The 120331-nt window shown below is 33.6% G+C and overlaps 7 protein-coding genes across 17 annotated transcripts in view; 4 read left to right on the forward strand and 3 right to left on the reverse strand.

Annotated features, from left to right (window-relative positions):
• The window catches only part of LOC130647107 (uncharacterized), a 16520-nt gene extending 10588 nt beyond the window's left edge, over positions 1–5932 (forward strand). For 5 of the 7 annotated variants that reach the window (XM_057452839.1, XM_057452838.1, XM_057452840.1 and 2 more), the window contains 9 exons: positions 148–183; positions 316–351; positions 591–2223; positions 2298–2375; positions 2560–2697; positions 3059–3106; positions 3290–3397; positions 4347–4448; positions 4523–5932. In XM_057452839.1, the coding sequence (XP_057308822.1) occupies positions 148–183; positions 316–351; positions 591–2223; positions 2298–2375; positions 2560–2697; positions 3059–3106; positions 3290–3397; positions 4347–4448; positions 4523–4656 (2313 nt within the window). In that variant the 3' untranslated portion in view covers positions 4657–5932. Of the gene's footprint in view, positions 1–147; positions 184–315; positions 352–590; positions 2224–2297; positions 2376–2559; positions 2698–3058; positions 3107–3289; positions 3458–4346; positions 4449–4522 lie in introns of those variants that run through there. The other 2 variants (XM_057452841.1, XM_057452845.1) reach the window with 2 other exon arrangements.
• A 4280-nt stretch (positions 5933–10212) lies between these two features.
• Positions 10213–49358, forward strand: LOC130647109 (myosin-IIIb-like). The gene is made up of 29 exons (XM_057452846.1): positions 10213–10417; positions 12410–12475; positions 15352–15579; positions 15723–15837; positions 15947–15999; positions 17045–17139; positions 17270–17375; positions 17578–17695; positions 17896–17967; positions 18504–18645; positions 18962–19106; positions 19369–19449; positions 20346–20510; positions 21442–21517; positions 21994–22063; positions 22364–22435; positions 23598–23636; positions 23948–24029; positions 24215–24270; positions 26408–26557; positions 28402–28513; positions 28635–28716; positions 37874–37965; positions 41891–41977; positions 43500–43622; positions 46224–46475; positions 46590–46832; positions 46999–47092; positions 48132–49358. The coding sequence occupies exons 1-29, from the start codon at positions 10325–10327 to the stop codon at positions 49082–49084; spliced, it is 4062 nt and encodes a 1353-aa protein (XP_057308829.1). The 5' UTR covers positions 10213–10324; the 3' UTR covers positions 49085–49358.
• A 523-nt stretch (positions 49359–49881) lies between these two features.
• On the reverse strand, positions 49882–63209 carry LOC130647110 (uncharacterized). 4 transcript variants are annotated; one of them, XM_057452848.1, is made up of 13 exons: positions 63146–63209; positions 60290–60434; positions 59558–59584; positions 59204–59275; positions 58590–58661; positions 58349–58384; positions 57306–57380; positions 54442–54480; positions 54164–54299; positions 53139–53356; positions 52465–52521; positions 51538–51753; positions 49882–50882 (listed from the first exon to the last, which is right to left on the reverse strand). In XM_057452848.1, exons 2-13 carry the CDS (start codon positions 60416–60418, stop codon positions 49956–49958), a joined length of 2004 nt encoding a protein of 667 aa, XP_057308831.1. In that variant the 5' UTR covers positions 60419–60434; positions 63146–63209; the 3' UTR covers positions 49882–49955. The 4 variants fall into 4 exon arrangements, with proteins under 4 accessions (XP_057308831.1, XP_057308833.1, XP_057308830.1 ...); XM_057452850.1 differs by lacking the exon at positions 63146–63209 and having other exon boundaries at positions 53151–53356; positions 60290–60832; XM_057452847.1 differs by lacking the exon at positions 63146–63209 and having other exon boundaries at positions 60290–60832.
• A 219-nt stretch (positions 63210–63428) lies between these two features.
• Positions 63429–78366, forward strand: LOC130647112 (dolichyl-diphosphooligosaccharide--protein glycosyltransferase subunit STT3A-like). Its single transcript, XM_057452852.1, has 15 exons — positions 63429–63672; positions 66561–66621; positions 66727–66848; positions 67222–67416; positions 68178–68326; positions 68788–68898; positions 68993–69073; positions 69540–69698; positions 71173–71406; positions 71782–71874; positions 72413–72694; positions 75008–75227; positions 75487–75675; positions 75784–75833; positions 78009–78366. The coding sequence occupies exons 1-15, from the start codon at positions 63561–63563 to the stop codon at positions 78102–78104; spliced, it is 2154 nt and encodes a 717-aa protein (XP_057308835.1). The 5' UTR covers positions 63429–63560; the 3' UTR covers positions 78105–78366.
• A 3641-nt stretch (positions 78367–82007) lies between these two features.
• Positions 82008–84776, reverse strand: LOC130647113 (syndecan-2-like). The gene has a single exon (XM_057452853.1). The coding sequence runs from the start codon at positions 84638–84640 to the stop codon at positions 83903–83905; it is 738 nt and encodes a 245-aa protein (XP_057308836.1). The 5' UTR covers positions 84641–84776; the 3' UTR covers positions 82008–83902.
• Positions 84777–87433: 2657 nt separating this feature from the next.
• LOC130647152 (uncharacterized) lies at positions 87434–100193 on the forward strand. The gene is made up of 3 exons (XM_057452909.1): positions 87434–87597; positions 92925–93585; positions 99128–100193. The coding sequence occupies exons 2-3, from the start codon at positions 93011–93013 to the stop codon at positions 99186–99188; spliced, it is 636 nt and encodes a 211-aa protein (XP_057308892.1). The 5' UTR covers positions 87434–87597; positions 92925–93010; the 3' UTR covers positions 99189–100193.
• A 3109-nt stretch (positions 100194–103302) lies between these two features.
• LOC130647435 (putative ferric-chelate reductase 1 homolog) lies at positions 103303–115549 on the reverse strand. Of its 2 annotated transcripts, XM_057453287.1 has the most exons (14): positions 115411–115549; positions 114348–114422; positions 112745–112927; positions 112094–112189; positions 111432–111487; positions 109397–109497; positions 108854–108973; positions 106813–107015; positions 106618–106674; positions 106456–106496; positions 105499–105557; positions 105209–105340; positions 104754–104842; positions 103303–104571 (listed from the first exon to the last, which is right to left on the reverse strand). In XM_057453287.1, exons 1-14 carry the CDS (start codon positions 115411–115413, stop codon positions 104461–104463), a joined length of 1326 nt encoding a protein of 441 aa, XP_057309270.1. In that variant the 5' UTR covers positions 115414–115549; the 3' UTR covers positions 103303–104460. The 2 variants fall into 2 exon arrangements, with proteins under 2 accessions (XP_057309270.1, XP_057309271.1); XM_057453288.1 differs by lacking the exon at positions 115411–115549 and having other exon boundaries at positions 114348–114680.
• Positions 115550–120331: the final 4782 nt, after the last annotated feature.

A 120331-nucleotide genomic window follows, 5' to 3' on the forward strand; every position in this document is an offset into this window, starting at 1 on the left:
ATCAAACGAACTAAAGGCGGCGTTTCATTTGACATTGGAAGGATATGACATGCCGTAGCAATCGAATCAAATAAGAATTGAACATAATGTATGTACATAATGTTGCGATTGACATCTTTCCTATAGCCTGATTTGTATCTTTATTAGAAGAAAGAAACATCTGTAAAGAAAAGCGCCAACGAGGTAGTGTTTATTTTTTGTTTATTTTAAAAGATCTTGACAAGATAATCCATAACTTCACTGGATGCTAAAAATGTATTCTTATGTTTTGCACTTGATATATTAACTTTTATAACCTTTTGCTTTTTTTACTAGAAAGTGGGAAAATCTGAGGAAAAAGAAGCCAAACAGGTAATTTTATTTTTTGTGTGTTTCGTTGACGCCGTTAAGTCACTGCATTTAAAAGTTGAATCCAGACTCTTTGCTGAAACAAGAATAACTGATGCTCAAGAGCTTCTTTTTGTAATATTGGCTTCTTTCCTAAATTGCTTATTTGAACCCCTTTGTCTCCGACAAATCTGATAAATCTGATGCTAAACATTTTGTAAGAATAAACGGTTAAGTAGCTTAGGCGTGATGTTTATTCGTAGATAAACTCAAGACCATTGAGACCCTGTTTTGTTTGCGATAAAAAGATCAAGCATTCGAAATTAAATAGACACATCACTTTATGTCATAAGCATCATCCAGATGTAAAGGATGCTTTGAACATGCCTCGAAAAGAAAGACTGAGAGCCTTCGCTAACTTTCGAAAAATTGGCATATATAATCATAATGTTAAAGAAATTGAGGAGGGCGGTAGAAATTTGTTGCGTGAAAAGCAAAACGATTCAGATGACCCACTTGTTATGTGCACCACCTGCAAAGGATTTTATGCCAAAACCTTTAAAGCTAGGCACAAGGCAGACTGCTCAAAGAACTCCTGTCAATTTCCTGTTACAATTGCTCTGGATTGTACTAGTGATGAGTCATGGAAGCTATCGGATGATCAATTTAAGCAGAGAATTTTGAACATCATCAGAGACGATGCCGTTGGTACTCTTGCCAAATCGGATCCCGTTATTTTGATGGTTGGTCATCGCCTCTATGGCAAAATAAAAAGAAGACTAAACAAAAAGATGGAAGTTGAACGGTCTGTTCGAAGCGACATGCGTCGTCTGGCACATGTTTATTCCAGATTTAAAGATAGGGTGTTGGAAGTACCAAGAGATTGTTGTAATGACAAAAACAATGCTGGTGACATGTTTCTGAGGGAAAATTTTGAGGTGCTGAAATATTCTATTGAATCCTACACTCATTCTGATTTGGAAGTTCAAAAGTCAGGACTTAAGGCAGCCTTGTACTACGTGTTGAAAGACGCCGCCGAAAAACTAATTGGTTATTACCTTGGTAAAAATAATGATGTTGATGCAGAAAAAATTAAAAACTTTTTGGTATTGCTGAAATTACGCAAAGATGAAATATTCGCTGACGCAACGTATGATTTAAACATGAGAAGGAATGTAAAAACTAAAAAACCTGCACAACTTCCAAACGAAGGCGATGTCCAACTAATTCGAGATTATGTGATTGAAAGGATACGCCACTTATCATCAGATCCATTTATCATCATGGACAGACATACGTTTGTTGAACTACGTGATTGTGCTTGCACTCGTCTTGTGCTGTATAATGGCCGAAGAGGTGGAGAACCATCGCGTCTAACCGTTACGCAGTGGATTGAAGCTGAAAAGGATGAATGGTTAGACAAACAGCGGATACAGGATATTGCAAAAGAAACTAACTTAAGCAGTGGGACAAAGATCACATTTCAATCGGGAAAAGGAGTCAACCATTTAGTTCCTGTTTTTATTCCTAAAGATACTGTTGCTGCAATGAAGTTGTTGGCTAACGAGCAAGTAAGGAAAGATGCTGGTGTCCTTGAAGAAAACTCATACATATTTCCCAGTACCCAAGGTTCTGATAATCATTGCTCTGGATGGCATAGCTTAGATAATGTTTGTGCAAAACTTCCAATTGCCAACAGAGAAAGAATTAGTGGTACAAGTAACCGACATCGCCTTAGTACCTTAATTGCTGGTTTAGGTCTATCAGAGTCCGATATGAGTTTGGCCTATGATCATTTTGGGCACAGTGAGAGAATTAACAAAACGATATACCAAGCACCAGCTGCTCATCGACAACTATTGTCAACTGGGAAACATCTATCTGTCCTTGATAATGGTGAGCTGTTTTTCTGTAGTCTATTCTTGTGTATCAATTTTTTAAAAGTGAAACAAACGCATATCTTCTTATAGCGCAAAGTATAAAGAATGACAATAACTTCGAGAAAAAGGGTCCTAACTTAGTTGAAGAAAATGAAAAAAAATTTAGAGGTAAAACTTAGAATTATGGCTGTTCATATTGGCATACTTCTTTTCCTTGTGAGCAGTCAAACAAGAAATTTAATTTTGAAATTCTTCCAAAGTAAGTTCTTTTGACTCTTCATTCTATTCAGGTCTAACTTGTTCGTAATTACCTACATACAGGCTTGAATTACGTTGTAAATGTATTTTGTAGATGAAAATGCTGAAAAAGACACAAGTAAAGCGAACACTGTAAAATTACCGAATAAAAAGAAAATGAAGAAAAGTGTACAAGTGGGAGAAAAAAGACAAACTCATCGAAACGATACATTTAAAAAAGAGAAAACTTGCGGTTAGTTCATTGCGTAACAATAAGATTTTATTCACAAAATATTATGTATTATTGGAAACATTTTCGTTTTTGAATCATTAGAGCCTTACGTTGCAAATAAAATGTTTGTTTTCAGAACAGGGCTTCGAATAAAAGCCCCTATGTAAACAAAATTTACGTGAAAAACCAACCTATTCGACTTAGATGGTCAATAGCGAAAACACGATCTCAGATTTATAGTGACGTCATAAAACATCACACATAATATTTGTTACTAGGGAAGGACAGTATAAATAGTCAATTTTTTTAGTATTTCTGTTGTGTAAGTTAACTTTGTTACAATACCTGATTGCAAAATGACTGAAAGCCGTTTTCCTTTTAGCACCCACGAGAAAGTATGCACTTAGAAAAGAAAAGAACGTTTCTCAAAGTATGTCTTGATTTCCATGATTTTGTGTTTTCAAAATGATATCCTGTGTTGTTTGTTTTTTGTCAGCATTTAACTTCTTTATAAACAAGTTACTGGTTGTTTGCAAAGTGATGCTTTATATTCTGATTTTCCCTAATTTTTTCCTGATTTTTCAATAAAGTTACAATGTTTTTAACGGTTTAGAAACATCTGAAGAATCCAAACATTTTACAAATGTGAACGATGATGAACCTTCTGAATGGTCTGAATCAAGTGAAGATAGCGAACTCGAGAATTCTGTAAAATGCACTGGTGAGGTTTTGTTAATCAACAATACTGTATAACTCCTTACTAAGAAAAATCAAAAAGTACCATATTTTTTAATTTCTTGGTCTGTCTATATATAGTATATGAAATTGCAAAAATTAGTTGATTGTACTTACCGGTGATAAACAACAGCTAAAAAGAATAATATCTTAAAAATTGCTGCGTAATTGCCGAAAATGAAAATATTGCTAAAGTGGAATATTTTGCGTCAAATAAATGAAATTATTGTACTTGAACACGAAAGTTTATTTGATACAACTCGCAGACAGCTTAGATCCGAAATCATCGTATCCGTTTTCACAATATTTATTTCCATATTCTTGAAATTGGAGTCCGAAAATATACAGAAACTAATAAAAAGAAATAGATTATCTTAATCCCTATAATACTTAATAATTATTAATTCGCTATTCGTCGTTAGCCCGTGGAAAATCCACGGGTTCGCCCGTCCTTTTTATACCGCATTGCGTGCTTCTCGCTATTGCGCAGCTAAGCTACCATTTTGCGTGACAGACAGACAGACAGACGTAAACGGGTATTATAATATAGATAATTAACCTTTTTAAAATATGGAAAAAAATTCATTAAAGAAATACTGAAATAAAGAAATGAAAATGATAATAAAGATGGCGGAATTAATGTTTGCGAATTTGTTTTCACAAACCAAAATTCCACAAATTACCAGACAAGGGCGGACATCCGCAAAGTTGAGATTCCAACAATCTGATTAAAGATTTTCAATTGCAACTAAATGAGACTATTCGTAACTTTTTTATTTCGCATATTTCATACAATTTTTGAAAGCATCCATCCGCAAAAATTGCTTCCGCGACAATTTCTTCTCTTCTATTGGAGGACGAAATAAGAATGAAATCATTGAAATTTGTATGCCCTTTTCGTGTATAAATTAATCTTGTAATGTTTTCTTTTACAGGTCAACAAGAAAGAAAATACATTCAATGGTCGTCAGAGCAAGAGGATAAACTATACAAAAAATTTGCAAGACATATAAAAAATAAAAAAAATGGATGGCCTTGTATGTATGACATGTATGTTTTGCACTAATTATGAAAACATGTTTTTGAATATCTAATATTTGTGTATGTGTAGGCTCTGATGATCTGAAAAAATTCGCCAACGAGGAAGGAATTACTGTTGGAACTGTTCGAAATAAAATTAACAATGAAAGAGGAAAAATAGCACGACAAGCGGAAGCGAAAAAAAAGAAAATAAACATTGTTTAATTGTGATAGAGCTTTGGTTTCTTTTATTTTTATTATTTTTACGTTACCATAAAAGTACATGTTTATAATTATTTATTATGTTTACAAAAGTACATTTATAAAAACATGTACACTATACATGTTTTTATAAATAATGTGACAGCTTTTATCATCATCAAATTTTCTTGAGTATACTCTAAAAAATTCAAGTCTAAACAACACATCACTCCGTCACCCCTTAGACGGGGAGAAAGGCAAGAAAAAGTGTTAAAGTCACGAGGATAATTTCTATACAGGTTTCAATCATGTTTTAACAATCAAAATGTATGATCAACGATAATTTAATTCAACTCTCCCCCCTCTCCCATGAAAAATATTTTGAACTGTGTGGTTTTCATAACTGTATGTGATAAGAAAACTGGCTCTCATAAGTGAAGTATATCTTTTAAGGGGATTAATTTTCGCGGGTATTAAGTTTCGCGGTTTTTTCGGAGTTTTTCCAAAAACGCGAAAATACGTCGCCGCGAAAAGTTTAAATATCCCTGATCTGGGAAATTTCCAAATCGGCCTGATACAAAAGACAATGATGTATAACTTTCTCTGGGACATTTTCCTTTCTCTTCTGTATGTTGTTTCGAAATAACTCACCGGAATAGTTGTTTTTCCAAATTTGCATAATTCGCAAAAATAAGTTACCGCGAAATTTTCTTCAACACTAAATTTGTGAAAATAAATTCCCTTTTTTCCCGCCAAATTCTAGTAAAAAAAAATTCTGCGAAAATAAGTCCCCGCGAAAATTAATTCCCTGAAGGTATCTTGTTTACACAGTTATTTCTCGTTTATTCGTGATATAGTTCGTACAAGGTGATACATTTAGGAAGGTTTAAGGCGTTAAACAGATTATCATTTAGCGTACGTTTCTTGATTTCTCAGTCCTTCCTTACGCAGCCCCATTATATAACTAGTGTCAAATGAGAAAAAGGAAAAGGAAGTTAATTTCTGTGGAATTAGTAAGATATAACTGCTTGGTTATCCAGGTTCGTTTATTTAAATTCGAAGAAGCAGCAAATGATTAATCGTTTTTTGTTTTTTTGTTTGCATATAAAAATGTATGAAAATACTGAATTTTATGTGTTTACCCTTTTTTTTCATTTTTACCCTTGTTCTGTTGTTTTTAATAACGCATATTATAGATTTAGGTGTTCTTCTTTCTTTTTTGATTTTTGTTATGTTCAAAGGAGTCTATTACTACGCATGTCATGTGTTTGGAAGTTTCAGGAATACACTTTTATTTTGACACTCTTAGTTTTGTATCTTTTTAAACAAACCCAGCAGCCTTAAAAACCTCAAAATCTTAAAAAAATTTAAGGAAAATTTATAACCCGTAGTTACTACATCATAGCAAAAACAGTATAAGTTGTGTTCGTTTGCAAACTACAAAATGTCTTGAAAGGGTTTTTTTTACTGATTGTATGCTGGGAAATCATGGCCTTTCCACTCAGTGACTCAGGGCAAAGAATATAGAATTCAATGAAAAGTCAGGGAAAAATTTGGTTTAAAAGCTGTATGTGAACCCTGTAAAAAACGTATCGGATCGAATACATGCAAAAGCAACAGTTTTAATGCCCTTAATGTTGCTTAAGATCCTCTTTACAAAGCGCAATTGTTGCATTCGTTGTTTGTTGGTTTTGTACCCACATAAACCACTTCCACGCATTTTGCTGCTTCATTAAGCTAGTTCTTAAATTGTAACCAAACTTTTGGTACAAATTCACATACTCTTAAATACATGTTAAGGATGCTATAATTTGTGTTTTTTCCTTTATATTTTTTCTCCGAACTGGACAGCTGCTAACGTGTGCTTCTTTTTTGTTTTCATACAGATTATAAAAAATATCACTTACAACAATGAGACAAATGTCTTTAAAAAGACAATATTGCAGTTCAATATTAATAATTATCAGATGATCGGGTTTAACGCTCATGTATATAAAATATATATCTGTCTACATTTAGTCGATCTAATGTAAAAATTTTCTTAAAGTAGACACAAATCATATGGAATCGTTATGTAGACACAAAAATTTCAAATTTTTTTTAAGAGGCAAAAAGGCATACAGGGCGCATACGCAGACAAAAAGAATACTCCTTATACAAAAATAAAGGTTATAGGGGGTAAGGGTTTGCGAAAAAACATGGTTTTTATATGTCCACTTTTAGTTCGAATTTTCAGAGTGTCCACCTAAGGTTGATATAGCGTTATATATATATATATATATATATATATATATATATATATATATATATATATATATATATATATATATATATATATATATATATATATATTAACACACAGGAATGCTGGAAATGATGAACGACTGCATTTGTAATTGAGTGATAAAATTATATTTATTTAAATTTTCGTCTGTCTACAACAGACTTCATCAGAAAATGACAATGATAAAAGAATCTGCTAAAAAAGTATATTCATGCTGAAATAACTGGGCATGTTTCCTGCAATTACAGCAGGAATAAATTGTGTCTTTGGAATCTAAAAGTGACCGATCCGCAAAAATTAATTTCTGTCAAAAATTTGAAAATTGACCTTTTAATTGCCAATTTTGAGTTTTGTCCCAATTTACAAAAAGACTTTCAAAGATGGTGGATATTTCAAAAACACAGTTTTTCATAGCCGATTTAAAATTTTGGTACTGGACCGTAGAATTTATCGGTAAAAATACATTATCAGCCATCAGACTTTTCGTCTGCTATATTCAAAATAATGAAGTTCTTGGTGAAAATCTACTTCGCTCCTAATGCAATGTATAATGCGTGTAAGTCATATTGAAGAAGAACTACTTTGTTCATCACTGACATACTGCCAAGCAATGAGCGGGATTTGATCCGCGGTCCCCACAACTGGGAGCCGCTTGCCAGCATGTTAGCGATGAACAAAGTAGTTCTTCAACATAACTATTTTTTTCTTTAATACGGTCTTGATATATTTAGTAGCATTATCCTCATAATTTACTTTATGGGGCATTAATTTGTATTGTGAAATCGAAAATGGAGCTTTTGATGGTCCCTAATTTTCGCAAATTTTCCTTCCTGCAAAAGTTTCTTCCCTTTGTTTACAAAATATTGTGTAATTTTTTTCTTCTTTTCTTATAGGTCAAGCGAAAGAACAACGGTTTTCTTGGTTACTTGCTTACACACGTTTACACACGTTTACTTTGTTACTATTTAATCTCTTGTCAGACTTGGACACTACCTTGATCTCACAATACACTTTTACATATATATAACTTATAGAATAGATTTTTTTACAATAAAAAATAATATATATAAAAAGTATATATAGCTAGCTATATAATTTTACTGTTCTACTTTTTTGTATTTTTACGATCTAGGATCGCATTGCTATTGGAACTTTCGGTTCAACCACTCAGCTCAGTTCAGAACTACTGTTTCTGAAGAAATTTTCTCGCTCTTATTAAGGCCAGCTCCATTCTGTTCAATTTTTGTGTAAATATTACTTTGGCTTTTCTAATGGCTAGTGACGTTTAGTCCAACTCCGGGCCTGTCAACCCAGATAAAATAGTAATGGGCTCATTTCGTCAAGGTCATTCTAGATTTGGAGAATCAGCGGGTAGCCAATGCGTGTGCAATGCTTTGTGGGCCATCTGTTACCCTTCTATTACGCCTGTGCGTTACTGGACTGAATGGAATCTTGATCGTATTTTGACACTAGGGAATGATCTTTACGTCAGCCTACGTTACACCAGTCAATATCTTGCTTTAGACGAACTTCCCAATTCAATTGCAACTGAAAACGGGAATATTCAAATTGAAAAGTCAGATTCCTATTTATTTGAACTTTCGAGAAATAGTACTTCCTTTCTCCGTGCCCAGTAATATGCCAATTATCTCACGCTATCTCGGAGTGGAAACCAAGCATAAGAAGTGAGACGATATTTGAACTAATATCGTTATTCAGAGGAAAGTGGGTAAATTTTACTATTTTAAAGCGGAAGAAAATTTTCTTTTTTACTTTCGTAGATAAACAATTCTCACTCACACATTTAAAGTTCTCAGTCGCGCTGACCTCAAGGCCTAAGGGCCTGTAGTAAGCTTTAGTCTACGTGCTTGCAAAATTGTACAGAGGGAAATGACGTTAATAACATCAAAGATGGCGCATTATAAGGCGATCTTCATTATGCTACACTGCACGAGCTTTAACTTATGATTATAAAATTTAAAATAAAGTAATGTTCATTGGATAATAAAATAATTTGTTGCACTGTTAAGATTCTTATTGCCTTTAAACTCAATTTAGCCTCGTACTCAGAAAAAAATCTGTCAAAACGAGGATTTAAGCTTTAGCCTGGATAAGTTTTAGGCGTCCAGGCTCTGGGCTGTCTCTATCTATCTCTCTCTATCTTCCCAGGCGATATTAAAGATTCCGCCTTCGCCGGTGGAAATCAAGAAGTAGTACACTATCAATCACAACATTTTCAGTGACTTGTGACGCAACTAGACGTGACTTTTGTCGCTGGTTGACGTCACTTTTAGACGCTATTAGAGAGGATTTTCACACACTATTAAACGTGATTTGTGGACGCTACTAGGCGTAACTTTTAAATGCTATTGACGTCACTTTTAGACGCTAGTAGACGTGAATTTTAGTCGCTTAGGCATGACCTTAAAACGCTGCTAGGCGTAACTTTCAAACTCTAATAGACGTCACTTTTAGATGCTACTAGACGTCACTTTTAGACGCTACCAGACGTCACTTTTAGACACTACTAGACATTGCACGCGTTAACGACCAAAAAATTCCGCAGTATCAGAAAAACATGTTAAAAATGCACTCTTCTACGTTTCACGGTTTTGAGTAAGTACAAGAAAATCTCAAAACAAGCAGGAGTCATTTGATGGGAACAGAAGGTTCCCTGTCTAACTCTGGATACAAAGTATATATAATATTTCGTCCCATATTTTTCTACCGTTTCCCCATTTTTTTTTTTTTTTTATTATTATTATTATTTTTCACTTTTTTTAAACTCACTATTGGAGACTATTTTTACAAAAAGTTGTGTCCCTGAGAAAAAACCAAACAAATATTCCGTATGTAGTCGAGGCACCTGGAAACGTGCTAGACAGAACTAAACCCGTTAGCAACCTTGTTCCCAAGACATCTTGTATCATTTCTGATATCGAAAACGGCGATATATATGTTCGACTCGATATAAAAAGAGGCGCTTGGAACGAGGTTGACGCGATACACTGAACGTCGTTGTGTCTAGACCATTCTAGACATAATTGTCTGCCTGGTGAGTACCAAGCTCTTCAATTTTTTTTAATGGTGTTTCTGCTGGTGTGGACCCCGTTTTCTAGTTCTTGTTTTCGTTTATGTTTTTGTTTGATTAGGCACTGTCCTCATTCCAAATCTTCAATAAAGCAATTATATATTTGCTCACACTTGCTGGGCAAAAAAATATATGTTTGTTGCGTGTAAATGCGCGGTAAGTGTGTTCGGGCATTAAAAAGCACATTTCAAGGAAATAGTTTGTTTTGATCTGCGATGGGAAACAGAACATGAAAATATAATTAGCTAACATGTGGCTTGAAGTTATTTCCATAACCTAGGAGTTTTGCAAGTAAAGGGTTCATATTATACTTTTAGATGGAAATTAAGGATTTATGTTCACTTGAAAATCTGGAAAAGGATGTTGTGTTAAATACATTGAAAGAAAGATACGATGGAAATAATTTTTACGTAAGTTTTTTTGCTAACTAGCTTTTTGCTGACTTAGTTGTTGCTCCCGGACGCTTCTGTTAGAAAATAAAGTGTTCACTTTGTATTCAGCTGTGGAAATATATAGGTGACTTTTAAATGTTCAAAAACAGGACCATATAGGGTAAAATACATAGCTGAATGAAATTCATACAAATAATTTCGAAAATTAAAAGACACCAGAATGAGTTTTTTTCAACTGTAGTCTCATTTTTTAAAAAACTTTTTATTTCAGTGTTCTGTTTTTGCGTACAGTACAGGAATGAGAGTAAACCGTCATGCATAGGTCCCAATATTTTAAAAATATTTCTGTAGAACCAATATAATTGATTCGTTGCTACAATAAGTTTGCTCATTATTATAAGTGTATGGCATCTGCAACCACAGTACCCTCAGCTGTCTAAAACGTTGGGATTGAAATCACCCTTATCCAAGACCTTCATCTGTATTCAGAACATTCATATTACGTCAAGGTTTTAAGTTGGGTGGGCATCACTAATATCTGATGTTATAGACTCATATGGGTACCAAAAATAAGGTTGGTTGGTTGGCAAATCCAAGATAGATCGATAGATGCGCATATTTTACATGGTGAGCCTCACAAATATCAAGGGATGTAGCTACCCTGCTTTATGGAGTCTTAGGGTATTGAATGCTCATTCCGAGCTCCGAAACCAGCCAGACAACTTTTTGCGACATCAAATGGCCCACACAGTGTGCTATCTCTTTAATTTCCCTCACATGGCTTGGGTTAACCCAGACCTATGGTAATTTTACCCTGTTGTACCTTGTTGTAGGCTTTCGAAGAAAGTCTTCAGGATTAGCAGTTGTGTGCCAGTCCTCCATTGGATTGAACATCCAGTTTACACCAATGTGTGCATATGTTTATTAGAGTTTGAATCAGCCCCTCTTAACGTGGTGTATCCTACCAGTTGTAATTCATCTGGTATCTGGAATAGATATTTATCAAGGCTGTTTTTAAAAAGGTCCAGTGTGCAAACAGACATATTATGGATGGACTTGGGGAGGATGTTAAAGAGCTTTTTTCCATGGATAGGTAAACTGAACTCGGTCACCCTACTGTATGGACCACACGGAAGCTTTGCTTTCCGCCCAAGCCGAGGATGATGATAGCTTTGGATTTTCAGATTGGTATTTACTTGCCCATGTTGCCCACTTGCCCATATTGAATCAAGGGGCATCAAACCATGTTTTTCCCTGCACTAAGTGCAAGAGTTATAACCACTGAGCTTATCACAGCACAGAGTATTTTAACTCACCCACCTTAGCATCTTCATTTGAATGAAGGAAAATAAAATAAAAAGTGTGATGAAATTCTTCCAGAATGTTGTGATTGCTTTATCACTTTATTTTGTTGTTTTTACAAGATTAAAAGTTGCAATTATACCTAACTCAAAATTTGCATATGTGAGTTCTTGTTTTGACTTGAAAAGATGACTTTAATATCTATTGTTAAAATAACAAATCTTAAAGTTTTCAGTTAGTTAACAGATTTCATATTAATGTGTAAAAGCTTCATGTGGAATTTAAATGGATCGTGAAATTTTGCCAAACTTTAACTGGATATACATAACCTATGATATTTTTTACTATATACTGGTTTAATATTGTAATAATTAGTTTGTCTGTTTGTGCACGAGAAAAAAATTTTGCTAAAGAAACATGAAATGCGATATATGAACGACCGGCAAACCCGTGGATTTATCCACTGGCTACCGACTAGTTTTTAATATTACACTACTATTCTTTTCAAAATTATCTTGTTTGTAGCCACATACTAAATGACATAAAGCAAACATGTACATGTTTTGTTTCTTGTCAGAAATAAAATAACTCATTGGGGACCTCTTTTGTTTTGTACTTGTTACTTTCTATACACCCTATAAGTATTCACCAAAATCTATGGACAGCGGAGTTTAATTAAATTGGTAATTTTTTATAATTTCTCCTTAGACATATATTGGTGACATCTTGATATCTGTCAAATCCAAAAGAGAAAATAAAATCGCTTTTAAAGAAGTAAGTATATATTTATTATCCCCTCTCGCATTTTTATATGCATGTGATTTTGTGAAATAATTTTATAAACGTAAATTAAAGCAAAAAACAAACAGAATTATAATTATTGTTGCTTCTCAAGCAACAATAATTATAATTTTAGTTTGCTTTTTTTAAAAAAAATAAAAAAATGTGTAAAAAAGACATTCCAGAAAAACTGTGTGCATAAGCATTTTCATAAAAACTAAATGAATGACCAGCTGGTTAGAAGATGATTCACACAATTTTATCAAACGTATTAGATGAGTAAACATAAAGTAAAAGATATATTAAAGTGATAAATTGTGAATTTTTAAAAACAGCATGACTTAAGAAATAGTATTAGTAATGATTTTTACTTTCCAATACTTTTTTAAAAAACTTATTCACCAAACTAATAATGTGAAACATCTAAAATGTTATTTCTTCTTATTTTATATATTTTAAACTTTATGTAGAAATGGTGGTATAGTGCCAGTAAGAACTATGTATTAATCACCTAATTTGTTTCAAAAAGTTAAAATGTTCTGTTGCTGCAAGTTATTAAAAGGAGACATGATTGATAAGCACTTGAATGGACATATTAAGATTAATTATCTCTTAGATGTTAAACCACTTAAGAATAAACTGTTTAAGTGTTTACATTATGAATTATATATACTTTAAAAGTGGTCAATAACTGTTTTTCCGGAATCAATTATGTGTATCATATAAGAACTCAATATACATATCAAAATGATAGCCCTGTATGTTCTCACATTGTGCTACAGAAATAAAACAAAAACTCTAATAAACATTATTTTCTTTATTTGGTTGTTGTTATTAAATTAATGTTTCATGCATCACTGATAACAAGTTTACTTAATTTTAAATTTATAAAGAGCTTTTTGTATGATGTTTTTCTTTTATATTCAATTATTTACATAAAGTTTTCATTTTGTTGCATTCAATGAATCTCATTAAAAAATGACCAACATTATTTCTCCTAAATCTTAAAACACAACTAAAATATTTCTTAATTCTGACATTTCTTATGTTTTCTTATTTGCTTCACTTTTATTATCAGTTTTATTTAAATTAATTTTTCCATCATATGTTGCCCTGATGTTAAATCTTTTCAAAATGATTGGCCACCTTGTATCTTAGTATAAATATAAAAAATCTTAAAAGTTTTGTCATCGAGACCACTGTGTTCGAGAGATTTGGATTTGTTAAGAGATGTGCATTCTAACCTTTTGGTTAAAGATCACATAGATACAGTACCGCTTGAATGTAACTTTACATGTACGCAAGTTTTACGACCTCGTGCAACGATCTCATGTCTACATAAAGAACGTTCACATATCTTTTTTTTATACATGAACTTAATTGCTTTTTATTGTTGTCGTCGTGCGCGAACAATAAGATTTGATGAATCCTTTTGTTGTAACATGTAACTTGCATGTTATTGTTAAAAAGTGTTAAAGATGACAAAGGAAATTGAAATATTATTTTATAAAAATGAACGAACATAGCACGTTAAAAGTATTTCTACCGCCACTTTTCATTCTTACATTTTTAAACACGATCTAACGTAGCATTTTTATCCCTGTTTTTTGTTCTTAAACTTTAAAACATGATCTAACGAAGCATTTTTATCGCTTTTTTTCGTTCTTAAACTTTTAAAACATGATCTAACAAAGCATTTCTATCGCCATTTTTCGTTCTTAAACATTTATAATGCGATCTAACGAAGCATTTTTATTGCCGTTTTTCGTTCTTAAACTTTCAAAATGATACTCTTGATGACTATAGCAATTAAATACAACAATGGGACACACAGCAATTAAATACAACAATGGGACACAAACAAGACATGAACTCTATTGTTTTCAACATGCAAAAATAGCTCATGTATTTAACAATAGGTTAACAATAACAACGAAAGTTCTGACCCTACTGAAAGCTCATGCGAAGGTGATAACTATCGCGTACATGTAAAGTTACATTCGAGCAGTACTGTATACAGATCACTTATATACGAATCGCATAGAAAGGCCAACCCCAGAGGGGGACAAGAAAGACTTGGCAGGAGAAAATAAAGACAGACCTGTTGCAAGGAATTTGAATTCAATTCTAACAATGTCTAGATCAGATTGAAAAAAGGTTATTGATATACCCTGTTTATCCCATGCTAGCATGGAAAACAGAGGTTAAGCCAAGAATGATGAATAATAATGACGTAGATCTACAGATCACTTATACAAGGATCACATAGATTTATAGATCACGTATTTCTACAAATCACATTTAGACTGATCACGTAGATTCACAGATCACGTATTTCTACAAATCACTTATATATGGATCACATAGATCAACAGATTTATGGTACACTTGGTTTAATAAGTAAATACATTTTAAAACCAATTGCTTTTCTAGCCTAATGGTCTTTCCCCAAGTTTTAAACATACCCATACTGATCTTTTTGTACCTCAACTGAGTTTTGGCAAGAGCAGAGAAATTCTGAGATTTTTTCTAAAAAAATATTTTGTTTTAGGAAATTCTTCATATTTATTGGTTTATATTAATTTTTAGGTATTTGTCTTTACCCTTACTTTTTTTTTTGAAGATTAGTTATTTAAACTTAATTACATAAAAGTTGATTCATGTTTTTATATTTAATAAGACTTAATCTATTTCAGAAAGTGGTATATATTTTTTGAATTTTTGCAAGGTGGTTTCAACCAGTGACTAATTTCAGAATTTTAATTGTTGGATTTTCTTATAAGAAACAGACTAGGTTTCTAAAATGGGCTTATTTTTTAGAAATAAGAAAGTGGTTTCATGTGCTTATAATACGTTTGATTCATATATAGATATTCCAGGAGTACAAAACTGCATTGTGTGTATCTGCTCTCCCGCCTCACATTTATGGGATTTCTTGTCACATACATCAATCACTCACCATTACTTCTGAAAACCAATGTTTTATTGTGTCTGGTGAGTCTGGAGCTGGCAAAACAGAAAATGAAAAATTAGTATTTGATCAATTTTTATCACTATGCACATCCAATCATCACCAGTTAATCAGAAAAATATCACAGGTAATATAATTGTTCTCTTATTTTTTGATTCCATATCTTTTATGATTATTTAGTTCATTTTTTCTCAGCAAGTACTAATTATTAATTAATTGGTTACCTGGAGAATGTGTTTTCATATTTATTATTGACCTGCACATTTTTAGGTCAGCATTATTCTTGAATCATTTGGAAATGCAAAGACATCACTAAATGAAAATTCAACAAGACTTGGAAAATATTTTCAATTGTTTTTTTCTGAAGCTGGGAAATTAGATTTTGGTATGTATAGTTGTTGTAGTTGTTGTCCAGTACAAAAAGTGAGTTCGGAAAGTTTGATACAAATTTGTTCTATTATGATTTTTTGATGATTGTAAAACATCATTTTTAGGTTATGTCACAGAATATCTTTTAGAAAAGTCAAGGGTTGCTTCGCAGAGGAAGGTAAGTGTGTAAATGGTTAATTAAGTGTTTCAGGTGTGTTGGGACTGGACCTAGAATGTTCCAAGGTTTGGTTATGTCCTATGAAAAAAACTTGCTCAAATTAATTTGTATGAGTGATAGAAAAGCGATAATATAAGCACTTGTCTTATAATTTGCACCATATGGGTCTTAACAAGCAATTATTTTTTAAAAGCAAATTGGAATTATGGAAAGGCAAATGTATCAAAATTACTTTTTTTATGAAGTATAACTTTGTGCACATAACAGAAAAAAAGTGTTACAGAATGAACATGTTTTTAAAAAATAAATTCTGCAAGAAAATTATTTTTCAAAATTGTGAAGGCAGAGCTAATGTGTTGTAGAACTTTTTGCAGATGTTTTAGCTTGTGCATCATCAGAAAAAAATCAAAAAAAAACACATGAAGCTATAAATATCACCCATGCTTTGCTATAACATCATCAAAACACAGTTGTACAAATTTTAAATTTTGGGTTATTTAATTCCAAATAGATTAATATAGATTAATAAAATTATTTGGGTCTGGATTGACATGTGCTCATGCGATCCCACACATGTCCTGACAAAGCCTGTGAATATCTGTGAAGTGATATGTTTCTTTTTTTAACGTGTAGGCTATTGGGACATGCATTTTAGGCAGACATTTAAGTTTGTTGCTTTTTTCAATCTAAATTAAAATTTAACACCTCTCCTAAAAGCCTGTAATTAACAAACATTGCTTATTAAAACTAGAGGGAAAACTTTAATTATAACATTAGTGATCATCTTTGATGGCGTTATCAAAATTTATCTTTCTCAAAATTTTAACCAAACTTGAAAATTTGACAAACTTTAAGTTAATTCCAAATTCCTGCAGATGAATTTTTAGCTAACTTTTCGACTAAATGTTTGTTGTTTTAAAACACATTAGGCTTAATGTGTTAAATTCCAGGTGGCACATTGCTGTTTTATTCTTTCACATGCCTGTTCGCTAGTTTACATAGCTTTATACTTTATGCATTTACACCAGTGCTTCTCTATACATAGGGTGAACAGAACTTCCACGTCTTTTATAATCTTTTTTCTGGAAGAACAGATGAAGAATTATCAAAACATCTTCTTGACTTGCCAACACAGCATAGGTATGTCATATTTCATGTCCAAAAGGGAAAAAAGTTGAGGAAACGGTTTGTTAGTTGTCTTTTATGTGTGTCCCACAATCACAACTTTGTTTTTAAAATGCATTACCTTAATTCCTAAATTTTCTTCTAGGTATTTAAAGTATGGAGAAGCATTTGGAGATGACAATTTGTTTATATGGGGGCAAAGATATAAGTCCATGTTAAACGCATTTACTTTACTTGGTTTTGAGAAAGAGGTAAGCTTGGCTAGTAGAATTGTCATTGAGAATTTTGAGTGTAATTTAACAGGGGAACCGAACTTTTTATTACTGTGTTTGATTTTTAACTGGGTCTTAGGCAGTCTCTACCAGTCAGATGTTTGTTTTGTTGTGACTGATTTATATAAACCTCAATGTACTGAAAAGTATTATAATGATGTGCATGATTTTGTTTTGTCAGGATTTGCAGAGTGTTTTCGGCATATTATCAGCTATTCTTAACGTTGGTGATGTAAAGTTTTCTTTACAAGATGAAAAAACAGGAGTTTATGTGGAGAATCTTGACTTACTTGATAAAGGTATGCTTTAGTTTGTTTTTTGTATGGAATGCATGGAATTTGGTCAAAAATGTTGCTGTAATAAACAACAGTATTGCCACGTCAACTTTAAACTCCTGTTACATTCACTCTAATTTTATTAATTTTTTTTATAATATTTTTGAAAAAAGAATATTATTTTCAGCTATATTTTTATTAATTTTGGTTCATTTTTATTTTAGTTGCAGTTTTACTAGGTGTTGAATCTGACGATTTGGAATTGTGTCTAACAAGTAATTTTGTCACAGCAAAAGGTACTTCCATATTCTGTGACAAAATACATATTTTTTTACACTCTTGTTAGTAGATGGAAAGTCTTCATACAGGTATCTCAAACATTTGACTTGCATATCTTGTTGTCCTTATCATAACTTGAAAATTACACTTATGTTGGATCCTGTATGAGTTCTGCTTCAGATTTTTCCATGTAAGGCCATCTATATTTGAAAGTTTGTTCGTTGTCATTTTATTGATCAGCTAGAAATGCAGGGTGCAGTAGATACGTGAATACTTTGCAAATAAAATAAGCTTATTCCCTTCCGTCTTCCATTTGTGAAAGTTGTATTGGGCTTGATATTTGCTTTTCGGCTTAAATCTTTTGCTCGTTGAAGACCAAATTCAGTCTTGGCCTGCAAAACAGGTCAAATTAATATGTTTTTCACTGAGAGTATTTTTTCAACACAAAATTGGGACATTACTTCCAAATTTCTAAAGGTGGGTAACAATGATTGAACTTTAAAATATAAATGGCCTAACATAACTTGGTTAAAATAATCATTTTGGTCTGTAGATAGTTCTGTGTCGTCATTTAAAAATGTTGCTGAAGCAAACCACTGTCGTGACTGTTTGGCAAAAGATTTATATGGTCGTTTATTTGGTTGGATAATATGCAAGACTAATATGTTGATAAATCCTGATAATATAAAGAAAAAGTAAGACTTTTATGCACAACAACTTCCTTTAACAGTGAAGACTTATGGGTTTGCTCATGCATGCCATTCAGAAGTCCTTCCAGAGAGAAAACATTTAGAATATAGTGTTTACATACTACTAAAAGAGACCACATGCACAAAGTAACCAGTGCCGAGTTGGAAAGTAAACACTTTATCTGTCAACTTTTTTTTTTCTTTTTGGTTCACAAAATGCAGAGTGAAAAAAACACTATCTGATAGGAAAAGCATTTCTGCACACTACATATATTCATTTATGCAAACATGGCCTTAAGCAAGTTTACATTTTTGCTTTTAGAAAATCTGACCTTTTAAATGTTGGTTTTCTGGATATGTTCGGTTTTGAAGATTACCAAAAGAATTCGTTTGAACAACTTTACATCAATTCAGCAAATGAACAACTCCAACTTCACTTCACACAGCATGTCTTTGCACTGGAAAAGGTTTTCAATATTTATTTATTTTTTTATCTTTACCTTTGACAGTGTTGGTCTCCTACTCAGAAGTTCCATGTACTTGTTTATAAAAAGAAACCTAATAAAATAGCAGATATGTATATTTTAGTTTAACTTCTGCTTATCAATGCATATGTACTGTATATGACAATGTGCTACAAATATTTCCACCATAGTATTAAAATGGCGCACCATCGTCTTTAAAGTATGAACTCAATATATAAGGAAATATCTAATGCATTCCTTTTAGGTTGAATATGGTGAAGAGGAATTAGACTTTCAACCCTTTGAATATATTGATAACAAAAGTCTCATCAACTTGTTACTAGAGGTAAAGTGGCATCTAATATTTTAAAGATATACATCTTCTTAATTAAAATCAGATGTTTGCTATTCATTGCGAAAAAATTGCAAAATCAGAAGTATTCTTAAGCGAAATATCTGGTTCGTAATCGCACTTTTTTTCCATTGAACCCCGCCCTTCCTTAGAAGCAAAATGCTGTCTGTGGTAGATAGACTATGTTGGCGAAAGAGCCAAGAAGGTTGCGATATATATTTTATTCAATCAGCAGGTCTGAATCATTCTTGGTATCATTGCATAGTCGCTGGAGCTTTTTAACTTTTTTTTCTGTTTTTGTATTTAATCACATTTTTTAGCCATGTATAAATCTTAAGCAAACTATTTTTAAGATTTTGGCTGTAAATGTTGATTGTAGACCTCCACATAAAAGTTAAAGTAGTTAAATACATATGCTCTATAGATAAATACAAAGCTTAACCTTTCATGAAACCTGGGCAAAATTTTAGTTTACTAGTTTCATTTTTTCTTAAAACATATTCTGCAAAAATAAAGGTGCCAAGCGACTATTTTGATTACAGGATTTGTCAAAACTAAGCACTTATTTTGGATCCCCCACAAAGTATTTAAATTTGATGATGGGTGAACCTGTGGTTTAGTCTATATTATCATACCTGCCATTTCAATTGTGAACCAATGATAGCTGTGCACAGCAGCAAGTGAACTTAGTTTTTTCCATGGAGTGGACTATTAACAGGAAACTTAAATTTGAATGTATATTATAACCCATAATGTTTAATAGCTTAATAAAAGATGTCACAGGAAGGGGTTTTTGGTTATAGTCAAATAAAAAAAAAACAGTAGCTCTCTCTAGAAACCTATTACTTAATACTTTTGTGTTTTACCTCATAGTTTATATATTTGTTTAGAAACCACACGGTATATTTGCATTGGTTGAAGAAGAAAGCAAATGTTTACAAGCTGATGATAATTTATTAGTTTCTGCACTGAATGCACATTGTTCTGAGCATACTCATTATATTGCAACAAATTCTAAATTTGCAATCTTTAGCATCAATCATTCTTTTAAAAAGGTATGTTTGTAAATGTAAAGTTTTAATCGGAAAGCAGCTGACGCATTTTGTGATGCCTACTGATCGATAATTCCAATGTCGTTTAAATAAGGGAGGAACTCCATATGCAACTGTAAATTCATTTAATCACTATGAAAATGTTAAATTACCTTTTTGAATATTCATTGAATTATACCAAGGAGCATTAAAAGTACAACTTAGAAATTTCCATTAAAGTTCTATTTAAATTTCTATTGTTGACTCCTTTAAAACTCATCCCTCGGTTTGTCTGGTGGTTAGAGCTTGTATTGTGTAAATTGTTGCCCTAAAATATTGTACCTTCTATTTCTGTATGTTCCCTGCTAGCTGAGTTCTAGTTAAAAGTTTGGTCAAACTTTTGAAAAAAATTACTGCGGATGGGTTGCATAAACATATATTCTCTTATACAAGGTTAATAAACTTTCGGTACAGGTGTTTGGTGGCTATTGTTTCTTTCATAGAGGAAAAGAAAATATTTATTTTTTGTCATGAATTAAGCGTTGCTCATAAGGGGATAATTTAGTCCTATTTCTTTGCATTTTTATTTGTTTGTTTTCATCTTAATTTTACAATAATTTCCAAAAAATACCCCTCATATTCGCCTGATTTTATTTTTTACATTTCCACCAGAAATGGTAATAATACTGATTTTTAAGCTATCTTACAGAACAAACGATTTTTATTGATAGAAAATTAATTTAGAAATTTATCAATGAAATAACAATAAGCAATAGTTACCTTTATAATTTAGTGAGAGATTTTAAAATTCTTGTTTAAAAATTGAATTTGGAAACAATACTATCTGCAGATCGGCAACTGAAGGTTTCAATAGAACCTGCTGAGACGTATCTCCTTCTCTCTTTAAACCACCTTGATTATATACTATTCATTTGCATGTTCATTTTTATTCCAGGTAGCATATGTAGCCGATGGTTTCTTGGAGAAAAATAATGAGAAGATTGAACATTCGCTGATTGAATGTTTAAGAGGTGAGTGATCTGCTCATGGTCAAACCCTCTTGTGAACATAGTAGCTTAACAATATTGTGAGAAACTTTAAGCTCCATATTTTTAAATCAGCATTACTTGGTGTAGGAGGCAATCATAAAGTATGTACACACTTAGAGGGGGAGGGAGTCAGAGTTTAGGTGTACAGTAGATACTTATAATGCCTCCTCTCCTTTGTACACAACAAAGGATATGAGGCATTACTTTACTTTACAGACCTTTCTGTAAAGTAAGGGGCAAGGGGTAGGAGGGAGTCAAAAATTTAGCGCGTTTGCAAGAGAGGGAGGGTTCAGGTAAAAGTGCAAAAGTGCACAGGAAGGAAGGAGAGTCAGAAAATGAGTAAATTGGTACGTACATATTTTATAGATGCCTCTTGATTGTTTCTGTTCAAAACATATCTTTTGTTTAGGGTTGTTTTGGACTAGTTTTTCTTTTAACTTGCTAAATGTTTTTTGTAGGTTCCCACAGCCAGTTAGTTAGCACAATGTTTAATTCAACAATAACAAGGATTGGTACCCTTTCCTTAAAGTGAGTTATCAGCATTAAAATATTTGTATATGGTGGTTATTTGTATAAGTTTAGCAGCGTGCAGCTTGGATTTAATAAAACAAATGCAAAGTGAGGAAAATTTCAGCAGATAGTGTATACGTTGAAATATTTTAGATTTTATGTGTATTAATGTTTGGTATATGCATTTGATGTGTAATTGTTCTTTTTTTTGCAAACTTCAGTGTTACCATAAGTTAGATAATTATTTCACCTACAGTGGCACATTGTGTAGTTTATATTATTCAAAAATATGAGTGTTTTTTGATTATGTTTTCATAGGACCGGAACAGGAAAAGAAAAAAATTATCATAACGATTTAAGAAGTTTGTATGAAAAAAGACAAAAAAAACGGTATGTCAATGGATTCATATTTTTGGCATAAGTTACAAGGGACACCAGAATCTTAGTGTCTGCATAGGACATCATGGTTTCACGGCGACTCCATTTAGGAAACCTTGTAACAAATTAAGGTGTAATCCAGATTAAATGGGTATTTCATCAAGATGGTTTTAGGTATTAAAGGAGAATTAACGTTCTGTAAAGACTTCTAAAGACGTCACAGCTTCTTACCCTTTGCACTGTTGCAAATGTAAAAATTGTATTGTTCTTCAAAGCTTTTGTGGGTGTGTAAATATTACAAGGAATTAAAACTTGCTTAGTGCAACCCAACTAATAAATATTATTTTTTACATTATGTTTAAATAAGTTAATGTATAAATTAATATGGAAAAATAGGTACAGAAATACTACTACTTTCAAAATACAAAAAAACTTTGAGACTTCGTTTTGTATATACAAAATCACACCCAGCCTTTTTTTTATAAATCGATGTATTTTATTTGTGTATAGTCATTTACAGTTGCATTCGCTCAGCATCCCTCGTTTTTCGTTCAATCAGAATGCGCTTTGTTTACTACTTTACGGAATTACGTCACATAAGTTAGTAATTTACTGAACAGAAATTCCTCATTGACATTCTCATAGCAGGGACCCTAGTACCACTTGATCTTAATTATCTCGTGAACCAATACTTACAAATATAAAAAAATTACACAGTTCATATTCACACTATAATAAAGAAGTCAAGCCAAACTTGTTATTGATCGTTAGTTCTTTTTTAAGAAAATCTTATTCCTATACATAAGGAAATATAGATAGCTTCTTTAATGAGTTAGAAAATTTAGGATAAAATTAAAGCGGGAAATATGTGTTTAACTACTGAAAACACTGGGTTAACCCTACAAATGGTTGATTTTGTGCAGGCTGTATTTTCCTGTAGTCGCCTGTATCTTCATTCAAACGGCGCATCATTTATAAAACTTTTCTGCTACTCAGTAACTTTCAATACTACTTTAAGCAAAATAATAAATAATGGCATAAAAATGAAGCATATTTACTTAGCTTAATTTAACGAACGTAGCATTATTTTTGTAATTTACGTTACGTTAAAACTTGACCTGGATTATGTTTTTATTGGTAACAGTTTATCATTTTCTATGCCAATTTAACATAGGTTGGATAATGACCGAAACTACAATACGAATAGAGCAAGGTGAGTTTGTTCAACTAAAATCTAGTTGTTTAAGTTTTGTTTTTTAATTTTAATTTTTATTGGATTTTTCGGATTTATCTTAAGAAACATTTTAAGTCGTGTATTTTAGTTGACATCAGTTTTCATTGCGATGTCTTTTGTCATGTCAAAAGGCTGATAATTAGGAACAGGTCCTCTATTTCTTTTAATAAAGAGGTTTCCTCTTCCTCTTTTCCAAGATGCTAATCCAATATATCAACATTGACTTATGCAATTGACAGATAATTACCTTCTGTTATTCTCTAACTGTTTTATTTGCTATTTTTTTCCAGCCATAACACAAAAATTAAAAACAAAAAGATTTCAACTTCAAGAAAGCCCAAGCCCCCTGTATCTATGGCGATACAATTTAGGGTAAGTTGTCTCTAGATTGTACAGCGCGTATTTCATGCTTCGAACATGTTTTGAACTCCATCGTGAGGTCATTTGTCTCTTCAGAGAGGAAGGAATAGATTAAAGTGGGATTTGAAAGAAAAAGATGCTCTCAGGGTTGTATATTTTTTGTAAGTAAGTAATTGTTGATTTCTTTTTTAACTTAGAATTCCCTTGTTGATTTAATGGAGAAGGTACTTTTGTGTCAAGCTCATTTTCTCAGGTAGGAAATGTTTATTTTCTACAGTGTTGTCTAGTGACTTGCCGAGAATGGAATATATTGAATGGTAAAAAGCATATACACAGCAATCATTCACAAGCAGAAATGTCCTGAAGTAAGTCCAGAGTACTCAGCGCGTTTGCTTTAAATAGGATTTAAGGGTATAATGTGAACTGTTGGTGTCTCGTCATATTATGCAGCATATCATATCAAACATAAGGTGTACATTTATAGTAGCATGCAATCACAAAACAGAATGCAAAATGTTAATGTGAAACACATGTTTGCTGAAGCGGAGAAATTCTTCCTTGTAAATAAAAATATTACATTGATTTGTCAAATCTGTCATTGATCTGTAAAGTTGCTTATTAGAACTGTTGCTTAAAGAAGAGTCCAAAATGTTTTCCAAGAAAGATATACCCCATGTTTAAGTGGCTGAGACCTGACTTTACTAGTATCCCACAAATACAGTTTACATTTGTATGACAAGTTTAGTAGAGTAGTGCCATAAGATTGGCCAATTTTGTCAAAATACGAAGTTCACTCTAAATTTAAAATATTTGATCGTTCATTAAATAAAATCCACGTCAAGTTGTAAAAAAGTTTTCGAATTTAATACGCACCGTAAAAACCCATTTTAACCAATTGCCAAATAATATCAAATTTAATCAACAACCCTATGCAACCCCCTATTTATATTATTTAACACACTATCCTGGATTACTCGATACTAAAGAGTACTTCTTTGATTGCGTCATTGGGCTTCAGTAAACTAGAAATTATTGAATTTCGGCGCCCGAAGGCGTAGGAAATTCTTTAAAACCGTCGTTTTTTCTTTTGGAGCATTTTTTGAGAAAAAATCGACCCTGGGATTACACCTTCCTCCGTCCACAGATGTAAACTTCGCACCCAAGCTCCCCAACTACTGGGAACTCATCTAAATGATGTTTCAGGACAAAATTAGTATTTGTTTTCAACAAATTTTGGCACAGTTAACAGAAAAAGTATGCTGAACATAATGGTGACATAATAATTTTGATTTTTTGCCACCTTAAATGTCATTTTAGGACAAAATTGGTCCAAAAATTAAAACTACTTCATTTTCAACAAAAATTGGCAAAGTTAACAAAAAAAGTATGGTGAACATAATGGTGACATCGAAATTTTGATTTTTGTCACCTAAATGCCATTTTAGGCCAAATATGATCCAAAAATTAAAACCATTTTATTTTCGGCTAAATCTGGCACAGTTAACAAATAAAGTATGCTGAAAATGATGATGGTACAAAAGTTTGATTTTTGTCACCTAAATGTCATTTTAGGCCAAAATTTAACCAAAAATTAAAACTGCTTTATTTTCGACAAATATTGGCACAGTTAATAAAAAAAGTATGCTGAAAATGATGGTCACAGCAAAATTTTGATTTTTTGTCAACTAAATGCCGTTTAAGACCATAAACGTTTCAATCGCAAGACTTACCATGAATGTTAGGCTGTATTTTTTGTTAGCAATTTATTTTAAAATGTGAGTTTATTATGACACGTTTCGTTTTGTTTGCGTTTGTTGTAAGATATAATGTCACTTGTGTGCTTTATCTTCAGAGGTTCATGCACCAAACCTCCTCAAATGTTTAGCACAATATAACACAACGAATTAGCAGGTTTTCATCAAATATTTTGGTAGCGAGCGGAAATTCTTAGAACCCCAGGGCTTCTTGTTAGGTTTAATTTTAGATTTACTTGCAAAATAGAGAAATGATAATGTACTTGCATCATATCATGAGATACAGTTTTTTTTTTGTAACTCTTTGTAATTATGACTCTTCGAATCTGTAGCTATAGAAACTGACATTTTGTTGATACTCAACAATGAAACTGTACGTAAACAACTAACATCCAGAGATTGTTCATACCTCATCTCCTTTTTTCTCATGTTGTATTCTGTGTTTTTGCATGTTTATATTACAGAGCCAAAAATATATTTTACTTATTAGTGAAAACTTCAATTTACGACGAAATTATTTAAAAGCTCTTTCCACCTCTGACAAGAGTGTATTCACATTTATGATAATGTAATATCTGTGCATGCATGCTTTGATACAAACTTTATTTTTACTCTCTCTCTCCTTATTTTTTGCAGGTGCATAAAGCCATGCAGAGCAAAAGATGACGATGCATTTGAGGATGATTTTGTTTTGTCACAAATCGAATACATGGGTTTGATTGACACTATAAAAATTCGAAAATATGGCTATCCTGTTCGATTGCTTTTTAAAACGTTCATTGAACGGTAAGTAGATTCGAACATTGTTTTTATTTACACAACAAAATCTTAATATGATTCTGTAAACACTTTGTCAGCCGTTGTGAATCTAACGAGAATAACAAAATGTACGCTTGCTTGAAATATTCACAAAGCAGTGAGTAGCAAAGTGACAAAAGTATATCTAGGCAGAAAAAGTCAGGAATTCATTGATGCGTTCATTCATTGTTATTTGTTCCTACATTCATCCATAAATTCATTCATTAATTTTATTTGTCAAATCATTTATTTCATATCATGAATCTTGTCTTCTATTCAATTTTGATCTCATGTTGTCTCTCTCCCTAAATCTATTTTGTTGCATGGTGGAGGGAATGTCAGAGAGAAGTGAAATACGTTGACCAGAAAGTAAAGCTTAGAAAGTAAATAAACGAGCAGTTAAATTATATGTGTTACTTTACCTGGACCTTAAAAACCTTATGTGTCCAGCGGGAATTAAACTTTCAGCAATGCCATTTGTTACCCAGGTACAATCAAATTTGATTTGATGGTACCTGGGCTTTTTATTGTATCTATGGCATGATCTGCGTAGTCAAACATTGTACTATAAACAATTTAAGATAAAAAAACTTGAAAACCTTGAGAAACTTTGCAGTTTGTATGGTAAATTTCCTTGATACTGCATACCAGACCATTTTAATAAATAGATAAATGAATGAATGAATGAATGAATGAATGAATGAATGAATGAATGAATGAATAAAATCTCTTCGTCGTTGTATGTGTCTTATAGGTAGACATTTCCATTCGAAACATTAAGATGAGGAAGAGTGATTATCTCAGACTGACAATTTTTGACAGAACTGTCATTAGTTTGTCAGCTTGAGATGAAAAATTAATGACAATATAGATAATATATAATAAATAATAGGATAAATTATATACATAAAAAGATGCCATTGGTGTAACTTTGAAGGTAGTTTCTGCAGGCGAAGGTTTTTCTATATAAAAAAATTATATTTCTTTTTTGTGGTAATTTAATGTTAACTATATTAACCTCGTTCTTGTATTGTGTCGGTATGTGTTCTTCGCTTACTTGAAAGTTTTTGTAAGTAGTTGTTCTTTATACATAGCCATGTTTAGATATATATATATATAATTGAATTTTGTGATCGTGTGAAGGTATTGTAACAAGCAATATGCAGTGAGACATGCAGTGAAAGTAGGCCTATATGTAGTTTGTTTCTTTTTATCTAGATATACAAAGTTTTGTTAGACTTTAGGTAGGTAGATATAAATAATTGAATTTCGTAGCAGTGAAAGTGTAGAAAGTTAAGTTAGCAAAGTAGTATGCGATCGTTTCAAGATGTTGTCGCCAGACATGCAGTGAGAGTAAGTCTACTTTATTTGTGGTGTTGTCTTGTTAGGTGAATTTTAATTCTTTATTTTTTTAAAGGTGTGAAACCTTTGCATTTCGTCGCTTAAAAAACACGTGCACTTTTTTCAATGCATGTATTCCTATCTAATCCACCTGTTTAAATTTTTTTTATTTGTTTTTCTTAATGATGTACATATTTATATTTTTATATTTTTTTGTAAGTCAGCAAAACAGTACAGGAGTATTTTCCTATATACCACCTATCAGGAATTGTCGTTCACTTAAGGACATACGTACACAGTTAGAAGATTGAAATTGTTCTTATTATGTTCAGAGCTGAAAAATGTGAAATAGAGCTTCTCTCTTTTTTAACCCATCCTGAGTGTGATTTGAGAGAAACCGGCGTAACACTTTTTTGAAATCATGTCAAGGCTCAGCATGTTATTAAGATGTTCTTTATTTTTAATAAAATGCAACGTGTGTTTTATTGTAGCTATCGCTTCCTCTTATTCCCATTATCAACCACTTTGGAATACACTGGAGAAAACTGCGAGAAGATTCTTAAGCAGCATAATATAAGCGGATACAAGATTGGTAAAACTAAGGTATTTGTCTGTGGAATTTTTAAAAAGTTTGCTGTTTGGTGAAATCATTTTGAATTTGACCAATCAGGAGTTATTTAAATTCAGTGCGGATGTTTTTACAGATGTTTTGTTTTGTGTTTAGATATTCCTTCAACTTGATCACGTGAACACGCTGACTGAAGAACTCCAAAAATTAATAAGAAAAGTCACCACAACTCAAAAAAGTAAGTATCGCAAAAGATGTTTGTTAACAATTTTCTTTATGATTCACCCCACTCACCCCCCAACCCTCTCTCCTTCTCCCTCCCTGTCCCAGTTATGATGTTTTTTAATACTGCGTGTGAGCTTTGGTGAAAATGGCGCCCTTTATAGAAGTCTGGTACATGGTAATTCTGGTAACATTTTTTCGTAATTACAAAAATTTGCGTGCATTGCACTTGTGGAAAACGACTAACGAATCACGTAAACTTTCTGTCAGTGACGTCACAATGTTTCTTTTAACCTCAACCTCCTCGTTGTTATTGTATTGTTACTTCGTCAGTTTTTATTTCTTATTCCTTTTTGTTTTGAAAACGTTGATCGTTGCATGGTAATGAAGTTCGAAGAGACAAACAAATAAAACGAAAGTGTATTCAAAACTAATATTATGTCGTACACGAGTTTTCTTTTATAAGAATATGCTTTATAAGAATGTCAGGCTGGGAGTTCAGATTAAAACAGTAGGTTCGTTAAAAGTTCTCGTTTTTCATAATAAAAATTTCTATAACGAGGGAGAGTGGTTGGTGTTTTGCGGAGTGGTAAATTTTTGCAGTGACGAATACTCTACTCACCTACGAATACTTTGAGTTATCCTACAAACATTAGTATTGGACAATCATATGGATTTTGCTAGCAATGAAAGAAAACTTCCTTGTTTCGTCATTTTCCCCGTTGCACAACTGCTCTGCCATTTTGTATAACTTTTATAAAGAGATTCACTTTGGAGTCATGTTTGTATCAGATTTTGACTCGTTTAATAAAATAGGCAACGTACAGTATTTAGTAAAGGGAGATAAAAGAAAACATACATTTTAAGGGAGATACGCTTAAAAAATAGGGAAAATTTTTAAAAAAAGCCTAAATGAATTTCCCTGCTCTTACGTCTCTTCTTGTAATTTTCTAAGAAACGCCGCATACACAAAATCATATTTTCTAATACAACCCCTTTATGAGAGGGAAAAAGCTTTTTAAGGAGAGGCGTTTAGTAAACTTCATCAGTGAAAGGGCAGCACTCATTGGAAAGCGGCGTTCATTGAGGGCGACATTTGTTACAAGGTGTTCGCGAGAGAGAATACGATAGTTTTGTACATGTACTTCGATTTAGTTGTGTGCGTATTTATTGTTTTCTACCATACCATGAATAATGCTGTGTCATTTTGGTAGAGAAGTAGCGGCTAGTTAAAATGCATTGTCAGTCTTCCATAATACAACGCTTTTTGTAATAAGTCGCACTTTGACGTGTACTTTAGGAGAGAAACTATGTTATTTGTTGGCGTTTCTATAAGCAATTGTAAAGGTGTTCACTATTCCTCTTTTCATAGCATATAAATATTTTTATCCTCATTATCTGTTTATAACGTTAGGAAAAAAGATTGAAAAGAACAACAATTTCATTCAAAAATTATCAACTCTATTTTTAAAAAGTTGAATTCAAATAAAAAAAAGTTTCGAGTTTTAACCTCGACTTTTTAAAACACAATAACATAAAACCGTCCGCCGAATTCAACAGAAAGAGAATCTCTCTTCGATTTTTCTTTTTTACCTATGACTCAATCAATCAATTCTCATCTATATTTCACTGGCTTTATTTATTTATCACTTAAATAATTCAGTGGATAGAATAAATCTTCCCCATGTGTTGGTCGCCACAGGTGCATTTCATGAGTTGAATGTACCTTGAGAGCTGTCTACTTTAAGAACGCGTGAAAATTATATTTTATATGCTTTTCATTGTGTATGGGTGAGAGCTGCCATTATGGTTTTGATTTACTGTACTGAAAAGAAAGGGGGTATGTGTTTTTATTTATTTATATTTTGTAACATTTTATCGTATTTCATTCTACTGTTTAACGCTCTTAATTTTATGTATATATACACGTTGTTTTTTTATAAGTAATATCGTTTAAACATGAGGTTGACACTGCAGATAGTTTTATCTGCTAACATCAGGTTACTGTGAGTTCGTTTTCTTTATAATTTGTTTTTACAGATTGTTTTGGTTTGCAGGGGGTGGGTGTAATCGAAACACCCACAAAATGTCAAAAAATCTTAAAAAATGCGCTTTTTTAAATTCCAAATTTTTCTAATTGTTTCTCATGTTAAAAGAAATTGGGGTGAATTTTTCTTTTTTCAGTCTTATACTTCAGTTATTTGACCCTGGGCGTCCTTTAAGAATTCCTCAAAAATTCCATGGTTTTTAAAATTTCTTATGGAGAAAAAAGATGTTTTTTCGTCATTTCATATCTCTTTGTAATCGTCGTAACGGCAGGAAGTTTCCGGTAACACGGTCAAAAGCGGTAAGCGTTAATACACGGTCAAAAACGGTAAGCGTTAATACACTGTGAAAGGAAGTCAAAATTGATGTATAAAGACTAAGTATTCAGAATTTTACTTGGCTGTATTAAGCTGGTAGGTACTGGCAAAGAAAACTGCACCGGCTAGCTTAGGTTACCCAGAGCCAGGATCGAGCAAGAAGCCTGGTGATTTCTAGACGCCTTATTGAGCTGGCTAGTTTAACCATGTTTGTTTTAACTTTTTTGGTCTTTGTACGTATGGGAGGGGCATAAAGTGTCAATAATTATTAGGGTCGTTATCATTAACTTAAATAAAATTTGTGATTTTACCTGCAATTATTTACGTCTAAGTGTAAACTAGGCTTAAACAAAAACGTGTAGTTGTTTGCTTTTCTATTAGTGTCAACCAATTTCGAGATTTCTCTTGAGAATAACGTCATCTAGCTAGCATGTGTGCTACTCAAATATGTTTAAAATTGAATCGCAATTAGCTATCTTAAATTGGAGCATAGTTGCTGCTTTATTTTGTAACAAAAGAGATATTGAAATCGCTAATCACGTCCACGCCTGTTTAAAGACAAATGACATTCAGTTTTTTCGTAAATAAATATTTTCGCGGTGATTGGTAGGTCGTGCACTTCACAGGTTTTTAAAGGTAGCTATTTTTTCAAATGTCTTCTTGTTTGCTTCTGTTTTCAATCTCGTGGTTGACCCACTTTTTTACAGTATTTTTACTATGAACTAAGCTAATAGTCTCATTCCTCTGCGTAGCCGTCGAGCTTTTAGAATGAAGCAGAGCGCTATTGCTAAACTAATGTAATGGGCGTGGGAAATAAAAAAATTAACACATTAAGTTCGTCAACATCCATAGGTTTATAATAATATGATAAGAAACTTAGGTTGACTGTTATTATTTCTAAGAAGCTCTGTAGGAAAGGATGAAATTCTAAAGCTTAAGGCAGAGAAAAGGAATTTGCCCTATTTTGATTGCTTTAAAAAGAGAATAACTTCTTACTTTTAATTTTAATTTGAAGGGTTAGAATATTTGAAGAGTTGCGAGGAGGCTTTTACTTCATACTTTGTTTTTATAAAGAGGGGTATATTTTTCAAATTCTTAGTCAGCTCTCACTAAGAAATTTGCATCCTTAGAATACGTTGTAAGGCGCATTCAGTGGAATTAAAAGAACATTAACACTTCTCTTTGAAGCTGCAGTCCAACATAGGAACCAATTAAAATCGTCAACATGAGACTTGCAGAGATATTATAGAAATGAAAAAATTATTTTGAGAAGTTTAACTGTTTAGTGTGTGGTTAAGTACAAAGTCTTATTGTGTGGTTTCTTGCGTCTATCTCGCAGTGAAAAACACAGTCAAATAATCCCTTTATGCTGCTCACGTGAGGAATTTTGCAAGGGGCAGTTTTTTCACTTCTTCGGTTGATTGTCAGCTTAAATTATATTTTTATTACGTTTAAGTTGTACGATTAAAAACGACTTTTGGCAGATTTACCGTTGTAAATATAAAAACTCTCTTTTGTAATTACGGTTCCTAATGTTTAAAATTTACTTTCCGAACTATTTGGCGAAAATAGTTATGCATCTTGTTTTAAAGTGAAAAATAAAAATTGTCATTTTTATTTTACTAGTCAACTTTATCTTTTAATGTTTGTTGTGAAAAATATTTGTGCTCAAAAAAAGAGAAAGCTATAGAGCAAGGGCGTTCCTTCTAACCAGTTACTTATAATCGCGTAAATATGTTATATTTGATAAAATTTCACAGATGGTGTGCAGATAAGCCCATTACGTGCTGTGACGTTATGTTTCATTTTTTAGACAATACTTTCATTACCCTTTTCACATTTCTATCGTGACAAATTTTTCGTGATAGCATCTCAATCCAGCAGCGCAGTTTGAAATTTCCGGATTTTTTGGTTATTAAAAACATCAGGCATCAAATATGTAAAAAATCGAGTTAAGTGTTCTATTCATTATGTTATATCCATTTTTAATTTTAATTCCCACCACTTATTGGTATCTTCCGAGTATTATACATTGGGTGTGGCGTCGACAGTTCGTAAATGTAGTTATGACGGACACCGCAGTTTCATGATCATTCTTATTATTTTTTTTATTATTCATATTTAACCATTAAAAATTTTTAAATACTCTATATGACGGACTTTAACACTTATTTTATCTTATTTTTATTTCTATATATTTTTTAGTCTTAATTAAGAATTCTGTGTGTATGTGTGAACTTTATGAAGTGTTTACAAGAGACTATGAGACTTGAACAATTTCTTTAAAAATCATATGTAACATCAGTCGAGCCGACACTCGCTGTGAGATTTTTTCTTCGCTATTTATTTTTTTAATTTGCATGATTGGCTAACAACTTTTTAAAGATCGTCCCGTCGTGCTTTTAAGCTTGTCATTCAGTTCGTTTATAAAATTTTGTAATGTGCCTTGTATTAGTAAATGTTAATCCAATTTTATATTCTTCCTTAACACGACAGCTTATAGCAGCATGTTATCTGTATATACTGCACCATTCATCACAGGAGTTTAGCAGCCTGAGGTACGGGACCCCTATCCTTCTAAAAAATATAGAAATTGTCGAGCATGGTTAATAAATGCAAGACGCTTGTTTAAAGACTACATTTTTTTCCAATATAAGGAATTAAAATTTGTGAGATAACCCGCCCTTTAAAGGACGCCCCTTATTGTTAGTAGTACGTACCAGTAGCAACTCACAAGTTATTTAGGGTATATAATGATAAATAAGTAAACGATTTGTTTTCAATGTTATTCATTGTAACGAAATGGTTGCATAGTTTGCTCAGTTACATCTTTAATAAGCGTGGATACCGTTTGTTTGTTTCATCTCCATAATTTTCTTTTTTTTTATTCGCCTTTAAGTATCTTGTAATTCCTGTGTGTGATATTATTGACACAAAAAATAATTCTTCCTTTTTTCGCGTGCAAATTAAACACTTTGGTGCCAGTCTTGAAAATGTATTTTCGAGTTACCACGAATATTTCATTTACGGTTAAAGACAGTAGGGCCTGTTTACATGAAGAGAAGAACGCTTCCACCTGCAGCCAAAGCGAGATTCCGACTTTTTTAGATTAAATTAAAGTTCTTAACTTAATTCTTGAATTAAGCTCGATTTCAGGGAATTACACGGTTTTTTTTATAAGAAACACGGGTTTAAGAAACACGAGGCTGTGGATATAGGCACTTTCGATGTTAACTTTAGAAATATCGAGAATATTTGTAAATGGACAGGACTCTTGCTAAAAAAAATTTTAAAGGTATAAAATAGGCTTCAGATATTTTTTTTAGAAGAAAAAAAGATCTTCCAAAGTTGAGGAACGGTCACGCTGAACCCAAAAATCTTGTAAGGATATCGCTTTCCTGGAACAGTCCTCTCCTGGGAAGACGGATCACCCCTTCGTTATGAATACTCTTAAATGTTATTTCATCATCACGTTTCTTATATTGCTGTGTGAACGATATCTTTAGATTGGATTATATGTGCTGATGAATCCTTTAAAAAAATTAATCTGATTTGCTTGAGAAAAAATTAACATCAATCTTCTCGTTAATGTCAAACAAAACAACTATGTATCTGCACTCTCCGTGGCAGCGGTTTTTTCGCAGTGAATGTTTTCAATCCTTACTTTGTTCTTTCCTTAGTATTGAAAAAGCAGGACCCTGGAGACGGGACATTGACGGAAACCCATTTCGCATGTAGATATAAAATTAAAACGGCAGCTCTCCACCTTATAGGACCTTTTATTTGTCTGAAAAATAGGCATATGCCTTGAAGACCAGTCCAACAAGTTTCATTTTGATCTCGATTGTTCGGACCTTGTGATTCATCTTTTTGCGTTTTTATTCTCGAGTAAACAAGATTATGAATGATTCTGCAAATATTGATAAAACGGTCAAACAATAGAGTATATTATTACGCATGTATTATTGTTTTCAGTCTTTTCTATTTTTACATCTAAACATTTTTTTATAATAACATTTTAATACCTTTCAAATTACACTTTTATGAAGTGCTGTTAGCGATAGAAGGTAAAATGTTTTTTGTTATACACCAGAACTACTCTACCTCTCTCAGTTTTGCTGTGTACAATTTTTTTTTATCTTTTTTTAATCGAGTCTTTTTCTTCATGTTTACGACTGTATAACTTTCATGTAGTGTGTAACAGCCCTTATTTTTCTTTACTGGTTAACAAGGGTATATTTTTGCCTATTTTACAGGAAACAGGAATAGTCTATCTGAGTGAACGAACTGGTTGGTTTACACTTTCGCTGTATCCGTGCACAAAATTTAAGTTTTGTTTTAAACTGACGCAGAGCTTTCTAGGACGCAAAATTAAAAAAAAAAAAAAAAATTCGTGTCAAATAACTGAAACATTGCGTTAGCTTGCGTCGTCAGAAGTGTGAACCAGCCCTAACTCCCATCGACCTGTGCACTAATTTTAAGCCATAATTTTTTTTGTGTTTATTCATGAAGCTGTGTGACTTTTGATGTGGTCGTTTAAGTTAAATTTTGCACGCCATAGAAGGGTAATAATTTTTTAGTAAATAAACTCACCGCGAACCAAGGGTGAGTTTTATAAACATAAACAACGTCATCATGAGAACCCGTTATAATATGACGTCCGTCGTGACGTCATTTATTTCATTGTAAACATCTTGTTTTCATGTTTACATCGACCGAACAGTTACATCATCAAGCACGTCATTCTTTGAAACGAGGACTTTAAAAACCGCAGTAACGAGCCTGTAAATTGAAATGTTATTGTTTCGTTGTAAATTTGCCTTGATGAGTCAGCTTTAACATGTTTACGTTCGGTTAATTTCTATTGCCGTTCTACGTTGCTAAAATGAATGCTAAAATTTATTGTTACAGAGAATATTAAGTTGTGAAAGCAAATTTTTTTATTTCTTTTGAGAAATTTCTTCTAAAGGAAATAATTTATCTTTTTATTTATTTAAAGTAAATCTGACTTGATTCTTGAGGTAGTTTTAATACGAATACTTATTTTCGTAAATGCAACAAAAATTAAGCTTTGGTTTAAAGGGACATGTCTATGATGATTCAATTAATTCGGTATTGTTTCATTGAGCGATAACATTCCCCCATGCTGGATCAGTTAAAAGCATTCTGATCGACTTACAGACAAAACAGTTAAAAGAAATACTTTTGACATTTGGCTTGTTGAAATGCTCTCTCCCGTGGAGAATATTCAGTAAAGTTGCAATATTAACTCTGTAATTTTTAAACGATGGAGAGCACACGGTTAATGAATGAGAATTCTAAGCGTTTAAATCATTTCAACTGTCTTTATCTTAACTGTGCTTCGAACAGCTGACTTTATGGTGAAACTCGCAAGAAAGTTCTTCTGTTGCAAATAAATGTCTTTTATTAAACAGACGTAAGGTATGTTTTATCTGCATGTGGAGTGTTATGTATTTCTCTCTGTGGTTTTTAATTTTTATTAGAGTTATCTTCACGGAATGTTGTTTATGATAACAATACTATGATTACGGTTGACTGTCTGACGTGGTTTACGTTCATGAATCACCTTTTGCAAGATATTTCAACGTGTCAATTTTACGCGTTACGGTTCAAATTTCATACTAAAAAACCAATACCGTTTGTTTTTCCATCGCATTGCGAAAATTGAACATCTTTCATCATTAGCGAGATCTTTCTAGATTTTTTCAACCAGAGCTTTAGTAAATTTTATGCGCACACTCGCAGATGTATGATCGGTATGGTGCAGGCTTGGTACAATCATGTGTAGGCATTTGCCTAAAGACTATTCTTTTAACTTGTTTTTTGCATGCGATCCTCCGTTTGTTTGGTTTTTTTTTTCTGTTTAATTAGCATAGATTCTAGCATCCAATATATTTTTGCGATGTTGGCTTTGCAGCGGAAGAACACGTGTATTTTGGATGATTAAAAATGTCATGGAAAGTGACAGCTAAAAATAACGATTCACCTTTTTTGCTCCGAAAAATCTTTTTGATCTTTTGTATATCCTTGCAAGATAAATTTGGTTTTCAAAAGTATGACCTGCTGCTTTTATAGCCTCTTTTTCATGCACTCGAACGATGCAACTTAGCCTCTGATTTACAAGTGTGAATTTATAAGACGTGGCCTCTCTTTCATGAGTGCGAGTGGCATTACATAGCCTGTTTTTCATGGTTGAAAAAAAGGAACAGGAGAGTCTGTTTCTTGAGAGAAAAATGTTGCTTCCCATAAGTTCAAATGAATGAACCACGTGGCAGGTGAATATCAAATAAATTCGACGCCATCTTCCACAACAACTAACTTTCTCACATTTATCAAATTTCTTTTTATCGTTACACGTGTGGATCTTTCCAGGTGCGAAAGTAAACACTCCTGCATGGTGTTTTTTTGGAAGTTCTTTACCAATACCTTATAGCAACTCTGTCTTTAACACCTCCACCAAAGACCTCGCCTATCATTTCCACCCAAATGAAAATTTACTATCGGGCGACATTTTTGAATTGTTTAATAAAAAACACATGTTTAATAATAAAATGAAACTATGATATAATTATATAAAAATAGAAACGTACTCATGTAATTATTTCGTCCTAAAAAAGAAAGTAGATTATTTAATATATTTTTTAATTAATTTTTGTATTTATTTACGTAATTGCTTTTTATTTCATTCATTTGTTTATTTATGCGACGTTTAAAAAAAGGCTGTTCGTGCTACACCCAGCTGTATGTTTTTTGTTTGTTTGTTTTAATGAGCATTTATTGCATTTTTAGTGGTGCGTGGTCATCTGGCGAGAATTGATTTTGATTTCATGCAAACCAATCGAAAACAAGAAGAAAGGAATTTAGGAAATTTACTTGTTTCGGTAAGTCGCCATGTTTTGGTTGCTTGGTTACATGATCGATTGATTTATTGATGGACGCCTTTTATTACCCAATGTTAAAGCTCTGGTGGCTGACAAACATAAATTTAAAAATATCCATAATCCACAACAAGCCAACAAATTTAAAGGCGCTGCCAAAAAATTTTGTGTAAAATTTTTCGAAGACATGCATAGGGACACCCTAAAGCATTTAGAGGGTTACGTCATAGGTGTCAGCCATTGTGGATCAACAGCGTGTCCAACCAGCATAGATGGCACATTTCTACTTCATATGTTTTACAAGATCGAGATTTTTCCTGTGACCTGGTTTTTGCTTGCGGTGTTGTAATTACCTTAGATCACCGCGCTGGGGTGTTTGACCTCACAAAAACCACGTCTTTTAGAAAGGTTAAATATATAGCCTTGTGTAATAAAGGTTAGAGGAAAATATATAAAAATTTCAAAGAAAGGTTTGAAGTTTGCATCGTCATGTCGTCGAAGAAACACTGTTCCAAGATAGCTGCACATCTTTTATTTGCAGTCAATGGTCACAAGAGCTACGAAGTAAGGTTGTTTAGTTCGATTGATTTACTCGCCTGATTTTCACCAAAGTTATTAGAGAGTCCGCAGAACCCAGGCTAAATTGTAATTTTCCAGAACTTGGAATTCTGTGGTGTGTTAATGTCAAACTTTACATCGTTTGTCACTACAGAGTAAAAGTTATCTTATCATCAACAACTGATTCTATGATTTTTCAGCTTTTTCTATTTGGTCACATTGAATTCTGGTAAACAAAAATTCGCGAACTTCACTTTTCTGGACGCCATCTTCAACATAGATCGGTGGCGGCGAAGACACAAACACATTTTCCGCTATAGTATTTATACAAAAGCAACAGCAAAAAATACAGCCAAATGAAAACGAACCTTTATGATTGCGTTTGGAGGGGGACGGCGTAGTTGAATGATTGAATATGGCGGTAGAAAAAAATATTTTTTGAAATGAGAAGGTTGCTTTTACTGAATTGTCTAACGTCAACACCTTGTATAAGCTCGTAGCAAGAGAATTTGAAAGCAATTCCTTTGCAGAAATTCTCTTCTCTCTCGCTTTCCTTGCAAGAATGACTTCCTCTTCGTTTCAGCCCAACCCTGTTTTTTTCGTTAAACGCATTTAGTCTCATTTTATTTTTGTTCTCAGTTAGTTTACACCTCCTATTTTTTATGCCTGTCTGTAAGCTTGTATGTTGTGTTGACATTTTGTTAATGTTATTAGCATTCACAACCGGCGCGCTTCCCTTTTAATGGCATAGTTTAAATATTTCTCGTACCCTTATCCATTTTATTATACTGCCCATGTTGTTGTTGATGTGGTTCTAACATGATGGAACTTAATCTTCTGCACGGGTGATTTACGAGAGAATCCATTAATATCACGTAATACGAATACGTACAAACACGCACGGTTGAGAGCTGGCTATTTACAAACTCGTTTGTGTAATAAAAGTTCGTTTAACGATGTGAAAATATCTTGGCCAATATTTTCTTCTCGTGTCTTTAAGGAAACATTAGAGTGCTTATTGAAACCACGGGCAAAAAAGCATGCTTGCTATGTTTAAATTTAGTATAGAGTTGAAAAAAAAACTAGAATTTTTTCTAGTCCTTGGCTAATATTTAGTGTAATTTCTAAATGCGGGGAATTTTAATATAGAAAAATATAGCGATAGCTTGATGCAGTGTTTTGCAGGACTTGAAACACATCAGTTTGTTTTTTTACCTGCTTTTATAATGACGTTTCTCAGTACACTGTATTCTTGAAGAAATGTTGACCTGTCCTCATTTTCTGAAAGTTTAATTGTTACTTGTTTGGGCGATAAAGCACAGTCTTTTATACATGCGTATGACTCACAACCTGGCAAGCTCTAATAGTGTTTATTAACTTAGCTTGCCGTCTTTTCGAACAAGTTTTATAATCGTTGTCAATGACAAAACCGGCGTTTTGTCGGCGTTAAAAAGCGGCTTATCGGTAATTGTGAAGAGATTATTTTTTATGAAACCACGCTAGAACAATTTCTTGAAAAAACACTGGATTGCAGCAAATATATTGAAAGGTGTTAACACCAAATATGTTTTAACAGACATTAAAATTTACTTAATACAGACGCGCAAATTCCTTTCTTCACCTTTTCGAATTCTCTTCTTGTGACGTCGAAATGAATTACACAGCCTGTGGTTAGCGTTTACATAATTACATCGTTTATATGAAATAGAAACTTTCTTTCCAATTTCAAACGATCAGAGAAGTTGAAGAGAAGCAGACACTATGTTTTCAGATATCACACATTTTGTAAGTTTCATTTTTTGTGTAAGCTTCTTTAGCCAACTAATTTCCTCTGTGAGATTATATCTGCTATAAGAGGCCTGGTATGTGGATGTTTACTAAAAGTTTAAATTCAGCAGGAAGAGATAAAATTATTAATAATGTGTAGTCGATATTTACAAAAAAAAAATACTTTTCTGATTCTTAACTTCCTGTGTACGCTAAAAATGGTGCGTAAATTCCGAAAGAAATTTGAAAGTATCTTTTAATTTTTTTCGTCAAAGGGTTGCTGTGTCATTTCTTTTACTTTCGGTTTTTGTTTTTATAAAAAATATTTACAAAAGGAAAATATTTTTTAACATTTCAAGGAGCTCAATTCCAGGTGAGCGTATAAAATATTATTTTGTCATCATTATGTCTACCCACGACAACTCCAGCTTGACAACAATGAACTGTCCACTTTCTTGACATAATGTGACAAAAACAATAACAATGCATGATATTATGTGGCTTACCTGAAGCACTGTCTGACACAACAACAAAATACCCTGACACAAAAAATTCAAATAATGTTTGCTACTAAAAGAGCCCTGCTCTCCTTCATAATGGCTATATTTGACATTCACACAGTTGTGTGGCTGTCTCTCTAACATCTACGTGTGAGAACAGCATATCTTTTTCCCTGATGTTGGGAAAAGTGTAAGAAATGCCACAAGGGAATTTCACAGTGTGCTTTGAAATGTTCGTTAAATACACAACTACAGGAAATGCATCTAGTTTCACTCCTTATCAAAAATGGCATTTCCACTTTGCCTAACCTTAATCATAATGGCCGAACAAGTACTGCTATAAAATCCGACAACACTAGTTAACGCGTATTTATCGCTAGAAATGAAGGAAGCAATTGCGGATTACTTCAACTGTGTAGGTATTCTTTTTTTGCGCTCATGCCACACTCTTCGTATTCTTTTTGCTTCTTCAAATTCTTTGTCATTTATTAGGCGATATGGCTGTCAGTGCTTAGCTTATTCAAACTAACTCGCATACGTAGTTCTCGAGGAATTCCAATGTCGTAGGTGAAAGTTTAGTAGAATTACACCGTATTTCGCTAAAAAATGGTTGGAGGTGTGACAGGAATATGAAGGCAAGCAATTGTTAATTTAAAAGGTCATATGGTGCTTTTTAAAGTTGTTTGGCTCGTTGCAAGATCTTAACACATGGGTTGTCAACAAGAAATTCACTTTTATGAACTTCGATTCATTTCAGTCTTCCATTCTTTCTGTTTGTTTGTTAAACGGTAAACGTTTTACTGTATTCTGCAGACAATAGAGTAGACACGTTCAGGCTATAACTTAATTACTGACTACACCAGCGGAAATTGTTCGGCTGGCTAGTAATAATCCTTCAAGTCATTGCATATTGTCTACCCATTAAAATGATGATCGTGTCGTTTAGTTTCAGGTTTTTGTCTATAAACTTTTCAATTTAAGTCAATTTATTTAACCAAGGATAATTACAATATGTTTAATCTATGTGATAGGTGAAATGTTTTAGTTCAAATTCTAAGTTTGGTAAAGCTTCCCACGTATGAGAAGTATAATCGCATTTTTAGATTTCGTCAAAAAGCAAGAAGATGCATGATAATTTGATTGCATTAAATGACGTTGATATCAAAAGACATCACAAAGTAAAAGAGAAGGTAAGAAGTAGCAAAAGTTATATGTCAACTTGCTGTGATTGGTTTCTTTTGTTGTCCCGAAACCGTGTTTGTACCTACGTTGTTGATTTGTAAAACATTTTATTTAAAAATGTTTTCTCTCTTATTTCATAACGTTGGTATTGAGTGACTGTTTCCATGGAAACTAATACAACATAACAGCGATGTCATTCGTCAACGTGCACTGCTATATATTAAAAAACGTTAGGTCAAAGAATGACGTCTAAAAAGCGTCATATAAATATGACGTCATGTCAGCACAGCAGGGCGTGTCAAAAGGCATAGGATTCTTTTTACAAAACTAAATTTACCTTCGCTTCCATATTTTTTCACTAACTTTACATCAACTTTAAAAGGAGAATTGTGGTGTTATATTATGTCCTTTGCGAACATCCTTCGAAAGTTTTATGATCCATATTCTTTTGTTGTTAGTACATGAAAAAATATTTTCATGATAAAATTTGCGGGGAAAAGTTCGTGTTTTCTTAAACCGCAAACATTATTATTGAGTAGAATTTCGAGGCATAAAATTTTGCAATTGAGAAAATTATTCAGATAAAAATTGTTGCTACGAACTTCAATTTCCTTTTTTCATCGTAGAAAAGTTTTATGAGGTTAATATTAAAGGATAAAATTTTAGGACTGCTCCTTCTTCGAGGGACATTTTTGTCGCAATTTTACAGCAAAAATCTCGTCGCGTGTATTTATTTTTATATTTTTCGATTAAAAATAAACGTAATAGTATATGTCTCATGTTCGTCTTAACAAGCACGTGTGTTTCTTATAAGCCTTTAACTTGTACATCTTTGAAAAACTTCGAAAATCAACAAACATTAATCCGGTGTGTGTTGTTTTTATATGCTGTGTAGTTAGAGCAAATATACACTTAGAATCAGTCGTAATATATGCTGGCTCTTAAGTGACTGTTACTTACACTCCACCTCGGAGGATTTTTAATAAGGACTAGCACCCCCTGCATAGCCGTATGTTTTCAGTCTTATTTGCGATGTCTAGATTTTCGACACGGGGGTTTTAGTATTTTTTTATTCATTGTTAGGATTTCGTAGTCGTTTCATGCTTTGTGTCCTAAATTACACCCTCGGTGAAGGAGATTTGCGTGTTAGCAACAATAACATTACGTCACTGAAATATTTTCCACCAAAATATTCGAACTGTTTTGACTAAAAACTGTCGTTAAAAAGAAGGAGAGCTGGAGTTAAAAGTGTTACATGTTATCGCACTGAAAGAAGAAGAGAAGAAATTTTGGCGCGATAGGATTTCTTTGTTGATATGTACCAGTACCGTTTGTATTTTGACGACGACTCGTCGTCGAAAAAACAAAACGTCGTCCGTAAGAGACTTTCCCTAAATCCAGAACTTCTAAGGCGTATGAAATTTATGAAGGCTGTAGAGGACTACCAGGTAGATTGGGATTTAGTGCTGGTTTTGTCTTTGTGTTGTTGGAGTTCGATTCGCTAAATATGTTTTGTTCTTATTTTTACAGGAGGGAAAGAACGAGCAAGAGAAAGAAAATATACAAAAACGAAAACTAACGAAAACAGAGTCGGATAGCACTCGTATTAAAGAATCGTTACAAAGTGTTGCTGTCGATTCTCCAAACAAAAAGGTAAGCTTATTAAACTTTGTACAAAGGGATGGGATGGTCGCGCTGCTTAAGACTTTTGCAAAAAAATGCAATATGCGGTATCTACACTCGCATATTTTCTGGCTTTCTGCTGCTAAATCGACCGCTCGTTGGTTGCATCAAATTTCTTGGTTCGTTCGTGTTCGAATTAAAAGACCTGTGGCCTACTTTACCAATTCCTGAATTCAGTTTTATTTTCGCTTTACTTAATTCTTAACTCTTCGCGAAAAGTTAATAATTAAAAAAGGAAATGATAAGTGTATGTAATTATCTACTTATCAAAAAGAAAATGAGACTAACTTTATTGAGAAGAAAGTAAGAAAGTAAGTAGGGGGTGGGAGATCACGTATTAATTGGCTTGATTCTTCTTCTAAATATACTGAAAGCAAACAGTGTAAAAAGTTATACATTCGGAAAATTACACAAACTGTTAAAGCATCGCAATTTCTCTAGTTTCGTCGTCAGAATTTATCCTTCGTTACTATTAAGCATATTATTATGATGAGTCATACTTGAGAATGGCTAGCACTTCCGCTCCATCTGATAGCTCTTCATCATTGTGTACAAATGTTTTACTCACATAAGAGGCATACACTTCTATTTGTAACGTTCCCACGTCACACTACGCACTGTTGTTAAACACGTGTTGTGGAATAAACAAAGATATAAGTCGCTTCTTGTCTGGTCAAGAATCGTTGAAGGATTCTCAGGATTGAATCATTGTATTTTTGAATTTCCGCTACTATCTGGTACAAATATTTCTTTGTAGCAAAAAATTTTTGTGGTTGATTTTACAACATTCTTCGTATGAGAACTATTTCTTTGGTAAACAAAGGTGATGATCTGAGTGTTGAAGAAAGTTCGTTTGCTACTTTTTCTTCGTTTCATCTGAACCGTTTTGTTTTAAGAAAAAATAAAAGAATAAAATATCTTGTCTGCTCGTCACATCTCGCAAATTGATTCATTCAAAAACGCTTGATGTTGACTCGGTGGTGTTTCGGTTTTCGAAGTCTATACGATGAAGTTCATTGTTGTAAGGCGGAGAAGATTTTCGGCACATCATTGTATAGACTCATCAGTATGGGTGAAGCTGCGAGTGGGCTGCGCTGTTGTGATACCATTATGGCGTCATCATGTTGCCATGGCATTACAACATCCTGTTTATATTTTGTTTGACGTTAATGAGAACTGATAATTATTAAATTTTTATAGGATGAAAAATAAAATAATGAATGCTGATAACGCAATGATTAATTCGTCCATAATTTAGGCAGTTTTTTGTCAATCAGTAAGGCATTTTCACATCAGGAAGAAAGGGTGACCTAACTAGTTTTGGTCTTGCTAAGAAATTCATAAAAAAGCCAGTATTGTCTGCGGTGTTTTAAACTTAATCAGGAAATACCATGAAGTTTTAATCGAAAATTCATACACGTGTAAACCAAGCTTTATTGTTGCCTAGTTTCGATATGTTTCATTTGATAAAATATTTTTCCTCTGAATCAATGTCTGAGAGAATTGTGCAAAGAGTGAGACTTTGCTCCCAAACCCAAACATTATTCTGCTGGGAAGGGTTCCGTAAAGAAACAAAAATCATTCATTCTTGATGAGAACATTTTCTTAAAACCAAACAAGGGAAAAAGAAAATGAGAAGCAATCCTGGTCTCTATTGTTTTTAAATATCATTCAAAATAAATATCTATTTCGGTTCGGCAAAACCAGAAAATTGTATATAGCCCGTAAGAAAATCTAGACATGTAATAACCACAGGTATCTTAGCGATGCCAAATATTTGCGTCGTGTGTTAGTTATAATTAAACAATGAAACAAAGCGTCCTGTAATTAACCATATTGTCTCGATGATTAATTACATAATGTAGACCAATTAAGGAGAGGATTACTCTACAGTGTAAATATGAATCACCAGGTTGACTTCTATAAGTGAATCAATAACATTTAAAGCATTACACCGCAGTAAGCAGGATATAAAACAAAAACAACAACAAATTTTTGAAAAAAAGTTGATGGTTCAGTGGAGAGATGATTTTGCAGGCACCATACTGTTCGAAAGAGACGTTTTACACGTTGACAGGTGTTCCTTCACAACGTACTCATGTAAGTTTACACACCGAAACATCCGATCTTCATCCCTTCACTTGATTTAAGTTTGTTGATAGAAGTCCTGTTTTGTTTTGATTTCTGCAGGGTTCGTTGATTACCACCCGGTGCGTTTCTTTTTCCTTATTTTTTTATTTTTCTTCGATCAGGCTTTTTTACCTCTTTGTTACAACTTTCAGTTTCGTTTTAACCTTATTCAAGCATGGCAGAGTAGGTAGTTTAAAACATGCCCAAATTTCAATCCTTTTTTTGAATTGTTTATATAGACTTTGTTTGTTGTGAAACGAAACCTATTTTGTTTGAAAGGGGAAACTGAAAATATTTTGATTAATACCGAATAACGGGCACAATAGGGAAATTGTAAGAGATTAAGATTTATCAGTTCGTTTCGATATTCCCTATTACATCAACAAAAAAATTGAATCGACAATTTGTTGAATTTTAATCAACTATTCGATTGTGTTATAGATTCCTCGCAGCAAGTCCAAACCACACGGTGAAGTGATCAAAAGAAGTTTCACGGCGTCGTCAATGTCGGCGTGGTGCCGTGTCGACTGTTATGAACGACAACATCATGTCGCGTCGTTTAGTATGGATCAAACCGTCATTTGCGTAGAAGGAACACACCCTGTTAGCGATAAAAATCGAATTGCTTTCGCAGCATTGCCGTCAAGATCTGAAGACTCGAAAGTGGCGAAAGTGAAAAGCTGTATAGGCAAGGTATGTTTGTGTGTGTGTGTCGCTTTCATACCGATTCTTTCTTTTTCATGTCTTCAAATAGGCTAGTTAATTTTCCTTTCTCGCATTTATTTATCTATTTCTTTGTTTCCACAGGGTGTCCAGTTGCACCAGGATGAGCGACAAAATCTATGGGCAACTCGTCTCGGCAAAAATCCGATATTCGTCCGTGGTCACACGTTATGTCCAGAACTCGTGAAACTGAATGGAAAGTTAACTCAGGGCGTCCCAATGAAAGTTCTCGATACGACTGCTTTTAAAGAATACGTGAAAGAAGAAGTCGAAACAAATGGAGGAGTCACTGACGAAGTGAAGGAGACAATTATATCGAAACTAAAGGTAGTTGTTTAAAGCGACGGTCTATAGTGACACTATATGGTATTGATCAGTGGTGATAAAAATACCTATATGTACATTAACATTGATACCTTGGGGAGAAGAGGGGGGTTAACGCCAGGTTTACTATATTTTCTCGATTTTACGTCTATATTTTTATCGTTTCTAGGTTTGCATGAGTTTTATCAAAGACACAGTAGTTGATGAGGAGACGCCATGTTGGTTTGAGGTGTGGTTACTCAAAGTTCAAGAAAACGTCCTACGTAAGTAACTTTTTATACGTCACTGCATTTTTGTGGATAAAACAAAATCTACGTGTCAGCTGTTTGCAAAGAAAGACACTTCAGATTAATGTTCCGTGCGTTTGATGCAGTATATATGCATCATAAACCACAGCACAGCCCATAGAGACCAGATTTTCCTCTTACCAATGCATCTTGTTTAAAAATATAAAACGACGCCTGTATCTAGTCGATAAATCGTCTAAAATAATCCGAGTGTAATTTCGAATTATAGATTAAACGATTTTTAATGACATTCTGACTTGTAATAACATTTTCGTTCTCAAAACAAAATTTCTTATCGGCATCAAGAACGCTGGATAATATCCTGTTTTGAAAATAAATTTGTCTGCGATCGAAATAACTTTGATACCACCTGTGTCATTTTCTTGATCGCTTGGCTCTTAATGTTGTAAGCTTGTATCCTGTTTTCATTTGAACTTAAAGGTCATTAATGTGTTTGCTCTAAAGAAACGTGTCTTAATTTTGGATTAAAACTGTATGGTATTTCCTGATTAAGTTTAGAACACAACACTTTAATACTATTTTAATAGTCTTGCACAACAAGTTTGTGTGAACTTGGTTTTGCACGGTAACTTTATGCGAAATGGAGTCACAACAACCAAGTCTTTTATGATCGGATTTTGAGCAGCCACACGTGTCTTTTGTTTTGAAGTGGTCATCAAAGGTACTTAGCGAACAAAACATAAATATATATAATCTATTGACTCATTAAACCAGTCTTATTTGAATGTATGACATCATCTAAGATGGTAGTAATTAACTTGACATATACAATTAATTCCTGAATAATTACCTGTCAGATTTTGGTTAGGTTTTGACTTCAATGCGGCCAGTAAAGATAAACCGACGGAAATCATATAATCGATGCGATCATGGATTTCACAGTTTACGCAATGTTTTTTTTTGGAAACAACCTACCACAAAAGCGTGGACACTAAAATATAGCCACTTTCTAGCCAGGTAGCAAAGTATTGATTTTGTATTATTTTGTTTCTAGGTTACCTTGACAACTTTAAGAAACGTCGCGAACATGAAGAAAAAAGGAGATCATCTCATTTTACACACAACGTCGTGCCGATTTCAGAGCACAAACAACGACAGGACCCGAAAACAACAGGACCTGAAATGCGACGTGCCAAAAGCGGGGATCATTTAAGAACAGCGGAAAGAAGACCAAGAAGCCACACTGCTATTATTCCAGGCACGGAAAAGACGCAAACAGGAGTTCTTCGTCCCAGACCTCCATCGCAATATTATAATCCACCGGTGAGTCGAATGGTAATGGACCAGGAGAACTTACCGCGTAAGATTTCTCACCATAATAATAATAACGGAATGAAACGAGAAAAAAGTATGGAAGTTATAAGAAGAGAGAAGAGTATGGACGTTCGACTTGAGTCTAGATTGTTGCTTGAGAGGGAATACAGAAACAGTATGAAACTTACTGATAGACAATTACCGAAGAAACTTAAAAAAGGAAGCCCGGGACAAAGTCCGGAACAGTCGCTATCGCGGAGCAGTAGTGCAAGCTCACGCATGGAACCTAAAGACAGCACGATGGAAAGTATTTCCTCGATCGAAAATTCAAGTAGAACAAGTGTGAACTCTCGATTATTCAACGGCAATAATACGCCGAGCCCTCAGGAACCTGATACTAAACGAGCAAATTATAACGCACCCAAAGAAGGGATGAGTTATCGGCAAGTGTTTGGGTTACAATCGTCGGATTATTTATTTAACGTCACGCCGCCCAATTATACACGACATCGTCGTTTTTCTGACTCCGACACTGAGTCACTACATAACTTTGTTCACAGAATTATCCCACAGGATGATTCTAAAAATAAAGTCTTACAAAACATTCAACCAAAAAAATGGTTAAAAAAAGCACGCAGAAAGAGCGAAGACGTTCCGAAGAAAAAGGTTGTGGCTCAACTATCAAATAAATAAAGTAGAAACTATGATCTTGTTTTATGAAGTTTAATTTTTTTTATCGATACACTTCTGTTTCATTCAATATCCATTTCATTCATATGACCTTTTTTAGCAACGTGATAAAACACAGAACTGTTGCGCATGTAGTCTTCGTTAAGATTCTTCAATTTTTGTTACTATCTTACGTCGTATTATTTATTCTATTTATGTTTATCTTCAACTTACTTATTGTGCGCTTTCATAAAGAAAACCTTTTTATCATGTAGAATAAATAAGAATTATTATTTAATTTTGCTTCTTTGTTCTTTTAGTCTTTCAGGTTCAGAACCCATTTTTACTGTCCCAAAGTTATACCTAATTCTTGAAATTTCCAGCGCAATCCAGGATCAGACATTAAAACAAAGTAACATTCAAGGACCTTTAAGTCCGTGGTCACCATGAATAAGGGAATCTATTGATCGAAATCAAACCGAAAGTTTTTTTTAGATAAAGAAACAAAGACAACACGACAGAAGTATTTGCGAAAAATACTATACTAAATAGGTTTAAAAAGGTAATTAATAAAAAGAATTTTAAATTTTTTATTGTTTTTTCAATTGGTTAAAAACATATACTCTGAGAAGTCATCATAGATGTAGTAGATATACATATAAACGTAGACTAAATAAAGGGGCAGTCAATTTTAACCGTGTTAGATATTGATAAACAAATTAACACAACCATATACGCCGTGCCCGAAAGGGGTAAAAATACCTATGACGTAAGGAACACAGGGAGTGTGCAATAAGCAGCCGTAATCTATAACGCTATCATAAAATTAAATTTCAATTTGCTTATTTCATTACTACATCCAATGACGCTCTGTTTTAACAGAGAAATTTAATTTTCAATTGTCTGCCGGCTCTTTTGCTGTTGCATCCTGCGATATATCTTCTTTGTTAACTTCTCTGTCTTCTACACATAAAAACTTTTCCCAATTTTCTGTCTCATATACGTCTCTCTTACACTCCTGAGCAGACATTCTGATATCTTGTGAAACTTCACCTGTTATAGTAAGCCCTTCATCAACGTGTTTATATTTAAGAGCGTTTGAAAATTCTTGATCTGTACTGGATTTACGTTTTAAAGACGAACAGTTTGTGGAGACAACGGTCTTATTAGGGCTGGCACAGCATACTTCAGATGTTTCAGTCGTGTTTTTAAGAATGACTTTACTTTCATATGTTGTTTTGTCAGCAAGCTGTTCATCCTCGTCGTCCAGCATACTGAGACCGTGCTCTTCTTCTTGGATGTGTTTAATTTCAGAAAGTAGATTCTTGCTCGAGTCGTCGCCTAATTTTTGTTTTTCACTTTGCACGTTAGTGTGAGAACGTTCCTGCAATGAATTTTCTAAATGCCAGTTATTTTTCTGATGCGACACAAAATTCTGCGCAACGTTTTCTTCCTGGGTGACATTTTCCTCTTGCGGGAGCACGTCACCTTTTTCGGAAATATTTTTCTTGTGAGAATCTCCTCCCGATGACGCATTTTCTTTCTGAGAAAGACTTTCTCTCCCCGAAAACTGATTTTGTTGGGAGACGATTGCATGCGAGATATCATTCTGTGCCAGACCAACTGCGGGATAATCAGTGTTCAGTGTACATACTTCAGCTGACTTACATACTTTGTTATTGACAGCAAATTCCATCTGTAGAATCTTTTTATTGTATTCGTCTATTTGCTCACGATTTTTTTTCTCTGCCATTTCAATAGACGTTTCCAAAGCAGAGTTTTCTGATTCAAGGGATCGTATTTTCTCATTAAATCTGGTCTTCTAAATCAAGAAAATTAACCAAATACACAATTTCGCCCCTACTTCATCCTTTATTACAACATAAAATACTGACGTGGTAAGTCATAAAAGGGGACGTTTTCTGACAAAAACTACCCCGCAAATTCATACAACTAATCACATTCAATGAGTTGTTTACGCAGTCGAGCAAATTCAAATCAAGATTTAAGCAGTCAATTAGATTCAAAGTTCGTTTACAAAATAAAATTTAAAAAACATTTATGCTGCCAATCACATTGAAAATATACAGTTCCCCACGTCTTCCACAGACCCCTTAACGCAACCAATCAGATTCAAATAAAGTTACACACTACTATGCAACGATACATACTCCAAAAGACCGACTAAAAGCTGATTAAATACCACCGCCAATGCGCCCTCAGGATAAAGTAATATTTCAAGGGCGTTTACCAATGTGGTGTGCTTACTATTTAAAGAACATGGCATGTACTTAGACAGATAGTCCATGATGGGGGCGCTTCTTACGCTATTACAAAACAATACCCTGTTAATAAACAAAGGCGTTTGTGAATTGCAAATCCCAGAGATGCAGGTGAATATAATCCACCGCCCTGGGCGCTTAATTGGTCATTCAGTCTCGGTAGTAATTAGTTAAATAAAAAAAGGTACATCGTACCATTTTAACTCCTTCTTCTTCATGTTGTCCAAGTTTCGTTTTTAAACTTTCCAAATCTTCATCTCTGATTTTTAAAGTAGTTCTCAGTTCCTCTGTCTCCATATTTAAATCGTCGATCTGGAGTTGAAACGATGAATTTAACTGATGGGCGTCATTTAATTTGGATTGGACAGTTGATAACATGTGATTTGACTCAGCCAATGAGGTCATTAAAAACTAAACAAAAAGCATATATGAAATGGTAAATTTAAATATGCATTACGTGTACTTCGGCTCAAACAAATGTGAGGAGGACTTTGATACAAGGACAGACAGTTTCGCAGGCAAGGTCTTTTCGTGTTTCAGAGCATTCCAAATCTATAACTGAAAATGCGTTTCCTTGCAAAATTACATGACTTGTATAATCGTATTTGGATCTGTAAATTTAAACTATTCAAAATTCAGCTGAATACGAAGGCTGGACAGAAAGTTTGATTACATTTTCTTGATCGCTGTCTACCTGTGAGCCGAAAATGATAGCTTCGAGTAGCGATGAATAAATTTTCTATGGGCTCACCACTACAAAGTTCGTTATTTTTGGAAAATAGCTTTTTTTATGCCATTTATTAAAAAGGCAAAACAGCATCTCTTGTCTAATGCTCCACAATGGAATGACTCCGAGAGTTTTGCTTTGACAGATGTGTAGGGTCAGTGAAGAGTGTTGAAAATGAGCTAGTTGTAGTTTCTACGATGTCCGCACTGGGGAACAATTAACGCTGTGAACATTGACAAGATCAAAGTCGTGGGTATAATATGGAGACGCCGTATATTATTACTAGTCGGTATGATCTTCGAAATTAAGTATTTATACCAATGTTTTTTGAACATGATTATTGTTACTATTTTCTGACTATATTTTTTATAACAAAAGAGATCTTTCATACTCACATTTTTTTGTTCTCTAGCAGCATTTAAATCTGTTTCAAGTTGCTTGTGCAACGCATGCTTAAAGAAGAACGCATAAACTAATTAGCACAGTTTCTATTTGTACAGTACCGTCTCCTAAGCAGAATAATGGGAACGCATTCTTTTGGCTGCTTCCTGGATAAGGGGACCATTACTTGTCCTTAAATCGTTGGAACGACCACTTAGTCAGGTCATGTTTTATGCTCCATCGCACAAAAAGTCGATTGACTAGAAATTTTGGAATAACTTTTAGTAAGAAAAAAACTGTTTTTGCGAGTTGCTAATAAATTATTGTTTATCATTCATTGTAATTTTCTAAAATAAACACACTTTTTTGCAAAAAAAACCCCGCACATAAGTGGGACGACATTTTATTTTAGAAAACTTCAACTAAAACCATTATCGGGTTCGAGTTCTCTGCTCAATGAGGCATGGAATTGGAACACTATAAAATTTAAGTCGAACTTAAAAGACTCCATAAAAACAACCATCATATCAAAATATTACTACTGATAACACCCGTCGTTGCCGTCGTTGAACACACACTCACTTAAAGGCTGCCAGCCGAAAGTAAACAATTGAGCTGCAAAATCTTAATAAAATGCCGTCAGCCGACACATGTAAACAAACATAGCTACACACACTGTATAACTTACTAATTCTCTTACTACTGGTTTTTCATCATCACCACTCTTGGGAAAGACTTCTTCTGACTCGATAACAACTTTTCTTTCTTTCAAAGCTACAACTTCCGCTTTAGCAAGAATTAACTCATTCTGCGTTTCACTCAGCATTGTCTGGTAATTTCTCATTACACATTTGTGATGCTCGTTTACCCCAATTAACTTCTGATGCATCTGTTCTGTCTTAATAACTGGATAACAGAGGCAAACGAATATATAAACACTGGTCCCTCTATGTCAGTATAATCTAAGTTTACATTACAAAAATGCTAAGCAAGGCAAAAACTGGAAGAGCGACAGCGTATTTTGTTTTAACTCTTTGATATTACAACTTCAATATTACCTAAAAGCCTTTGTTGTTGCGATTGACCAGCACACTCAAAAACTTGATTATTGTTGGTGAAATATTTTTTTCACCACGGCTTATCGAATAGCGGCTGTAAAAGTCACGTCAGATGGCTGGTTTGTGGAAACTCTACAATTATTAAGATTCGGCTATCTATCTTCTTTAGGTGTGATCCCTATGGCTACGGTCTCAAGAGCGGTGAATAATTTTTTAGAAAATGTTGTACAAACTTATTAGAACTTTCCAAGCTTCAAAATTCAAATTCTAAGCGGAACTCCTATTACGGACACGTGGTAATTTGCGGTGAAGCACTCGCTTCAATTTCGAAAGGTCGTGGGTTTACACCTTGGCTGAGTCACGCCAGAGACTATAGCACTCTGAATCGATCCTGTTTGTTTAGTGTTCAACATATAAATAAAACTAACATCTTAGGCCGTTGTCTAGTTGAGCGGTTATTGTGCTTGCACAGCACGGGAGCTTCAAATGCGCTAGAATCTCTTTCACAGGACCCTCATTACTAACTGTAACAATAGAAACTAATGATATCCTGGGTAAATAATCTTAATAAAAAAATAAGCTGCGCATGCGCGAAGATACGTCACGCTATTTAGAAGCGTCCAGCAACAATAGTTTTGAAATATTCGCTACTTACCTAAATTGGAGAGATAATCCAGCCTCGTTTGCATGTCTTGGCAGTGATGTTGAAAATCTTTTACTGTGGTTTGCAACTCAGAAATCTTTTTACCTGTTTCTTCTTTACTTCTGACTTCATACTGAAGCTGATATTCCTAATAAAAAATAAATCAAGTTAAATGGTCAACTTCTTTGAGGTTTTCGTTTAGTTCTTCTTTTATTTAATATATATTTAGCTTTTCCACTGAAGATTCGAGCTCTTCTCCTTTGAGGGGAATGTATATACTTCTTCCTCACCTGGTCTTTCAGTTTCTTTTCTAGATTGTACTTTCCAAGCTAAAAAATAGTTTGGGATATATCCAACTAAAATCATCTTGTGGATATCTTACAAACATTACTAGCGTCTTTATAAAAACAGCCGCATTCTGTTCAAAATGGTTATGCCGCAGCGTCATTCCGGGTGCCCCGCAGAGTAAATAGTGCACTGACGTGCGAGCCCGTTTTATCGCATTCTGTTCAAAATGGATGCGCAGCTTTAATTCGGACCCCGCCCCACAAAGTATTTTAATGACGGCAGACAAACAAACAAAAAATACCAGCGTGGGATAGTTAAACGACGGCCGAAAATCTGAGGACGGGCGGACCCGTGGTTTTTTTAAGAAGAACTGGTTTAATCTATAATAACACAAGCTGGTTTTACAACCAACCGCAGCACATTAATAAACTAAAGAGTTTCTTTAACACGCTGGACGCTGAAGTTGCTAAGAGCATTTCGAAGTAAATGGGTATTAGAACTCATTGCAGAAATGTTCGTCATATATCTTTACATCAGAAATAAAGAAATTATGTTGCCGTGTTCTTTTTAAAGGTAATTGTTGCCCGCATTGTTTAACCTGTAACCTGTATTCGCTATTTCAACAACTTGAATCAGAAAGAAAGAAAAGATTGACACAAAGGCAGTTTTTCGTCATATTTCAAATATGGACAAAAGCTTTGCACGGTGATATAGCTTATCGAGATCACTAACAGAGCAACATAGTTTTTAAGTTGAAAAAAAATCCTTGTGGCGTTTTTCACTTGTTTAAAAATTTATTATTGCGGGGGTTCTTCGGATATAAGGGGAGCATCAATAAGAGGAAAACTCCCCATGTGACTACAAAGAGGTCAATTCTTCTATTTTTTAGTGTGTGGGCTATTTCCCTTTCCAAGTAGCGAGCGCGTTGTACCAAATTTTGCGACGCTTTGGAAATAGCACAAAAGACTAGCTTATCGTGAGAAGACTATTTTCGCGGCAGTATTACGTCCGCAAATCCATCTTAAAATTCACTAAATCGGGTTAGCTTCTTTCTTTTAAGCGCTGTCATTTTTCAAGGACTTTTGCAGCTTGGCTATGACTATACGGTTTTCCTTTTGTTGTTCCCATTTTTTAAAATCTCTTTACAAATTGATACCTAACAAGATGCTTCCTTTTTTACGAATAAGAACACATTTTGTGTGTACGATGTATACGTAAATTGGTCTTAATGTTTTCGACTCAGAGTTCCTACAATTTTTTTTATAAATATTTCTTCTGGTTGATTTAACGTGAAGAATAAGCCTTGAGCAGCAGATGTAATTTACTGTTACAAAATTTTTATAGCAGGCTTTCATTTATAGCAGGCTTTCATTTAAAATCGATGGGAAAACATCAACTGTAGTTTCAAGTTTTCCTGCTTTTTTTAAAAGGTCTACACGATTTTTTTATAAGCAACTGAACTGGATTTGCAAAATTATTAAGCAGTTCAATAAATTCAATTCAATTCAGCAATAAAAATCTGACACACGTTTTAAAAACAAAAAAAACTCCAAGATAAAAAATAATTCTTTGTCGTACACTTCAGTTTACAAGAACTTCTTTCCCCTTCTTACATGAATTACGAAAATTAGTTGAATGAAATTAAGCATCCATTAAGCAACTTTAAACCTAGATACTGACAAAAAAGCAACTTAAAACTTACCACAGCGCACAAAAAATCATATGAAAGAACTTCAAAAGTTGTCTGGGAATTTGTTTCATTTTGATTGGTTCTTAAGAATTATACTTCGAAGTTTCACTAATTATGCATGACATCATGAACTTTGCTACAGTATTCTCTCCAATTAATGGACACTCTAAGGCGGACATCTCAATTAGCGGACACTTTGTCCATGCACCGGTTTTTGGTCAAAGTCTCATAAAAAACATTCTAATTAGCGGACACTCAATTAGTGGACACTCTGATTAGCGGACACTCAATTAGTGGACACTCTAATTAGCGGACACTCAATTAGTGGACACTCTGATTAGCGGACGAATTTTTTTGCACGAAATGACTTTTTTTTCTCTTTAATTAGCGGACAGTCCAAAAAATTAGGGAGCAGCATACAAAAATATTAAAAAATTGAACAATTTTAAAATATTTATTTTATACACTGAAACTTTACAAGAATTGTCGGCTTTTACAGCCTCAATTTTCTTCGTAAAACAGTCAATCAACTTTTGTTGGCCATAAAACATATATATAACTGGTATTTTCAGACCATATCCACCTCCACCATTAACCCTCTTTCCAAAAACCTCAGCTAATCGCATATCAAAAACATGAAACACATTTTTGATATGTTTTGTGGCATGTGTTTTAAAAAACCTTTTCGTTAATTTAGTTGATATTATGATGTTGATATTTGTTTACTATTTTAAAAAAAATTACATTACGTTCAATTTAGTTGTTTCTTCTTTTTTGTGTGTCTAAGTCCAACACGGTACCCGCTAATTTTTTAAGTTACACATTTCGTATACAAAATCGTATTTTCTTCAAATTTTAAGCTTACATTGCAAAACTTTCCAAAAGGCGGTCACATCTAATTAGCGGACACTTTGTTCATACACCAACAGTGTCCGCTAATTAGAGAGAATACTGTATTTAGTTTGGCGCTTTAAACATTATACATAAATTTCAATATTTGGATTCTATAATTATCATTAACAACAATTGCATGTTTTAGAGCTATTTCATGACGTCATAATTTTGCATTTTTAGTGAAACTTTCAAGATATATATCTGGAGAACAAATAAATTTAAAAAAATAAATCGAAATTTGATTTTCAAATTCATAAAAGTTCATACAAATGAAAAACCCACCTGCAATGCTAGTATTTCGTCTTTCAAAGATTTTATACCTTTCGAACTTGAGTTGATGGAAATATTTTGGGCCGCCTAAAAATATTGTTCAAAATATTAGCAGAAATAGATTTATAATATTCGGTCATGTAAGTTCACACTATGTTGCCATGAGAACCACTTTAACAATAACAGGATTGTTACAGCCAATAACAGAAGCGTATTTACTCTGTGATCCCCCTGGCGGAATTAGCGTTTTTAACCTTAAAAATAAAGGCGTGTTCACTGGAGAGGTGTGAATATTAGAGTGGCAGGATTTTTTTTTCAAATGATAGAAATTGGGAAAAATCAGCAAGTTCTTAAAAAAGTCACAGAATTATCATATCTTTGGTAAATCTACCTTTTTGATATTGGTTAAAAAAATGACCTGCCTCTCCCATAATTCCGCATGCTAGATTGCTGTAATTTTTACCAAGTCTGTACCATACGTTATCCGATATTTTCTCCGCATAGCAGTGTGAGTAGGCTCTTACAACAATTGTGAATATGTATATGTCAGAATTTTAATTAAAATTGTAAAAGTGGTGTATTTCATTGCACGGAACAGATTTATTTGTGTATTTCTTGCCAAAGTTCTATTTTTCAGGGTCAAAAATGGAAGAAACCTGCTTACATGCACGATAGTTAAACCGTTTAAACATAAGGTTTTTATGGGATAAAAACACTTATAACTGATAACATTTCAGACATTACATGATTTTGTATCAAAGAACACTGTGAATTGAATTTTTTCTTGAGATCTGAGTTTACAAAACATTGTGGACAAGTAAGAGGTGGACAAGCACTATAAACGATGGGTGAAAGTAATATGATTTTTAAGAATCGCCCTCTTTTAAAATCAATTTAAGTTCTGTATTAACCAAATTTTAATATTTAAAACACTTAAAATAAAACAGCAAACAAAATTCTCAAATTAGTTTAAATACTGTCAAAGGCACACTATGCGCATTTGGTTGTGGTATCTCCTTTAGCAAATACAGAAAACGAAGTTGAACAAACTTTACTTTGTCTTCTTCATGCATTTTCATCTTTTCGTCAAACTAAAAAAAAACATTTACGATATCATTTATTTAAATGATCACACAAAGACATCGATTCATCCATCTTTTGATCATTGTAATTGAAAAAAAATTTAGTCGCAATCCTGAAAAAAACAATAATTTTGAGGCAGGCAAACGGCATGTCTATAACGGAAGGATTACCTCTTGTGGCATTAAATGAACGTAGATGTAAAAATAAGCATACCTCTTTTTGTAGCTGCATCTTTTCTTGTTTCAAATCATCCACAGCTTTAGAAAGAGAACTAATTTCTTCATCCTGAATAATAATAAAAAATAATAATAATAATAATAATAATATGTAACAGCTATAAAATTTATGTTTACTTTTACACATTTATTTATAAACTGAAATATGTTGAATTCACTATTGAATACAAAAGGCTCCTGCAAGTGTTCACAATGTCAGTATGGGTAAAAATATAGCTAGAAAGTACTTAGCTAAGCAACTTAAAGGCCAAAAACATGGTTTTATAAAAAAAGAGGGTGAGCAATAGTAACTAGTATAACTATAAAAATATACCACAAATTAAGAAATAATTATAAAACTTTCTTGTAAACTCTTTTTAATAAAATATAAATAATTAAAATAGAGTACATTGAGCAATCACATGTTGTCACATGTAAAGAAATAGTTTGCTAATTCTACTAACATTCACAATAGGGTAAATAAACAGGAAAAACAATCGCCAATGTTTGTTTATTTCATTCAAGAAGGAAGAAATAATTTCAATTTGATAATTTTATTTGAAAGGTGTGACCACAAAGAATAATTAAGGAGGAAAAACATTTGTCACCAACCTTAGTTCTTTTGATTTCAAACTTTTCTGTAATCAGCTGATTCACACGAGCTTCGTTCTCCTGATCACTTCGCTGAAAAATTAAATTTGTTTTTATGTTTTAAAGCATGGAATTGCAGTTACTTGAAAAAGTTGTGGTTCACTGTTACTTTTTTGTAAATTGAGTTATTGACTGCATGCAAAATATGAATTAAGCTCCTAACTGTGAAGCTAAGTCAAGTTAAATTATTTTTTAAACAAAAAAAATATATTTTTGTCCGACATAAAGGACATGCATGATTACTTTTAGGTTTGAAATATGAAAACAATAATAGAATCAAATATTACATAAAACAACAAATAAATAGAATCTTACCCTTCTCATTTTCAACTCTTCTGTTATCTAAACCATATATCCAATATTAATCCATGAGTTCTGATATTAAAAAAATCTTTCTTTAGCTTTTTTGACCAACTCCTAAAATCCCAACCTGTGTAGGACAACCTTGTAAAAGATTTTCCTTTTAAAGTTAAATATTACCGAAAATGTGCATTTGTATTTTACAGAGGAAAAACTGTTATTTACTATTGTGTAGACCTTAAAATGCTGAGCAAAAAATGTATAGGGTTGTGTGCTTTTGACGGTTACAGTTTAAAGGTTTTTTGGTGACACCATCAACTCATTTATCCCATAGAGGTTTCAAGGAGTCAGGTTTAGAAAAGTTACCCAATTTGATCTCAGGTTGTCTCTAGTTACCAGTGCAGTGAAATATAACTGATTTCACCACCTTGTTTTCAAGTTTTTTTATCTTAAAGTTATATATTATACATTACAATAGCTTCATTAATTGAAATTAAGCTTTTGGCATTAAATCAATGTTAATGACTTTGTGCCATTACGTCAGAAAAGTTAACAAATGAGACATGATTTTTTCAGCTACATCAAAGAAAAATAAGGATATCGAACCTTGCATGCTACAGGCACACAGAAACAGTTTTCATATTGTTATAATAGATATTTTATACCTTTAAAAATTAGAAATCATAAGAACCTTGTAAAAGCACGTGCGTAAATGTAAAGTTATCAGGATGGCTATTAAAGACCTACTTCACAAAGTCTTGTCTTTATTGCTCCATAAGTCGTTTTGAGTAACTCTCTTGTATCGCAATCTTTTGATCTGCTAATCGTTATGACAGAGCCACTTGATAGTGCTGGTGTTTCAGCCTGAGATGCCATATTATCTATTTCATATCTGATAAAAAATCAACAACTAATTTCAACAAAACAAAAACGCATATATTTTATAGTATGAAACACAGCCCATTATGCATTAAGAACGCAAATAAGAGTGGGCCCAAAACAGAACCCTGGGGTACCCCATGTCTGATAATCCTGGTTGATGAATCAACATTTCCAGTTAAGGCAGATATTGAAGCCTGTTAGTGAGATAAGATTGTAAAAGTGAGAGTAGTATCTCCTATTATGTAAATGTTTTTCGGTGTGTCCTGGAGTATTTAATGCTCTCTTTGAGCTACGCAAACTCAATTAGGGTCAGCGCTCTGCCAGACAAACATCATCCAACATCCAATGGCCACCACAGTGCGCCGTCTTCCTAATTTCCCTCACATGGCTTGGGTTAACCCGGGGCTATAGTAATATTCAATTTCCCATTTTGAATTTCCACCAAGGGGAATCGAACCCCACACAAAGTACGAGAGTGATAATCACGCCTAATACACATATATGTGGATATATTCATCCTTTAAGCAATGTATATTGTTGTACATGTTTTTCAAATTACGTTACCAATTGTTATTTTCCCATGTATAATGAAAAACCTAGCTATTGCTTGGACTCACTAGAAGCTAAAGAAAGGAACATTAGAAATAGAAGCTCTTAAGCATTGATTGACTTTGGAAATTGAGTATCATGCTTTTATATTGGGTCCAACTAAACTAAGAAGATTCTTCAACCTTTCTGGTGACAATGAAATAGACAAATGAAAATTTATTATGAGCATTATTTGTGGCACAGAATGTGACATATCATTAATCCTGAAAAAAAACTTAATGTAATTCTTGCACCAATGAATGAAATAAACCATGTGTACTATGTTGCACAACACAAAGTATTTTCTTTCTCTTTTCTATTTCATGTCTTCATCTTCTTCTCTACAACATTATATACTGCTAATAAATAATCGACATCTTCTCTGTTTATCACTTTTTAAATCTCAGTGAGAACGTTAACACAAAATGCAGAATATATGCGTACCTTAGAAATGCATAAAGAAAGAAATGCTCTTTAACCAACCAGTGTTTAATGCATACAGATTTGATTATATTTATTGAAACCAAAGCAAGGTCCTGCACTTACCTCTTACATAATTGAATAATTATTTTGCATATACAGTTTTTTACCTCAAAAATAACCTAGTTCAGTGGTAGCAAGAATAATGTAAACAAATGACATTACTTGCACTGCCATAGGTTGCCAAAAATCCAACCTTGTTCCCAGAGCCTGTTGTCTCTTTCTTAAATCTAGGCAGCAAGACAAATCTTCCCAATAATTTCTTAATTTGCTGTGGGGAGTCAGATTACACTTTAAAGAAGGACATTGTGTGGGCTGAAATTAATAAAGAAAATATTATCTTTGTCTGAGACTGAGTAAAGTTCAGACAGAAAATATGCCGAACAAGTGTAAAAGAAAAGCACCTTATTTTTAGCTTACATAAATAGTAATTTGGCGATTCAGTTCAGCTTTGTTGCCGTAGTGATGGTTGAGGTTTTGCTTAATTGACGAATCACATTTGTATTACAACCGCCATTTTTAAAATTTCACAGGGTGAAAACAAACCTAGTTTGTAGGGGGAAGAATGCTAAAAAATGTGGAAATAGAATAATAATTAGATAACGAAAGGCAACCACAATAAAAATTTGTCTTGAAATGATGCTAAGCTATCTAGATTTTGCTCCAAAAAATTATATTTGCTCAAAATTCCTAACATTGTTATTAAAACTCTAAAATGTGTCTAGCTCTGCACTCTCTTCACCTGAAATACGGAAACGTTTCACCTCCAAAAAAATTGTTATGATGTCAAACCGAATCGCCAAATGCAATCTCGTTTCCAGTATATACCTTTCGTAATACAAGAAAAAGAAGAGTAATTGCAGTATTTGCCAAAATGACCACCCCCCCCCCCAAAAAAAAAAAATATCAATTTTTGTTTTTTTAAGTTGTTGTCTGTGTGTATACTGCGATTTCTGGACCCCATGTTTAGTTGTTTTCTCTCTGATGACTGATTTTGACTGATTAAATGAAAATATTCTTCTCCCATTCCTCATAGAAAGTAAAATACATGAAGATGCAACATTAAGGGTGGTTTTTAATTTTTGTCATAGTCTAATTAAGATAGATAGATAGATAGATGTGCATATTTTACATGGCTAGCCTCACAAATATCGAGGGATATACCCTGTCTATTATTTCCAGAAGGGGCCATGACTTAGATGGAGAGTCCTAGAGTATTTAATGCTCATTTTGAGCGACGCAGACCCAATTAGGGCCCGCGCTCTACTAGACAACTCCCGGCAACATCCAACGGTCCACACAGTGTGCCATCTTCCCATTTTCCCTCACATGGCATGGGTTAACCCGGGGCTATGGTAACATTCACTCGCCCATGTTGAATCGCCGTCAAGAGGAATCGAACCCCGGTCTCCCGCACAGAGTACGAGAGCTATAACCACTAATCTACGGCGCCATAGCATAGCCAAGTTGTTAGGCTAGAGATTCTTTTTTACTTTAGAAAATATCCTAATCAGCATCATAGTTTTGCTGTGCCTGATAAAACGCGTCAGTTAGATATCCTAGCTATAGTCTTACATAAGTTGCTCAGATGGGTCAATCATTCAACCAATTTTATTTTGGTAAAGTAAAATAAAATTGATACAAATCAGTTACCTATGTCCGAGTACTGTACTTTTGTTATTTGGCTATTTTATGTTTGTTTACATCCTTTTCGCGGGTCAAAATCGAAAGTATAACCCTAGTCCCCATTCTTATTTCAATTTTTAACAACAGGTTGGCTCGATATTACTAATTGAGTTTAACTAAAATAGTTTGACGGGCAGTACGGAATGTAGTTTTCCTGCAACGATGTCTTGCTTGCTGCTTACTAAGCTGTGGTTGAGTATACTATGTCTAAAACTATCATGGATGTATCCTTGTTTTAAAATTACCGTGTGACCCAGTAACACAAGTGACACGCACAACACACACGAGACGTCAGTGGCATGTACGATCTGACTGGCTAGCTAACCAAACAAAAAACTATCACCCTTTTCCTATCTAGCTAGCTTTTGGGCCTAGTAGAAAAATGAAGACGCAAGATTCTGGCTTCCAACTCCCGTCGTTTTTGCCTAAAATGTCATATGATAGGCAAACAACGTTACTGAAATTACTTATCCTTTCTATCGCAGCAGTTTTATGTGAGTGTTTTCACTTTTTAAATTATAAACTACAATACTCCATGATTACCCTGTAACTGTCAACGTTATTTACCAAGGATGACTAACATATGTACATATAGCTAATTATTTCATGCCAAATAAAAAGGAACCAGGACAAAACAACTTTCTTTGTGCTTGTGTGTAGAATTTTTCTTTCAAGACCATTAGATTAAATTTAATATTATATTCAACAAAATTATCTATAATTGGATGATTTGTCAAAAAATAAACAGAAATGGTTTTAAAAAAATGTTGTTTTGACATTATTTAATACATCACAGCAGGTGCAGGATCTACCCATTTTTAATATGGGATAGTCGCACTATAGGATATACACTAGAAATATCAAATGATTGTAAAAAAAACAAAAAACAAGTGTGACCTTTACCTGCCAGACTTTAAGTTATGACTAGCATCACCAACCCAGACAAAAAGATGTGGGCGCTAGGTAGGTGAAGAGAGGTTCTTTTCAGTTTGGTTCTTAGCACAAAGGTATCATTACAACTTTACATGAAGATAAATGTGCATATTACATGGCTAGCCTCACAAATATCAAGGGATATACCCTGTCTATTATTTCCAGGAGGGACCCCGCTCTACCAGACAACTCCTTGCAACGTCCAACGGCACAGAAATTGTGCCATCTTCCCAATTTTCCTCACATGGGTTAGGTTAACCCAGGGCTATGGTAACATTCACTTGCTTATATTAAATCGCCCCCAAGGGACTGGAACCCCAACCTCTCGCACAAAGTATGAGAGTTATTACCACTAAGCTATAGAGTCGTTAAATAATAAATGAATATATCTCAATATCTGAATATATGTCAGGCCTGGTCATAAATGGCGTGTGGTCGCACCCACAAGCCTCGACACACGAGTTAAGAATCTTGTGAGTGTGATGTCTTGCACGCCTCAGGACCTGTGTGGAGACAGATGAACAAAATAGAAAATCAACAATATGGTTTTCGATGTTAAAATAAAAATTGCAGTTGGTAAGACTTTAAATTTGTACCATTTTCAGGTTATGCATGTCACATGAACGAAGGAATGTTGGCTTGTCAAAAACTTCACATTTTGTCATACAAGTTCTTAACATTTGTAATTTACAGAATAAATGATTTACCTGACCAGTTAAAGCCCCTTGTCCAGCCTCTGTGACAGAAATCCCCACGACAGGTTTTTAAACTGTAAAACTCGAACCAGGCTTGTTGTTTATAATTTTTATTAGGAAGTTTTTTAGAAATTGCACCCCTACTATCCTTCATTGCACCCCTAAATAGAACTCAAACGGGGGATGTTTGTTGCACGTCATCGCAACTTTAGAACTGTGACATACGGCACACTAGTCATTTTACTTGCAACCAGGCTTGGATGTCAATCAAAAGGTATCCATCTACACGTAATTATAGTTTAAAGCCCCAACAATGTTTAAATAGAAAGAAATGGGCCAAAAAAGACCTTCCTTCAGCATTGTTTCGCATCTTCTAACCATTCGAGCCTAAATGTTTATATTTCATCAAGGATATAATTAAAACCATGTATATTTTAGGCAATAAAGAACTGTATATTTTATGTATAAATATTCAATAGGAATAAATAAACTATACATGTTGTGTATAAATATTCTATATAAATAAGTAAATAAATATTTAATATCTTTTATGTCTATCCTCCATTTATTAAAATATGCCAACAACGCTAGGTTGCATTGCTGCCACTTGGTGGCACTTTACACTTAAATCCTGCAATAAGATGGGTGAATAAAATCTCAGATTATATTATTTCAAATGTAATTTGATTATGTTTAATATTAAAAAAGTTAGAATCACATATTAGCTTGTTATTGTTGCAACAGCAATTATGGAAATATGTGATACAAACAATAAAAAATAGAATTAAAATATTATATTTTTGTAGCATTTCAGCATTCGCTCTTGCTCCCACAAAGCCTCGCCCAACTCTGAGAAATGAGAAACTAGCTAAGTCATTAATTGCTCCCCCAGTTCCACAAATTTGTTGGGCTGAGCAATCAATTCATCTCGCATGGAAATAAATGTTATATTTCTTATTATTTACAGTAAAAATAACCGAAATATATAAAAAATATACAAGATAAATTAGATAAAAAGATTTTGTAATAAAATATGCGTTTATGAACTTAGTATATTTGTTCAGATTGCTCTCCTAGTGTAAATTATCGTAACCTGGGTGTGCGATTTATTGCTTTGGTGTTATTTTCTTATTGATAGCCTTATATTGGGTTCGATTTCCTTGGCAGGGATTCATTATGAGCAAGTGAATGTTACCCTAGTCCTGCATTAACAACCTCAGCCATGTAATAGAAATGGGGGATGGTACACTTTGTGGGCCATTGGGTGTTGCAAATGGTTGGTAGTAAAGTGCAGACCCTAATTAGATATGCATGGCTCAAAATAAGCAACAAGTACTCCTCATATAAACCATAGCTGCTGCTGAAAATAATAGAAGGGTATATCTCTCAATATTTGTAAGGCTTTCCATGTAAACAATTGTTGTGGCCAGTTAATTTTTATTGCTACATTTTCACTTATGGTCAACAAATTGTTTTTATTTCAACCAAAAGATTTATTTCTTACATTGTGGATAGTTTGTTATTGGCTAAGTTGTTTTTTCTGTATTGTTGTTTTCTGTGAAATAAATTTTTTTCACTGCCTGTGTATCAAAAACAGTTCCTGCCTGCAGATCTTCAGGACCACAATAATTAGTCTTTGGTCTTATTTGTTCTTCATTTGGTCACAATATTTGCCTTGCATTTACTTTTTTTATCTAGACTTCAGGATTTTATTGCCTTTATTGTAATGGCTTGTTTATATTCTTTGTTTTCAGCATTCTCCACACGATTGTTCTCAGTTTTGCGGTTTGAAAGCGTTATCCATGAATTTGATCCGTATGTATCACTTTCTTATCAGCAGAAGTTATCTGAACTTTAATTTTGTTGTCTGTATTTTATTCATATGCTTTTAGGGAGTCTCTATTTGTTTTTGATTTATAGTTACTTCAATTATCGAACAACACGATATTTAGCAGAAGAAGGATTTTACGAATTTCATAACTGGTTTGATGATAGAGCCTGGTATCCATTAGGAAGAATCATTGGAGGAACAATTTATCCAGGTACCTAATCAGCTGTTGTCTTAATTTTTTTGTTTTATTAATTTGTTTACATACAGGGAGATCTAACCATTGTTAGTAGTTAGCCTTAAATTGTTCATTACAGTGTAATTCTGAACTTTATGAATTTTTTGTTGTGAACATTGCTTCTCAAGATTTTTAAAGTCAAAGGGATACCACAATTGTCCAATAACAGTATGAATAAAGATTTTCTGTTCCGTTATTTACTATCATGAGTCTTTTGACACTGATCAAACAAACTGATAAAAATGTATACAAACTATCCTTAATAAGCAAATCAAATAGAAACAAGAAATACTCTTTTCTTAGTAACTAACTTCTTAAAATAGGCAACTTTTATTCTGCTTTGTTTTAGGTTTGATGGTAACATCGGCTGTTTTGTATCATGTCATGCATTTCTTTCATGTCACTATTGAAGTGAGAAATGTTTGTGTGTTTCTTGCACCTTTATTTTCATCTCTGACTGCTTTGGTGACTTACCAATTGACAAAAGAATTAAAAGATGCTGGAGCTGGCTTGATTGCAGCATCTATGATTGCTATTGTTCCAGGTTTGTTTTTTTTATGTTGTTAGTTAGCACAGACAAATTCATTCAGATAAATCAGTGGATTTGTTGATAAAAAATCACAATTTTATCTATATTATAATACCCGTATACGTCTGTCGGTCCGTCTGTCACGCAAAATGGTAGCTTAGCTGCGCAGGTAGCGAGACGCACACAATGCGGTATAAAAAGGACGGGCGAACCAGTGGATTTTTCCACGGGCTAACGACTAGTTTGTTTGACTAACACTTTTTCTTTTAAAATACTTCAATTACTAAGTAAAATTTATTTAATCATTTATTTATTTTACTATATCCAAATCAATGCCAGAGTCACGTTTCTTCGCTTTTGTTGTTCTTTCATGTCTGCAGTTTTGTGGGTTTATTTCCATATAAAAATGCCATTCAATCTGATTTAAATTTTAAATAAATCAATAAAGCTAGTTTCGTGCTGTAGTACCAGACTAACTTTTTTGTACTTCTTGTATAAATTGAAATTCCCAGCATTAGTAAAGGATTTTGTTACTTCATTCCATTTGGTTCTGTAAATTTTGATTTTTGGTACCTGTAAAACACCTGATTAATTTGTAACAAAAGAGGGCCAAGTTTAATTTTTTCTAAAAAAACTTTTTTTAGTTGTAATTCTTTGCTCACCCTTAGACAGAAAACAAAACATTTCAAGTGCAGCTGAATTATAAATAAAAAACTGCAATAAATTTGTGTATTTGTCTTTGGCCTTTGGTATATGATATTTCTTTTTTTTTTTAGGTTATATTTCACGATCTGTTGCTGGATCTTATGATAATGAAGGCATTGCTATCTTCTGCATGCTATTGACATATTTTTTATGGATCAAATCTGTAAAAACTGGCTCATTATTATGGTCCACACTTTGCTCATTGGCTTATTTTTACATGGTATATCTCTATGTTTACATCTCTTTGTTTAAATTTCTTTGCTGTTACTTGATGCCTTTTACAGGAGTTGTGTTTATTTGTGAAGAATATGATTTTACTTGCTATGATGTTTTAAATCAAAATCTCTTAATGATATTCTATCATTTTGATTACAAACTTTGCTGAGCAAGTCTCATATTTTGTAGTAAGAAATATAAAATTTAAGTGCAGACTACCAAGTTTATTTTACACAAGGTATCCACTACTCCTGAAAAGTTAAAAAAATTCTGAAGTTTCTGTTTTGCCAAACAAAAGTACTCCACGAAAATAATAAAAAAATTCTCAAATTTACTTTTTGTAAACGGGTGGCCCGGTGTTAGCAATTACACAGGGAAAAAGAGGAACAAAAGTATTTTATGTTAGGATGATCTCAGTGTTTATGATACTTTGAATGTAACTGTTTTAAAATACTTGTTGTTTAGGTGTCATCTTGGGGAGGTTATGTGTTTCTAATAAATTTAATTCCAATGCATGTTTTTGCGCTGATGGTTACTGGCAGATTTAGTCATCGAATTTATGTTGCATATTCAACTGTAAGTCAATTAACTTCCATTTTTTTACTTAGGTTTTAAAATGTGGTGTATAGCAATTTATGTTTTGTTCAAGTTTAAATTTTTTTGTTTTTAGGTGTATTGTATTGGAACTATTCTTTCCATGCAAATCTCATTCGTCGGGTTTCAACCTGTTCAAACTAGCGAACACATGGCTGTAAGTATACATTCATTGTGAAATAGAAAAATAGTCTTACCAGCCTTATTTTATTTTTTATTTTATTTTCCTTTGGCATGTAATGTCAATGTGAACCTCTACTTATACTTAACTTATAGCTAGTCATGCCAACATTTACCCGCCAGAAATTGCCAAGAATTTTGAAAATATAGGCTAAATGTCAGGATTATTGAGTCTTTTTATAAAAAGTCCCCACAATGCCTATGCTTTTTATTTTAATTAATGTTTTTGATGTCTGTTTTTATTTTCAGTATGTATTTGTTTCTTAATTTCATGTTTATTACATTTTTCTTTTTACGATTACTTGGATAGATTAGGATTATGTGAGGATATTTAGCTAAAAAATAATCAGGAATGTCAAAAAAATCAACTTTAAGTGAACATCCTGATTTTGGTTTTAGTTTATGTTGTAAGTTCATTCACTTTTTTGAAACCTTTTTTTTAGGCACTGGGTATATTTGGATTATGTCAAATTCATGCATTTGTAGATTATTTGAGATACCGTTTAAGCGCAAACCATTTTGAAATTCTTTTCAAGTCATTGGTGATTATTTCTGGATCGATCGCTGCTCTTATAGCTGCCATTTTGACTATAACTGGAAAGGTAAGCACTGTTTTAATCTATTGATAAAATTAAACCCTGAAAAAATGTGCTTACTGTGATGTTTTAAATCAAAATCTCTTAATGGTTCTACTGCCATTTTGATTACATTGTGTACTGAGTAAGCCTTATATGTAGAGAATATAGAAAACGTTCATTCTGCCAATCGTTAGGATGAACGTGCTTCATTAACCATAAAAGAACATAAAAGTGGGAATAAAAATGTCTTAAAAGCAATGTAGATATCTAAATTATTTGGTAAACACTCAAAATTGCTAAAATATGACTTTGGATTTTATATGTGGAATTGTTAATAGGGATATTTAAAAAAAATTGTCCGAGTTTTTCCTAACCACCTCTAAACCAATGAATCCCATGCGAAAATATTTTGATTGTCCTGAAGCTAACTAAAAATTTATGAAAATTCACAGTTGCAGGTTTTAGAAATGAGAGTATATATTATTATTTTATGTTCCGTGTATGCAATTTGTATGCTACACAAAAAGTGTCAATTATGCTTGAATATTAACAATATTTGGGCTAGGATTTTTTGGGCTCTGTATGGCCTGGTTGCCTCCTCCTCCTCCTCCGAAAGAGACAAAAAATTAAGGGAAGGGGTTACAGTCTAAAACAGCTAAGATAGTAATGGTGTTTGTTGATGCAGTTGCTTACTGTGATGTTTTAAATCAAAATCTCTTATTGGCTGTATTGTCATTGTGATTACATCCTATACTGAGTAAGCTTAAATGTAACTGGTAAGTAAGTATGTGAGTAACGGGAAGTTTAATGATCTTGGGTAATCCATCCGACTAAATTCACCTGTTACTAAGTAGTATTATCTCTTTCCCCCATCTGATGATTAAGTAAATAAATTTGTTAGTACCATAACTATGTAAAGTTTTTCCCTCTCTTTGTTGGATTAGTTTAAACGATACTTATAGTTTTTTAGATCACATTTTTTTTATAGGAAATAGGATACAGGATCTATCTAGTCTTTTAGACAGACAATTCCCAATTAAAAATACTAATTGACTTTCCCAATTAGGCATACGTTAAATCCTCGCCCCTATTTATTGACTTGGTGCTTATTAGCCCTGTGATCTAGTTCCTTTCTTGAAACCTACACAAAGTCAGCCTTAAATTCGTTCATTACATATACATTTTTTTTCTGTATTAACAATAATTGGGTTTTGTAGTTGCACTTTCCATGCTGTTATTGAGTTTTTATCACATTTTAAATTGATGAGCATCTGGCCAATTTAAAAATGTATTTACTTAGGCAATGAAACTGATTTATAACAACAGAAAAATGACTTAAAATATTAATGTTACAAAGAAATGACACTCCAGACACCACCATGGGGCTTCCCCAAGGAGACTAACAACCCTGATTGCATTTCTAGCTAACATCCTATAATAGCATGAAGTTTTTCTTTACATTTTGCAGTTTTTTAATCCTAAGAATTTCGTATTCTAGGTTGCACCATGGACAGGACGTTTTTACTCTCTGTTGGATCCATCCTATGCAAAGAACAACATTCCTATTATTGCTTCAGTTTCTGAACATCAGCCCACTACATGGTCATCATTTTATTTCGATCTTCAGATGTTAGTGTTCATGTTTCCAGTTGGATTGTACTACTGCTTTTCCAAACTAACTGATGCTAACATCTTTATTGTCATCTATGGAATTACAAGTATCTATTTTGCTGTAAGAATAATTCAACTTCGATTTAACATTTGTTATTATTTTCAACTGTTTACTGCGGTGGTGAAGCACTGCTACCAATGCGAGTTCTGAATTTATGGACAAGACATACATTACTATTACTTACCTCCTCTTTCTCAACATGGTGTGGATTGACAAAAAAGGAGCAACAGCATTTGTTAATGGTGGTTGTTTTGTTGAATAAGCCTCTTATTCACAAAACAAACTGCCTAACTATTTGATCTCCCAGGTTTCTTTGCAATTTGGACGCAAAACATAAACAATTTTAACTGACAAAACGTACTTCCAGTGATGATTGATTCTTACATTGCAAATAATTTTTTGTCTTATTTTATTTTTGTTTCTGTTTATTTTAAGGGAGTGATGGTGCGTTTAATGTTGGTATTGGCACCAGTGGCTTGTATTTTGGCTGGTATTGGAATTTCATCAGTTCTTTCCACTTACATGAAGGTACGAACAATAGTGTTGCAAAACAACTTATTTCTTGTGTGACATGTACCTGTTTTTACTACTTATAAAGACGTCAAATAAAGCTTATTCTGTAATGTCACTGAATGATGGTTGAGTCTGACTCGCATTGATAAATTCCTGCAATCTGGGGCATTATATTAATAATAATAATGTCTATGAAATGAAAAAAGAATCCCAGCCTGAATATTTTGCGTTGGCACTCAGCAATTGACTACAAGAATGCTGAATTTTTAACCAAAATTCATGATTCACATCAGCAAATGTTTGCCAATAAAGCATATTTAATTTGAAAGTAACTCACAAAAATTTCGCTGTTATTTGTGTATGGGCGCACAGAATCACAAAACAAATTTTGCCAAAGTGAAGCAGGCAAATGGAAAATCTTGTGGGCAATTTTTAGTCATCATTAGTAAATTAAGATCATTAGATTCTTAAAAACTATGTCAGTCCTAATTAAGGCCTAGTGGTTTCAATTTCATATGTCTGCATGTGATTGCATGCAAAATTCTTCATTTAGAATGTTGAACTCTCTTCGTCTCAACAACCAGCAAAGCCTCAATCAAGTAGAAAGGCCAAACAAGCTGATCCATCTTACCCAATTAAGAACGAAGTGGCAACATTTATGGTTGCTTTGGTAACGTTTTTCTTGATTACTTACACATTCCATTGCACATGGGTCACATCTGAAGCTTACTCGTCACCTTCTATTGTATTGTCTGCAAAACAAGGAGATGGATCTCGTGTTATTTTTGATGACTTTAGAGAAGCTTATTATTGGTTGAGACAAAACACGCCTGAAGTAAGTTTTCTTTTTTTCCCTGTCAAATCTGTGTTTTTTAAAGCATGATAGTTAATCGTTTGCTTATTTGTTTGTTGTTGTTGTTGCTGGTTTAGTACATGGTAGTCTATGCACTTGTTATGAAAATCCGCTGTGGCAAGTTAAAGGGGCACTCCAGTAAAAAAAAAATATTTGAAAAAAATGTTATTTTAATAAGACAATACATAAATGTCAGAATAAACCTTTTACAATCGTTAAAAATCTTTATTTATACCTTAATCGGGTCTGGAAACATCTTCAACTTTAAATAAATAAGCATGCACACCTTTCTAAAAGTTTGTTTACTTACTTGTTTACATTGTTCGTTGATAAGACGTCGTGTAGTAATGGCGATGATTTTAACTTAGAAAACATAGAATCGGATAATTCTCTTCATGAAAAAGTCTTTACAAAGCTACAGCCACACGACTTCGAACCTCTTGTGTCTCACAAGGGAGAATATAATAATGATGCAAAGTGACGAGGTGTTTTTTGTTGTCTCAAAGTAACGTTCTTAGCAAAATATTTTCTTTTTAAAGAAATAGACAATATATTTAATCGCTTTTTTTTAACATTCTTTTCGTCAAAAACTTTATCATTTGCTTCAGTAAAAAAACTTTCTTACTTTACAAGCCAATTTATTTTTATTTCGCGTTTTTTTTTTTTTTGCGCACAAATGCAAACAACTTTTATGTAACGTTGAAATTTTCGCCGTGATGGAGGACCATTCAAATGCGCGATCGAAAGATCGAATAATGTTCTTATCGTGATAAGTTGGTAAAACGGGGGTATTAATATTGTATAAATAAAAATCATTCTTATGATTATGGTAGGTCATAAATGCGTTGCAGATACTACTGATTTATAAGTGGTTGTTTTGACAAAGCTGTTTTAGAAAGTGCATTATCAGCATTACATGCAGCCTTAAACAGTTACAAAGATTGAAGAAAATGGGTACATTTACCCCCTGAAAATATTCGGCATGTCCTTCCATCAAAAAAGCTTCTTTTTTGAAAAACAAAGAATAGAAACTTGAGCGCTACAAAAGATGTGTAACTAGAAAACTTTTTTGTCTGTGTTTGTGTTGGAAATTGGTATAATGTTCTTTTATTTAATATAAAAATGTACAAAATGTTATTTGGTTGTGTTCTGTGGATATAAGTACAGATAATGAAATGAGAAGAAATGAGAAACTTTGATCGCTTTCACTAGCTGAAATGGCATTTTACGAAGTGGCAATATTTTAATATGGAAGTTTATTTCCTGGAGATCTCTTTTAAAAGAACTATCTGTGAAGTGCGCTAACCAAGTATAAAAACTTTGATCGCTGGGTAGATCACCTGCACGACGTATTTTGTTTAGCCATTTTTGAGTTCTTTGTTTTTCACAGACGGGATTCTATGGAAACGTACTTCTTTACACTTCTCTGATCAATTGGTACATCGAAACGCAGAGCAACTAACCGTTTTTTAAAGATTTAAACGTAAATTACATACAAAAAGCGATTTAAATGTAAGCTATAGGTCTTAACATGAACGTTCTCTGCACTCGCTTAAACTTTCTGCACGATGTGATGTCATTATTTATAATCGGGTCCAGTCCTAAATGAAATCGCGCCTGTCTGTTTTTTATGAGAAAAAAATTGAGTATGCGAAGGCTTGTGCAACAATTTTAAATAAGAAAAACAAGTAAATTAAGTTTTTTTTTGATTTTTTATGCTTTTCTGAGTACGTATATAACAAAGAAAGAAAAAAGTAATTTTTACTGGAGTTCTCCTTTAAGCATAGAAAGTACAATATAATAGGTTATTAAAAAAGTTTCTTCAATAGTCACATAATAATAAGTTTAAGGTTTAAAAACCTTATGGTTGTTTTAGACTAGGTCATGTTTAGGCTGTACTACATCCTAGAAAGTCTATTCAGATTATAGTCAATATATATATATATTTGGACTGTTTTATCAGGGCTCCCACGAAATCCTACAATATTCTTTTGTGAACATCCATTAGTTAAACTACAATTTTGTAATGGATTTTCTTTTAGGGATTTTTCCTGTTCAGTTCTTTTGATTTTTTTTTTTTTTTTTTTTTTTTTTTTCTCCTTGTGATTCTCTGTTACACTTTCACTGATTCACCTAAAAATCTCCTAAATTTTAGTATGTGTTTTCTCTGCTAGTCAAAAACATTTACTATTAAAAACAGTTAAAATCTCCCTAAACTCTCATAAATAGCCTTAAAAAATTGATACTGTTAATAGTAAAACCATATAAATTATAAGATATCTTATTTTTGTTTAGGATGCTAAAGTTATGTCTTGGTGGGATTATGGTTATCAAATTACAGCCATGGCTAACCGCACCATTCTCGTCGACAACAATACCTGGAACAATACTCACATCTCTCGTGTAGGCCAAGCTATGGCTTCCACAGAAGATAAAGCCTATGAGATCATGCGGGAACTGGATGTCAACTATGTTTTGGTTATTTTCGGCGGTCTAACTGGATATGCATCAGACGGTACTTATTTAATGTGTTTGTGTACAATTATTTTCCCAACAAAGATAAATTTTTACTGCTTTAACTACAGTTTCTGTTCAATGAACCTTGTTTGGTATCTTTAATCGTTGTATAAAGCTTGGTTAAATGATCTAGAATATAAGCTTTTGTGAAGGATTTTTACTGATGCTTAATACGGCTTTCTGTCCTAAGATTCCTGCTTTGTTTTGTAACTTTCTAGTTTTTTTTCTGTTATTTCATATTCATCTGCATTTTTTAGACATTAACAAATTCTTATGGATGGTTCGTATTGGAGGTAGTACTGATACTGGTGCACATATTAAGGAACATGATTACTACACACCGGCTGGTGAATTTCGCATTGATAAAGAAGGCTCGCCTACTCTTCTTAACTGTATGATGTACAAAATGTGTTTTTACAGATTCGGTGCTGTGTACACTGAGCAAGGTATCATTTCTTTACGTTGCACCTTTGATCATTTAAAATGTTCGTGAAAGTATGTGTCATCTCTCGGGTGGTGAAAATTTTGCTCGAAATTTGTCTTTTTCTTTCTAGGTAAACCAACAGGCTACGACCGTGTTAGGAATGCAGAAATTGGAAATAAGGTGAGTGTGACCATTAATTGTGAATTTTGCTTTTTTTTACCTGTTGGTGTGGTAATCAGAAAAAATTTCTCACCATGTAGTCAATGCCAAGCTTTAGTATTATTTAGTGAATTCATCGGATATAAAGTTATCAAATCCCAGTGCTTTATTTTCAATTTACGAGGAAACATCGTTATTTAAAGCACTCACTACGTTGTATACGTACAGGATGTTTATAGAGAAATAAACATGTCGTCATAATTGAATTTCCTTCTTGTTACGTGGCAATTTTCCTTTAAGTAATTTATCGTGTTGTTATTTTTCTTCACGCAACGGGGGTAAATAAAATGCCTCAATACAAAGGAGCAGCGTGGGGAGCAACTTTCTGTGTCATAAGAAGGAAGAAAGGAAGTGTGGAGGAGATACAGGGAAAATTGTTAAACGCTTGTTAATTCCATCAATCTATTGGAAAGTAAGGTGACATGAAAACCAAAAGAAATTCAGTGTATCTTTCATAGTTTGTTTATGTGTTTCTGTTTGCTAGTGTAATAGTTGACAAACTAAGCAGGAGATTTAACTGTCCATTTTCAATTTGTGAAGACCTATATCACCTTGGCTAAATTTATGTAAACAGTGCTTTCGCCACTGTCTGAAACATGTTTTTCAATAGGAATCCTCTTACTTCTTTTATTTGAATGATACAGTTTTCTCGCTCTTTGTAAGTTAGAATGCGTTTAAATTGTTCAACACCCTGAGAACTATAATACTTTTTTGCTTTTTTATTTCGTAATCCTGCCGAAACGATAGTATTATTTCGTTTCTTTTTCCCTGCATCTTTCGACGATTATATCAGTCTTGTCGTCATCTCTTGTCATCTTTAACGGTAGCTTTAAGATATCGTCTCATTATCTTCTTTTGCTATGATCTTTATTCCAGCAATGCAATAAAGATTTTAAATGGAAGTTTAATGACATCAAATTAATCGAATATTGTCTGCGCTCTTTCAATGATCTTAACAAGGTATTCAAGAGCCTTATGTTGACAGCTTTGTCATTTGTGTCCATGCGGACATATTTGCTTAATGAATAATGATGCTTTTTTTTATCTTTTTAACGATTAAAGATTATTTCCACGAATAGGCTTATGCGACAGACGTGTATTGTAAGATTGTTGTTTTTGTGATCCTTGCTTAGGTCTGAACATCCAGTTTCTTTTATACCTCTTGTGCAGTTTTAAAGTGATGATGGTGCTTGTGACGGTATAATACGCCGTCTGTATTGACATGATGACGTTGGTTACGGTATAATACGTCGTCTGTATTGACATGATGACGTTGGTTACAGTATAATACGTCGTCTGTATGGACATGATGACGTTGGTTACGGTGTAATACGCCGTCTGTTTTGACATGATGACGTTGATTACGGTATATTACGCCGTCTGTATTGACATGATGACGTTGATTACGGTATAATTCACCGTCTAATTTGACATAATAACGATGGTGTCGGCACTTTTACCTCGTGTGAATTCCTATCGTTACTATTCCTATTATTACTAAGTATTGTTTGCCTTGCTATTTTTTTCTTTCTTGTTATTGCTTATTATTACTTGTTACTTTTGTCTCAGCTAGTTAACCCCTTGACAAATAGACTGTGTTGTCACTGCCGTTCTGCTCCTTTAACACGTCATGATTACACTTACGTCACGTGTTTGAAAGGTAAACAAATCGAGTAAAGATTGCGTGTTTTTCTTTATCGAGTTGTGTTTACGCGACTTTGTAAGAGTTGTGTGTACAACTTGTTACGAAAACGTGTCCAGTTAATCCTATAACAGCGGTCTCGCTATGATTCATACTTTCATTGGTGTTTTTTCCTTCATTTTTTTGCGATCCGTAACAGAAGTAAATATACGCCCTAAGCTGCCACGCCCTTTTGGTATGAAAGTTTAATGGTGAGCTGACTGCGGTGCCGTAATGCCAATTAATTTGGGAATTTAGTTCGAAATTGACTAGAACTTTTCTTACAGCTGATACAATGTAGCTTTAGCTGTGGGAATTCTGTCCCGTAGCTCATACGATGTAGCTTTGAGCATGTCAGATGTAGCTAGTTGTACTATGATGATTGTTGTTCAGCACTGATTAAGTAACGATTCGACAATATTTTCGCGTCGTTACTATGCATTTCTATTTTTCAGGAATTCGAGCTCGATGTCCTTGAAGAAGCTTACACCACTGAGCATTGGTTGGTGCGTATCTACAAGGTGAAAGATTTGGATAATCGAGGCGTTTAATTTTTTTTAATATTGCTGTAGGAGAATTTTGAGTCTTACGCAAAGTAGAAAATGTTTGAAATTTTTTAATTAAGTTATGAGTTGGGATATAATGTCGAAAGAATGCGTTACTACGAAATGATAATTCAGCAAGGCATGATATGAGAACTAAATATTTCTCTGGAATTTACAATTTCTTGCGTTTTTTTATCTACAATTTTTACGGTACTCTTAACAATATTGTAACAGGGATGATATTACGAAATATATGACTGTGTACAAACCAGTAGTACTTAACCTTAAACCCGCGTGTTTGAAACACCGTGGAACACGAAAAAATCAGAAAAATCAGAAAAAATGTTAAGAAGCACAGAGTTAACCCTTGACTTAACTGTTAACCCTTGTTATTTTTCACCGAAAGAAATGCCTGCTTTGAAGATGTCAGTTGAGACTTGTTTTAAATAGCAGTGTTTAATATTTTAACAACTAGTGTTGTACATGCGCTCTTCAGTTAAGTTTACAATGACTAACCAAGGCTATCTAGATTAAAGAGAAAAGATTGAAGACACTTTTAAAACACTATCTCAAGTATTCACAAACGTGTTATTTATTATGACAGCCGGGTTTTTTTACTCTGAACGGAGAATGTTTCACTCCGATCAGACCTCCGATCCTGACGAGCTAATGTACTATGTGTAAATCATATTGAAGGACTACCTTACTTGTGGCAGTGCAAAAAGTCCAGATGAACTACCTGCGTGCATCACTAACATATTGCTGCACGTAGTGTAGAGGGTTTATCTACGGTTCCCAGTCTGTGGACCGTGGTTCGAATCCCGCTTAGTGCCAGGCAGTATGTTAGTGATGCGCAAAGTAGTTCTTCAATATGATAAAACACTCATTTTGTGAGAGTATTTTTTGCATCCTAGAACCTGGAGCTCTTTGAGATAAACCACGAAAGAGTACCTTCGAGGTTTGGATCTGAAAGAGCTCTGGGGAGGATAGTGTGTTTTTTTTCGTCGTCGCAGCTACACGTAAAGTCGGAGAAACTGTTGACACAACTTATCATTTGTAACTGACTAAAGTGTTCAGTAGTCTCTTGCATAGAAAAGCTGAAATGTGACATCCTCGAAACGCTTGCATGATAGACTTTGATTAGCCAATTTAAAAGCCGAATTGATTACCACATTAAGAGGATTAGAAATGTGTCTACTAAACTCAAACTCGTCCCCAGATCTTCAATTTAATTTTGCCGTTTGATAATATCAGAAAAAGAAAAGGAATCCTGGGAACGAGGTTGTACGGAAATAGGTTTTCCTCCTTTTCGACCGCAAAAAAACTTTACCACTAGCTAGAATAAGAAAACCTTATCGGAAATTGGATCAGATTCGTAGAAGCCTCTAGATGTAGGTCAACGTAAAAAAAAAAGCTTATATTTCCATTATAGTGGAAAGATGCCTATGCCATTACTTGTGATGGCAAACTTCGAAATTAGCTATCTTGTCTCAACCTATTTTAATCAAGATGAAAGAAGGTTAAAATCCTCCAAAAAAGAAAAAAGGGTGGTGTCTGTCACGTCCTCGTTGTGTAAAGTCCGGCTCAGTATGGAACGGCAATATAATTTCAAGAAATATAATAATTTCATCACAATTATTCTAGCAAAAACACCGAGCCTGCCGACATTAGATTGCAGAAAACTGCTTCTTATCGTCTTTAGAACAGCAGCTGCGTTTGAAAAGCATGAAACAGAAAAACGTGTTATCATCTACTTGTGAAAAAAGATTACTTTAATTTATGTTTGATGTTTAATGGGAAAAATGTTTAATCTGATATTATCAAAAAACTGATAAAAAGTACATAACATAAGTTTTGAAATGGGTTTGTTTATCAGTCACCATATCTGATATTTCTGTATCTTTTCATGAATTTAATAAAAGCAGCAAAGACATCAATTTTCTCTTCAAAAAATTTAATTTCCCCTAAACCTTTCCCCTAACCAAACACATACATTTTTCTGTATTGCACACATGTATTTAGCCTTTTTAGTGAACTCGTTCGAAAAAGCCCCAAACAAAGTTGGATGAGCATGCATGAGAATGTCCATGTGATATCAATGTTGAAATGACTCATCTCGCATGTTAGTTTTAGATGGGCAGACAAAAAGAAAGAGATACAAGTTAACTATTTCCATTTCGTAGCTTTTTGTATACTGCAAGCAAAAAAAAATTTCAATGTAACGCCAGTCACTATTAGAGATTTTATTAACACAGTCGCACAGCTAAATTATTTTTTTGCTAACCGTCCCTTATTTCCTCGAAAGCCGCTACTTGTGACGTAATAATAGAGGGATTTGTCGACATGACTTGCCCAAAACCAAATTTCGTGTAAATAGTTTTTGCACAATTTCAACCTTGATATATAAACATCCGTCAGTGCACACACAGTAATTGCTACTAATTATTTTAATCTTTATAATCCCTGGGAACGAAAGTGTATTGGTGAACTGTGTCCATCAGTAGAGGACTATTAATGGACGGTAAAATCACCGGCAGCAGCAAAGCGGCTTTAACATCTTAAATACTGGCTTATAACCCATCAAATCAAGCATTTTTCATTCGAAAAGATATTTTTTACCACATCAATTCTTTAAGAGATTTTTTAGAATTGGAAAGGGGAGATATACTATCCGATATTGACATTATCGCAAGCTGTTGAAAGAAACACGGCCGAATAATCATAAGTCTCGCTGTTATGGTTACTGAGTGTTATCTGGCGAACAAAAATTTGTTCGCTCGAAAGGTGATAAAAAATTGCGTTGAGTAATTTGCTTTAACCAACCTTGAACACAGGACCTGTAGTGTCTTTTGTATGAGAATGATCAAGCCCTGGATTCGAAGTTGAAGTTTAAAAGTCCAATCACTGTGGAGCAAAAGTAAAGAAAAGCACATATGTCGACGTGTAATGACTGCCTTAACGAAGTACGAATACATTTAGCAATCTTGCGTTTATCGATTTGTTTACAAAGTTTGTCAACCTCGTTCCCAGGGCATTTTGCCTTTTTAGTTAATTCGAGCTCCATAATAAATGCTCAGGGCCTAAGTGACCCTGGGGCGAGGATGTTTATATGTAGAATTTTTCACTTCAGGCGTCATGTATTTTACCACAGTATAGCGTTTATAAGGTTTGTCTCCGTGATAATGAGTCCTTAAGAACGAAAAAAAGGCAACCTCGTCTCCAGCGCTCTTCCGCGCCGATAATCTCCACATGGTACAGCTTCGCAATAGCCTTCCTGTCAAAACATCATACCCGTAGACGAGCACTGTGGTCGAGGTTGGGAAAGGGATATTTCATTTGTGCAGCTTTTTTATTTAGTATCAATAATGAACTGTTGATAAGTTAAACAATCATAAGCACCATACGTCAAAACGCAACGAATTTAAAGTTTGTTATCTCCTCAACCAAGTTGACACTATGAGGTCAACAATACGACAGCAGGGAGGAGCCAGCGGGGAAGTTGTAATTGCAAGATACAACAGCCTACACAGCACGACTTTAATTTCAATTACAGACCGGTATTAAAAGATTTTAAGAAGCTCGATCAAAGCAGTTTGTAGATGAATTATTAAATTTATCAAACTTGTAACTTGTGTATAATTTAATCATTTGTAACAAATATAATAAATAAATAAAAGAATATAACAAATAGATTGCGTAACTATGGCTTGTTGGCGGTTTGAACTTTTGAGGATATGTACGCGGTGGTTTCTTTTGTGAAAATGAAAAATTTGGAATTAAAGAGATGTAAAAACAAAATAATACCCAAAAATAACGATTTGTAGAAGCTGAAGCTCTGTGGTGGAGAGTAAATAACTTCACAAAATATCCGACCTCCCTCCTTGTGGCTTTTCTAAAACTACTTTTGTGAAAATGAAAATATAACGTTTGACGAAATGTTTGATCGTTTAACCTTACAAATATGGACATTTGATTTTTTAAATATGGACAACGAATGAAAGCTTAAAAATTCAATAATTAATTTGGCTTGCATTCAATGCGCTGAAATATTATGAATGGAGCTCATCCATTATATATTATGGAAAAGTCACAAGATCCTCAATGAGAATTTTAATAATGGAAATTTTAACAACACAACTCAAGAGGTTAAACTTTTGAAGTCCATTTTATGACTAATGCTTTCAAATATATAAGAAACAACACTTTGTGTTAAAAACCAAAAAACAGTTCTACACCATTCTCAAGAGATTATTTTATAATCACTTGAGTACTTGGTCAACCACTTTCTATACCCTTCAAATACAAAGCTTAAACACTTTCAAACTTTCACATGCACAAAATAATAATATCATTGATAGGAAACATTACCCTGCAAATCACCCTCACTAACTATCTGCTGACGTTTTAACTCTCAATAAAATCGTTTGAAAACAATAAAAATGTCAGTGAAGAAATAGGTCACATAGTTTATCAACTTTAACACAAGGGGAACAATAACATCATAAATTACATGCCCTAACATAAAGCTAAACAAAGAACCCAGCAAAACTGCTAACAAAATAATACATCCTTAGGAAATGTTGCTTCAATAAACAATACAGGATGATCAGTTTCCTGTAGTCTTAATAATGAAGTGTCTCCTTTCAAATACAAAAATATTTCAAATTAATGTAAAATGAATGTAAAACAGGATAATGATTGAGAGGGATAAGTAAAAGACGGTTGCTGATAACACGTAATATTTTTTTTAAATTGGCAAAACTTACAATGTTAGTAATATTACAATATTAAATTTTTTATCAACAAAACACAACAGGCAATTGATGCTTTATTAGTTATTTTTTGCATTATAGGTTGAGAAGCTACCATTTCCAAAACTAAAATATATTAGGAACACAACTACACTTTAATTGTCAGAGTTAAAATTATTAATGTAGTACGCATAAAAAACAAAAAAGATCACCAATAAGAATTAAAAAAGGAATTGTATGTTTCAATTTCATCTTAGTTAGAGAAATGTGTTTTATTGAACACCAAATTATGAGGTATACAAAAAAACAGACATATACACAAGAATATAATGAAATATAAAAAGTTAACTTAGCTATTCGATGTTTTTTAAATTTTATAAAAATTTTGAATAAAATGTGCATTACTAAAGAAAAATTAAACACCTCATTGATTACTAAGATGATGGCAAAAAAACAAACAACAAAGTGTAAACTCCCAATCAATGGCTTGAGTCTACTGTTGTATATCAAAACATGATATTCACAGTGAAAATTCTGGTGAGAAATATTTATCTATGGCACCATTAACGCAATTCACTTTTATCAACTTTACAAGTGCTTATCATAGCATGTGATATATCACATAAAAATTTTTTCAGGTTATTCCATATGCCTTTAGCTATACTTGAATAACATTTTATGCTATGAAGATAATACTGCTTCTTTTTTAAAAAACTGTAAATTACAACAGGTCTATAATACATAGTTTTGAATAAATAATCTAAAAAAAAACTTTGTTGACACAAAAACTTCTTCCACATAAAGACATTGTATTCTTCAAATCAAGGTAAATAAAAGTACACATAAGAGTTGAAAGAGACAGAATGTTTCATGTACATTTATGTAAAAAAAGTTATAGAGTACAAAAACAGATAACTAGCTAGATACGATTTAAAAAAACTTTTTCGACACTAAACGTAAACCATGAATAGGAAATCAGAGGGATGAAGGATACATAAGAATTCACAAAACACACATTAAATTAACATACATACTAATCTACATAGAAAACATTTATGCAAAATATTCTTTTCCCTTTGTCGGATTGTCTGTATCCCCCCTTAGGTAAGTTGTCGATGACTGTTCATCAAGGCTGTAACTACCCTCATCTTTTTTGCGTAGTCTGTAAACCAAAAACACAATAATCAAAATAGCCAATACAGCACCAACGACAACACCAATAATAATTCCAACAGTGAAGTTCACTCCTCCTTTGGCAACCTTTTTACGGTTGTTATCGCCAACCTGCCTTTTATTATTGCCAGTTTCATCATCAGGTTGCACTTCAATCTCTTTTTCTTCATTTTCACCTCCCTCACCTTCATTTACATTGTTATTTTCTTCAACTGTATCTGTACTTTTAACTTCCACATTGTTACTCATAGTGGTAGTTTTCTCGGTGGTTGTAGAAACATAATTTATATTGATCACAGTAGGTGAGGCCTTCTTTCTTTCTTTCGTTCCTGTTGTCACTCTCTTAGTAGGCAAAACAGCACCACTTCCATCCCCACTCTCCTCTTCATCACCACTCCCAGAAGACTCTGAATCTTCGTCATCATTCCCTGATCCTACTGAGTCCTCATCGTCAACGTTTTTAAATTTCTTTGACATTTTTTTTAAAATGTTGTTTATACTTTCAGTGTCCATATTATCTCCACCTTCTTCGAATTTAAGTATGCCTTTTTCTTCATCGTTGCTTTTTACCGAAATAATAACAACAAATAAACACAAAAGTTTAACACTGAGCTTCATATTGTCAATTTCTGTATGTTATTACTCTTCAATATAAAATTTTATTCCGAATGTGAGTATTACAATTTCCTTGCACATTCGTCGAAATTCTTTCAACTGAGCTCCGTCGTCGACTTTTCTCTACACTTCATTTAACCTGAAGAAAAACATTCCACTTGTTTTAAGAAATGATCAGAGGACGAACCGTTTTGATTGGTTGTTGTAATCGATACTCATTAAAATGTAAATTATGCAAAAACTTATGAATCTTTTAAATTCGCCGGCGTCAATAAATCAAATTAATTCCTTCTCAATGGTTTGTTACCGACGCGCATTTCCCAACAAAGAAATATATAGGTTAAATCATAGGAATTATATGCAAGGAAAAAAGCAAGAAAAATAAAGTTGGAATATTTTTCAACTGATTGTTAAAGTTTTCATCACGGCATATGTGACGTCATAGGGTGGTAAAACAAACCAGGAAGAGACGCAGTTTAGCATGATTTTGGAGTAATAAAGCAAAACAAAAGTTCAGCGAAAAAATAAATAGCATTTATCGTATAATTACTTAAATTAAAAATAGAAATTATAACATTCTATATAAAGCCCCCGTCTTTTTTATCGCACAACTTTCCATATCATTATATTTTGCATAATCAACCCATGAGTTGTGATTTGAAAATACAAACGACGAAGACCAGCATTTACAACTCACGTTTTAGCGCAATTTTTAAGCCTGTTGATGCTATGAAGGAACAACACTAACACAGTAACCATTTTGTCAGTGCATTCCAACCGGGGGTAACTCATCTCATGCATGTTCGTGCATAATTGGAAATTTCCTGAGATATAAGTTTTATTGGTTCGCAGAGATGTTGTACCGTAAACTCCTCAAAATAAGTTATGTTAATGCGAGAAACGGAAGAGAACAACGTCATTCAAATAAAATGGATCATTGTCGCTTTCATACAAATTTCACCTCGTCACCGTCACTCTTTCTTCTTGATTGAATGGTATCTGAATGTAAATACTCTCTTTCCCAGATCTTGACATTTTTATAGCAATTTATTCTTTAAAAGACCCTGTGATGAAGATGTTCTTCTTCAGTTGCCTTGGGATAGTACCAAAAATTTTATCGGCTTTACCAAATTGAATATAGTGACAAAAATAATAATAACCTTAATTCTCACGGCTTGCATATATAGGATTGAAAGATCCCAACAACAACAAAGACCAACCCAGGGAACACAAGCGCTTAATAAAATGATTGATTTAGTCAATTTTGGTGGCTATACAGCAACTATCTTGTTATAGATGCATTTGTTTGGTTTAAAGATGAAAAGAGCCTCGATTTTGGTGAATATAGTGCAGTGCCTTGACTGACAGAAAAGGCGGAGTAATATGGACATTATTTTCATTTATCTATCAACCTTCCCCACCCAGAAAGATCCGGTGCAGTTTCCGCATTATTTTTATGGATTTAATTATATCGATCAATTTTTAAACCTGTTCCCAAGGAAATTTTTTGTCTTGGATATAAACAAGCAAAACAAAGCCCTAGGAACGAGGTTCTCAATTTTTTAGTAAACGGCGCATTTTAATTGTTTAAGTACTAATCATGTCTCTGAAAAAAAAGAACAACAATTTACTTTTACCACATTGTGGTAACTACAGCTCAGATATAACTGAGCGGTTCAAGTTCTGCGGTTTGAACACTCGCGCACGAAATTAACGGGTGAAAACCTCAAATCGCATCATCAACAGTGCATGGTAAATATCACTCATATTTAAGCTGGAAGATTAGGCGCTATAAATAACTTTGATTTGACTTAATGATGAAATATCGTTTTCCCAGGGTTGATCTTCGTCGACCGGCACTATTTCAAGGATGAAAACATGCGTTACTTTGTTAAGAACAAACAGACGCAACAAAAATCAAGAACTTGAGCACCGTTTTTTTATATTCTAAATTCGCTTTTAACTTTTCAAAGTTTTCTTTCTCATTAGACTGGTGGCCTTGGGGTAGAGCGTTCGCCTCCAGTACGGAAGGTGTTGGGTTCAAACCCCGACCGAGTCATGCCAGAAACTATAAAAGTGTGAATCGATCCTTTCTGCTGAACGCTCAGCATGAGAATAGGATTGATATCTTAGGTGGTTGTCTAGTTGAGCGGTTGTTGTGCTTGCACGCCTTCTGTAGCTCAAATGGGAGCTTAAATGCAATAGGACTCCCTTCGCAGGACCCTAATAACAGTTCCTATAGAAACTGAAAAGGCTATCCTGGGTAAATAATAATAATAATAATAATAAACCCCTCGGCCATTAACTTCAGCAGTTTTTATTCGCGCTACCTTAAGACGAGGGGCGAGAAGCAACTTATTTAATATCTTACACTTGCATATTAAACATCTTGTCCCCCTTGAAAATCAACTGGACTTACCTGATTCCTCCAATTCTATTAAAAACATAAATAATAAGCAACGCATAAGCCTGTAAGAGGAAGAATATATAAGCAGGAACATAATAACAGAGTTTAATGTTGTTATATTTAAAACAATGTAAAAAGATTAAAATAGCACAGAAATTCTTTACTTTCCGTTTCAAACAACACAAACGGAAATAAACAAATACATTTTGTAAATACAATCATGTGTCGGCTTCACGAGATTACGTTTGTATTGACAACAATCAAAAGCAACACAATGCGGTAGATAATGACGACGAAGCCACGCCAGACAACTCAATGAGAATGCGCTACAAAAGGTTCAGTCATTCCGTTCAATTCTGTTATAAGAAAAAACATCTATTGTGGCTAGGTCTTTAATAATTATAAAGATTGCGCGTTTTTTTTTTTTATCCAAAAATTCTGAAAACTTTTAGATTTTTTTACCCAGCACATTCGATTACAAAGAACCAAGGCATCCCGTGTACGAAGTCTATTCCGATCTTGACAGTAGGGATGTATTCCAGACAGAGGGGCGGTAAGGCATTAGTGGTATTTCGCACAATTTACTCAAATGTGTGTTTTCATCAGCATAATATATGTGTAATATGGTTTCTAGTGTATTGGGAACAAGGTTGTTGATGTAATTCATTGAGGTTTGCAAAGAACTAATGTGTCGCTCATGAAACTTTATCAAGTTAATCTTGAACGACTGACCCTTGTTATACAAGCAGAGGTGCGAATCTTTCGAAATTTTTAACGATTTAAATCTTTCAAATGTCGGTGTACTTTTCAATTACCGTTACTAGTACAAATCAATTAACTCGTCTCTCGCATGTGTGGTTGTACATAAACAGCTACCATTTTGCAAACAAAGATGGTAACTTTATTTTGTTTTGTTAATGTTCGATTTGATTGGTTTACATGGTATTACAATCCCAGGTGGCGGAAAAGTATAAAAACACATTAAAATTTTATTTTTTTATAACAGAGCGATGTTGTGGTGAGTGGCACTGGAGATCAACCTCGTTCCCAGGGTATTTTGCCTTGTTGATAAAATTGATAGCGACCCTGCAATAACGGCTCAGGGGCTCACAAGACCCTGGGGACGAGGTTTACTTGAGTTTGCATAACAGAAAATTAAACGATGATACTTTTTTGACATTGCTATGTTTGTAGAAGAAAAGTTTAATACAGTTTCTAATTTTATAATAAAACATTTCCCTGCTCGAAAAAACCAATGTAAAGTGATAACAAAAATTGTGATTTTACACTCTTTCATTTCTGATCAAAGTCAAGATGAAAGCTTTCATATGAAAGCGGTAACATGTAGCCTCTAAATTGCCCTCTTTTTTATTTATCATAATTTTATCGGTAACAATATTACACTTTTCTCCGAAAGAAGGCAAACGAGTTGTCACGTTAGTTAATTGATTTTGTCTTCCTCCAAAATTTGGTATAGAGTGAAGTTATAAAACTTTAGGGTACTTTAAGGTACTGAATGTTTAGGTAAGCCTCGTTTCTAGCTTCCTACTTTCGTAATTGTTTGAGGAGTGAGATAAAAGAACGGAATTAACTGTATGGTTGATGACGCCCCTTGAGGGTACAGTGGCCAGGCTCTTCCTTTACCCCACCCAATAGATTTTAATGTTCATGTACCTTTAACCCCATTAGTAATAACAGATCATATAATACCTCAATAAAACGTTCTGCTCAAACCTGAAGTTTCTCAGAATTCTACATTTGAAAATTGGAAGTATCGCATGATGAAATCTTTAGGCTTTAATTTTTTAACTTTTAAAATATGAATAGTGAAATACATAACTACACGAACACAACGCATAACATACACTTGTCGGGTAACTGTGCGTGGACCACGCCCAAAAAATTAACTACACACAAAAATTGACTACACACAAAAATCAAAAAAAATCTCGTAGCAGAAAATGCATTGAAACCGCTCAAGGGTTTTGAATAAGAGGCTGATGTTTGCTGAAAAAAGGTCGTGGTATAAATATTACACATCCTGGGAACAAGGTTGTCGCGGAAAATACTGTCTGAGATAAGTGAAATGTTTAAATGAATGCAAATCAAAAATAGCTTTTAATTGATTTTTTTATCTAAAAATAAATAAAAATTTTACTGTCAGTATGTGGCCAATATTTCCTGTTTTTGGATAATTCTTTCGTTTAAATTATTAATTCATTTTTTACATTTTTTTTTGCTGCACTTAGAAAATATGGGACGGAAACGCCGGCCTCTGCCGAGAGATTTTCCCACTCTCTAGATGTAAATAAAAATGCAAACGTGACGGGGGCAAATTGTGGTAGGATTTTATTCTTGTATTATATTGTCATAAAACTGTTATTAATTATTTATTTTTATTAAGGTTTATGAGTAAATTCCAAAATTTCTTTTTAATTCTACACTGGCTTTGATTTCCAACTTGTGCCTACACACTGGAGTTTAAAATATTTTGTTCTGACGTTTTGAATAAAATTGCATTCCTCCACATTTTTCTGCGTGGATTTATCAATTGTAGAACTATTCAGAGGGCGACATGAAACAATGAAATCATGCATCATGCGTATAATTAAACCAATTAGAAGCCAGAACAAAGTCGGGTAGACCAACAGGGTATAAAAGAAATTATTAACTTGCTCGCGTGACGCAATTTTTTGCCAACGTGACACTTTTAAGTGCTGAATCAAAGAAAAATTGATTCAGAATTATGGAATCAGAGGTGGTCTACCCACTGTAAAATCAATTTGGGTATATTACCAATCACACAGTGACTGGAATTAAATTGTGAATACTAACCATAATTTGGAAATATGTCTGAAAAAAAAAAAAACGTTTTTGTTGCGAGAGAATTGCCTGTTATCCTAAACCCAAACCCAAAGCGTAAGGGTAGGCACTTTAGTCACGTGACCAAAACGTCTTAAAATTTGCAAGCAAGATTTATGAACAGAACGGGTCCGGCTAAAACAGAGTGCCGGTCCTATACCTGCCCAATAATAAATTGTTAAATTCCCATATATAACAAAAGAAATATACTTTCATTTGGGGAAATATTTAAACATTCAACGGCAGATATACTTACATTTAAACAGTATGTAGGAGTAGGTAAACACTGAGAATCACAGAAGTGAGCACTTAAAGCTGAATTAGGGATGAATTTAGGGTGAAACGTGACGTGCAAGGTAGTGATACTTCAATAGACAGTTAATCCTTGGAGGAAGAAATATCCATATTCTTTCCTCCAAGGTTAATCTAATCTTGTTATTATTCTTTTTACATATTCCACTATTTGTCTCGTCACGTACATGTCGTCTTTTTCGTTTATTAATACTCGCACGCCCCGTATTTCGTTATCTTTTATCATTCTACATTCAAACAATTGCTCCGTCGTGCCGTTTTCGTCTCCACGCAATACACATTTCTATCTCTCTTTTTATAGTTCTCTGACACTTTCAACATATTTAATCGCTCTGCCATTATGGTTCATGTTTTGACTGTCGTTAATTCCTCAACGTACTTTTTCCTTCCATGTTCATCGAACGATATAAATCTTCGTTCTTTTTTTTTGCTTGATAACTTTTTTTATTTCACTAGATATTACAACAACATTTCCCCCTATATTTTCTTCTTCTATTGTTCTTTCTTTCTTTTTTTATTTCCTGCATCTCAACGTTGATTGATGTTTCCTCATTATATCCATCACTTCTGTTATCCACGTTACCTATTCCTCAAGTCCTCCTCTATTAACTTCTTTATCAATCTCTTTTCATCTAATGTTACCATTTGCTGCAACAGCATAAGTTTTCTTCAATCATCTATTGAATTGTCAAGTATACAGTCTCCATTAGCATTCCAAGATATGGTGTGTTTTTTTTCATTCCTAGTGCACGTTTTAAAACTGTTGCATGCATGTTTTCCAGCTCATCTATTTCCTTTTTCCTAAAGTTGGTCATTGGTTCAGTACCATACAATAATATTGCAGGAGCAATTACCGCTTTAGCCAAATTTTTCGCTTCCCTATGGCTCTCAGACAAATTCTGTCCACATTTCCGTAGTGGCATTGTGTTTTTTGATCTCGCTTGTCAATTAGCAAATACTTCGTTTTTTGCGCATTAAAGGTGATTTTTCCTTTTCCTCATTCCTTTTCCTCCTTCCTTTTTGTCATAATGTGATCGATCGTTGATCCCCTCAATTTCTCCACACTGAAATTTACTCAACGTATTTCTGAATGCTGCTCTATTTCACTTCCCTATTACTTAATTCCAAATACCTTACCGATAGTGTTTGTCAAAAAAGACATTCGAAATGTCATATCTCCAGTCCTGTATATTGGTTTGATTGTCATAAGTTGTCATTGCATTCATATATTACATTTAAATCACCTTCTTTTCCCCATAACTCATCTACTTTTGAGGAATTTAATTGACTGTGGAATTGTTTATATTCTTCTTCTGTCATTATCTATTTTTGTTCTTTTTTCTGCTTAAATTTTTGTATTCAATCTACTTTACACATTATGGTATTGTGGGCTGAATATACCTTTGTCATGACTTCATTCTCCTTTACTTCTTTTTATAATCCGTAGTTTCCATTTTCGTATACTCTATCGCACTTAAATCTTTACAAACATGTATTCGATCACTGACTTTCATTCTCTTGTCCACATTCCTTGAAATTTTTTTGATGCATTTACTATTGTTAAGTTTAACTTCCCTGTTAGTTCGGTTAACATTCGTCTTGGTATTATGTTACTTTATCATTGTTTTCCTTAATTACATTACCAACTTTACAATTAAAATCACCTATTATAAACAATTTTTGACAGTCTTTTCTACTTGTTCCGATAATCTCTCATACATTTTTTGTAGTTGATTTTTCCTTGTACATAGTCCTATACGAATTCATTCCCTGTGTATCTTGCACATTTCACCACAATACTTCTGAGTTGTGTCTTATATGCTAGCAGCATTCCACCTCCTTTATTATCTCTATTATTTCTAATTACCTCATACCCCTCTAGTTCCTCACATACTACTCTTTTTAATACATTTGATTTACTTCTTTATCCTCTGATATTACATTTTTTTTTATTTTATCATATTGTTATTGATTTTCATCGATATTCGATTCTTCATAGCTAATTTGCTGTTTGGGCTATTTCCTGATGTTTTTGCATTTGGTAGTTTCATTTTGTAATTGACGTAGGTAGTAGGGAATTTAAGCCACGTAACGAATCTGCCTCGGTTGCTGTTATATTGTGCTTATTAAAATATTTAACTTCCGACTTAAAAAATCTATTTTGCCCTTAATTTCCTCATCTCCATTCTCACTATATAATCTTTCTGATCTTTTTTCTGAGTTGCTGTCGGTTCTGTTTTTCTCTCTCACCTTTCTTTCTTGCATTTTCTTTTTCTAGTCTTCTTTAAACACGTTTTTGTTGTTGTTGACCGCTATGTTTATATCTATACTTTTCATCAAACCTGCATCTTTCTCCAAATTCACATATTCTGTGCTGGTATCTACATCTTTCTCCAAAACGGCACTTTTCTTTCATAAACCAATTACAATGCTTTTTTGAATTGTTATTTGACCTTTCTCTCCTTTCCACGTGTCTAAATTTGCACTTGCCGTTCTTGGCATACAAATGACATATTCTCTGTTTTCCTTTTTCTTTTTGTGTCTTGACTTACATTCTGTTCATCTTTATCCTTTTTTTCTCAGTGTTTACAACTTTTCCTGAGTTTTAATAATCATCCAGTTGTCTACTTTGTTTTCTGATATCATTTATATTAGAGAGTAATGAACATTGAACTGTTGTATTTATTGTTTATTGTTTGTTTTCAGATTCAACATTGCATACTAATAAATAAGCAAATGGTTTCATTCCTATCTATGTTGAATCTTTTAATCTTCAAGTGAAACGCCTCGACATGCCATCAGTTAGTTGTCCAGTGCCTGGCTGCACCTACACCACGCCAGACCTCGATGCTGTCATCATTGCTGCACTACTGACAACCCATGCTACCACGCATTCGAATCAACCTACATCGGTATCACCCACGGCCAAGATTGAACGAGTGAGACGTCCCACTGTTACTTTAGCCGGAACCTCTGAGGATTGGAAATACTTCCTGACCCGCTGGATTGAGTACAAGACCGCTACCAAAATCACAGGTAGAGATGCTGTTCTCCAACTCCTTGAATGCTGTGACGAGCAGTTGCGCAGAGACCTCACCCGATCCACCACTGGCATGTTGGCCGAAAAAAGTAAGGATGTCATCCTTGCTTCAATGAAATCACTCGCTGTCAGGGAGGAAAACGTTATGGTTGCACGAGTTGCCTTAAACAATATGAATCAAGATCCTGATGAGCCAATAAGATCGTTTGGGGCTAGATTGAAAGGTCAAGCTGGTGTATGTAAATATGTTATTCCCTGCCCCTCGTGCAGCCACGATTCATATTCTTCTATTTTTACTGAGTATCGCCTGGATTTTCAAACTTTAGGGTATGTAGAATATTTCTTTGAATAACTTTTTCAACATATCTTTTTATTTTCTTGCGAATTTTGTGTACCTGGGACTGCTTCTCGAGAAAGAAAGTGCACGGACACGCCACCATTTTGTTTTTACCTAGCTCAGTTTTGTCTGAATTTTTATCCCATTTAAATAGTAGGTAGGTTTTTTAGAGACAATTGGGACTGGTGTGGTTTTTCTATTTGTATTCCCTACTGGCTACCTAGCTATTATAGCTTATAGCTAGCTAGCTAGTTAGTTATAGGCTATAGCTAGCTACCTAAATGTTGGAGCCAGCAACAGCCTTGACTCACGAAAAATTTATGGTTGTAGGAAACCACTTTCCACTGGCTACATGGACTTTTGCTACGGTTATACCTTTAGTGTTTCACCTCTTAATTGACCAAGCACTGCTAGCACTACATTGCATATCATTGAATGTTATTAAAAGAAGATAATGGACATTTTTAGTTCTTTTAAAAATGTGAAACTCTCCTTTTTGATCGCTTTTATGATAAACAGACTGACCAAGTAGCTGAACTATAGTCTTCAGAATTTTTTCCGTTTAACCGCTTATTATACATTTCTCCTTCACGTCAGATCTATTTTACTTTTCGTTAAATTGTTGTTTTGTCCAGTCTTTTTATTGTCTTTCTTAGACATCCTGTCGATATAGTTTGGTTTTGATACTCTTGGTCGTAAAATATATGATGTTTTATAGTATATTTCAGAATTGCGGAATTGCGTTTTTAGAGCGTCTTCGAAATTTAGAAATTTTGAAGCTTTAAAACGTTTCCCATGTTATATAGTACTGCATAATGCTCATATTTCATAGTAATGTATAGTTTTACATATTATATAGTACTGCATAGTGTTCATATCTCATAGTAATGTATAGTTTTACATGTTATATAGTACTGCATAGTGTTCATATTTCATAGTAATGTATAGTTTGACATGTTATATAGTACTGCATAGTGTTCATATTTCATAGTAATGTATAGTTTTACATCTTATATAGTACTGCATAATGCTCATATTTCATAGTAATGTATAGTTTTCCATGTTATACAGCACTGCATAGTGTTCATATTTCATAGTAATGTATAGTTTTACATCTTATATAGTACTGCATAGTGTTCATATTTCATAGTAATGTATAGTTTTACATGTTATATAGTACTGCATAGTGTTCATATTTCATAGTAATGTATAGTCTTACATGTTATATAGTATTGCGTACCGAGGCAAATCTAAGCTAAGCATCCTCGTGAAAGCATCTTTAAAATAGACGTATGGCATTAAAGTTTGAGGAAACTGCATTTTTGCAAAATACAATGAACTTCTCCATTTCACATACCAATATTAATAATACCCGTTGTTTGTTTGGCGGTGGAAAATTCATTATGGCCAGTAAAAACCTGGTTCGTAGCCGCACGTTTTTCTCCTGCAAACTTCCGTCCAGCCTTAAAAAAATGGGCACTACGTCAAACCTCGCCGAGTTGCAAATGGAACAATCAGAAGGCTCCGATTCATGTCTAAACCGTTCTCGGGTGTCATTGTTGTTGCAAGAAAATTTGGACGACAGCGATTTTGAGTGTTGACCTGGATGTTGTTTGACTTCTGAATGGTTGTAACTTTGGAACTCTTACGCAGTCTTGTTCTGCAAATAAAATAATCGTTGTGTTAGGGGTAACGTTAAACGGGGAAATTGTTGTATTTTTATTGTAAGCGAAATTGTATAGTATTATATACAAGGTTCATTTTTAAACTTTTCACACAAAGTTTTTCAGCAAAACTAAACAGCTGAGCGACTATTTTTGCTATGACAGTATAACAATAAGTGTAGTTTGTGTTCTTATTGAGGCTTAGTTTGCGGGAAAGTCATTTTTAAAAGCCATTACATATGAAATGTTTTACCGCCATAAGAACTCCACTGGTTTTGTGTCACACTTTGTTTACGCGTAATAAACGCAGCACCTGGATATGTGGCACAGTGTAATTTAGAGTACTTAACGCAAATAATTCAGCTATCAATGTGGCAACATCCGTAAGATCTGAGAACGTAAACTAGCGTAAAAAATCACCCATAATGTGTTGCTGAGCCTAATTCAACTGACAGATAGATAACTGGATTTTGTGGGTATAAGTATGATTGTAGAATAATGATAGAATACAAGTGTATACGTGGTAAGAAAGAATAAAAAACCAAACGTTCATAACTATGCAAACAATATTTCAAGATGAGCATATTCTTGGGATATTCCTAACTTTTTGTGTAATTGCATCTTTAATATTTTTATAGAGTATATTCTAATTAAAAAAGCGTGTAGCTAAAAGGAATCTAAATCATGGACTCTTCGTTAATTTCTTATTAGCGCTTTTAAACGAAGGTTGGACGCTTTTATTAACCCCATTTGGTCCGGAGTTTTTCGAACATATTATCACCGGGCGGCACATTTATAGTTCATCATAAAATGAACAAAATATCAGCAAAAACTTTTTGCTTCCGTCACCACTTTTTTGTGACGTCATTGGAAGCTTGTTCAATTACTTTAGTTCTAGAGCGAATTTTTACATTCTGTTTAAAGTTTCGTTCAACCAAATAAAAGTTACATAACATATTTTCCGGTTTTTACATAATTGAATGAACATATGCCAAAAATTGCCGGATTAATCACGTGTCTAAAAATTGCATAATGGTACCTCTTGATGCAATAAAGTCGTGTTGTGAATTTCGAGTTTTTAGGATAATCGTAACGAAAGTTATTATATTCTTCCGGTTATGAGGATTTCATAGAGATTTTAAGAAGAATTTATTAATGGCCAATATCTAAGGCTCATGCCGATGTCTGATAGATCAATATAAAAACAAAGTAAATATCATAATGCCTCCGGACCGTAGAGGGTGAAACAGCACGGTCGTAAAATATGTTACGAGAATGTCGTAAGTACGGTAACTACGATAACACATTATTGGATTAACGTAAAGATTAACGCACCAACAATTATCTTCCGTCTGAGAAAAAAGGAATTAATTTCCTCTTTCTAGAAATGGGAATTTCTGATCAAAAGAGGAAAAAGAAACAATTTTCTTAGCAAGCTTTCATCATCAAAAAGGCAGCTTCGTAAAATTGAAGGTTTAATTAATCCTATTAAATGATTTTTACCGCAAAGGAAAATTTGTAATTGTTAATTTCTTGAAGTTGTTTATTTCCATTGATATTTTAATTTCCAAATCGTTAGGTCAACTTATATTCGAAATAAGAACATAAGAAAAGGTAAGATGGAACTTTGCTTACGCCTAAAATCTAAATGTAATAAAAAGAACGGTTTTACTTTATGTGACGTCGATTCTAATAAATAAATAAATAAAACTTTACCGGAAACCTTCAATAATAAACGACCTGGGCATTGACTAAATTTATAAATGTCTGTGCGTTTATTTACGGATAAAGTTTATTAAATGACATTCGACCTACAAGGGCGTTTATTCGAAGGAAAGATAATTTTGGTAAGATCCCAGGTTTTTTATTTTTTTTATTTTGTATGCCCTGGAGGCGAAGTTGCCTCTATGTAGAAGATGCATTTAAAAGACGGAGGCGATAATTACAAATTTAGAAGGACGTTAAACCTGACGAAGAAGTTTAAACAAAAATTGGCATCACGATAAATTTACATCACGATATGTAAAAATAAAATTATAGTAATGATCAAAGTTTACTTTGACGTTCCAAGTAGGTCTCGTTTTAACATTCCACGGCGTGCACAACTGAATCATTTTAAGTACGGTTCACACTACGCAGTTTTAGGATTGATACCATCATAGCATATCTAAATAAGTATCTACAACTTCTGTTGATATGACTTTCAACAACCAGTTCCGCTTTAGTGATGATGTTGTCACTACGCAATCAAAACAAACCAGAAAATTTTTAGTAGATAACGTCCAGCTGGCGCCATTTCAACATCAAGTCAAATACTTTTTGTAGTTTTTTTCGTCATAGAAATTTTGTAATGAGACACAACAAAAAAGCGCCATTAAAATCTTTTTTGCACAAGAAAGTTTTAATGAATTGAAAAATTGTAATATTTAAAGAAAGACATTGAACTGTCTATTTTAAACTTGCAAGGAGCCGCAGACTTTGCTCGTGGTAGAGTGAAAGAAACTTCTAGAAAAAGTACTAGGTTGAAGTGAAAACATAAGAATCCTTTCAGGAAACAAAATATATTACACGAAAAAAAAAACAGCATTGAAGTATGGGATATTTTCCAGCAAAAAACCTAGTACATAGGTATATCTACTTCCCTGTTTACTCCCGCCAAAATATCGGGATTTCACAAAATATTATTGACTTAAAATTATCTTTTTTTAGCAATTCTTTGCAGATTTTTAGACGGGAAATGTTCGGGATATAGTGTGTTGGGAACAAAGATAATCCACTTTATTAACTTAAAATAAAGATTTCTTTTCGGGGTAAAATGTAAAGAACACGAAGATGTGTTGTTCATTACAACATATTCACCTTCTTCGTTGCTGTGGTGACTTTTTTGTAGTGACGAAATAACTTCGAGGGAGGAGAGATGGTTCCACTTGTAATAAAAAGCCTTAATACGTGACATTATTAGCTAAAACTTTGTCTTTTCTCTCTAACCTTATTCTTATTTAAAAAGTCGGTACGCTTCGTAACCGTAAAGGTAAAAGTAGCAGTGGCATGATCCTAAACTTCAAGCAGGTGCTTTTGAAATCAGGAATCACACACACAATTTTACACAACATATGCACTTTGCCTACTCATAAGGTTCTTTTTAAGCTGGAAGGCCAGGATTTTGATATGGTAACACAATGTCATTGTGTATGTTGTTATAAACATCAAATTATGTTAGGAATAGCCACAAAATTTGAGTACTTATTTCTTCGGTCAAAACCATACTTTAAAAAGAATTCCTTTCTACGGCATTAATATGGTACCGAATACGGTGGACAAAACACTCCATTTTAAAAATTTCCCTATCTCCAAAAAGTATCCTTATTGGAGTTTCGCTCCCTTTATGATTCTCTATTAGACAACTTTCCTGTCCCTTGCGACTTAAATAGACCAGATGCAGTTAATTCTCTTCCGGTGAGGAAAATCCATCATACTATTTCTTGTGTCAAAAAAATACGTCACATTTGTTCCTTGGAAAATGTCCTTTTGTTTAAAACTATATGGGAAACAACTTAAGTTTTCCTCAAACAAAAACGTTCATCATCGCATAAAAGGCTTGTATTAAGTTTAATTAATTCCATGAAAAACTGTCAACCACACAGGAAATTATTTGAAGGTTATTTTCTTGAAGTCAAACTATTAGCACAATATATTTATTAGTATGCAGGAAAAGATGAACTGTTGTAATTCCCATAAAAATAAACCAAAATATTCCGTATCATAAAAAATAACTCTGACCGAGATTTTCCCTTTTTAAAGGAGAAATGGCAACATAATGGTGAAAAAAAAAGTTCAAATGTTTGTAATTTTTGTAATTCTTTTATAGAAACTGGATCTACACAAAACAAATTCGTGAGCATTCCGTCCCAAGGAGCCCTTTGAGATGAACTTGAAAATTTCGAATGATTATTTCAAAAAACTAGAGAAGACAAGATTGTCTAAGAAAACATCCCACAAAATATTAGGATATTATATGCACATATTTAATTTTTGTAATTTATTATATAAAATTAAGAAAATTTATTTATATTCTGTTGGCAGGACTGAATAAATCCAGGAAGGAGAGCGGAGGGGATTTTTTAGATGTAGCTGAGATAGTCTTGAAAACACTACTTTCCCATTCTGACAGAACTGAATTGAATATTTTAGCCTAGATCTGGAACCCAAAAAATTTCTAGGGAAGCACAAACATGTTAACCCTGGTTGGTTGACGAATACCATGGTAATATATATCTAAACATTTCCAATGTTTTTAAAAAATCTTAGACAAATAAGTGTTTTTTAAAATCCTCGTTTTTAAGTAACTCCGTTCCAGTGCGTTTTTGCTTAAGCATTGTATTATATTACGTTTTCAAAATCGCATGTATACCAGCTGTGACAATACGTTTTGAGAAATCGTTGAGATAGGAAATTAATTTTATTCTTTCTGACTAACTGAGAACATATTATATCAAATGCAATAAACTACGGATAACTTTTATATATTTATACACTTTAGTACGAATAATTTTAATAAAACGAAAAGTTTGAATCCCAAGGTTGGAATTAATGAATGTCTCTTCACATCTGTCTCAATTCTCTTAACGTCTTGCACATTCAATAATCTAACATCAAATTTGTCCCATTTGTTGACAATGCTATTCATTAAATTATACTCTTAAAGATTGATCACGTGAAGAGGGACTATACATGTGCAGCGCTTTCCAATGGTGTGTCAGGAAGCAAGGTGGTTTCAGATGACCCTCTACCTTGCAGTGTCCCTCGACGGTTCCTGTATACAAGTAAAGATAGCACACATATTGCTAAAACGCCACCAACAGCTATCCAGATGTACACATGGACCGACATTTTCTTCTTTTTGTTGGAAATGATTTTAACGTTGTTTTCACTAATTTCAGAACTCAGTTTAGATACTTCAACGTTGTTAAAGATTTCTTCAAAATTAATGTTTTCGTCGTTTACTTCAACGTCATTACCCATTGTCGTCGTCTTTTTCTCCTGTGTCGCCGTCTCCTTCTCCTCTGTAGTCGTTATTTTTTCCGTTGTCGTTGTCTTAGTTTCCTTTGTCGCTATCGTAGTCTCCTTTTTCTTTCCCGCTGTTGTCTTTTTTTTAGTTGATGTTTCTCGCTTCGTTTCTGTCGGCGTCATATTGTCTTTTGTCGTTTTGACAGTCGTGGACACGTTAATGTCAACAATAGCAGGGCTGGAAGACTTACTTCCCTTTTTACTGTTTGTTGTCATAGGTTTTACAGTTGAAAAGAACCCACTTCCAGAACCACTTCCACTATTCTCACCGCTTTCCCCGCTCTCACCACTGAAAGAACTCCCGTCATCACCATCTTCGTCGTCGATACCTTCGCCAGAAAATAACGACGAGTTGTCACTACTTGTTACTATAATATCTTTGGTTTTAAAGGTACTTTTCACTTGAAACGCTTTTACTTGTTGTATAGTAACTAAACTTAAAATTGTACAAAACACAAAAAGTTTGACTTCCATCTTTTTTGATCTTCTGATGTTAAAAAAAAACACGACTTGATTCTACTAATGCTTTCTACTTCATTTAACCCGAGGGGAAAGTATTATTATGTGTGAAACAATGCGTTGACTAATACTGCAAGCTGATTGGTTTGTGTTCCTTAATACCCATTAAAGACGCAATTAAATACAACAACAACGACATCATTGAGAAAGTTCAACAACACCGCGATTGATGTGAAAGAATAAGGCGATTAAGAAAACACATTAAATTGCTTTTCGTGACGTCGTTTCGCAGCCTCGTTCCAGTCTATTATATAGATAAGCTGACAAAAGAAGGTTGACAGACATGTCTTCTGGGTTCGAAGATTACGCTTAAGTTCGTCAGAATGGAAAATAAAAATCCATTTGTCAGCAAAATGCTTAGCGGCCTTAAAGTTAACAAATCTTGTATCAAATTTCTATCATTTTGAGTAGATGAAAATAACCTTATTTGTTTATCGGATAAACAACTTTATTTTGATGGACAGAAACTGCATAGAATAACTAGATCGAGTACCACTATTGTGGAAACTGCTGACATAATAAAAGTATATATTTTTTGGTCAATTCTTATCTTGCTTAATGTTCAGCTCCAATTAGCAACTTCGTCCCCAAACCATGTTGACAAGCATACACGTATATCACGTGACTTTGTGACACTAAGGAGCTAATGATTGTTGTACATACTCAACGGGGCTCAACGGACAGTCTCGTCCCATACCTTTACATATTCCAATATGGCTTATTACAGGTTTGTGCGGGCCCTGCTAGTAGATCACGTGTTTTATTCTTGAGAAATAAACGAAAGAAATGAAAACATTTCAACCCTCAGGGTCTAACTTATTCTTCTTGACCTAACCAACCTCGTCGCTGGACTCTTCTACGCCTATGATATTTTCCGACCGGACGACAAAATATCATCGTAAAAGAGCCCTGAGCACTAGGTTGAGATCTAATTGATTTAATGGTTCAATACCAATCTCGTTCCTAGATTTAAATTTTATGGTTTCTTGCGTGCTTTCTGGCGGACGCATTTAAAAAAGATCTGGAGATGAGGTTAACATTAATACAAGATGTCTAGCTCTGCATCTGAGGGATTAGCTTCCAATAGAACCAAAAAGATTTCAGGTTGAGCGCTATTCTTAAAGGCTGATTCTCACTAAGACTTATACTGAAAAGATTGTAAACCGATAAGCCTTGAGACGCTTATTAAAGGAGTATCGATAACGGGGAGTTTACTTGAACTGTTAAGAGATGCTGCTTAATTTTTAGAAAGGGTGTTAGCTTATCGTTGTTTAAAATGCTGATACTACATAATTGTCATCTAATCCAGTTTCCATAACTGTTGATTATTCTCGCATGTTTTCTCAAGACAACAACTGATGCGAAGCCTTTAGAGCTTTCAAAATAGGATAAAAATTCTTAAGGCTTCACATGGCTCTCATTTTCGAGTATTATTTAAAATAATCCGTTTCTTTAACATGAACTTCTTTTAAGTTAAGTTAATATTACGAAAGAACCATTACTTACGTGATGTTTGGATTCTTTAATAGACAACCATTTCTTTTTAATACATCTTAAAAATATTCTTACAATTTGAGGCAGAAAAATCAAATAACTAGTCCCCAACCTTGTTCCCAGGACTTCTTATTTTTATAGCGTGATGTAACCTGAAAGAAGCTCCGATGTTCTCCCGATATAAAAAAAACTTAAGACGTACTGAGGACGAGGTTAGGACGTAACAGTACTTCCTACCATACTTAATGTTGGTTCTTATTGGGAAGCGAGTGTACCTAGTTCCAATAAGAAATTAAACTTATTCTCTTCCTGTTCTTATAGATTTATGTATGTGTTGTTTAAAAGTGAATGGTAACGATATTGCTAACGATAGAAGTATCAACTTTCTTACCAGTACTTCGAATTAGAGTGTTAGTATTTAGTATTTTTCATTCGTACGTGCTTAATTAAAATGGTCTTTTGTATATCATTAATTGATACAAAGTTGATTGGGACAATTTCGCAATTGTATCAACAAGAGACCGTATACACATATTTTTGCCTTTTTGATATGAGAGAAAACAGCAAATTCAAAAGGCAAAAATTCCTTAGAATTAAGGTTTTCAGAGGGGCACACACATATTTAAAAACCTAACCAAAATTGTTTTTAACAGCTTGATAATAGCAAATCTGTTACAGGTTTTTTTTAATGTGAATCGGGACAAGGCGAGTAGAGAGAAAGCTGCCTTTTCTCATATTAAAAAGGCAATAATCCCTGGGAACGAGTGTGAGAGAAAAGCTGTGTTTAATGCATTGAGAAATATGCAAATATATGGAAAATGATGCTCACTTTGCTGAAAACATTCCATCTGAAGTTTTTGTCTTTACCGGAAGTCATTTCCCTATGTAATAATTATCGTTTATTAAGGATTTTTGACGCGTCATCATTGCTTAAAAACTGTTGAAAGAGATAAGTATGTAAGATCTTTTACTTTTTGTATATTTCCATAGGTTACGTACGTGTTACAAAGACTACTGCTAAGAATAAATAAAAAATTACAAACACGATTATGTGCATCTTGATACGAAAAGAACGTGTCTCTAAAAGGAGAGCAAATGAAAGGGATAACACCCCCTATAAAAATCTGTGACTACGCCTCTAATTCTCTTGTTTTATTATCAGCGGAGTATTGTGTTATGCAAAAAGATACAAAAAACACCAACAAAATGGCGGCTGTAGCTGAATATAAATTTTATTGATTTTGTCTATCTTCGGTTAGGTGGAGAAAATTAGTTTCAAAAATAATATACATTTTATTTACAAATCCATAAAGTTGTTAAAAAATAGATAATATTAGTCCAATTTTAACATAATATTATGTTAAAATTATATTTTAACATACTCTCTTTAATTATACAAAGCCAACCTAGTTTCAGAAAAAAAACAATTAGTTTCTAACCCCCCTCCCTAATTAATCACTTAAAGAGAAGATGATGGAAGTGCTTTAACAAGCTCGATCCCAGGGGGGGTGAGTGCTTTAAGTAATGCATGCAGTCAAAAAAAAATACCCATAGAGCAACCTTGTCCCCAGGGCTTTTCTATGTCTATGACGTAGTGTAACCAGATTTGATTTTTACAGCTAAAGAATAATACTTTTGGTGAGTTCAAACATGTTCGTCAAAAAATTTCTCATGTGATAACCCAAATTTCTTCGAGTTTCTGAATATTATAATCAAGTATAGTGCTTGATGTTTTAAAAAATTAAAAAAAAGTAGTACCCATTGCATGACATCGAGGTGTAGCCAATATCACACAGCTGTAAAAAGGGATACAGTGTTAAAATATTGTGTCGAAAAGAAGTTAAAAACATGTTATGTAACGAAATGTGAAGATTTTTGCCTAAGAAAATTTTGAGAAGAAATATGGCTTATTTCTTATTTTACAGGAAGGCACTTCCGTAAAGCAACAAACTTAAAATCTTCTAATTGGCGAAAGCTTTTTTGGCAAGTGAAAGAACGCTCGAGCTTCTTTGTGTAAAAAACAACCGACTGAAGAAAAATTTGTTACAAAACACATTTTTTTAAAGTGCACGAGTTTACGTGCAGCTGTAGATAGTAGCCAATTCGAATCCTGTGAATGAGTTATACATCAAGATCTTTCGCTTTGATGATGAGTAGAACGACTGCAACAATGGTAGCAATGGTGTTGACAATAAAAACAATATTAGTGCTCCAAAAAGTAACCTTTGTTGCCTAAAAAAACAGAATATGGTTAAATGGTCCTAATTATATGGTCCTACTTATTACGGTTAAACGTGCCTACTTATTTTTCAACACACATTAACGACTTTTGCGATGAATGGTTACATACAGAAACAAATACATATGGATCTTTGAAAGTACTTTTTGGTACGATGACCCGAGTATTGACTTACTGTATCCTCTTTATTTGATTTGTCTACACCCACGGTTGTTATTGTCGCTGTGCTTGCTGTGACTTCGTTTTTAAAGGTTGATTGGCCAACTAAAGAAAAATATAACAGATTGTGAACGAACGAACGAACGAACGAACGAACGAACGAACGAACGAACGAACGAACGAACGAACGAACGAACGAACGAACGAACGAACGAACGAACGAACGAACGAACGAACGAACGAACGAACGAACGAACGAACGAACGAACGAACGAACGAACGAACGAACGAACGAACGAACGAACGAACGAACGAACGAACGAACGAACGAACGAACGAACGAACGAACGAACGAACGAACGAACGAACGAACGAACGAACGAACGAACGAACGAACGAACGAACGAACGAACGAACGAACGAACGAACGAACGAACGAACGAACGAACGAACGAACGAAGCAACACTGACCGTTTTCCGGCTTTTTATAAACAAGTCTAGTAATCTCAATGATTATGGCAGCAATAACAGCAACAGCGACACCGACAAATACTGGAACAGTTAGCACATGAAGCCACGACAAACCAGTTATCATGCAAATAACTACAATAAAGAATAATAGTCACGAAGGAGAAGGTTTGCAGATTTGGACTGATACAAGAAGTTGTATAATAATTCCAAGCTACCCTTTTTACATATATTGTGTAGTTTCACCATAACGTGCAACTAAACACAAACTTATGAAAATACGCCTAACTCACCTGATAAAATCGCTGACAATATGCCTGAAATTCTGTGCATCCAGTTAAAAGCATTTCTCCTAAAATATCAAGATGCTGAAAATCAATGAAACAGCAATCCAGGCGCTTTACCTATTATGAAGGTGCACTGATATAAAATTTTTTGAAACCTTGTTTTCTATGCTCTTTCTCCCTGTGATTTTCTAACGAATCCATCTGGTACCAAATCGAGCAAGGGGCGAGGTTATATGATCCATCCTTGTCCTCAGGGTTAAAGCCGCTAGCGCTTAAGTTTTATCGCCGCAGGCCTCGATGTCAAAAAGGCAAAATCCCCTGGGGACAAGATTGTTTTTGACCCTCCTTCTAAATTTATTTGTTGTTTTGAAATTTCGCTTAGGGGCAGAAACATTTGCGGGCAGAAAGTTTTTCGAAGTCAAAAACTTGCGAAATTTATGGACAAACACTTTCATAAATTGTAATTTTGGGACAAATTTCGGGGAAAAATCTTTTGCGAAAATCAAAAATCACTTCATTTGCAAAGGAAAATCTTTCGCGAATGGCAATAAGTCTCTTTTTTCGTAGTATTAGTAATCAAAAGTCTGCACCCATTACTGTTTCAAGAAAACGGGACATCCGAGCATGTTCATAGCACCAAGGAAGAATAAAACACCAAATGCTATTGTAGTCGATTAAAGAAGAAATGATTTCCCCGTTTTTCGATTTTCTTAGGGGGAAAAACTATCACGTTTTGAAAAATATTTATAACTTCGCGTGAAAAAACTTTTGCGTTTTGTTGATTTATAATTACCGGAGGCATAAACTTTCGTGAGCAAAAACGCAAAAAATGCGAAAGGTTCTGTCCACAAAGGGTTCCTTTAAAGTAGGTTATTTGGAATACTCACGAAAAGCGTGACAAGTTTTTTTAAAGTATAAGAAAAAAAGGTTTATATAAAAAATAAAAAAACAGAAAAATCTAACATGCTTGAGTCACGATCTGGCCTAAAAATTCCACCAATTACCTAAAACGTAAAAATATAATAATATATAAATAAATAAAAAAGTAATAAATAACATGAGAATGATCACAAAAAACTAACGAACACAAGATAAATATACGAAGTAAAAAAAACAGATTCCTACATTAACGGTAGCTAAGATGGTAGCTATGATTCCCAGAATAGCATGAAGTTTAAAGTCCTACAATAAAACACCTACTTTGAATAACGTAAATTTAGTCTAACTGTCATTATTTAATGCTTTGTCAATAAATGTTGACTATTTATGCGGTAAAACAATCCTGGTTAGGTTGAAAAGTTGCCACGCATGAAAACTTACCACGGATATTTTTCTACTCTCAACAAAAATAATGACAAAACCAATTGCAGTGAGACAGTAACAAAGCGTCATATGCATGCGATGAGCTTGAAACCATACTTTCACACCGCACCATGTTCGTTCACCGTACAAATCTCTGGTGTATCGAGCGTGAATTATTCCGTTAGAGCCAAGTTGTAACCAGGCGATTAGCATAAGGACTCCTGCACAAAATAGAGGGTCAAACACTACATGTTCAGAATATAACTTTACCGTATCTTGCGCCAAGATTATTAAAACAAACTGGTTGCTAGCCCGTGGAAAATTCAAGGGAGATCGACCACCGCAGCAAAGGGGATAAAAATAAACGCATTTGTTATTTCTAGCTTGTAAATTTCATGCACGGTTTAGTATGACTTAATTTTGTTTGTCAGACAGACAACAGCAATAATTATAGGGGAGTTGAGATATACACGATATAATAAGAATTGGTTTTAAATTGTAGGTTGAATATGTTTGATAGAGTTGATCAAAATAATGGACAGTCACTCAGATAGAGACAGTCAGTATAAACCCGCCTGACCTGCAAGAATTAGTCTCATAAAACTTAAATGAATAAATTCATTGCTGCTTTTTCTTCTTTTTCTGCTAATCATCAACCAGAGTGCTTAATTTTTTAATCTCGCAGAATTTATTTTAAAAATGAACATATAACAAGGGTAAATGTTCTGTCAAATTGTATTGGAAAATCAATCTCTTATGTAAATACACGCATTCAAAATGACGGTGAAATTGGTATTTTGTACTAAGGACGCACGAAATAGTGTCGTCTACAATACGTACGACAGGCGAGTCCGTAGTTTCACGACTAGTCTTCTCCGTGCTCGTCGTTTTTCTGTTTGGTAGCCAAATCACTTTGTGCTTAGGATGCACTGTTAGGAAGTATAGTTTTTTACCACAGGCTAATAATATGACTAGTCTCTTAATAACAGTATTCTGTGTGTTCAATAGAGTTGTGTCGCAGCTTAACATTGGAAATATTGGAAAATTGCAGAAAACCCAATAGCCCTGGCAATTTCCCGAGTGCATCTAAATATTTTTTTAAAAATTTAACCAATCAGAAGTCACAAATATAAACATAAACCAATCAGTGAGTCTAAAATTTTCCGCGGTTATTGTTTAAATAGACAGTTTGTGTCACATTTTATATTGCTAATGCATATTTTTCTCTATAAGGAGGGATGCGGAATCCCATGGCTTATACCTTCTGGCGGGGCTTCCCGTTACGTAAATTTTAGCTGGTGTTTACAGAACATGTTACTACATGAACATCATAACAAGTTCTAGTCTCTTTGTATTAGGCCACCTTTAGTAGATTTTGTTTCTTATTTTTTAGATAAAATTTAAAATGCCACTTTGTTTCACGTGTTAAATTGATAATATTAACACGTTTTCTAGCCATGTATAACTTTTAAATAAACTAATTTTAGGATTTTGGCTACAAACCCTAATTTTAAGACAGCATCCTTCTTAAAGCCAGCTAGCTAGCTCTAGCTAGCCTTATTTCATACTATTGTTACCTTTACTATTTCCTGCAATTTCATTTGGTCCCTAAGAAACTAAATTTTTATTCAATTTGGGACATTGTTGTTAATTTGTATTCGGGATTGTGACTATCAAGCTAGCTCTTGCTACCTCTGACTAAAAAGTAAAATTAGGCAAGTAGAGTTTGGCTAATACAAAATTCTCAATAACTCTTATGCTAAATGCAGTTAGATAGGTACACTGTTATTACTTTTGTGAGAACTTATTCCGCAAAATAAAATTGCTGGGTACTTTTTTTAACTGAACAGGGTAACGACGGGCTGTTTCCTGTATTTCTTTATAAACTGAAGTTGCGATAAAGTTTTTTTGAAAAATAGTACTTGCTTAAAATGGCTGTGAAATTTCTACTTTGCGCTAGGGATGCACGAAATACGATAAGGGCACACCCATAAATTCATGAACTAACGAATAGTGTGGATATGAATTATGGAAAGGAACCAAAACAAGAAAATCATACCATGTACAGCAATCATGATCCAACCGAACGATTCCGAAGAGTGCTTTGCCGCGTCGTCAGCTAGCTTGACTTTATTTTCTGACCAATAATAACTACCCACATCATGTTCTTCTGCTTCAACTGAAAAAACATTGTAATTAGTAATCCTCATTTCGTTAAGAAGAACGTGGGGAAGACTCGTCTTAAACACAACAGCCCACAGGCTTATAAACAGACTATGGGTCGCAGTGCTAGATAGTGATTAAAAAAAGTATATTCCAAAGCAAAGGATAAGCCACTTTTTAAAATGCACAGAATTAAAAATTTCTAAAAATTATTTTAAAGTTCGTTAAAGTTCGTCGTTCGATGTTCAACAAATTACCACCTGTAAAATAAATAAATGAAAAATGGACATTATAGAGTCACGGTAAGTAGTACCACAAAAACATTTAGCCAATCACGTCCGTAATAGGAGCCGTCCTGTCAGACTATCATGAAAGTAGAAGAGCCTTGGGGGGAGGCTAGCATCTGTCTACATAAACTTCAAATAGTATGATCAATTACCTTCATTATTTCCTTCAATTTCGATTGGTCCCCAAGAAACAATTAGATAGAATTCTTCTAGGGCACTCCTCATGTAGGATCCTGTAAACTTTCTTTTATACCTAAATTATGTACACAAATGAAGTAACTCTACGGAGAAGTGCATTTTCTTTTAAACACAAACCCGATAGGAGTTTATTAAGAAGGATATAAAGCATCTTATTTTGTGCAATGGTGATATTATCGTCTTGTTAGACTACGCCATTTCGAATTTTTTATTAGACTAAAGCTGCCAGCGTTTTTTGGAATGGTTTTGGTTATTATAGGAGCAACGAACAAAAAAATTATTTGTGGCGCCCACTAAAAACGCTTTAGAAGTTGACTCGTCTCAACCATAAGCGAAATACAAATCACAAATGACAGGTGTAACGAGGGTTGACAAGAAATTTTAACATTTTGCTGATGAGCTTATTTTCGCGGGGACTTAATTTCGCGAATGAGGTCATAATAACAGTTTTTAAAGGAAGTAAAATAAGTTGTCAAAGAGGTTCGCGACCGAATGAAGCAAGGAACTTTTAATTGTTCATACGTAAGGCTGAAAAGAGAACTCAAATTCGGTTGATAGTCTGCATTATAAGCTGGGAGCAAAGGAGCAATACCCTTGAAAGGGTCAACTGATTCGAGACCTGTCAGGTCAGTTTTTCCTTATATTCGGTTGAAAAATTAGGCTTGCAAAAAAGGAAGCCTCAGACTTTGAACACAAGGAAAAACAAAAGTTATTTTTGCGGATCGAGCATTTTTTTTAAAATCTTAGCGGGGACAAATTTTTTCAAATGGCCTGTTTCTAAAATTTTCAAAGGGATGTATTTTTGCGGATAACACCCAAATCCGCGAAATGCGCAAAATTTAATCCCCGTGAAAATTTATCCCATTAACACTCACCAGGAAACTGAATACAGTGTTAACAGGTAAGTAAGTAAGTAACGGATAGTGTTATTATCCTTGGGGATTCCATTTTAATGGCGGCTTTTTCTCCCCTCTGAATGTAACTATTCTACATCAGAGCCAGAGATACGTGGTATAGCATTGCTCTATCTTGCTTACCTGCCACACTAGCCGATTAGCGGTCAGTAGATAGCACCAAATTTGCTGACAACACAACATTTAAAGTGCGCCAAAGTGGGGACTCGAACCTGAAACCTTGCAATTACACGCCAAATGCACTACCACTACACTATCTTCACCGCTTTAGAAAAGCCAAAAACAGATTTTTAAGAATGTGAAAACACATGTGCAAAACAGAAAATTAAGTTTTGTAATTTAATAAGGCTATCTATCATCTCCTAAATAAACCACGTCCATAGATATAAAAACATATTTTTAACTTATGTACAAACACATGTACATTCGTGCCCATATTGGTTTTTGTTTAATTTTTCTACAATGAAATACAAAAATTGTTGTAAAATGCTATTTCACTGTGATGGAAATATTGTGGATAGGGTACAGACAGCGAGAGGTACGATTTTTCCAGCCTGTGCCAAAAAGTGAGGCAGAAATTGTAGAAATGCAGAAATAGTAGAGTCAATACAACCCAATTTTGTATTGCCTATTTTTTTTTCTTAATAACTTTTTTTTGCTAAGTTTTAATATTTATCTATTAGACAACTGCATGCTAAATTAATAGGTGTCAGACCTCTCAGAGCTCCAGATATAGGCCATCACTCGAAACTACCCTTTAATTCCAACATGTATATATTCGCAGTTGTTGTAAGAGGATACTCACACTGCTATGCACAGAAAATATTGGATTACGTCCGTTTGATAATGTACCTACTCGTGAATTATTAACATGACTTCTACAATATCTTGTCCTGCTAACATTCCAACCGACCGTGCTGTACTTCTTGATTTTTATCAAGTATTAAGTCACAATGATAGATTACTTGATCACACACAATCTCGTTCCCAGAGCCTTTTTATATTTTCTGATACGGTGTGGAAAAAATTATCAGAAGGCAAGAAGTGATAAGAACGAGATTAAATGTGGCAGTACCTGCATGTTAGTTTTCCGTTTTCAAGTTTCTTTTCACCCTCCATTGTTGATGGGTCCTGAAGCAAATAAGTTTAGGAATCTGGGAATGAAGTTAGGAATACACTTTTTGTGCCTTTAGATATTGCGCTGACAACAATAGACATGCACACGCTTCCCTGTGGTGGATAGAAATTATAAACAACAGACCACAGAAGTCAAAATGAATACATTCAGAAAACAAAATTTTTGCTTAAAATTTTTAAAAGGGAGATTCTAGTTAAAAAAAAGTAATTTCATTGTCTTTTCGATCATGTATCTCAAAAAAATCTGCATGAAGTTAAAAAATAGCCATTTTAGCCTATATGACCCTGTTTTTTACCTACAAGGATGCGTGTGTGTGCATGTACAAAAGTCTCAATTTTTTATCAGAAAAATCAGACAATGTCTTTGTTTATATCGGGACGGCGTCAGGACATAAAATGAGACAGCATGCGCTGGGAACGAGGTTGGTTACAGCCATAAAACTAATAAGAGGGGGGAGGTACTATGTGACCTAACCCGCACAACCCCCCTCCTAGGATGAAAAGGAAATTCAAATTCCTATCACGTGTTCGTCCAGTTAAGGTATCCTCCTAGGATGGAGCTGTATTATATAGTGAAATGTATTTTACAAAGTAACATACCAGCTCGTGCATTTTGAAATGTGTCCCTTCTGTAACAAATCCTTTCAACGTCATTTTTCCTTGAGCTTGATAACAAACTTCACCATGTGCACCGCCCTGGAGAAAAATCCTGTTTTGGTCAAAATAAACGCCCTTGAGATGGTCATGTTTTGGTTTAAAATAAACGCACTGGAGATAAGTCATGTTTTTGTCAAATTTGCGACAAACACAAAAAGTCTTTGTTTACATTTTTTTTTAAAAATCAGCCATGGTAAACCTTCAATTACACTTAACCTCGTCCACAGGTCTCTTTCCCGCCTGTAATATGCAGACAAAGCAGTCAACATATCATAGCCGTAGAAGAGTCCTGAAGATTTGGTATTTCACTGAATTGTTATAGTCGTGTTTCGAAGGATGTGTGCAAAATCTTGTTACTGCTTCAGGAAAATTATCTTAGGAACTTAATAATATCCCTATCAAAGCCTTTTTTTTCGCGGTTCACAATTTCAGCAACCGAAGCTGGAAGTGAGGTTGCCATTTCATGCCTCGTTTTTAAGAAGACTTTCTATGCAGACACTGTGACAATAATTGTAAATAGATATCGATCCATATCAACATAAAATTTGAAAGAAGGATTTAAATTCGAAACAAATGAAAGCAATATTCACTTGCCATTTGGCGTTTTTCTTCAATCAAACCAAACGCAATCCACCCATTGTTTTTTCCATGAATGACAATATTAATCATATCTGAACCTTCCTTCTTGTACTTGACAATGATTTGGCATTCTTTACTTGTTCCACAATCGTTTGGCACAAGCAAACAGTTCACAGTTTCACCACAATCAGTCGTGTTCTGGAAAGAGGAAAATTCTTGCCATTTCTTTTACTTTTGTCTACGACTATTTTACTAATACGTCTTTTACTACCTTGTTTGTGTAATTTTTCGTGCGCACTAATTTCGCGCATGCGTATAAAAAACGTTTATTAGCGTGAAAAATTTACTACAGAAGTTACGCGATAATTTAATTACCAATACCAGGCTTTTCTTAAGAACAAAAATTTTTTATTTTTTTTTTATTTTTTCACGAATTGGAACAAAAATATACACAAACAAGATAATTCTACACTTTTAACCTACCAAAGAAACACAATTTCATGTTGTCTTAAACAATGGGTTTTACTATTGTTGCCTTGTTATCCGCATGTGGATTTGAACGAAAATTAGTGCGCGTAACATACCTTATTACATACCTTATTATTAAATTTTAGTCACTTTTTCCCTACTAAATATTTTCAACATAAGAAGAAAACAATCCAGATATTTCTCTCAGTAGTCATTAATTAACACTTACGTCGCGTAGAATGTTTTCACGGAGAGCGGCAATTTGTTTTTCGTTTTTTTCGCGTTCATTTTTTCTCTAACCCCATATTTATGGAATCATTGACTGTCAGTTAAAAAATATGAAGTATTTTTAAGAAAATACACCTCAAAGAAAATAAAAATCGGTGTTTGTGTGTCGTGCACCATATATTTTCAGATGTGAAGTCGTTCTACTGTAAGAAAACCCCCTGTTTTTCGATTATTTTTTTTTCTAAAATGGTAGCAAAACATGTCGTTAAATTCTACGCGACGATTTCTTTAAAGCTTTCAACCTAAAAATTTTAACAAAGTAACACTGGTTTAATCCAATACAATCACAGACTTTTGCTAATTTATTTATTGTGTTTGAATACCTTCGATTTCTAAGTAAACCCTCACTAACAGGGTGGAATTATAGTGCCTCACAGGAAAAGACACCATAAAATGAGGTTTATGCATGTCAAAAATTCGATAAAAAAGATCGGGAAATAGTTTTTTTCAGGGAAAAATCTTAGAAAAGTTTTGCTCAGAGCAATAAAAAGTCAGGGAAAAGTTTTGTCAGAGATTTTAAGATAGGGGAAAATTTACCTCCTCCTTTTTTTGCAAATCATAAAAAATTGAGACAAGCTGTGTGCAGCAGCATATGCTGGCAACACACTTTAAAAACACACGAGGCTGAAAGTAGTACTACAAAGTAACCTCGTCCCCAGGACTTGTTTTACCAAGCTTTGGGACGAGGGTAGCTATAAAGCTATGGCCTAATCGTGGTTGGAACCGAGAAAATCTTTTTCTCATTTTTAAAGAGCTACTTGTTTAGAAAATAATATTTTTGGTTTGATTCTGCAACAAACAAATGAAACATGTCGCCCACTGCAACTCCGCTAGTAGCGTTTGCACTGTGCATTTAACATACCAAATCCAATGCTGTAATTGTATACCAATATACAATGATTGACAAAGCGCTCCATAGAAACGATGACATTTTGAACTAAAAATATAATGTATTTAACTGTATTAAGTGAAAAACAAGCGAAAACTTAGCAAACTACTTCAATATCATTGACAATGATGCAAGAAACAAAAAATATGACCTACGACTTCCAAGCATAAACTCGAAACGTGTAGAAAAGGGTTTTACTTTAACAGTGCACTAGAATTTAACAATTTATCAATGAGTATTCGCTCTGCGCAATCAGATAAGGAGTTTTTAAACTTATATAAAGAATTTTTTAATGGTTAAATAACCACACTTTGTAATATGTATATTCTGATGTTATTAATTTCTTAGTTAATTATCTTTTTCTTTGTTTTGTTTTGTTTTCTCTCTCTTGGAAATCTAACAGAACCCATGAAAGAACAAAAACTTTTTGTATATATCTATACATATAGCTTTTGAATGGCTTTCCTGCAAAAATAATTGATTTAAATTAATAAATGGAAAAGCAATCAAGCAGTCATTTTTTGCAATTTTCGGGAGAAGGAGAAGAAGAAAAAGAAGGATACGACCGATCGTTTAAAAAAGATTTCTGATACATCTAAAATCTTAATAAAACAAAATAAGTAAAATATTGTTCAACATCTTGTGTCAGTTGGAGTCACAACGCGTTTTCATTAAAGTTTGAACGACTATTGTTGTACAACTGTTGTTGAACAAATTTCATGGTAATGCATAGAGTTAGAAATAAGGATTTCTATTTCGACCTCCATGGTTAATGGGAGCCGACAACAAGCTAACTAAGCAAACTAACACAGGTTAATAAAAACAGCCTAAATGCAAGCAATCCAAAGACAAACAAAACCACAAGTAAACAAGCCAGAAAAATGCCACACGCGAACAAGGCGAAAATAAAACAAAGCCAAGCAAAGCAGGGACTGAAAAACCACAAAAAACTACCCAAATAATAATCTACTTTGCAAGGGATTTCGTAACACTGTGGAAACAACTTTATGTCAGAGAAGAACGACGTAATACAAACCATAAATCTTGTCCTACACAAAAAAATCTAACACCAACCAAAGATAAAGGAAACGTCTCTAAGAAGCTCGTTGAGAAGATAAATGGTTTACTTATAAAACCAATTTGTGATGAGACAATATGTTAAGTAGTTCTGACTCAAAATCACTAAGCGCCATATTATTTGCAACAATACCAGCAGTAAATAAAATAATAAACGTAATTTAATTCGCTTGTTAAAGAAATTAGACATAAAGAAATGTCAATTATACGTTTTGTGTTTTTGCAAGAATTGAGTCTATCCTTCCGTGTCAAAAAAAGATAAGAACAGTGTCTCTATAAGAAACGCCTTACCCAACTTGTCTTTAATTATTGTTTTTTCAGGTAGCTACACTGACTTTTCGTGGCTAAAAATCTATACAGAACAAAACAAAACTTAATTCTTGCCATTCCGCGACCCCAGAGAGGGTAGATTTTGTTTTCCTTCTTGTTCATTTATGCCAGCTTCATCTATACAATCGATAATGGTCTGAAATATAAGAAAAACAAGATAAATCGAAATGTTCGGAAAGATTTTTATCTTTATCTATCATGCAAACATCTCTTCGCAAGGATAAGAAGTTTGCCTGTGTAAGAAATTATAGAATTATAGAAAATAATTATCATTGATATAACAAGATAGAGCAGAAGCCAATGTCAATCCCAGGGCCTTACCGTTATTTGATATCAGAAAAGCATCAGAGGCCCTGGGTTCGAGGTTCATTATCGGCATTTGTCGAGAATAAGGCAGTTTAATTTTAAATCAATTTTAGGCTCGTACAGCATTAAGGTGAAAATAAAATTCGTTAAATTTTGATGACAAGTCAAAATGTTTTAATTTTTGGGTCAATTGCGACCAATAATTACATTGAAGTGTCTAATATTATAAATTTTGAAAACAAAATCACTCTATCTCGACGCAAATATTTCATCCTAATTACTTACAATACCCTTTTAAAACATTTTCGTCAGACAATTGCGACAGGTTTTTTGGTTTTTTTCATCGGGTTATTTTCTTTAGCTATATATGAAAACATTAAGCATAATCCGATAATAGACCTATTTCCATATCCATTTTCGTTCCGCAGAATATACATACCAAAACACCGAATAACATGAAAGCGAGATTAGTTATAAGCAAATTTTCAGTTAGCTAGCTTTGAATATGATATGAGTAGCTAGCTAGTTGGCTGGCTGACTTGTTTCAAACAAACGTGAAATTTTAAGCTGTTTACCAAAATTTGTGTTGTTGCTGGTATATATCCTGTGTCTCTAATTATTGAGTGTAACTTATTTTTTAAACAACATCTGTGAAAATAACATTAGCCAGGCTTACAAAAAACTGCAGTTTTTAAATAGTAGTCGAGTTCCTTGTGAGTGCCTTACCTTGTTTATTTTTTTCCAAGGTAGGGTAGTTTTGGAAGTAATACTAATTTGACTTGGTGGGAAAGTTGGACTTTAAACTTTCCTTGGAATGTTCTTGCTTATTTGTGTCACATTTACATTTTGAGCCTCTATCGTAAATTTTATTTGGTAAGAATAATTATTTAAAATTCCAAAAATAAGGTTAACATAAGGAAATTCTAAAAAATAAATTTTTCCTTGAGAGGATCACTTCACAAAACAATTTAAATGCTTGTCATGTTGAACTTTAACTTTAATAAGTGAAAACAATGTGAAGCGAGTTTTATATTTTTACAAATCGACACTTCGGAAAAATTTCATCCAGTTTATTTTCTGTAAAAAAACAATTTGAACAATTCTGCATTCATGTAAGCAAGAAAACAAAGTACATAAGGACCTGGTTTTTAAGAACATTATATAAGACTGAGATTTTGACAAAAATTAAGCAGGTTTACAGCTGAAATCCAGAGATTCTTATAAGAAAAACTATATTATTAACCTAAAAAATATAGCGTCATTTAAAAAAAGACTTTCTTTTTACATGAAGATTTTTGATAAGCTCTATGCTCTATAGCTAGGAGACCAGCGCAATTTTTCTTACTACCGGGAAATCGGAGTATTTAAGGTGGGAAAAATTACGCTGGGTCTCAAACGATTTTTCTGCGGCCAAAATCTGGCTGCGCTTTTTGATTGGCTAATTCCATTGTTTTTTACTCACTTGGTCCATTTCATCCGAATATTCCAGCGAGTGGTTTCACTCACCCTAACAAACAGTAAACTATAAATTTTTTTACCACAGTAAGATGTGGCCAAGCTTGGAACTCACATATAAATTAAAATGGCCTCCGAAGCGATTAGTCAATTTAAACTCGGAGTCATTCGTTCGCTTTAGTTTGAGAGAAACTCATTTTATCAACTCGAAGAAGAAAGCTTAGTTAACTAGGCTATATGTTCTATCAATTCATTCATAATACTTACAAAAATGTAATTATTAAAGTTAACCATCACAATGCTTAATACAAATGTACGATTATTGACAGTCAGCAAGAGATAGAGTAGTGACAGAGGGAGTGTGACAATTTCATAATCACAACAGCCAATAGTTTGAAAATATTAATTTTAAATATCATTTTACGCAACAAATGTTGAAAAATGATTTGTTGGTTACTCATGCAGCTAAGCTATAAGCAACAACCCTGGAAAAAATACTTGTGAAAATGCTATAAGAAAATCCAGCCTTTCCATTTTTCTTGATGTTGAAATCTCTTTTACTTCTCCCTCCCCTTCCCCCGAAGTCAATGCTACTTTTCTTTAGCACTCCAGGTTTCTGGAGTACTTCTGTTAGCATCAGTCAAGCATATTCAATATTGATTGTTGGGGAATGGAGAGCTCAAAATGAAATTCACAATATGTTTTTCCAGGGTTGTAGCTTTTAGCTGCTGGCTACTTTGGCTACCAGCAAGCTAATTTTAATTTTTTTAAATGATCAGTGTAATACAAAGTACCACTGAGCGTTAGTTAACCTTTATATTAAACTGTAGTAAATATTTTAACTTTTTTGTCATACTACCACTACCAACACCCTCTTTATAGCTGTGTTCACTACGATTATTTGAAACTGCCAGTTAAAAGCTATAAAAGTCAACATTTTGTTGATACATTCTTTAAATTTGCATGTAAACAACCAGCATGCAATATTTGCTATTGGTAGGTCGTATTTTTTTTGTCATGTCGCACTTGCACTGGAGACATGCCAAAGAAAACTGGAAAAATACCGAACACAAAGCAAAACAACATAAAATTTTGCGCACGTGCTTTTTCTATTTAGTAGCAAAATGTGAGATTTGCTATTTATACAAAATTGATAACTTGTTTTTTTTAATTTTATTTCATTTCATTTAAAAACGTTTCGCGATCGATTCGCTTTAATTTTCGCATGAGGAGGAAAACGCATTGGAACAGAAGCAGAGGAAATTATTCTTCAACACAAAATTAATACCGACTGGTAATATTCCATCTATAAAAAAGATAGCTATTCGACACGAGTGAGTACAACGTCTATTACTTTAAGTATATTCCTGGGAACAATAAAACCTTTTACTTTAGTAGGTATATTTTAGGTATTAGGTATATTGTTTCAAATTCATCTCAGAAAAAATAAACATCGCAAATCACAAGATCCAATTTGAAGACATAGACAACGGAAAAGATAAACAGCTGACATTCAACGGAACCTCGTTTGTAATCTTGGGCGCAAAATACATATGGATTGTTGGATTGAACGGCATATTTCTCACAAACAAAAGTGAAACGAAGCATTGCGAAACAAAGTCAGTGATTGTTATGCATATCTTCTTAAATCCGAAAATAATAGTGTTTAATTTAAAATGGAACCTTTTCCAACCGTTAAAGGTAAAATGTTGCGTTGCCGAAGAAAATCTACAACGGTTGAATTATTTTTGCTCCTGTAGAATGCCATACTGCAGAAAAAATAACAATGAAGACAAGGATATGGTGGAATGCAACAAATGTCTGGAATGGTTCCACAGAAAATGCAAAGACATGCCTCACTATGTTTTTGAAAGGAGTTATTGCAAAACTGATTTTGTTTCAGTTGCAATAATTGACTTCAGCCTCACATTTATACTAACTGTTATTATTTGGTTATTTAATTTTAAAAACTAACTAAATTATGTTAAGAAAAAAACAAAATTAATTTGCGATTTTTTTCTATATCCCATATGACGCACGGGGGCCGTAATAAGCAAAGAAAGCCTGAGAAGGGGAATGAAATGTGGACGTATTTTCGAGTATTTTTGGCTGATTTGGATAACTGCTTTGCAGTATACTGGCTGACCTTGAATTACTATTTTTTAGCAAAAATTTGAACCTACCAATCGACTCTTGTAACTAATGTTTTCCCGTTTGCTCATAACTTATCTCGTTTTCATGTTATTCTGCATTTTTGCATGCATATTCCGCGGAACCATATGGATATGGATATAGGTATCTTAGTATATTGCGATGTTGAAAATTTGTTTATGAGTACTAACATTTATTATAACTACAATACACCTTTCCCGAATTTAAATTATCGATTACATCATCGGCATGAAAACGAGGCACTTCTTAGTAAACTTTGTAAACACTAAAAATACAGCTGGTGAATGTGATACTTTTATGCGTTGTGAATGATCTTTTATTGTGTATTTTTCTAAAGGATTGCAGGTTTTTCTTAACGAAACCACTTATAATGTATTTAAAAACATACTTGTCTTGTAAAAGAAGAATATGTATTTGTGATGGCGAGTAGCAATCAGAAAGGTCAGCAAGAAATTTATCATAATTTAATTTATCCAGGTATATCAACCTCTCGGCCTGGTAACTCTTGTTGCGTACTGTTATGCAAAAGTTCTACTCTTAATAAACCCAGAGTTAAACAGGCATTGGAATGTTTTCATTTCCATCGGATCCAAGTTTGAGAAAACAATGGGTAAGCA

This window comes from Hydractinia symbiolongicarpus, chromosome 6 (genome assembly GCF_029227915.1).
Source record: "Hydractinia symbiolongicarpus strain clone_291-10 chromosome 6, HSymV2.1, whole genome shotgun sequence".
Taxonomy (NCBI): Eukaryota; Metazoa; Cnidaria; class Hydrozoa; order Anthoathecata; family Hydractiniidae; genus Hydractinia; species Hydractinia symbiolongicarpus.

Excerpts from the sequence above, each read along its gene's own strand:
- LOC130647109 (XM_057452846.1), top strand. The coding sequence starts at position 10,325 with ATGGAAATTAAGGATTTATGTTCACTTGAAAATCTGGAAAAGGATGTT. Across the intron at positions 22,436-23,597 it reads GAAAAAAGACAAAAAAAACG|GTTGGATAATGACCGAAACT; the intron begins GTATGTCAATGG and ends AATTTAACATAG. Across the intron at positions 24,271-26,407 it reads TGTCAAGCTCATTTTCTCAG|GTGCATAAAGCCATGCAGAG; the intron begins GTAGGAAATGTT and ends TATTTTTTGCAG.
- LOC130647110 (XM_057452848.1), bottom strand. The coding sequence starts at position 60,418 with ATGGCATCTCAGGCTGAAACACCAGCACTATCAAGTGGCTCTGTCATA. Across the intron at positions 58,385-58,589 it reads AGATGCAGCTACAAAAAGAG|TTTGACGAAAAGATGAAAAT; the intron begins GTATGCTTATTT and ends GTTTTTTTTTAG. Across the intron at positions 51,754-52,464 it reads CTGCTAGAGAACAAAAAAAT|TTTTTAATGACCTCATTGGC; the intron begins GTGAGTATGAAA and ends CTTTTTGTTTAG.
- LOC130647112 (XM_057452852.1), top strand. The coding sequence starts at position 63,561 with ATGAAGACGCAAGATTCTGGCTTCCAACTCCCGTCGTTTTTGCCTAAA. Across the intron at positions 69,699-71,172 it reads TTTTGACTATAACTGGAAAG|GTTGCACCATGGACAGGACG; the intron begins GTAAGCACTGTT and ends TTCGTATTCTAG. Across the intron at positions 71,407-71,781 it reads TTACAAGTATCTATTTTGCT|GGAGTGATGGTGCGTTTAAT; the intron begins GTAAGAATAATT and ends GTTTATTTTAAG.
- LOC130647113 (XM_057452853.1), bottom strand. The coding sequence starts at position 84,640 with ATGAAGCTCAGTGTTAAACTTTTGTGTTTATTTGTTGTTATTATTTCG.
- LOC130647152 (XM_057452909.1), top strand. The coding sequence starts at position 93,011 with ATGCCATCAGTTAGTTGTCCAGTGCCTGGCTGCACCTACACCACGCCA. Across the intron at positions 93,586-99,127 it reads CTGGATTTTCAAACTTTAGG|AAACTGGATCTACACAAAAC; the intron begins GTATGTAGAATA and ends ATTCTTTTATAG.
- LOC130647435 (XM_057453287.1), bottom strand. Across the intron at positions 112,928-114,347 it reads CAATTACAGCATTGGATTTG|AACACGACTGATTGTGGTGA; the intron begins GTATGTTAAATG and ends TCCTCTTTCCAG. Across the intron at positions 108,974-109,396 it reads AATTGAAGGAAATAATGAAG|TTGAAGCAGAAGAACATGAT; the intron begins GTAATTGATCAT and ends ATGTTTTTTCAG.